The sequence below is a fragment of the Schistocerca cancellata genome, chromosome 3 (genome assembly GCF_023864275.1).
Source record: "Schistocerca cancellata isolate TAMUIC-IGC-003103 chromosome 3, iqSchCanc2.1, whole genome shotgun sequence".
Lineage (NCBI taxonomy): Eukaryota > Metazoa > Arthropoda > Insecta > Orthoptera > Acrididae > Schistocerca > Schistocerca cancellata.
The window spans coordinates 408,186,776-408,330,954 of NC_064628.1; the positions used below are offsets into that span (position 1 = coordinate 408,186,776).

Sequence of the window (144,179 nt, forward strand, 5' to 3'; positions counted from 1 at the left end):
AATTAAAGAGATTCGGGCGCTCATGGAGGCTTTCCGGCAGTCGTTCTTCCCGCGTACCATACGCGACTGGAACAGGAAAGGGAGGTAATGACAGTGGAACTTACAGTGCCCTCCGCCACACACCGTTCGGTGGCTTGCGGAGTATAAATGTAGATATAGATGAGTGAAAGATCTGAACGCCTGTTTGTTCTGTAACGGCGCAAATATTCTTCCCATTAAGTTACGCCTCCAAAGATGTAGTACAGCCATTGTTGACATAAACAGAAGCCCTAACTGCCACTTTTTCATTGTGTCGAATGTGGACTGTTATTGTGATATTCTGTCACTATTGGTACTATATTGATGACTGATATGGTAAAAGGGCCAGCATGTATAACTTATTTAATGAGAAAACTGGAACTGTTCATCATGGATTTAATAGATCCAATAATTGTGAAAAATTCAAAGTAAAAAATTGCTGTCTGGTGAGCATTGTTGAAACAAATTTTCAGAATCCATTTTTACTGAATCCGAGGACAGATTGAAGGTTGCAGGTAGCGTACTGCACCACCTTCTAGATACCATTAATTCGCAAGAGATATACTGTATGATCGAGCTCTATGAGCACTTCAGTACGTAGGTGAAATGCAACGTTGGCCAATGTAGCTCACTCTCGTAATACTACAATAAGCTGTACTGACAAGTCCTCAACGACGTAACCTGTGTGACTTAAACTAATCGTCCATAATTCAGCTTCTCACGCTATAAATCAGACTCAGCTCGCTACGACGTCACTATGTATGAAAGGATAAACACAATAATACTTTTCGTGGTATAATGGGGTCAGTGGTAGCTATCTAGAAGTTAATTACAACAGCGCATCTGACTATCAGGTTTTACTAAGTTCGGAAGATAAAGTACCACCAAAGCTAGTATCATGCAGCAAAAAAATATTAAATGTGAGAATCTACGTGGGATAGGAATGATGTATTTACATCACCAATAACAGCAACCTACAGGTAAGCTTACTCTCTGTACTCTGACAACACAACTAAACTTCATCAACATCGTAGGTACGAGAAACGATAGCTTTCGTATATAACAGATGAATATGTCATACAGATCCGTTGCCTCTAGCAGTTGCTCCACTATTAAAGCTTCAACGAATAATAGTATATACACTCAATCGATGTGAACGTCATACTCGTAAAGTTTTAAGTAAATCGGAGAATACATTCACAAGACCAACATAAAATTTTATATTGCTTATATCTTGTTGTCAATCAACGATAACCTTGCTACAACAATGTCCTTGGCTCTACTGAAATTTTATCTTAATAAACTATTTCGTTAATCTCAACCTTACAGAATGAAATGGAATAACTTTACATTTAATATTAATTACTTTTCCCTAACGGGCAAACTTTCTTTCCCTGTGCAAAAATTAATTGTCTTTCATTTCGTTACAAGTCGTTCACTTAAAAATGCTATTCTATATTTTTAATTTCTTTGAACTTTGTTCTTACCAATACTCCAGTCTTTTATTTTATTGGCCTTTGGATTTACTTTAATCCGAAAAGATATATTCCAGATATTAGTCTGCTTTCAAATAAGTCTTTGATTATTTTTTCTTCTAGTAGTTTGGGGGTAAAGGACGAGTCTGATTCTGACTTTTTCCGTTTAAAACCGTTTTCTTTATTTCCTGCATTTAAATCATCTAGTGGACTAGCATGCATTTTATTTTTCGACTCAAAACCACACTAACTGGAAATGTAAAAAATAAAATAAAACAAAAAACTTAATTGCCACCCTCACTTTTTAGCTATGTGAACTTCAAGTAATCAGGCAAACCTCAACCACTTCAGGCGTTAACTTCCGCGACCCAATAATATTTAAAACTCAAAAAACAGCACTTGATGATCTCTTTCAGAAAGAATTAGCGTGTTCCTTTTAAATGGTTCTTGATTTGTCATTTAGGGACTAGAGGAAAAGCCATAAAATTCTCAATAAACTTCCTTCTGTTCCTCAATAAATGACTATTACGTAGAACAACTGTTCTCTTTAATATAGGTAACACATTCAGGGCATCAACGAGATTTCCGGAATTTACTATATTGCGACGCTCACGCCGAAGTCACACATTAAATCCTAACCAAATATCGCTAAGTCATTATCCGTCAGTGCTTCCGTACAACTTTACAACCACAATAAGGTAGTGTAATGCTACCATCCCTTAGTGCGTGCTTTAATCCTCAACCAAAAAGTAACTAAACGACTTCGTGTGAACACGTCTCCTCACACGCACAACGCAACGGAAAATCTCACAAAACACGGTTTGCCTACCATTGCGTGGCTATTATACAGCACAACGGACCATTAATCACAACAAGCAGAAAGTAATCTCACACCTCAATTAATCGGAGCTTTTCCTGTACCTGGGGAATCTACACTCTACAAAAATGGGCGAAATAATAATATTATACACAAGCCGATTATCTTCTCAAAATACCTTTCCAAACGACTTAGAACCGCTTTGAACACATTTGAGTTCTATCCCCATTGCAGACTAATTAACATGTCGTACATGTAAGGCGATCTCATCACACTCTAAAGATAATCTCTCTCGAGGCTCACTACTCGTACGATGCTCGGATATTATTACTAAATTTCTAAAAGGAAAGCCAAGAACCATTCTCTGCGAACAAACATATAACGCTAATTCTCTCTTTAACAGGAAGTGCTTCTTCCTTGCATTCGCCGGCAAACATTCTTAGCAGCCACCTGCACCGTACTTATCTTCGCTGCACGCCGTGATTCAGCAGTCGGCTGGGCGTTGCAGACTCGCTGACTTGACAGGACACAGCTTTCCTCGACCATCAAGTGTCACATATCTACATCATTTCAACACAAAAATTTAAGAAAACTGCATAAACAACTCAATCTCTTCATTCTTCTAGCACACAAAAATCGATGATAAGTTGAGCCGATAAAAACAAGTGATGGACTTTTTACGTCCTGAAGACGGTTTGGCGCATTGCTTATGGATGCTATTATCTGCACAAGCTGTAGCATTCCTGCTTCGAGAGACTTTTACTAAGAAAGAAAGTCACTTCAGCAAGCTCAGTTAACTGTTGAACAGTAACTATTGAAATAAGCCCTTCATATGTACCTGCATTTACAGCTGGTGTTGAAGACGAACATTTGTAATCGGTAGAGTGTAGTTATGTTTATATTTGTACTTGATACTTTTATATTTGGTATGCCAATGTGTAGCAATTGTCATGATAGTGGGAAGATGATATAAGTTGAAGCGACTTGCAACATTGAGGGACCACATGTTGTAAAAAGTTTAAAGCACAAGATCTGGTAATTATGGCATAAGTCTGTCGAAACCGGCCATCTAATATAATGCTTTTCTAGCGGTGTTGGTTTGCGAAGTTTTGGTGTTGGTTTGCGAAGTTTTCTTCAGTAATCACAACAGAAGTACAATGATAGTTCCACTGTGGAACACAGGCAACAGGGTACATTGATGGAAAGAGTAGGTTGATTGGTTGATTTTGGAGAGCGGACCAAACAGCGAGGTCATCAGTCTGATCGGATAAGTGCAGAAGGGGGAAGGAAGTCAACCGTGTCTTTTCTAAGGAACCATCCCAGCATTTGCCTGAAATGATTTAGGGAAATCACGGAAAACTTAACTCAGGATGCCCGGGCACAGGTTTGAACCGCTGTCCTCTCGAATGCGAATCCAGGGTGCTAACGACTGTGTCATCTCGCTCTGTGTGGAAAGCGCACATTCAAGGCGTGTATGAGCGGTAGGGCTTGTCTGATGGCGTGATAGAAGAAGAAACTGGAACAGAAAGGGGATTCAATGTCAGAGTCAGAATTTATAAGAGCTTTGGAAGATTTGATGTCAAATAGGGAAGAAGGGGCCTGTTATGTTCCATAGGAAATTCTAAAACAATGAAGGAAGTGGAACGGAAATGACTATTCAGACTGGTTTGTCGATTCCGTGAAACTGATGACATACTACCGGAGTTTCGAGAAAAATATCGACTCCAAAGATAGTAAGAGCAGATAAATGCGAGAACGGCTGCACAGTCAGCTTAAGTGCTGATGCATTCAAGTTGCTAATAAAGATGATATATTAAATAATGGAAAATAAATTGAGGATCTGCTAAATGACAATCAACTTGGGCTTGGGAATCGTAAAGGTACCCTAGATGCAGTCCTGACGTTGTGCTTGACAATGGAAAGTAGCCAAGGAAATTCAAGACACGTTCATAGATTTTTTCGACCTGGAAAAAGCTATGGACAATGTAAAATGGTGCAAGATATTGAGAATTCTGAGAAAAATAGGGATACGCTTTAAGGAAAGACGGGTATGTACAAGAAACAAAAGGGACAATGAAACTCAGATTAATATGGGTGTCGAACAGGAATGTAGTCTACTGTCCCTACCGTTCAATTTGTGTGCTGAAGGAACGACGGAAGTATAAGGAGTTTTCAAGAGTGGGATTAAAATTCAGAGTGAAAGGTTACCTATGAGAAGATTCGTTGACGACATTGCTTTCCTCAGTGAAAGTGAATAAGAATTACAGGATCTGTTAAATGGAATGAATAGTGTAATGACTACAGAAAATGGATTGAGAGTAAAGTGAAGAAAGACCACATTAATGAGAAGTAGCAAAAATAAGAATAGCAAGTGGCTTAACACCAAAGTTGGTGATCACAAGGTAGACAAAGTGAAGGAGTTCGGCTACTTGAGAAGAAAAGACCCACGACAGAAGAAGCAGTGGATATAAAAAGCAGACTAGCAAAGGCACAGAAGGAATTTCTTGCCAAGAGAAGTCTGCTAGTGTCACTTTGAGATGAAATTCCTGAAAATTATGTTTGGAGCACAGCATTGTGTATTAGTGAATCAATGGCAGTGGGGGAAACGAAACCAGTATAGAATCAAAGTGTTTGAGATGTGGTGCCACAGAAGAATGTTCAAAGTGATCTGGACTGTTAAGATGATGAATCAGCAGTTTCTCCACATAATCAGCACAGAAAGAAAGATATAGAAAATACGTGCAGGAGGGGACAGGACGATAGGGTGTATGTTAAGGCTGTACGTGGTAGAATCTGCAGAACAACAGAGAGTGGAATACATCCGAGAGATAATGGATGATGTAGGGTGGAAGTCTACTGTGAAATGAAGAGGTTGTATAGGAGAGGAATTCTGGGCATGCTGCATCACAGAAGGCCAAAGACTGATCTTTCATTTTAAAGATCGTTTCTGTTCTTTGGGCTTCTATTTCCTCTGTATATATCGTCTGTAGGTATGTGAAAATCTGTCTAGTAAAATGCTATGTTGGTGTGCTAGTGAAGTTGACCACAGATGTTAAGGGGTTTTGTTTAGTTTGTAAATTTTAAGTAACGATCTTGGATTGAGAGCTTTGGGATTTTTCCGCGTTATTTTTTTAGTGTGAGCATCTGTGGAAGTTGTTTCTATGTTTTCATTACTTTCTGTAAGTTTCTTTCCTATCTGCTTGTCGGATCACTTCTGTAAAGTTTTTTTGCAGCTATCTGTGCATTTTCTTTTTTGGTTGATTTTCTTTCTTTAATTATCTCTTCTGTAACATCAGTTGGTGACTTCCTGCTTAGTTTAGCACTGAATTAATGGGTTTTCGGTATTTCCTTCCAATTTTTAGGTTTTTGTTTCCGTTGTACTGTTCTACATTGTTTTGGACTCTTTTCAACCAAACGTTTCCTTCTTCAGATAAATGTATATCCATTAACATAATCAATCATGCATGGAAGGTATGTGTGATTAGAATGACAGTGTGATGGGTTGGACTTCAAGTAATTTAGAATTTTGGTGGGTTTCTTTTGTTGACTTATTTGTTGTATATCTATTACAGCATCTATGTATGCTCTAACGCTTCACATAGGTTCATCAAGGAATGGTAGATGTTTTATATGGTTAGCTTGTTATATACGCAATCTCTATAATTCAGTATTGAATGCTCGTATTTGGAAGAAAGAGACCAGATGTCCTACGTTAAATGCATGATTACAGTTTTACATGTTCTGCTGTGCTGCAATAACCTGTTGTTTACAGTTATAATTGGGAAACTGGTAATTATATTACAGGCTAAACACAGTTACATTTTGTGTTAAGTATTTTTTTTTTTCGTAGTGTGGTCGTTGTGTACTTGTTAAAGGAGTTGAGTTCGAATTTTACCAAAACTGAAAACGTTTCTTTGTTTGCAGATACCAAGTTGTAGAATGCAAGGTAAATATAAAACTCTTACATCCATAATTGGTAGCGTCTTATGAAGTATGTGAACAAATGTAAAATCACCTGAGTTCCTTATTAGTATTTTAGTCCTAGTTTTCTCTCTCTCTCTTTTTGTTTTGTTTTAAGTGTTGGGTAACTGTACATCTTATATTGTCTCAGCTCTGTGAAGCATACCTTTAACCGACTATGTTAACTAACGTAAGAGGTTGAAGCCTAATTTTCGCTCCTTTTATATGTAAATAACTTGAAGCCAAAAGTTCACACAGTGTGCACTAGACGTTTACGTGCAATAATTGCTTTCAGGAAGACACTGAATGAAAGCCGACTGAAGATATCACAAAGGTTCTGAAACATCTTTGAGTACAACAAATGTAATGAGCTGGTGTTTTGCACAGGGCAAAATTTCTCTCTAGTTTTTTAGCAAGTACAGAAAAGAAGAGGAGCTGCAACATCCAAAAGATGATTATTTCAGAACCAAGTGATGTAGAATTTCCCATTAGGTTAATCCTCTTCTGTCACACACTTTGTTTTGTACTATATCCGTAACGTCCTTCCATAGCATCACACAGTTGTAACAAGATAATTTTTTTCTGATTGTCAACATTAGTTCGTTCGCCTATGAAAGACTTCAATCTTCATCTCTAACTTATTAACTAAGAACAATATGTAATTATGATAAGAAAGTGGGGAGACAGGAGTAAGTTAACGAGTGGAGCAAAATTATCAACGACTTGGTTTAAGTTCATATTGCTAGATAGCCTCAGCATACAGTTCTGATAACATTTCACAAGGTGAGACACAGAAAACTCGCACAATGAAACCGGTGCCGTCAGGTCAGTGTGGGTTACGTAATTCTAGAGTACATTTCCAGACGTGTTATAATTATTAAGTATTTCAACATAAGTACTTGCAGAATAATGGGGTAGGCATTTGGTTAATCTTTGTCTTATATGGCTACCTATCATGGTATGTCTTTCACAGCCAGTATTCATTTGTAACCTGTTCTTGTTAATCCTACTCCAAATATCAGACTTTTAATGCATTCGACTGTGACAAGATGGAATGGGCCAGTTGACGATCTCTTTATCGTTCAAGTACAGTTTATTTCAGAGCAGATACAGTCGGTATGTAGATTAAAACTGAAGAAACTGCAAAAAGGTGGGAATTTAAGGAGATGGGACCAGGATAAACTGAAAGAACCAGAGGTTGTACAGAGTTTCAGGGAGAGCATAAGGAAACAATTGACAGGAATGGGGGAAAGAAATACAGTAGAAGAAGAATGGGTAACTCTGAGGGATGAAGCAGTGAAGGCAGCAGAGGATCAAGTAGGTAAAAAGAGTAGGGCTAGTAGAAATTCTTTGGTAACAGAAGAAATATTGAATTTAATTGATGAAAGGAGAAAATATAAAAATGCAGTAAATGAAGCAGGCAAAAACGAATACAAACATCTCAAAAATGAGATAGACAGGAAGTGCAAAATGGCTAAGCAGGGATGGATAGAGGACAAATGTAAGGATGTAGAGGCTTATCTCACTAGGGGTAAGATAGATACTGCCTACAGGAAAATTAAAGGGAGCTTTGGAGATAAGAGAACCACTTGTATCAACATCAAGAGCTCAGATGGAAACCCAGTTCTAAGCAAAGAAGGGAAAGCAGAAAGGTGGAAGGAGTATATAGAGGGTCTACACAAGGGCGATGTACTTGAGGACAATATTATGGAAATCGAAGAGGATGTAGATGAAGATGAAATGGGAGATACGATACTGCGTGAAGAGTTTGACAGAGCACTGAAAGACCTGAGTCGAAACAAGGCCCCCGGAGTAGACAACATTCCATTGGAACTACTGACGACCTTGGGAGAGCCAGTCCTGACAAAACTCTACCATCTGGTGAGCAAGATGTATGAAACAGGCGTAATACCCTCAGACTTCAAGAAGAATATAATAATTCCAATCCCAAAGAAAGCAGGTGTTGACAGATGTGAAAATTACCGAACAATCAGTTTAATAAGCCACAGCTGCAAAATACTAACACGAATTCATTACAGGTGGTTGGGAAGGGAGTAAGACAGGGTTGTAGCCTCTCCCCGATGTTATTCAATCTGTATATTGAGCAAGCAGTAAAGGAAACAAAAGAAAAATTCGGAGTAGGTATTAAGATCCATGGAGAAGAAATAAAAACTTTGAGGTTCGCTGATGATATTGTAATTCTGTCAGAGACAGCAAAGGACTTGGAAGAGCAGTTGAACGGAATGGATGGTGTCTTGAAGGGAGGATATAAGATGAACATCAACAAAAGCAAAACCAGGATAATGGAATGTAGTCGAATTAAGTCGGGTGATGCTGAGGGAATTAGATTAGGAAATGAGACACTTAAAGTAGTAAAGGAGTTTTGCTATTTGGGGAGCAAAATAACTGATGATAGTCGAAGTAGAGAAGACATAAATATAGACTGGCAATGGCAAGGAAAGCATTTCTGAAGAAGAGAAATTTGTTAACTTAGAGTATAGATTTAAGTGTCAGGAAGTCGTTTCTGAAAGTATTTGTATGGTGTGTAGCCATGTATGGAAGTGAAACATGGACAATAAATAATTTGTACAGGAAGAGAATAGAAGCTTTCGAAATGTGGTGCTACAGAAGAATGCTGAAGATTAGATGGGTAGATCACATAACTAATGAGGAAGTATTGAATAGGATTGGGGAGAAGAGAAGTTTGTGGCACAACTTCAACAGAAGAAGGGATCGGTTGACAGGACATGTTCTGAGGCATCAAGGGATCACCAATTTAGTACTGGAGGGCAGCGTGGAGGGTAAAAATCTTAGGGGGAGACCAAGAGATGAATACACTAAGCAGATTCAGAAGGATGTAGCTTGCATTAGGTACTGGGAGATGAAGAAGCTTGCACAGGATAGAGTAGCATAGAGAGCTGCATCAAACCAGTCTCAGGACTGAAGACCACAACAACAACAACAACAACAACAACACAGTCGGTATTGTAATTAATGGGTTCAAAGGATGTAGGATCGAGCCTTATGACCGTCTTGAATTAATATACTGCAGAGAAAAGCACGGATCGTGTTCTGGTTACAGACCTTAGCGTGACTGAAAGCGCTCCAGCCTTTTCTAATAAATGTCCTGATGAACACCAGTTAGAGTAAAATGACGAAAAAGCACCTTCAATAAAATGCTGCTTTATCGTCCTGAATCAGCGCCAGAATATACTTGGTTTGAACCCACTGTCTAAACGAGAAAACGTAAACATCCAGGCATGCAATATGCAAATTTATCAACAGGACCCTCAATGAAAACCATGTTAAGTGATAACCAAGCTCAGAACATGGGGCAGGAAAGTTTATGGAAACAGAGGAGAACGTTTTAAGAAACTACAGGATGGTGCCATACATACGGTTAGCTGTACTTGACAATCTGCAAGTAGACTGTAAATGTCGCAGATGGTGGGTTGATGTCTGCCCTCGAACATTGAAGATGGAAAATTTTTGTGTGATTTTTGATAAAGAAATGCAGTAATCTTGAGTTACATTAATTTTATACATTTAATAAGAAATACATATAGCATTTTTCGTTAATACTGTACTGTCTCGTACTCTCTAATGATAAAATATTTTCAACTTTTATCAGTGTCGTCATTTTGACCCTTGATCAGAAACATGTATTCCCAGTTGCATAAACTACAAATATCTAAAAAAACTAACCTGATTAAAATGTGTAACTTAACATTATCAACTTAGCCTTGTTTGCCTAAGTCATGGCATATATTTTAAAAAATATTAATACTATAACAGTTTACGTAGCAATGGTGGATGAGCGGGAATTAAAGTATCAGTTTTTATTGATTTCTTTTGTTTTTTTCCAGGAGGTTCCGTTTTCTTACGGAGATACATCTGTTCGAACAGGAACTTATGTGGAAACATCATATGCGTTGCATCTACTTATGCAGTTCTGAATCGAACACTTGTATTCAATAGATAAACACTTATAGCAATTATTTTTGTATACGTTCTCTACTGGCCGTGTCCAAAGCGAGGTCGTTCATAAAGAAAATGAAGTAATGCTCCGTGCGCCACACTGTAGTGTTGACCTAGAGCTATGACTAAGGCTGATGCTTCTTTGACATTTTGTCGTATTCGAGTAAATCCTACAGGATGGAGACCAAGCTGTCGAACGCCTCCTGGCAAGCGGGGACGATCTGGTCCTCAGACAGCAGGTATCCGTACTGTCCCTCGTCCCTCAGCTCCCACGCAATGTTGTAGTCGTTACCTTCCTCGCCCTGCATCCAGTCGATGCTGGACCCCGATGCTGGAGCTGAAACATATCAAAATAAAAATTGTTTCAATTTTACAGGGACTATGATTACTTACATCTAGTTAACAAACATTCCCAAAGCCATCATTCAAACGGAAGTTGTGACTCAAGAATCCCAAACGTGAATTAGATGACACACATGTTGGTGATATACAAACGAAATTAGAGAAAAAATGTTTAGGCATCACAGAAACAGGCAATGATCTTTAAGTAAACAAAATTTACTTACTTTCTCAACCTATTGATTGTTTAAGTCAGTACGTTACGTCCCATTTGTTTCTGGTGAGCAGATTCTAACCCTGAAACGTATTTCTTGAAGGACTACGAAATGCGTATCCACACCTATAATAGTCACCACGTTATATTCTAAATACACTGCCCAGTCACATTAATGTGACCACTTGTCAAAAGTCTGAATAACCAACTTTTGCAGCTCGAGGCGTGCAGGAAGAAAGCCCTTGAGGTTCTAGAAGATACCGACAGGGATGTTGAACAATGACGACTCCAGTGCCGAGGTCAGCTGGGCTAGGTTTTTCAGTAGAGAATCAATGGCACGAAGAGCCTGATCGAGGTAGTCTCAAAAATTCTCGATTGGATCTTAATCCGAGGAGTTTGGTGGCCAGAAGAGTACAGTAAACACATCCTGGTGCTATTCGAATAAAGCACGCACACTGAGAGATGTGTGACAAATCGCATGGTCCTGCTGATAGATGTCATTGTGCAAAGGAAAACCCACCTGGACATAATCTCCAAAAATAGAAACCTTCGAGATTTCATCCGCTGTGCCTTTCAGAATGCCAGTATCACCTATAGAATGCCACAAAACATCCCCAAGACCATAACACTCGCCCTGGTTGCAGGGAATTCCCATTCAGACGTTTTAGGCCATACATGCCAGCGCCTACCGGTCCCAGGGAGCATAAAACATGAGTCATTAGCAAATCTCACCGGTCGCCACTCAGTGGACGTCAGGTTGCGGTATTGACGTGAAAATTCCAGTCTTTGTCGCTCATAAACAGCAGTCAGTGTCGGTGCATGAACCAGGCGCCTATTGCAGCGACCCATATGCTGCAAAGTTCCCTGAACTGTCTTTGAGGTGGCACCGTTGACAGCCCCTTGGTTCATCTGGGTGGCCAGTTGTTCAACAGTTGCACGGTTGTTCACTTGAACGACTTACAGACCTAACCGCTTCGGCAATACTGCCACACTAGGCCCCTAAGCTAATGATCATGTCCTTTTGGACGTCAGATAAATCGCTACGTTTCCGCATTATGACAACGTCTGCACTGTTTTTACGTGTCTCCCTGACACCATTTATATACCGTATACTGCTAGTGCTATCACCTTCTGTCTGTGAGTGGTTACTGCATGTTGTTGTCGAATTTATGTGGAGATGATCCTAAGGCGATTAGACCGTATAGTTTCCTATTAGATATCTGGGAATGGGTAGGACTTACAAAAACGATGTCCACCAGCCGCCTTGTCATCATCTGCTTTGCTGTCTCATGCAGATCTGGTATAGAGGGGCATGTGGTCAACACACAGCTCTGCCTGCCGTTTTGGAGACTTACCAGACCGTGGAGAAATGACTGTTCACTCAAGTAGCTCCTCTGTCTTCATTACGAGGCTGAGTACAATCCATACCACTCTTCCTGTCATGCATACACGGATTACAGAGGATTGGAAATTGATTAATTTCTGGTAAGGGACCCGAGTCCGGAAACGACCGAGTTGAAAGTTATATGCAAAAAGTGGAATACACGTGTCTGTAAAGTTGTTGCTAAGATTATAAGCAGACAACTTTCAGAGGGGATAGTATGAGCCAAAACAAGGAAAATACGTCCAGTAAATATGTGCTCTATAAGGCATACGTCAACTATAAGAGCACCCATTTATCTTCGCTATTGGGGTAACACATTTCTTCTGCTCAACAACTGCCTACAGCTCTTAAGTTATATATTTTACAGCCCATGTTTACAAGATAATCTTCTTCTTTTGGTTCATACTACTTCCTCTGAAAGTCACTTACCCTACAGCCTTAGCATCAAAAGGACCAGTAGATGCATTCCACTCTCGTAGGTATCGGAACGATTTTCGCTCGTAACTTTCGAGGCGGTTGTTTTCGGACCATGTCTGCTTACCTCAAATTGATACATTTACCATTCTCCACCATGCATGAAACATTACATCATCACGGAATCATCATCCCATGTATTGATCTAAGCAGATCCAAAAGAAGAAAAGGGCTATTGTCAACATTTATATGTACGACATGTTAAATTTGTGCTTAGAGAAAAGTTAGTTTGGAGTGGTAAGAGATGATTAATAACCAGACCGTTACAGTAAAGATGATTACAGTGTAGTGTATAAAGCCCTTGATAGGAAAAGCAGAATTAAATTTATGTCCGTGCTCAAAAGGTATCACATTAAATGAATTGCTTTGGTTCTGGACATGATACGCCAAATTTTATTTAACTTCTGATGAGGCTTTTTCATGGTCTATCCTCTGAAGGCTGATTAGATGGAAATCTCCACTTTATATATCCTACGGAAGCTTCTTCAGCTCTGCATAACTATTGAAACCCACATCCATTTGAATTAGCTTAATGTTCTCGAGCCCTGGTCTCCATATAAATTTTTTATTCCTGCCTCCATACACCCATCCATAAATAACTTCATTGTTATTGGATGTCTCAAAATATGTCCTGTCAATTGATTGCTTCTCGTAGCAGAATTGTGCCTTAATGCACTATCATTCTGAGTTCCATACTCTGTGTCTTTATTATTCACTCAGTCTACTTATTAAACCTTAAGTTTCATCTGTATCAGTTTGTTTCAAAAGCTTCTGTTCCTGTCTATGACGCTAATCGTTCACGTTTTATTTCGATATAAGGCTGCATTACTGACATTGGTTTTCAAGATATAGTTCTAACAATTAAATTTACATTCAGTGTTAATAAATTTCTCTTTACAGAAACTCTAGGAACAGGTTCAAGACGTAACTTTTTAGTAAAGTGTTTTGCCTACACTGAAAATTTTTCTGTCCAAATCAGGACATCTTGCTTATTAATTATATTGTATTAGATTTTTCTTTATTTAGTTATTCAATAGCAATAATTTTCCTGTATTATATTATCTTGGTATATTTTGTGGATTTGATTTTTTATATTATAGTTTGCTGGTATTGTAAGTGGTTTGTGAAATATTAATTTAAACTTGTTAAAGTACATTTCACTTGTTGTACCTTTTGTATTAGTTTTTATAAAAATTTTGGTATTTATTTACTTACCTCATCCTACATTGATTTGCGAAGAATTTATGGTTAATGTGTCATAGAGTTTTGCTGAGTTATTTGTATAAATGAATTGTTAATCGTTTTCTAAGTAGTTCCTTAAGAAAAAAAAATGTTTTTAAATTAAATTTGTTTTTATTTACGTTTTAGATAAGTATTAACTTATTTATTCTTTAAGGTATGAGCTTTAAAGTTATTAATCCATAATGTGTTTATTTTAAAATGTAATAGTAGGCTACAAACCAGCTTTCTTTAAGATAATATTTTAGTTCAGTATCTTATAATTTGACTTCATAGTCATTTTAGGGGTTTTATAAAGCTATTGGGTTGAGTTTTATGATCTTCATAATAATGGTATTACTTCTATACCCTCTCTGCTTTGGTCATACCTAAACGTTTCTACAACTTTTAGTGTCTCTTTCTCTAAATAATTCCATCTGCATTACCTGACGTGTTGTACTTCACATCAATATCCTTGTTTTCTTTTGTTGATGTTAATATTGTAAGCGCTTTCCATGACACTATCCATCCCCTTGAACTAAACTTCCAAGTCCATAGTTATCTATAAGAGATTTACAATATCAGAATCAACCTTTCTTCCCCTCACAGTTTTCCACTCTTTCGAACTCTTTCCTTGCCCATTATTACCACTTGCTCAAAATTCATAAGGAGTGACATAGGGGTACACTACGGCCCTCACACCTTTCTCAACTGCTCTATCCTTTTTTATCTCATTCGACTCTTATAACTGCAGTCTGGTTTCAATAAACGTTGTAGTTACCCTTTCGCTCTCTTTACTTTATTCCTGGTACCTTCAGAAATACAACAGTGTTTTTAATCAGTGTTGTCAAACATTTCCATAAGCTCAGTAATGTTATAAATGTGGGTTTTTCCTTTTTCAATCCGTCTTCTAAGATACACTGTCTGATCTAAAGTATCCAGAGTGTCAGTGGATACCAATAAGGGGTGTGTCTACCCTTTGCCTTTTTCGATCGCTTGAACTCTGCTGTGGACACCTTCACTAAGGTGTCTGAATGTCCATGAAAGAATGGCAACCCATTCCTCCTCAGGGACTGAATCAAGAGATGATAGTAATGTTGGACGCCGGGATCTGTAGCGAAATGAAGCTTCCACCTCATACCAAAGGTTTTCCATTAGGTGGTATCGTCATCTTCTATAACCACCCTCTGCAATGCTCGACGGCCCCTGTCCGTCACAAGATGAGGTCTAACTGGTCGTGATTAGGTTTTGATTGTTTCTTCCTGTTTACACATCACCAGCAATCAACCTGGGCAAATTTAGGATTCAAATGAGTTTTATGTATTCGTTACTGGGGTGACATCCAGTGAGTAGTCCACATTCGAAGTCACTGAGCAATCTTGAGTGACCTATTCTGCTGTTATTACCTCTCCACTATAAACACAATACGCATCGCCCACTTATATAATGGGGAACCCCCTTCTTGTGATATCTAGTAGTCAGTTCCGGACTGCATAAGGGTATAATATATTTCTGAAAAGGTACTTTATGTCGTAGGGCAAGCATTGCCTCATATGATCATAGATTTATCCTGAACGTATCTTTACCGAGATAAGCTTCTAACAGATTTTCCATACTACTGTAAATAATATGTATAACTTTTTTGCTGCTGTGACCTATTAATCTAGTAGTTCAATATCATTAACACCTCTCAACATTCGATTTCTTTGGAATATTAAATTCTTCTTGAAGTCTGAGAAAGGAAGGAAGGAAGGTGTAACACATCCGCCCTGTCGGACGTGCGTTAGCTCAATAAAGCCTGTACTGTAATAAGTTCACGGGCTTCACCTTGTAAACAAGGATTTTAGTACGTAAGTTGACCGCGTGTACCTAATGGAAGCAATTCGGACTTATATTCAGTCAGTAACTACAGTGATGCGTCAAGCAAATGTAAAGTATAATTACGCGTTCGTATGGACAAAAAGTACACACAGTAGATATTACCAATGATTAATAATTCGGTCGCCAGCCTAATTAGGCATTGAGTGAGTTTTTCCCTGTACAAGTGGGTGCATGTACAACCATAATAACACGTAATACTGTTACGTTATAAGACAAAGTTTGGCATAGGAAAAATCCACTGAACTAAAGTTCTCTCCTTTTGTATTAGTTTGGATGAGCTAAACTTACACAACACCACACAGCAATGATTACTACGAGCTGCACTTTGTATATTGATCAGACTGAAATCGGGCATAGATTACCCTAGAATCAGCAATCTTGAAAACACACATACAATGTCACTATCAAAATTGGAAAAAACACTAATACACTTAGGTTCAATATAGAAATTAATTTTGCGATTCAACTCTGATCAGTACACTTCAAAATGTGCAATCATAGACAAGAGAAGGGGGGGGGCCCTGAAACTGTTATGGTCGTTATACTGAAACTAGTAAGTCCTGAAGGTACATTAACACTCAAAATTATCAACCTATGGATTACTATTCTTTTGTCACGCTTCTGGATTAATTGACTAACATTCTTTCAGTCTCAAATGAATTAAATAACATTGCTAGCTCAATTCAAAATTTATCTTTCAATTTAATCACACTGTTGTTCTTTACTAACATCTGCGTTAACAAACATGAATTTAAACGTCTTTATAGCATAGATTAGTCTGCAGATGATTTATTACTAACTGTAAACTTTCAATTCGGGATACTCGGGTTGCACAATATGTGGTAAGGACCCTGTCTAGGTCAATGATAAGGATAAGTGATGGCTAAGGCAATTCTGGTAAAAGTCACGTTATTATTGAACAGTCAAAACAGTTTCGACACTGGTCCACACAGATACACTTCTAAAGATGAAATAAATGTTAGACCTGTGCACGTCGGTACGGCGGATGGCGGGCAGCGAGATAGCGGGCAGCACAGCACACATACAAGCACGGCTAAGGCTCTCACAGTATCGGCACTTTCATTCTTCTTGGCGTCGTAATCTTTCCACTTTTGTGCCTAAGGATATAGCCATGCCAAGTAGTCGTCGGAATCGGCCCACCCGAGGCTTAATGGAATCCACTTTTCCTAGATAGCCTCCTCGGTACAGTACATGTTCCTCTGACCGATGCCCAACTCCGACTGTCTCACTGAGCCCGTTGTGCCGAACCGCGCCAGTGTGCGTTTTCCCGCGCTCGCCTGCATCCACCTTTTCCCCGCGCCCCTACAGGTAGGGTATTCACCACAGGTTTTCTATTACACATATCCTAATGCATTACCTACGTATGGACCAAGTGTTTAAATTACAATTTTCACATTTTACAATAGTTTTAACATTAAATACATTTTCCTTTGGTTATCAAATCGCTTGAAATCTAACATAAATAATAACATTCATTTCAAAAGTTGTTTACAGTTTCTTTAACATGACACGAAAAGAAAAAGATCCAAAACAATATTTACATTATTTTACATAAATTCAGAAAGAAACATTTATCTAAATGCATAAAGAAAAAAATTATTATAGGTACATTATTGTTACAAAGGAAGATTGGGTTTATCGTCCTGTCGACATTAAGGTCATTAGCGAAGGAGCACAAGCTCGGATGGTGTCAAGGAAATCGGCCGTACCCATTTAAAAGAATCATCCCGGCATTTTCTTGGAGCGATTCACAGAAATCATGGAAAACTTAAATCTGGATGACCAGGCGCAGGTTTGAACTGTCGTCCTCAAGAATGCGAGTCCATTGTGCTACCCGCTGAGCCACATCACTCAGTGATGTCTCAGGATATCTAAACTGTGTCATGTAACTTACATAGAAGATGGGATAGTGTATCATTGTATTTTATCCTAAGGAACTTAACAATTCTGGGCGAATGTTGTATTGTTTTGACTAAGACCATTTCACACTCTGGTAAATTCTTCTAGCAGATTACGTGCCCTTTTCACATTTGCTACTTCCTCATGCCTTTCCATAATATGGTCTTCCAATTCGTTCCTTTGGTGTATTATGCAGTTTATAGTTTGAGGAAGCAGTAATAGAATTCAAGGAGAAATTTAGAAAGGGAACTGTAATTCAGGGAGAAGAAATGAGAACATAGAAGTTTGCTAACAACGTTATTCTATTAGGCGACGCAAAGTAATTGGCAGACCATTTGATTAAGGATAATCAAGTGTATTCGAATTAAATCAGGTGATAACGAGGGAATTATATTACGAAATGAGTCACTAAAAGAAGATAAGTAATGTTATTCGGTCGGGGAAACAACTAATAATGGCTCATGCAAAAAGAATATAAAATCTGTACCATTCCATAGAGTCGGTCGGATTGATTCAGCAAGCTTATTATAAGTTGTCTGCAAAAGCAATCATAGGTTGCAGATTTGTAATAAAATATAAAATTTAGACTGGCAGTTTCAATATAGGGGATTTGGTAATTGTGAGAAATAGTGTTGGTGAGGGAGCGGGAAATCAGTGCTTGAATACAGTTGGCCTAGTTCCACAGTTTTTACTCACAAAACAGGAACAATCAAGGGATTTCAATACCAATTACGTGTTCGTGAGGATACTAAATTTTGTGTTAGACCATACATAATTCCGGCACATTATAGGGACCGTGTCAGAACAGAAATGAAAAATTTTGATAGAGAACAAGCAATGTATTTACCTTAATAATGTTCAAAAGTCATAATATATATAGCAGTTCATGACATCCATTCTTAGAAATGTACTGTTTCTGATGGACACACGTCCATATCATCCGCTCTCAAAACTCCACCATCTCACTTCCCCACATCCACCACTGCTGGCGGCTCACCTCCAACTGCGCAATGCTACGTGCTTTCAACAGCCAACTGCCCATCACTACAATGGCGAATATTGCAACAATGCCGACCAGCCTCAGACTGCACACAGCACAGTCAGAGATTTTCATACAGAACGCTACGTGGCGTTACCAATATAAAAACCTAAACAGCCTGCTTACAATACGTACACATCGGATAATGGGGCAGTACATTGGCAGAGCCAACATTTTCAGTCAGATGATCCATCTGAAAAGGTTTCCGACGTGTTAATGGCAGTACAACGGGAATTAGCAGACTGAACGCAGAATAGTGGTTGGAGCTAGACTCATGGAACGTTCTATTTCGTAGATCGTTAAGGAATGCCATATTCCGAGATCAAGAGTGTGTCGAAAATACCAAATTTCAGGCATTACCTCTCACCTGAGACAAGGCTGTGGCCGATGATCTTCATTTAACGATCGAGAGCGGGGGTGTTTGCGTAGAGTAATTAGTGATAAAAAACAACCAACAATGCAGAAGTAACCGGTGAAATCAATGTGAGAAGTACGAAGAACGTATCCGGTAGGACTTTTTGGCGAAATTTGACTTTAATGGGCTGTGGCAGCAGACGACCAACGTGAGTGCCTTTGCTAAAAGCACGGCATCGTCGTCAGCGCCTCTCCTGGGCTCATGACCATATCGTTTCGACCCTAGACGACTGGAAACCGGTGGCCTAGTCAGACGAGTACCGATGTCAGTTGGTAAGAGCTGATGATAAGGTTCGAGTGTGACGCAAACCCCACGAAGCCACAGACGCAAGTTGTCAACAAGGCACTGTGCAAGCGGGTGGTCGCTCCATAATAGCGTGGCCTCTGTTTACATAGAATGGACTGGGTCCTCTGATCAAACTGAACCGATCACTGACTTGGAAAGGTTGTGTTGGGCCACTTGGAGACCATATTCAGCTATTCAGGACCTCCACGTTACCAAAGAACAATGAGAATTTTATGGGTGCCAATGTGCTGTGTCACTGGGCCACGATTGTTCGTGATTGCTTTAAAGAGCATTCTGGACAAATCAAGAGAATAATTTTTGGCCACCCAGATCACCCGACATGAATTTCATCTAACATTTATGGAACGTAATTGAGAGGTTGGTTCGTGCACAAAATCCTGCACCGGTAACACATCCACATTTATAGATAACACATCCGCATTTATGGAAGGTTATAGAGATAGCTAGACTCAATATTTCTCCATAGGATTTCCAACGAGTTGTTGAATCCATGTGACGTCGAGTTACTGCACTACGCCGTGCAAAAGGAGGTGCGACACTATATTACAAGGTATTGCATGACTTTTGTCACCTCAGTGAAATTATTGGTAACTTATGTCATCAGTATTACATCTTATGGAATATTGGTGACAGTATCGATCTTGCAAAAATAATTTAGTTTTATGCCCAAAACACAGTCGAACCAATTTGTTTTTACCCATCAGAAAATTTAATTTCATTCCTCAGAAGCTAATAACCCCCCGGGTCAATTTACGGTCCAAGCGACACAAGCCACCGCTTGGGGCGCCAAGCTTTGAGGGGCACCAGAGGCTCCAGAACTGACAGTTTCTATACGGGGCGTTTCACAATTAGTAGCGCCTGGTTGGTGCGTGAAGGTGAGAGGGGCACCCAAGAGCATGAGCTGTATAACGTGTGTACCACTTTTGTGACGGCTCCCAAACCCAAGGTCATCGGCGGTACTTTTGGGGCAGCCACCACAAATTGTATAAAGCGTTGATATTGAGCAGGATGTAGCTATGTCTGTTGGCCGAAAAATAATGAATGAAAAGAATTGCGCCAGCTAGAATGAAGAGAGTACTTATCCTTATTTCTGATGAAACGTGCACCAGCAATACAAGTCCAAGTAATATCCAATAGTAATCCATGTACTGATCCTAGTCGAATACAATACCAAATATCACACTGCAATGGCTCCGCTATAAACTCCACGAAAGGCTAGCAATAGACAATCGGCAATAGACTGTCCATCTCGGGGCCAGCGCTCCTCCTTATATGTAAAAGGCAGAGGGCGCTGCGGACCCGAGTTCGGCCATGGCGCGATCTCTTCCGTCGGCGGTAACGCCCTGAGACGCCGACGGCCGCCGCGGAAGGAACTGTGGCCAGCGTCGTCACGCCAAGGGCGCGCGTGCACGAGTTGGTTGGTTGGTTGGGTCCATGGATACAGCAATCACAATAAGTAGCAAAAGTTGACGGAGATGGAAGAGAACGAGGTGATAAAGGGGCGGCGGCCTCCAAATGATAACTCGCCTGAATGGAAAAATGTTCTAGAACCGGCCCTGATTACGCTCTACGCTAGAGATTGCCACACACTGCTACAGTCTGTGAACTGTGAAGAGTCCACATATGCTGTGTGTTTATTCATGATTTGATACGTGCTACTGGAACAGAAGCACTATTCCAAAACACAGTCTAATGTGCACGCAGTAAGGTCATTGTTGCTGACAGGATATGAATTTGCGTAATCATTGAATGAGTAGATATTGTGGGGTCGCCATTATAAAAAATTGTTGACACTGGCGAATGTAGTGTAGATATCGGTTTTTGATATATTAATAGTAGAACTACATAGCTTACCAACAACATTATATCAGATTCCAGTCATGTTTTCCCTTTCCCTTCCAATCACTATCATTTTAAATTATGTTCTGCATGGTGAGATATATTTTTGTTTTAAAGATGCTTGATAGTGGCATCACCTCTTTAAATTAACGTCATCTCTTAAGATAGAAGGTAAACAGCAATAGAAGGAGAAAAATTCCTTCCTTGTTGTCCTGCTCCTTTGCTGCCATCATCTGTTGTTTATTACTCAAAGATTTCTTATAAATGGGTGCAAACGACTAGGGTGACGATGAAGTTTACCTCTGTATATTGTCAATGAGGATGGAAGCCTTGAAGGAATTCTCTTGGAGCCATTCAGTGAAGGTGGCTTGCATCTTTGGCGGCACCATGACGTCTGCTGGCATCTCGACGCCTCTGGGTTCCTTCCAGAAGCGAATCTGTGTACAGAATGAAAGTTTATTTGTCGCTGTGGATTATCAGCGCGTAAGTTGTAAGTTCAATTGTAAGTGGCAGAACATCAAATAGTACAACTTTCACTGCATATAGATAAAATTAGACATACGCAGATCACACGATTTAGGGACCGTTAGAAACAATTTGCAGAAACCTGTTCAGAGTACTTCATAACGAGCCAAACGGTTTTGCTAAAACGTTGAAAAAAAGAACCAAACGAAAGTCTCCAAAAATCAAAATAAAAGGTAAAGTACAAAACATGTAGGCTACACTATTCAATTTTCAAAATCAGGATATTTATAAATATTTTCGATGTTCATGGAATGCGTACCCCGAAGAGCTAAAATATGACGACCTGTCAAAATAGATCACGGGTGAACTGCTGGTCGATATATTGTGTCCTTTGGACACTGACATCTGGCAGTTCACCTTTAAACTATTTCGACGTGACGTACACCAAAACAAGCTGAAGAATCACATCATAGTGACCTGCTTAACAACTTGTTGGTCCACCTCTCTAACGCAATACAGCAGCCAATCTGTGTGGCATGGATTCTACAAGTCCTTGATATGTTCCACCAAGAGTTTACGCACAGGTCACGAAATTCCCGTAAATTACTGGTCGATCGTTCGTGGAGGCAGAGCTGAAGCCCGAGGTTGTGCCAGATGTGATCCGTCGTGTTCAGATCAGGAGGATGTTGTGGAAAAGGTATCAGCATGAGTTCATTATCAGGCCCCTCAAGCCACAGCATTACAAATCCAATCCCTTTTTGTGCAAAGGGATATGTGCATGTCAGGGATACTCGAATCTGGATGTTTCACAAATTTGAGATACAGATCCCTTTGCTCGCTTCCAAAGAATCCAAAGCACCTTTGTGGGAAGCAGGATTATGTTGTAGTCTTTTTTCCAAAGACTAGTTTGATTAGTTTGATGCGACTCTTCTTGCTAGTCTGTACACTGCAAGTCTTTGCACAATTACTGAAACCTATATCCCGCATCAGCTTCAAGCTGATATATATTACGACTTTTGAACATTATTAAGGTAAATACATTGTTTGTTCTCTATCAAAATCTTTCATTTTCTAACTATGCCTATCAGTAGTTAGTGCCTTCAGTAATTTGAATCTTTTATTTAGCTGGCAGTAGTGGCGCTCGCTGTATTGCAGTAGTTCGAGTAACGAAGATTTCTGTGACGTAAGTGATTTGTGAAAGATATAGGTTAATGTTAGTCAGGGCAATTCTTTTGTAGGGATTATAGAAAGTGAGATTGCATTGCGCTAAAAATATTGTGTGCCAGTTTAAGCACAGTCATTTATAATTTTTCTAAGGGGACGTTTCATATGGCAACCCTGCCAGGATACCTCACTGGAATCTTCTGACTTTTTTCTTGTAGTTTGTGTAATTAGTGTAGCTATTGTTTATTGCTAGTGCATAATCATAGAGAGAATTCCCTGTGTAGTTGTAGTTTTTCATTGTTGAACAGTAAAACATTTGTGACATGCATGTAGATTTGCACCAAGTATTTCGCAGCTGCACTTGCAATTAAGTAGATATTATTTTCAGTGCTATGTTAATGTCTTTCCTTATTTTGATCTTCAAGTTGTGCTTTTCTGTGTTATCGTGTGAAATATTGTGACAATAATGGCGTGTGAAAAACGTAATACTAGGCTCCTAAGTAAACTGAGAAATAATAGTGACGATGAGTGTACCTTATCAGCACCACTGTGCAATAAATTAACAGACATTCAAAGTGGTAATTTGGTAATTGTACATAGGGAAATGTAGTGGGCGGTAAATAATGGCGTAGACAGTGAAACAATTAGTGAACAGGGAAGCATTATCGATCGATCGGTCGGCAACAGCTCGCCTCAGGAATCCGAAATGACAGGACACAATCTCGCAAATACTGTAGATTCAGGTTTTGGGTCCTCACCGTTTTCTCAAATAAGTCAAGACACATTTTCTGCTTGTCAAAATGTGAATGTTGCCGGTGTAAATTAACTGCCGAAAAGCACTGAGGAACATGTTCCAGACACCAGTGCATTGTTATTACAATTAATATAACAAATGGGACAAACTCAGCAAAAGGTTCAAAAGTTAGACACAATGGAACAAAATCTTCAAAAGTTAGACGCAATGGAACAAAATCTTCAAAAGTTAGACTCAATGGAACAAAATCTTCAAAGGTTAGACACCACGCTTGAACAAACACGTGAAGATTTAACTACTGAGTTACTTAAAATCGAATCGAAATGTCAAAAAGTCTGTAATGACGTAAAAACACAAATTTGTGAGCATTTCCAACCTATTTTTTCGCGTCATGAAAATACATTACAGAATCACGTGCAGCCATAAAAGAACTGCAAACTATTGTTCATGAAAATCATGAGACCTTGCAAGCTAAGATTGACTCAGTTGCAACTACCGATTCGGTTACGCAACTTGCAAAAACTCAGGATAACTTAAAGGGCACAGTAGATACGATTGCAACACAAATGGACACTCTGAAACTTGGTTCAGAAAAACACACTGAGGAAATAAGTTCACTATCGCAGAAAGAAGACGAACTTTCGGATCAGTTCACTAACTTATCTGCAAAGGTGGATGATGATCTGAATGTCACAAGACCTGTAGCCTTCACTGACACAGAAGAGTACGAACAAATTAGGAAATCCAAACAAAATCAGAATCAAATTAATACGCAACATCAAAAAGAAATCTGGGAAGTACAAGATCAGTTGACACAGGTAGTACAAAAATACATTTCAGAGGACACTCACACTCCAATACGGGAAGAGGGACATAGAAATACGGAACAGCCACTAAATAATAGCACAGGGCACTTCGGAAATTATGAAAGAAACTGGCAACGTACACCGAATTTTGAGATGGAACCGCCGAAACGACATAACAATGACCGACATGCGAATCGCCGACATGATGATTTTGACTATAAGCTGTTTATTACTACACGTAAACACATTAAATTACAAGGTGCAATCGTTGGAAAAAGTGTAGATGTACGCCAACAAACCAACTTAGAATTCTTTTGGCAAAGCCACAGCTTCTCTATGAACTTTCTTATTGTTCCATTATTGTCGACGGAAATTATATTGGGAGTAGTCTTTTTTAATGAATACAAAGCAATCTCGAACTTCCACGATGCTGAAATAAATTTAGAGAAAGAAGGTAAGTCAATAGCTTTGAAATTTGAAGATTGGCTCTCAAACCATGACGTGGAAATTAATCGGCTTTACCTCCTGTTAGACAACAGTTCGGAATTTTCGACGGAACTTGACACTAGCAATCACTCTGCAAGTACTGACAGAGATGATATCGACGGCGTATTTGATACTAATGAGTTATTTCAGAATAAAATTCAAACAATTGAGAATTGTAATGACACTGATAGGCAGGACCTTTTTGAGATTTTACAAGCACATTCCACAGTTTTTACTCACAAAACAGGAACAATCAAGGGATTTCAATACCAATTACGTGTTCGTGAGGATACTAAATTTTGTGTTAGACCATACATAATTCCGGCACATTATAGGGACCGTGTCAGAACAGAAATGAAAGATTTTGATAGAGAACAAGCAATGTATTTACCTTAATAATGTTCAAAAGTCATAATATATATAGCAGTTCATGACATCCATTCTTAGAAATGTACTGTTTCTGATGGACACACGTCCATATCATCCGCTCTCAAAACTCCGCCATCTCACTTCCCCACATCCACCACTGCTGGCGGCTCACCTCCAACTGCGCAATGCTACATGCTTTCAACAGCCAATTGCCCATCACTACAATGGCGAATATTGCAACAATGCCGACCAGCCTCAGACTGCACACAGCACAGTCAGAGATTTTCATACAGAGCGCTACGTGGCGTTACCAATGTAAAAACCTAAACAGCCTACTTACAATACGTACACATCGGATAATGGGGCAGTACATTGGCAGAGCCAACATTTTCAGTCATATGATCCATCTGAAAAGGTTTCCGACGTGTTAATGGCAGTACAACGGGAATTATCAGACTGAACGCAGAATAGTAGTTGGAGCTAGACTCATTGAACGTTCTATTTCGTAAATCGTTAAGGAATGCCATATTCCGAGATCAAGAGTGTGTCGAAAATACCAAATTTCAGGCATTACCTCTCACCTGAGACAAGGCTGTGGCCGATGATCTTCATTTAACGATCGAGAGCGGGGGTGTTTGCGTAGAGTAATTAGTGATAAAAAACAACCAACAATGCAGAAGTAACCGGTGAAATCAATGTGAGAAGTACGAAGAACGTATCCGGTAGGACTTTTTGGCGAAATTTGACTTTAATGGGCTGTGGCAGCAGACGACCAACGTGAGTGCCTTTGCTAAAAGCACGGCATCGTCGTCAGCGCCTCTCCTGGGCTCATGACCATATCGTTTCGACCCTAGACGACTGGAAACCGGTGGCCTAGTCAGACGAGTACCGATGTCAGTTGGTAAGAGCTGATGATAAGGTTCGAGTGTGACGCAAACCCCACGAAGCCACAGACGCAAGTTGTCAACAAGGCACTGTGCAAGCGGGTGGTCGCTCCATAATAGCGTGGCCTCTGTTTACATAGAATGGACTGGGTCCTCTGATCAAACTGAACCGATCACTGACTTGGAAAGGTTGTGTTGGGCCACTTGGAGACCATATTCAGCTATTCAGGACCTCCACGTTACCAAAGAACAATGAGAATTTTATGGGTGCCAATGTGCTGTGTCACTGGGCCACTATTGTTCGTGATTCGTTTGAAGAGCATTCTGGACAAATCAAGCGAATAATTTTTGGCCACCCAGATCACCCGACATGAATTTCATCTAACATTTATGGAACGTAATTGAGAGGTTGGTTCGTGCACAAAATCCTGCACCGGTAACACATCCACATTTATAGATAACACATCCGCATTTATGGAAGGTTATAGAGGTAGCTAGACTCAATATTTCTCCATAGGATTTCCAATGAGTTGTTGGATCCATGTGACGTCGAGTTACTGCACTACGCCGTGCAAAAGGAGGTGCGACACTATATTACAAGGTATTGCACGACTTTTGTCACCTCAGTGTAATTATTGGTAACTTATGTCATCAGTATTACATCTTATGGAATATTGGTGACAGTATCGATCTTGCAAAAATAATTTAGTTTTATGCCCAAAACACAGTCGAACCAATTTGTTTTTACCCATCAGAAAATTTAATTTCATTCCTCAGAAGCTAATAACCCCCCGGGTCAATTTACGGTCCAAGCGACACAAGCCACCGCTTGGGGCGCCAAGCTTTGAGGGGCACCAGAGGCTCCAGAACTGTCAGTTTCTATACGGGGCGTTTCACAATTAGTAGCGCCTGGTTGGTGCGTGAAGGTGAGAGGGGCACCCAAGAGCATGAGCTGTATAACGTGTGTACCACTTTTGTGACGGCTCCCAAACCCAAGGTCATCGGCGGTACTTTTGGGGCAGCCACCACAAATAGTATAAAGCGTTGATATTGAGCAGGATGTAGCTATGTCTGTTGGCCGAAAAATAATGAATGAAAAGAATTGCGCCAGCTAGAATGAAGAGAGTACTTATCCTTATTTCTGACGAAACGTGCACCAGCAATACAAGTCCAAGTAATATCCAATAGTAATCCATGTACTGATCCTAGTCGAATACAATACCAAATATCACACTGCAATGGCTCCGCTATAAACTCCACGAAAGGCTAGCAATAGACAATCGGCAATAGACTGTCCATCTCGGGGCCAGCGCTCCTCCTTATATGTAAAAGGCAGAGGGCGCTGCGGACCCGAGTTCGGCCATGGCGCGACCTCTTCCGTCGGCGGTAACGCCCTGAGACGCCGACGGCCGCCGCGAAAGGAACTGTGGCCAGCGTCGTCACGCCAAGGGCGCGCGTGCACGAGTTGGTTGGTTGGTTGGGTCCATGGATACAGCAATCACAATAAGTAGCAAAAGTTGACGGAGATGGAAGAGAACGAGGTGATAAAGAGGCGGCGGCCTCCAAATGATAACTCGCCTGAATGGAAAAGTGTTCTAGAACCGGCCCTGATTACGCTCTACGCTAGAGATTGCCACACACTGCTACAGTCTGTGAACTGTGAAGAGTCCACATATGCTGTGTGTTTATTCATGATTTGATACGTGCTACTGGAACAGAAGCACTATTCCAAAACACAGTCTAATGTGCACGCAGTAAGGTCATTGTTGCTGACAGGATATGAATTTGCGTAATCATTGAATGAGTAGATATTGTGGGGTCGCCATTATAAAAAATTGTTGACACTGGCGAATGTAGTGTAGATATCGGTTTTTGATATATTAATAGTAGAACTACATAGCTTACCAACAACATTATATCAGATTCCAGTCATGTTTTCCCTTTCCCTTCCAATCACTATCATTTTAAATTATGTTCTGCATGATGAGATATATTTTTGTTTTAAAGAGGTTTGATAGTGGCATCACCTCTTTAAATTAACGTCATCTCTTAAGATAGAAGGTAAACAGCAACACAAGGAAAAGAATTCCTTCCTTGTTGTCCTGCTCCTTTGCTGCCGTCATCTGTTGTTTATTACTCAAAGATTTCTTATAAATGGGTGCAAACGACTGGGGTGACGATGAAGTTTACCTCTGTACAGGGCTATTACAAATGATTGAAGCGATTTCATAAATTCACTGTAGCTCCATTCATTGACATATGGTCACGACACACTACAGATACGTAGAAAAACTCATAAAGTTTTGTTCGGCTGAAGCCGCACTTCAGGTTTCCACCGCCAGATCGCTCGAGAGCGCAGTGAGACAAAATGGCGACAGGAGCCGAGAAAGCATATGTCGTGCTTGAAATGCACTCACATCAGTCAGTCATAAGAGTGCAACGACACTTCAGGACGAAGTTCAACAAAGATCCACCAACTGCCAACTCCATTCGGCGATCGTATGCGCAGTTTAAAGCTTCTGGATGCCTCTGTAAGGGGAAATCAACGGGTCGGCCTGCAGTGAGCGAAGAAACGGTTAAACGTGTGCGGGCAAGTTTCACGCGTAGCCCGCGGAAGTTGACGAATAAAGCAAGCAGGGAGCTAAACGTACCACAGCCGACGGTTTGGAAAATCTTACGGAAAAGGCTAAAGCAGAAGCCTTACCGCACTTCCATCATGATGTTCGGCATTTCTTAAACAGGAGATTGGAAAACCGATGGATCGGTCGTGGTGGAGATCATGATCAGCAATTCATGTCATGGCCTCCACGCTCTGCCAGCTTAACCCCATGCGATTTCTTTCTGTGGGGTTATGTGAAAGATTTAGTGTTTAAACCTCCTCTACCAAGACACGTGCCAGAACTGCGAGCTCGCATCAACGATGCTTTCGAACTCATTGATGGGGACATGCTGCGCCGAGTGTGGGAGGAACTTGATTATCGGCTTGATGTCTGCCGAATCACTAAAGGGGCACATATCGAACATTTGTGAATGCCTAAAAAAAACTTTTTGAGTTTTTGTATGTGTGTGCAAAGCATTGTGAAAATATCTCAAATAATAAAGTTATTGTAGAGCTGTGAAATCGCTTCAATCATTTGTAATAACCCTGTATATTGTCAGTGAGGATGGAAGCCTTGATGGAATTCCCTTGGAGCCATTCAGTGAAGGTGGCTTGCATCTTTGGCGGCACCATGACGTCTGCTGGCATCTCGACGCCTCTGGGTTCCTTCCAGAAGCGAATCTGTGTACAGAATGAAAGTTTATTTGTCGCTGTGGGTTATCAGCGCGAAAGTTGTAAGTTCAATTGAAAGTGGCAGAACATCAAATAGTAAAACTTTCACTGCATACAGATAAAATCAGACATACGCAGATCACACGATTTAGGGACCGTTAGAAACAATTTGCAGAAACCAGTTCAGAGTACTTCATAACGAGCCAAACGGTTTTGCTAAAACGTTGAAAAAAAAAAGAACCAAACGAAAGTCTCCTAAAAATCGAAATAAAAGGTAAAGTACAAAACATGTAGGCTACACTATTCAATCTTCAAAATGAGGATATTTATAAATATTTTCGATGTTCATGGAATGCGTACCCCGAAGAGCTAAAATATGACGACCTGTCAAAATAGATCACGGGTGAACTGCTGGTCGATATATTGTGTCCGTTGGACAGTGACATCTGGCAGTTCACCTTTAAACTATTTCGACGTGCCGTACACCAAAACAAGCTGAAGAATCACATCATAGTGACCTGCTTAACAACTTGTTGGTCCACCTCTCTAACGCAATACAGCAGCCAATCTGTGTGGCATGGATTCTACAAGTCCTTGATATGTTCCACCAAGAGTTTACGCACAGGTCACGAAATTCCCGTAAATTACTGGTCGACCGTTCGTGGAGGCAGAGCTGAAACCCGAGGTTGTGCCAGATGAGATCCGTCGTGTTCAGTTCAGGAGGATGTTGTGGGAAAGGTATCAACATGAGTTCATTATCAGGCCCCTCAAGCCACAGCATTACAAATTTGGCCTTGACAGGCGAACAATTACCCTGCTGCAACGTACCATCATTGTCGTGGAAGACATTAAACATGGTAGGATGGAGGGCTCCACTAATGTTCACTTAAGCAACAGCTGTCATGATACCTTCGACTACTACCACGATCCGAAGTATGCCCATGAGACGGTCCCCCTAGGAAAATGCTGGCCCCACCTGCATGCATCCGTGGCTCTGTGCCTGTTTCAAGCAGATTTTCACCTGATGTAACAGAAAATGTGATTCATCCGATCGGATAACACGTTTGCATTGTCTCAATAATCCGGTACTCACTGTACTCGTAGTTGACGAAATCGTTGGGTCAACATGGGAAAAACCGGGGGTCGTTTGCTACGGTGACAGTTGTTGAGTGCTGTGCACTGTACGGTGTACTTCGAAGCACGTGTGCCGGCACCAACATTGTACACAGTCATCAGATCGGCCGCAGATCGCTGCCTATCCTGTTTACAGAGCGAACAAGCATCCGAATTCGACGTTCTGTCATGAGGCGTGGCCATGCAACACTCAATCGCCTGCCCGTGGTTTCAGAGTCCTTCAACTACTTTCCATAGACGTTAACGACAACGTCACACCAAAAGTTGCCCAGTTTCGGCTCTTCCGAAATGCAGGTTCCCAGACGGTAGTCTATAAGCTGCGTCTAGTCAAAATCGCTTATGTCGGTGGATTTACCCGTATGTGGCCTGCATTGTTGCTATAATGAATTTCCATTCGTCTCTGTTCCCCGTATAAAATTTCCGTACCGAGAAGCCACCAGGTCGCAGTTAATCTCGCCTTGAGCGGTAGTCGGAGTGATTTTGACCATGAGTGTAGGACGTCAAATTTGATTTATTCACTGAGATACGTTAATACACCTTCGACAGACAAGGAAGAGGGTTTATTGGTTTTCTGATGTCAGAAGAACCATTGCTTCGTAATTCACACATTACGCGATTCTAGACAGCATAAGCTTGCCTACCATCTGTTACTTTAGCCATAGTAACATCCCATCTGAAATCAATGCGGGGCTAGTAAGTTCTCAATCTGAACGTCTGGGGCCGTGACAACCCGTATTATGACGTAGACTGTTTGTTCCTCCTTTACGTTAGAGAGAGAATTCTCTGTTCACATCAATATATCATTCAGAACAGTAAATAGTTACGTTCTAAATGTTTTGCTAGCGTACGTTTATACCTTCATGAAACTTTGTGAACTTTTCCACTAATAGAGTGTGAGACATAAATTTAAAAAAATGAGAACAAAGAGCTAGTCATACCTGAAACACACTGGGAAAACAAGAAAGAAATTATAATAAATGCTGTAAGTATTATAATGACCTGTTCGTTCGCTGCAGCAATATTGGTGGTTCTGTAGCCCTCTTCACCAAACGAAGCAGTTGAAAGCGAATAGAAACGATTAAATAAATGAGACTGACATGAAGAGCCAAATGTCTTAGCAGGAATGGCTAGAGGACAAATGTAAGGATCTAGAGGCATATTTCACCGGAGAAAGATAGAAACTATCTACAGGAAAATTAAGGAGACCTTTGGGGAAAAGTTGTGAATATTGAGAACTCAGATGGAAAACCAGTCCTGAGCAATGAGGAGAAAGTTAAGACATTGAAGGACATTAAATGAAACAACAAGTTTGCTATTACCAGTCACTTTTTATTTATCTCCACGACGCGTTTCAAAGGTGTAAGCCACCATCATCAGGTGGATTTACATTTGTTAGTATGACATCCCCCCCATGAACCATGGACCTTGCCGTTGGTGGAGAGGCTTATGTGCCTCAGCGATACAGATGGCCGTACCGTAGGTGTAACCACAATGGAGGGGTATCTGTTGAGAGGCCAGACAAACGTGTGGTTCCTGAAGAGGGCAGCAGCCTTTTCAGTAGTTGCAGGGGCAACAGTCTGGATGATTGACTGATCTGGCCCTGTAACACTAACCAAATCGGCCTTGCTGTGCTGGTACTGCTAACGGCTGAAAGCAAGGGGAAACTAAAGCCGTAATTTTTCCCGAGGGCATGCAGCTTTACTTTATGATAAATGATGATGGCGTCCTCTTGGGTAAAATATTCTGGGGGTAAAATAGTCCCCCATTCGGATCGGGCGGGGACTACACAAGAGGACGTCGTTATCAGGGGAAAGAAAGCCGGCGTTCTACGGATCGGAGCGTGGAATGTCAGATTCCTTAATCGGGCGGGTACGTTAGAAAATTTAAAAAGGGAAATGGATAGGTTAAAGTTAGATATAGTGGGAATTAGAGAAGTTCGGTGGCAGGAGGAACAAGACATTTGGTCAGGTGAATACAGGGTTATAAATAAAAAATCGAATATGGGTAATGCAGGAGTAGGTTTAATAATGAATAAAAAATATGAGTGCGTGTAAGCTACTACAAACAGCATAGTGAACGCATTATTGTGGCCAAGATAGACACGAAGCCCAGGCCTACTACAGTAGTACTAATTTATGTCAACTAGCTCTGCAAGTGATGAAGAAATTGATGAAATGTATTATGAGATTAAAGATGGTGGAGTCTGATGATACTAGACTGTGTCTCTTCTTATGGCAGCTCATCGGTTTTAATGTATGGTGTTATTCTGGATGCCTGCTTATAAAGTCACAGGGTTGTATTGTGATACCTGTTTCTGGTTGATGCCTCAATTGTCTGTCCCCAGGGCCGAATAAGATTATTATAGAAAAATATTTCCTGATTTATTTCATTATTTTGTACTGTGCCCCTTTTAATGACTTAAGCCTCGGCAGAACACTGTTCTTTTTGTGATAATTATCAAGGATTTCTGTCGATTTCATTGAAGCTTTTGTTCTACAATATTTGGTTGTTAGTAAAGTCTTTTTAACTGAATCTCAATGTGTTACAACCCCATACATGCCGTGTTTTACAACTGGAAGCAGGGCGAGGTTGTGTTTTGTGCCAATATGGTGCCATGACGTTAGCATTAGCTTATTGGGAAGCTGTCAAGTTGGAGATACAGTTTACAAGGTATCCATTCGCAGATAGGCCCCCATGATCAATGTGACTGACTTGCCTCAACAACTTCGAAAGATGATGTACAAGCTGTTGCAGTTGACAGCTGGGAAGCAGATAGACGTGGGTAGGAGCTCCCTTGCCTCTATAGCCAGAACAGATGACAGGTAACCATTCGTTCCAGCAGGGTGTTTCCAACAAAGTTCTGTAAGGCGATACTCTGGTAACTGCTGGAACATGTGCGGTCCTTTCCTCATTTGAAGAGAGGGGTCAAACTGCCTCTCTCCAAGAGTGAGAAAGTCACCTGTCTGGAATATCAAATTAAAACATTCGAGAAGGATTTCCTTCGACACTGTGGACAAGTGTCAAAGCTCGCATTACCTCATTTTACCGTAACTGGGTGCAGTATCAGAGTCTTAGACAAAGCCGATTCCATCCCTACGGGGAGAAAGAGTAGTTATAATACTCAGAATTGTTGGATATGCAAGTCCAGCTTGCCCATCTCTACAGTCGCGCGGTATCGGCGAAACTCCGGATTCTGACTGGCTTTGACAGTAGTCTGTACAAAACGCTCCAGCAGCTATGTCTGCAAGTACAAAACGATAATATCACGTGGGGACTGCACGTAGCTACTGTCAACAAACCACTATGTGTTGCTCATGTAATAGATGTACCTGTTTTATACACAGTGAACAGTGAGAGCACCAAGAGCGCACAATTTTCAAGGTGTTATTCAGGTGGGACACACAGTTTTGACTTTAATGTAGAACCTTGTGAACGAAGTGAAATGTGTTCTCGATTGAGAGGAGATCAGTTCTTAAATAAATACTTAACACGATTCACAATGTTAGATAAGTGAAAAGACACTAAACCATGCAATTTCGATGTGTCATGGGAGACTGTCAAGGAAGGAAAATACATTATTATGGCTTTGTTCTTGTGCATGTACCCAAAACCAAACGTGAACAGCTGTGACCACGTCAATAACTTGAATCTTTTAAGATAAATTACGGTCGCCAGTATGATGAAAACTTGAACTAACGATTTCATGATGTGTGTGAACAGAGAGAAGGAAATTGTGTTGCACTACAAGTAGTTCGCCTTCTCGTCAAACTACAAGATGTTGCGGTGCGTCAACAAACTATTCTTGTTACTGTGAACGTTGGACACACGAACTAATTCCACGCTACTCGTACCAAACCTGTTACCATGCCGATCTCGTGTAACGAACTAGTTTTGTACCTCAAACCGAGGTTAATATTTTGTGTGTTCTTTCTTACTGGGAGAATTTAAGATATTTTGTGTTTCTTACTTTTTTTATAATGCAGACTAATGTGTAAGTTTTGATTAAAAGGAATACGAAAACTATGGTCGTTACTCTAATATTTTCGTTGTTTTAGCTTGTTTTAGCTATTTTCTTTTATCAGGAGCACACCTGCGATGTAATGTTTGACTTCACCGTTTTTGTATTACTATTTACTTACTGTTTGACCACACCTGTTGTATCGCTATTTATAGATATGTACACTATTTTTGTGCACAGTGACACAAATGTGAACTCAGCACCAAAGTTGAATTTTGCGAATTGCATATGTCTACAGTTTTGTTTGGATTTTTGTGTCACGTAAGCTGTTGCATATGCATTTCTTGAGTTTCATTTGTATCTTGCGCTATATATTTTATTGTGTGACGATGTACTTTCAGGTTTATTTTGCCATGTTTATAGTACTTTAACACATATATTTGAAATAAGGATGTACGAGTGAAATTGTAAGAATGGTTTTAGTTTACAAGGAATAATTAATTAACATTTAAGAATGAAGAAGTATGAGTGAGCCTAATCTATCAGTGAGTGAATGAGTAAGGAAAGTTACAATACATTGTTCATAGAGTCAGTGAGTGTGAATAAGAGTCAAGATAGGAATACGAATTGTAATCTTAATTTTAAAATATGATTCAATTAGTTATAAGGTAGTACTCTTGATGAATCTGATTTGTTTAATAAATAAAGATACCCTTTTATGTCAGGAAGGAAATGAATGAGTGCATAATGGCTTATTACATTGATAAGGAACACAATAAATGATGATGTGTAACCTTGGCAAAATACTATCGTTGTCCAAACGAACATTGTCAATGGTTAACACATAATCCCAGTGCCTAGTCTGGGCAAATTCCTTTAATGCACGTATGCTATATGAATTCTGAGTTCAGCAGCAGTTATATAAAGTGGAAAGAGCAGAAAGCTGTGATATAATGTGAGAGTTCCTTTTTCCCAAACTTTCCTGCTCACTTGTGTAGAGCCCTAAAGAAGAGTCAAATCAAATCTGAATAAAGTCACATTCCACCAAAAAATAAGATATGTATCAGTACCAGTGATTGTCAATACTTAGTTACCTAGATTACAATTTCCTATATTAATTTGCATATATAACTAATTGAGATGCTACTATGAAACCAGGCTGCACCTGGCTGTCGACGAGACGACAAGCTGTAGGGGTTGCGTAACAGGCGGGAGCCAGCCCCCAGCAGAATTCACAGAAATGCCGCCCACACACATGCCAAGGACCACACCAGACATTTGGGCCAGACATTACTTTGAGGACAACTGCCTTGACACTGGCTAATCAAAGTTATAATCCATATTACATCTTCACGACTAGTAAGAACAAGAGACTTTTTTTGGTTAGCGGTGTGCGGTCGAGGGAATAACTGTCGTTCTTAGCAGAGTCCCAGAAGAACTGCTATGTTGGAAAATCTGGAGGCAGGCAAAATTCACCAAAAACCACGGGCTGTTAAGGTAATGTCTTCAAAATGCAATGGGTTCGGAAATTTTAGTGCTCTTTTGAATATCGCGAGACACTGTGTGTCAATTTTTGCATCTCTATCTACATTATTCCGTGGTTTATTAAGTTTTCAAATTTATACTGACTTTTTGATCACCCTATAAATCTTGATCTACGAATGTAGACCACGCACCTATACATGTTAGTGTCACGTACCTAACGGAGGTTTAAGAAAATGCAAAGCAGGGGCTATTGGTTGTTAGAAATAATTTACGAGTTGGATTAAACAGTGCAGCTGTGTTTGCAGAGATCCCACCTTACCGAGCGACAAACGCAGAGAGAGCAGACGTTTTAGAGCGCCAATTCTAACAGATTTCGTAACTGGTTAACCACGTGAAATGCGAGTGAGGAAGGGAGACCAGCATCTTGTAAGACAACTTCTTACTGGCCTGAACTCCTAGTATTTATCAGTTTACCATTCAGCCGATCAAAATTACATGACGCCAGAAAACGCAGAGAATCGAGTTTTCCTTATCGGAATAGAACGGCAGAAAATTATTTCTCTGGCGAGGTTCTCAAAGGGCGGACTTCACGTCTAGACGACTGCTGCAGACTTGTCTGCGACCAGGGGCTCTCACCCATCTGAGATGAACTTAGACGCAAGCTGCCGGTACGGAGTCAGCGACTGAGTTTGCAGCCACTTTAGCCACCATCTGAGGATTGAGTGTGGTGAGATTCAGACGCAACAGTGAGGTGAACTGTAGGGAAAGTCCAACTATCTTTAACGACCTTCAGAAATTTCAGTCTTCGTGCTGAAGACCAGTTTGCAGTTAGTGATTCAACATTCTTTCAACTCCGGCAGTAGATGCAGGGCAAGCATGTCATTCTGTAGTATTTTCTGCCTGTATGAACAGTCCTTCAGCAATCATGTTAAGACTTCTGCGAATGTAAATATTTTATACAGAGGTGTGTTCACCTGAGTTACATTGCAGTCGTATTTAACTCTGGTTCAACCTGTGCTACGTAAAACGTAGCGAACTTTGTACTATTTTATCCCGTTTGAAGCTCATTTATAAATGTTACTTAATAATTTGTAAAAGAATTTTTGTTAAAAGCTATATTGGCTGTACGTGTGATTTACTTCAGAAAATGTGTGATATACAAAATTGTTCTGCTCACGTTCCTAGTGGCCCGCTTGTGGCGCACACTACATTACGTTTAATGGCAGCGTGACTAGTTACCACACAGTCAGTCTCCTCACACCAAACCGGTGTTACTTATGTTTTAATGTTTGACCTTTTGAAGAACATTATGTTTTATATTTTAATGTATGAGTTGAGAAACTCAGCTCTTAAATCACTGTACATCTTTGACGATATGTTCTTCATGTAAGTACTATTTGTTTTTCACTCGTTTACATTAATGTAACTTTTATTAGATAAGAATTTAATCTGACATATTCATTTTAGGTAATTACCTTACCTTGTGATGAAGTCACCCTTAGAGGTGATGAAACCTATCCAACCGGTTGGCAGGTTTTTTGCATATTTTTCAAATTTGTGTATACAGTTGCTACAAACGTCAGCCATGTTCAAAGTTGTACATTTCTTTTGTTTTTACATGTAATAAACTAAATTAATTGATATCCCTGTCTAATTTCGTAGTCAGATGAATTCCTTGATCATTGTTTCGGTGGGTAATGATTTGTGTATCTCTCTATATAAAAGGTAATGTCCTGGCTGACTGACTGACTGGCTCATTGCCGCCCAGCCCAAACCGCTAAGGACATAAGCCTGAAATCAGCAGAAGGTGTGTATCTTATACTGTAGGCGATGTTTAAGAAAGAATTTTCCGAAATTACAACTCCAACGGGATGAAACAGGGGATAAACATTTTTTTTAATGTCTCCATTAAGGCAATTGTGAAGTAGACCAACGAAAATTGGTATTCGGATTCTCGGTCAGAAAACGATAAAAAACGTATTTCAGCATTTTTGGAAATTCAACCAAAATAAATAATTACTAAATTATTTTCAAGACTATATCTATGACAGTTGGTATTTGGCTTTTCAGTTAGAAATTTTAAAAATGCAGCAGTACTCTGTGTACACTTGGTATTAGTATGATTACTTCTAAAGGACCTGTGTCGTATGTTGATATTTATGACATGCGCTACACATTATTTAAATAATGACAAATGTAATGTTGTGGCTTAAACAATTTAACCTTTATCCGTGAAGATGGTCCATGACTAAAACCGGACGATATTTGGGTATAAAATAAAAAAGACAGATGGACAAACATGCATTTTATATAATGAAATTATGGATGCTACATCGGGGTACACCTATCACATAGGAGCCAACCATACACTGGAGTCAAAGGGGTGGACCGTCTAGCGGAGTCGCAAGGGCCGGTTCAGCAGACATCGGCCGATAGGTTTTGCGAGACCACCAAGCCACCAGGCAGCAGCGTGGAAGCCACGAGAGGTCCCTGGACCTGCCAACCTACATGCTTACGTGGGGTCAAATGGCCCTAAATAAATCCTGCTGTATCATGATACCTCCATGGTATTTAGACTGGCGCCTAGGCTGTGCCAGGGAGTTCTGTGCTTCGATTTATCTGAGGAAGGCACAGACTGCAGTAGCGGTTCCGCAGTCCGAGCTAAGGAACCATCAGGATCCACGACCTATTACTCGAGCCAGAAACGTCAGTCTTGCAGAGCTACCAGCACCGCCACCTTGCATCACGCAGATACGGCCTTTGCACTATGGATATTTGTGGACTTTGGTACTGGTCGTCGTCACGGGCGAGTCATTGAATTTTCGTCCACAGTAAAGTCGGCCATTAAATCTGATATTTACTTGGGGCCTTTAGCTCAACAGACAATTATTGCGTCAGTTAGGCGCAGATAAGAGTTAACTGCGCATTGTCAATGTAAAAAAACGTACTCTAAGGGGGAGATTTAGTTAATGCGCCTTTTCCAGTAAATTTCTTCTAATTGTTCACTTGGGCTACGTTGTTATTGCGCTTCTAGCGCCGCCGTACATATCAAAGGAAAACAAGTCATGGATGAATTGAGAGAAACAGACGTTGTTGGGATTTCAAAGGCAGATTATGCAACGACTGGAAGCAACAGTGCAAACGCATACAGTAGAAAAGGAATGGGTAGCTTACAGTAGCTTAAAATAATGGAAGCAGCTGAGAAACAAACTGTTAAAAATACAAGGAGCAGGTACGGTTAGACTAAAAATACAAGGGCGTAGAAGCGTGCGTAACTAGAAAATCTACAGCAAATTTATAGTGACGTTTAGACAAAATAGAATCACATCTTCAAGAGTAAGGAGCTTAGAGGGCAATCCTATACTAAACAAAGAACGAAAGCAAGAAATATCGAAGGAATATCTAGAGGGCCGTGAAACTTGGACGGAAAATGCCATCGTTAAATTAATTGTAGATGGACCCGCCATAGGAAGAGTAACTAACACAAAAGTTATAGGATGATGTGCGGTAAACACGAATAGAATGTCATCAGTGTGTTGCACCCTCAGACTCCTGCCATCAGTGTGCAAGAGCCAGTGTCATTTAGGTACATACTGTTTGTTGTGACTTGGCAAGACAGCCAAGCCACTATGATTGGTAGCCGAAAGGCACGCGTTAAGCTCACGCAGGCTGGCGTGTGGTCTGGAACATTTAAGGAAGTTAGACTTTAGCAAAAAAGGTCGCAGCTGTTGGAATAACTTTAATGCATAATTGGTGAACATCGGTCTGACGGTACTTGCATCACAAGATAAATAGCAAATGATAATTGCGCCTTGCTAGGTCGTAGCAAATGACGTAGCTGAAGGCTATGCTAACTATCGTCTCGGCAAATGAGAGCTTAATTTGTCAGTGAACTATCGCTAGCAAAGTCGGCTGTACAACTGGGGCGAGTGCTAGGAAGTCTCTCTAGACCTGCCGTGTGGCGGCGCTCGGTTTGCAATCACTGATAGTGGCGACACGCGGGTCCGACGTATACTAGCGGAACGCGGCCGATTTAAAGGCTACCACCTAGCAAGGGTGGTGTCTGGCGGTGACACCACATTCCTCCCCCGCAAATCGGCGTAAGGTTGTGTTATAAGGCTTCCGCCCGCCGTGGGGAGGACCCCATGTTGACGTATGCGACGAGGTGGGGAGCCTAACAACAGGCGAGGCTGTGCCACCCGCACCATGCCATTCGGTCCGAGGGGACCTAGGAAACGCCTGAAAACCTAGTCCAGGGTGCACGCCAACATGCGGTGTATGCGCCATTAGAGAGACAGGAGGGGCCGAAGGGTCGACCTCCATCGAGCCGGGGCACCCGATGGGCGAAGCCGACAGATGTTCCGGAGCGGGCAAGAGTTCCATGGCGGAGGACAACTGGTCACGGGAAGCGATCGGCGGCGCGTGACCCAGGGAGGCGCCCGGCGGTTGCAGCGACGCGTCCACTACGGGCGTCGCCGGCGAGAGAACAGGCGGCGGCGGCGGTGGCGGCGCGTCGCCATGGGGCAAAATGGAAGGCAGCGTCGGTAACACCTGGGGCTGAGGCGAGCCAGTAGATGGGTCCCCAGGGCGCTGACCGGACGGCACCGTCGCTGAAAGCAGACGGGGAGCGGCAGAACCCAGCGACGACAGAGGCGCAGCTGATTGGGATGCCGACGCACCTCACCAGAGGCCCCCAAAACCAGATACATAGCGCGGCCGAGGCAGCGAAGAATGCGCCCTGCGAGCCAACGCCGTGAACACGATAGTTGCGATAGTAGACAACGCCGCCTGGAGCAAAAGCAGGTGGCTGCCGCTGCACAGGAACCTGATGCGGCGGATGTAGCAAAGACATCAAGGTTCGATGAGGGCGACCGTGAAGCAACTCAGCCGGCGAGCGACCATCTCGGGGCTCAGAGCGATACGAGGACAAAAAGAGCAATAACGCGTCCTCCCGAGAATACGACTCTTTCAACTTCAACATCTGTGACTTGAAAGCCCGGACCAAACGATCAGTGGCACCGTTTGACTGTGGCGAAAACGGCGCGGATGTCAGATGTTGAATACCATTGGCCTTGCAGAACGACTGAAACTCTGCGGACATGAACTGTGGGCCATTGTCGGAAACAATAGTCTGTGGAAGACCTTCAATGCAAAAGATAGCGGACAACGCTTGGATGGTGGCAGAAGACGTCATGGAAGACATCCGGACAACAAAAGGAAAATTACTGAATGAATCTACCAGAACCAACCATCGAGCATTCCAGAATGGACCAGCAAAATCGATGTGTAAGCGTTGCCAAGGGGAAGTGGCTTTTGGCCATGCAAAGAATTTCCACTGTGGTGCTGATTGTTGTTCGGCACACGCCATGCAAGAAGAGCACATATTCGTAATAGCAGCATCGATTCCGAACCAAGTACAGTGCTGACGAGCAAGTTGTTTCGTTCGCACTATACCACAATGTCCTTGGTGGAGAAGCCCTAAGATAGAGGACTGTAACGAACGTGGGACCACGACCCTGGACTGATCATTATCAGAACGCAACAGCAAAACACCACGTCATACAAAAAGTCTCTCCTTGTGAGCCAAAAATCGGCGAACCAACGGATCCTCGATTCGTGACTTTGACAAGGGCCACTGCGTAGCAACAAAACGCAGAACGGTAGCAAGGACAGGGTCGGCAGCTGTGGCCGTAGCTACACGACGATAATCAATCAGAAACGCTTCGACCACGTCATCGGTTTCCGAATCAATGTACATGCAAGCAAGTTCGGAGGAATTGAATGCTCTATCCTCAGCAACAGGCAAACGGGACAACGCATCGGCGTTTCCGTGCTTAGCAGTGGACCGATACAAGATCTCGTAGCGGTACTGCGAGAGGAAAATAGACCAGCGAATGAATTTCTGCGCTGTACGTGGAGGTACAGGCTTGGTCGGATGAAAAAGCGATGTCAAAGGTTTGTGGTCTGTGATGATGGTAAAGTGACCACCATACAAGATATCATGAAACTTTGTAACACCAAATACGAGAGCCAACGCTTCTTTCTCGATCTGTGAATAATGTCTTTGCGCAGACGAGAGCAATTTGGACGCAAAGGCAAGAGGGCGATCGTGCGACCCATCTTTGTGCGCAAGCACAGCACCGATCCCGAAATCCGATGCTTCCGCCATCAACAAAAGGGGTTTTTTGGGGATCGAATGGCGTAAGGCACGTATGGGAAAGCAACGCCGATTTCAACTGGCGAAAGGCGCGTTCGCATTCCGTCGTCCAGACGAATAGAACACCCTTATGGCGTAAGCAATGAAGCGGAGCTGAAATGGAAGAGGCGTGGCGCACATAGCGATGATAGTAATTTATTTTTCCCAGCACACTCTGTAGCTGCTTCAAATTCTGCGGCGAAGGCAAGTCTTGTATGGCACGGAGGTGCTCTGGACTGGGATGTATGCCTTGGGCATTGAGTACATGTCCCAGATATGGCAAATCACGAGCAAAAAACACACATTTGTCCTTCCGCAAGCGAAGATCATTTTGTCGCAAGACCTGAAATAATGTTCGGAGATTTGCTAAATGTTCTTCTTCCGTCTTTCCGGAGATCACAATATCGTCCAGATAGTTTGCTGCAGTAGGGACCGACGCACAAACAGTTTGTAGATATTGTTGAAACAATGCAGGGGCGGATCCACACCCGAATGGCAGTCGTTTGAATCGGTACAAACCAAGATGCGTGTTAACAACCAAAACGCGCTGGGATTCTTCATCCACCGGTATTTGCAAATACGCATCTGCTAGGTCCAACTTCGAAAAATATTTACCCGGGCACAGTTTGTCAAAAAGATCTTCCAGGCGGGGTAAAGGAAAAGTAGCACTCACTAGTTATGGATTCACTGTTTCCTTAAAGTCCACACAAAGTCTCAATTTTCCGGAAGGTTTTTGCAAAATTACTAAGGGTGATGCCCAGAGGGAAGCCTGCACACGTTCAATTACACCTTGTGATTCCAAATCGTGTAATGTTCTTGCAACCTCATCACGCAATGCGTGGGGAACATTGCGCGCTCTAAAAAATTTCGGTTGCGCATTTACTTTCAGTTCCAAATGTGCTTTATAGTTCGTAGCGCAACCGAGGCCCGGTGCAAAAATGTCTGCAAATTCTTCACGTAGACGAGAAACACTGGCTGAAGGCACAGTCTGGTTCACTGATAGGACCTGATTGACTATAGACAAGTTAAACAACTGAAATACACTCCTGGAAATTGAAATAAGAACACCGTGAATTCATTGTCCCAGGAAGGGGAAACTTTATTGACACATTCCTGGGGTCAGATACATCACATGATCACACTGACAGAACCACAGGCACATAGACACAGGCAACAGAGCATGCACAATGTCGGCACTAGTACAGTGTATATCCACCTTTCGCAGCAATGCAGGCTGCTATTCTCCCATGGAGACGATCGTAGAGATGCTGGATGTAGTCCTGTGGAACGGCTTGCCATGCCATTTCCACCTGGCGCCTCAGTTGGACCAGCGTTCGTGCTGGATGTGCAGACCGCGTGAGACGACGCATCATCCAGTCCCAAACATGCTCAATGGGGGACAGATCCGGAGATCTTGCTGGCCAGGGTAGTTGACTTACACCTTCTAGAGCACGTTGGGTGGCACGGGATACATGCGGACGTGCGTTGTCCTGTTGGAACAGCAAGTTCCCTTGCCGGTCTAGGAATGCTAGAACGATGGGTTCGATGACGGTTTGGATGTACCGTGCACTATTCAGTGTCCCCTCGACGATCACCAGTGGTGTACGGCCAGTGTAGGAGATCGCTCCCCACACCATGATGCCGGGTGTTGGCCCTGTGTGCCTCGGTCGTATGCAGTCCTGATTGTGGCGCTCACCTGCACGGCGCCAAACACGCATACGACCATCATTGGCACCAAGGCAGAAGCGACTCTCATCGCTGAAGACGACACGTCTCCATTCGTCCCTCCATTCACGCCTGTCGCGACACCACTGGAGGCGGGCTGCCCGATGTTGGGGCGTGAGCGGAAGACGGCATAACGGTGTGCGGGACCGTAGCCCAGCTTCATGGAGACGGTTGCGAATGGTCCTCGCCGATATCCCAGGAGCAACAGTGTCCCTAATTTGCTGGGAAGTGGCGGTGCGGTCCCCTACGGCACTGCGTAGGATCCTACGGTCTTGGCGTGCATCCGTGCGTCGCTGCGGTCCGGTCCCAGGTCGACGGGCACGTGCACCTTCCGCCGACCACTGGCGACAACATCGATGTACTGTGGAGACCTCACGCCCCACGTGTTGAGCAATTCGGCGGTACGTCCACCCGGCCTCCCGCATGCCCACTATACGCCCTCGCTCAAAGTCCATCAACTGCACATACGGTTCACGTCCACGCTGTCGCGGCATGCTACCAGTGTTAAAGACTGCGATGGAGCTCCGTATGCCACGGCAAACTGGCTGACACTGACAGCGGCGGTGCACAAATGCTGCGCAGCTAGCGCCATTCGACGGCTAACACCGTGGTTCCTGGTGTGTCCGCTGTGCCGTGCATGTTATCATTGCTTGTACAGCCCTCTCGCAGTGTCCGGAGCAAGTATGGTGGGTCTGACACACCGGTGTCAATGTGTTCTTTTTTCCATTTCCAGGAGTGTAAATCGAAACCAAACAAGTTCACTGCAGAAGAAGAACAAAGGACGTAAAATGACACAAGTTTTGTTTGTCCCTTGTATGTTGCAAGTAGGCTGCACTGTCCTAACACAGGGATTGCCTGTCCTGAATATGTAGTTAGCTTAACATTTGCGGCACGCAACGGAGGTGTGCCCAGCTGTTTGTACGTGTCGTGATTGAGTAGTGAAACTGCAGCTGAGGTATCGAGCTGGAACGGTATCACTTTGCCGTTAATGTCCAAATCAACAAAAAGTTTATTGTCCTGCTGACGGCAAGAGCGACTGTCTCGGGCAACGTGAACTGACACTGGTACAGAATCACTTGCGTGACGGGATTTCCGGCGATGTCGACGCACACTATTTGTGGGACGAACACAGTCACTGTTAGAGAGAGTAGCACTGGGCAGAGTGGCATGAACTACATGAATTTCCATGGGCGAAGTGTCGCGAGCCTGAGTATCCTTGGTTCGATTCTGATCCTGGTGCGAAGCAAAGGGCCTGGAATGGTTGTGGGTGTCCGATCGGAGCTTCTTCGGGCAAACACTTTGAACATGTCCTTTTTTATTACAGAAAAAGCAAATAGCTTGGCAGGACGGGCAATTCTCACGCGAATGTCTAGTAGCACACCGCGGGCATGATTTCACTGCATTTGCTTGCCGACGCGGGACACATGGCTGAGAGCCAGGCGGCTTTGGCGCGGCCGGGCGCGAGGACTGTTTACTGTTCTGTGCGGTCGCTGTTGCCGGTTAACGTGACACACAGGTGGCGAAGTTTCAAATTATTCCTGAGCAAAGTCAAGTGTGTCCTGCCGATCCAATATGTCCATCACTTGTTGGAGGAAGGGATTGACTAGTTTCAAAATCTGTTCCCGTATACGAACATCAGAAACGTTCTGTGCAATTGCATCACGCACCATTGTTTCTGAATAAGGGAGTCCACATTCACACTCAGAAGCACAATCCCTAGTAAGGCCTTGCAAGGTTGCTACCCACTCCCTATTAGTCTGACCGGCCGTACGTTTTGTACGAAAGAAGGTATACCTTTTCGCAACTACATTGACTGATTCTTTGAAATATGCATCTAATGCAGACAAAATTTCTTCATAGGACAGAGTTGCTACGTCGTGTCGGGGAAACAATTTGACTATCACACGGTACGTGGACACTCTGACAGAACATAATAAGAACGGCTGCCACTCGTTACCTTGAATTCTGTAGGCGGCGAGATGGAATCCAAATTGGTGTGACCACTCCGTGCAGCTTTCCAGTGCCGCATCAAAAGGACAAAAAGGTGGTGCAACTGCGTGTTGTGGCTGTGTGAGTGGTGAAGCGGCGGCTGCCACCTCGTTTGGACGAGCTGTCCAAGGGCATCCAATAAGGCCTGCGTCTGCTGATTCTGCAAGTGATAAAATTCGGACAGTACATCTGGAGATTGTGGCGAAGCCATGACACGAGGAAATCAATACGAACGCAAAATTCTCGTCGCCAATCCTCGGCGCCAAACTGTTGTGACTTGGCAAGACAGCCAAGCCACTATGATTGGTAGCCGAAAGGCACGCGTTAAGCTCACACAGGCTGGCGTGAGGTCTGGAACATTTAAGGAAGTTAGACTTTAGCAAAAAACGTCGCAGCTGTTGGAATAACTTTAATCCATAATTGGTGAACATCGGTCTGATGGTACATGCATCACAAGATAAATAGCAAATGATAATTGCGCCTTGCTAGGTCGTAGCAAATGACGTAGCTGAAGGCTATGCTAACTATCGTCTCGGCAAATGAGAGCTTAATTTGTCAGTGAACCATCGCTAGCAAAGTCGGCTGTACAACTGAGGCGAGTGCTAGGAAGTGTCTCTAGACCTGCCGTGTGGCGGCGCTCGGTCTGCAATCACTGATAGTGGCGACACGCGAGTCCGACGTATACTAGCGGACCGCGGCCGATTTAAAGGCTACCACCTAGCAAGTGTGGTGTCTGGCGGTGACACCACACTGTTCATGTGCACACAGAGTTCTTACCGGTGGAATTACTTCCTGGGGAATAAATTCAGAAAATACGAGCACAGTTTTGGAACTACAGAAAAGGGCAATGAGAATAATAGCAGAAAATAGTAATCATTGTAAAGATCCGTTGGAAACATTTTGGATTTTTACTTTATCTTGTGAGTAAATTTACCGGTCAGCTGTTCACATCAAAACCAACATTGATAATTACTGCACAAATATCTCTGTCCAAGTCTATGGAACAAGAGATAGATTGAACTTATAGTTCATAATAACGAATAAACAAACAACTCAAGCAGTATTTTCTTCCAAAAAGATCACGAAATAAAAGTTATAAAAGTTATTTAAAAAGGCAGTTAAAAAGTGCGCGTTAAACTATACTTCCAGTACATTGAAGGATTACTTAAACAACATAGACTAGTGGTCTGGTAGAAAAGGTAACACACAATGTATAAATAATACAGATATTAAAAGATATATTATTTCATTTACCACTTTCACACTACTCTTCCGTATTATTTTTCTTTTTTGGAAAAACTTATTCCCAAAGCTGTACAGTGTACGACGATATTCCCTTTCTGAGCTCAGCGTGTCACTCATTGTTGAGCGACGATGAGCCTGTTTTTTCAGGCTAGCAAACAGGAAACCGCTATACACAAAATGGATACAGACATCGTCGCTGTAACCCTGACATCAGCTGATAGTGTATATAGTGATATTTTATGAAACAATATGCGTATAGTGTGAGTTTCCTAAATTTCTTCAGGCTAATTCCGGGATTGTCCGTAAATGAGGCCACAGTAGGCTACCTGACCCATATATATCAAACTAGACCTGCAAGTCAGAGATCCTTGCGACAAGACGCCATGATAAAATTATTCCACCTAGTATGGAAGATAAAAGAGACACGCCAATACCCTGAGACCTCTAAAAGAATTTAATAATCTCAATTTCAAAGAATTCTGGCTCATACAAGTTTCAGTCACTTTAATATGTCATGGTGGCGAAATACTGAGACGAATTATTTACAGACGAATGGGAAAACTGGCAGAGGTCAATCTCAGGGAACATCACTTTTGGTTCCAGAGAAATGTAGGAACACTATAGGCAGAACTGCGCTCACCACATAACTTAGAAGATAGACTGAACGCAGAAAAATGTACATTTACAACATTTGTTTATTCAGAGAAAGGTTTCGAATATGTTTGTCTGGGACACGCTCTTTGATGTTCTGAATAGAGAATGAACAAAATGTTGAGAGCGAAAAGTTATCTAGAACTTTTGCAGAAACCAGTCGAAGGACGCGAAAGTCGAGAGCAGAAGTAAATAAAACACACATGGGCAGCAGCATGGAAAAGCGTTTTTGAAAAAGAGAAATTTTTTAAGGTCCGATATAAAATTTAAAGTTAAAGACGTCTTTTCTGATGGTAATTATCAGGAGTGTAGTTTTGTACGGAAATGAATCGTGGACGATAAACAGTGCAGACAGCAAGCGGATAGAAGTTTTTGAAATACAGTACCAGAGATGGGTAGATCGAATAACTAATCAATCAATGGTGAATCGATTTGACGAGAAAAGACATTTTCCCACATAACTCGAGTAAAAGAAGGAATCGTTTGGTAAGACACATCCTGAAACCAAGAAGTAGTCAATATGGCAACTAGGGAAGTGAATACCATAAATAGGTTTAAAAGAATGTAGGGAAGTAATTATATAGAGATGAATAGAACAACTGCTATCTAACTTGTCTTCCAGACTGAAGACCACAACAACAACTTGCTATTTAAGGGGAGCTGCTACACGGTGGCTTTAGATTACATTTTGTAGAAATATTACTCCAGTTTCTATAGGAACCTGTTCCAAAATACAGTCAGTCGCGTAAAGAAGACGCCATTACACTTTAATGAATAAAAACTGACTGATTTAAAATCTGTTACACACCATACGGAAAATTCCTCCTAGTTCTACATCAAAACGGAGAGAGGACTGACTACATCTCTCAAAATTACTTTATCATCCTGAAAAGTTAGGACCATATCACCAGAATAACGTTTTCTATATGTTTCCACAGCAGTACAAAATGAGAAAAAATTTACTTCTCAATAAAGTCATCGTGTTTATTTACAGTCCTTCTTATGTAATAGCCAACTCATTTTTTTTCAATGTCAGTGTCAATTTTTCATCTTGGTAAAAACCACACAGGTAAGTTACCCACAGCATAAGGTAGGAGTGTACGGACCACCGAATATACACGGTCAGAGATATCAAAACTTCAGAAAACGTTCCAAGTAACATGTCCATATTAATTAAAGTAAATTTAAAACTGTCATTCAGACAGGAAATTTGAGAAGAACTACAAGGTTTTAAATTACTCTGATATCTCCACAACTGAGGGTAGTTTGGCACAAATAGAGTACAAACATACCAAAAATTTTGCCAAATTTTTCACTTTTTAATGTGCATACTGGTACACTAACACCATTTCCCCTACGAACTTCGGAAAATTTTTCTTCTTTAGTCACAAATAACTTATCTGGAATTAAATGTAAATTGCTTAGTTATTTTTAAATTAATGCTCTGTTTTGGCTCAACCTGTGTACTTTTATGCACATGTAAGTTCCTTTAAGTAACTAAATATTTATCTAAAATTAAAATAACAATAATACTTTATACAGCTACAAAGAATTAAACAATACAACATTAACTCATGAAGCAATTTCTGTTTGTTCTGAGTGAGGTCTAAATATGTGTTATGTCTTTGTGTGTAACTCATGGATCAGTTTTGCGCTAATGTAAGCCATGTGCTGCCATATTTCTTATTGACATATACTTTATGCTGCAACATTGTGAAAGTTGGTCGTTTCTCTAAAAGGTATGTAGCATTAGAACATAATTTCCCATGAGACTATCAGACTGAAATACACGTAATATGTTAATCTGATTTATACAGATGATGGTAGTAGACAACACTCGCTTTGGTGACATAGTCATACAGCGCCAGCCTTTTGATACGTGATTCTATGCATTCAGAAGTTGGCGCACCAATACTCGTCAATAAAACGCCAAATATCGTACACCACTCAACAGTGTGTTAGTGTGTGCTATCTTTTATTGCTAAAATGACACGTCACAATTTAAAAATACGTGAATACATATTCACATCCGAAGAGGGCTGCTGACACGGTAAACATGCCCCTTTTCCTTGGTGTTCTGGTGTTCAAGTTTAATTTCAGAACGTAAGCTGAATCAATTAATGAGAAGAGAGCGGAGAAGAAGTAAGAGTTAATTTAGAAAATAGTCTACTTGGTTTCGACGAAATCGGTGTCGACAACGATTGTGAAAGAAGTAATTAAATTTTCACTTACTAAGCAACTTCTACAATCAAGCTACAGCTTTTATTACGTTGCTTGGTGAGAATGGAGACTTCGTTTTGTCAATACTTTTCCGGACACAAAGATGGAGATTCCTAATTTATTGCATTTCAGTGAGGAAGGGATACTCATCAACGAATCTTATCTGAACCACCTCTGATGTGCGGGTAACATTAATTCGTTCACATTGACTGCAGAACATTTCAACAATGAACAAATGAAATCAGTAGAACAAGCATGATAGTGGATCTGAAAATTACAGTGAAAATAAAATTGCACAGGTATAATAAGTATGCTGAAAGAAAACAGCGAGGATTTCATCTGTAAGATTGTTACACCTTGGAATGCTTCAGGTAAATGAAAAATAGGAGTGTACTTCAAAGAAAATTAGATGCAAACCAACCACGAAATGAGGCTTGACTAACAGGTTACATTAAAATATCCTTTTAGGGTAACAAGGGATCTGTATGAAACTGGGTTGCAAATTTGTGGAATGGCAGGAAAAGGGGGGGGGGGGTCTGGGTGTTACTTTGGTTAACAAACTGAATTTTTCTGGGTAAGTAATGACCTTAGCAGAGTAATAGGCAGAAAAATTGGGACATATTTCGGTGAATAAGGACGAACAGTGAAACATGTGAAACACTGCAGAAGGATACGTGCAGCAGACTATGGTGTCTGCTGATGGTGATGGCGACGATATCCCTAACTCGTTAAAATACAAGGAAAAAACTGAAGAATAGGAGAAAGAAACTTGACCGTTGTAAATTGTTTTATCCGGAGATGCCATGAAACACTGCTAGATTTAGTTGAGCTGCAAACAATTTTGCGCCACATTGCGACAGTGTCAGTACGAGAAAGTTGTTTGGGATTTCCGTTCTGATGCACCATATCACTGAGTATATTGCTTTATTGCGTAATATAGTTCTCAGATTCAACGCCTTTTCAAGAAATTCGAATAATAATTCTTAAAGTACTCTTTACATTACAGGAATTATTGTCATGAATTTAATACCATAGCTTCCGGAATTCATATTTTGAAACTTTAAAGCTGATGATTAAACGTGTTGTTACACTTTACACTATCAAACATTTATTAAAAATTGTAAGGGAAGGGGTTAAACTTATGGCACATAATATCGGAACCAACAGCAGTATAAATGTTCCAAAATTCTGAAACTGCAGGACTGCGAAACTTCTGTGTAATGTTTGTTTGGTTTTTTTATCTGGTGTATAGCAATGATGATGAATATCTGTCGTACTCTTTTGCTGCTTTGTAAGTTAGAACTCGAGTGCAAGAAGCTTACCTCTAAAAGCACCTGAAGGTAATTTTCTAGTTGAGCTGTGAATAATTTTGCGCCACATTGCGACAGCGATAGTACGAGAAAGTTATTTGGGATTTCCGTTCTGATGTACTATATCACTGAGTATATTGCGTTACTGTGTAATATCGTTCTCCGATTAAACGCTCTTATCGATGCCTATCACTATGAAAAGAACCTTTTATCTCGATTGGTTGTTTGCTTAGTTCAAGACCGTTTCTAAAAGACGAGTGAATACTGTCGGAAACTGGGACAGATAACGTTCATTACAAGATTGCCTGCGGATTTCATTCTATATAAAAGCGATATATCGCCGAGGTTACTCACTTGCTTTTACTGGACAACACAGTAGGTATGATTGCCGAGCTACCTGTAGTATCGCACTAAAATAGATCCAAAGTAATGATACTGTTTGTAAGTGAGACGTAATTTTAGTTTTAAGCTGTCATTGTAGCAAAGCAAGAAACTGTAGCAAGCTAAAATTTCGTAGTTGTCTACTGTTAAGAGCTGTGGTCCTTAACTATATTAGCAATAATTTGCTGTTTGCCAAAAGTTAAAATTTTTTTGGAAGTGTAAGTATCACTATGTGATCAAAAGTATACGGACACCCCCAAAAACGTATGTTTTTCATATTAGGTGCATCGTGCCTCCATATCAGCCACCTCAGTAGTCATTAGACATTATGAGAGAGCAGAAAGAGGCGCTCCACGGAAATCACGAACTTCGAACGTGGTCAGGTGATTGGGTGTCACTTGTTTCATACGATTGTACCCGAGATTTCCACACTCCTAAACATCCCTAGATCCACTGTTTACGATGTGATAGTGAAGTGGAAACGTGAAGGGACACGTACAGCACAAGGGCTCACAGGACGACCTCGTCTGTTGACTGACAGCGACCGCCGACAGTTGAAGAGGTTCGTAATGTGTAGTAGGCAGACATCTATCCACACCATCACACAGGAATTCTACACTGCATCAGGATCCACTGCAAGTACTATGACCGTTAGGCGGGAGGTGAGAAAACGTGGAGTTCATGGTCGAGCGGCTGCTCATAAGCCACGCCGGTAAATGCCAAACGACGCCTCGCTTGGTGCAATGAGCGTAAACATTGGACGATTGAGCCGTGGAAAAAGGTTGTATGGAATGACGAATCACGGTACACAATGTGGTGATCCGATGGCACGGTGTGGGTTTGGCGAGTGCCCGGTGAACGTCATCTGGCAGCGTGTGTAGTGCGAACAGCAAAATTCGGAGGCGTGGTGTTATGGTGTGGTCATGTTTTTCATGGAGGGGGCTTGCATCTCTTGGTGTTTTGCGTAGCACTTAAAGCACCTTCTTGCTTCCCACTGTTGAAGAGCACTTCGGGGATAGCGATTGCATCTTTCAACACGATCGATCACCTGTCCATAATTCACGAACTATGGCGGAATGCTTACAGAACAATAACATCCCTGTAATGGACAAGCCTGCACGGAGTCCTGACCTGAAGCACATAGAAGACCTTTGAGATGCTTTGGAACACCGACTTCGTGCCAGGCCTCAATGACCGACATCGATACCTTTCCTCTGTGCATAACTCCATGAAGAATGGGCTCCATTCCCCAAGAAACTTTCCAGCACCTGATTGAACGTGTGCTTGCGAGAGTGGAAGCTGTCATCAGGGCTAAGAGTGGGCCAACCCCATATTGAATTCCAGCATTACCGATGGAGGGCGCCACGAAATTGTATGTCATTTTCAGCGAGGTTTAGAGATACTTTTGATCACATAGTTTTTTAATAAAGTGCCCATTGTTAGAAGCAAGTGGATGCTACGCAATTATCGTTTATCGACGGAACGATTAAGCCGATAAATTTTTAGTAATGGTGAGCAAGGTTGAAATTTTCGTCAGATTTTATTGTTTCTTTTATGAGTCACTTACACCTGATTTTGCGTTGTTGTACCTCAACAACGTAACATTTCGTCGCATCATCTCATATCATTTTACATCTAACGTAGAGTATTATTCATCTAATAACATAACAGTCACCGGCCGTAGTGGCCGAGTGGTTCTAGGCGCTTCAGTCAGGAACCGCGCGACTACTACGGTCGCAGGTTCGAATCCTGCCTCAGGCATGGATGTGTGTGACGTCCTTAGGTTAGTTATGTTAAAGTAGTTCTAAGTTCTAGGGGACTGATGACCTCAGATGTTGAGTCCCATAGTGCTCAGAGCCATTTGAACATAGCAGTCGACAGAATACGAAAGCTGAACATGTATTTGAGTCCTCATTTGACCAGGGTTTTCTCACGTAATACTAGTTAAAGAGAAGGTCCTTCTCAGTAGTTACGAAAAATGTCTAAAGAAACATTTGAAAAACATGAACTTAAACTCTTTTAATAAGCTTAATGTTACATCCCCCATCAGTGTTGTGCAAGGCAAATGATGAATTGTTCGTAGATAAATTGACATTTAGTACGATACAATTGTCAAAGTTAATGATAGCGCCTAAGAGTATTAAGATATGCATCAGAGGAACTGGTCAGTGTTTTTCTGATCCACGACTACTGTACATAATTGACTGTCTTGCGCAATGTAGTGTTCCAGTTTTTCATAGCGCATCAGATTTCTATGTGCTGGAGCCTTCTGTCGCTATTTTCAAACGTCTCTGAGACAGAAGTCGCTAATGCACAAATTTGAAGTAGCGATCGACAATGAAGTTGCCCTTCTCGACGGAATAATATGAAGGACGTCAGTACACAGAGAGCTGGGGTGTTTTTCTCATATTATGGCGTGGCTTTTTGGAAGACTATTGGAGAAGTACCACTGATTAAACCAGAGGATGACTCCTGCGTTGCTGGAGCTGAGGATCATTTATCAAGACCTCAAAGATACAGCACCACATTAGTATTTCTTTCATTTGTGTTTCAACAAATCGGGAAATTTCGTGACCATATGAAGAATTCAGAATAATATGAATTCGGATGCAACTAGGAAACGCTCTCAGCCCAGACAGCATTCACTGTAATTAACAGTTTCGATTTATTCCTTTCAACGCAAATCATCGCACCCTTTCTCTTCATCTCGTAACCTGAGAAATCACTGGTGACAAAAAAAAAAAAAATTATTATCGAACCAATTCAGTTTGTGTGAGGCACAATGTCTTTAATAAGGAAGAACGAGCACACGTGCGATGTCAGGGCAACTGTGCCGCAGCAGAATCTAAAAGGCGAGGTGAGGTCAACCTTTTAGCTGTAACGGTAACAAAAGAAATTATTTGTCGGGAGAGGTGGAGGAGGACTTTTAGGGTATAGTTCATGCTCACTTTGTGCCAATATTCTGGGTGAGATTCCATCTACGTAGTTTCTTATGAAATGAGGAGGTGTTACAATTTTTTTGGTGAGTCGTCTATGGTATGGGGATGCTGTTTCCAGGAACCCACTTTCTCCTATCGAAATGGTACAGAATATGTACTGTCTCCGTATTATCCCCTCATTTCTCTGTTTCATTACCATGAATACTGCTGTGTAGTCGAGTGGAGACATCCTAAAATGATGTCAAGATGGTTGCTGGTAACCTATGAAGCGTCGAACATTTATTCATGGTGTTTACAACGCGTTGCTCTCCCGCACCAGCCGTAGGTGATGTTTCATTCAGCTGCGTGTTGGATGGCGTTAACAACCTCAATGCCGAGGCGGGCTGCCGGTGGCAGGCGACGACCATGCTCAGTGCGAGAATTTGGTCTCTCACTGGCTGCTGAAGGGTCCTCGGTTCTACTGCAGATTCTACAATGACGCTTGATGACCCACCAGTGATGTATGTTGTGTAGTCGGTTGATCTCCTCGCTGCTGCCCTGGTTGCTTTCATCGCCTAGAGGTGCCTGGGCGCTAAAAAGAAACATGAACCCGGAGAGGCCTATTGCTGATTTCCACCTTGGAGCTCAGTTCTGGAAGCTCTCTGCGATGTGATGTTGTGTAAGACAGTCAGCTTCTCCATCATTACATGGTAGTCGGCGAGCTTAATGAAGTTTATCAGGTAAATACCATCATCTCGAGTACATCTTCAGCTAGTTCATAGACGGTGATGGAACATCATTCACTACAGTATCGTAATCGTAGAACTGAATGCTACTGCTGTGAATAGCATCATTCCCGATGGTCAACCGACGAGACCTGGAAAACTGGAGTATTTAAACGAAGGTCGAAGTGTGCACCAACAAAGAAAAGCTTGCCCTCCCAACACCGACGTTCCGGCAGGCTAGGAAACCATTTTTGAAAAAAGGAAGTAGCGAATTCTATGGCCCATTAGGCCACAGCTAGCCTCTTGGTCACCCATCAACTTGGCACCAGAATAACTTCTTTCAGCAGTAGGCATACTCGTGCGAGGCGGCAACAAGCTAACAAAACCTCTGAGCATCGCCGCTCCGGCCATTCTGCATCGTCTTCTGGGAGGCCCACCAGCTGCCGCCTGCACTCGGCCGCGTCTGGTCCGTAGGTACACTCTGTCACTCTACTGTAAATTTTAACGGTCGTCATTTCGGGTAAAGTCTAGTAATGAAGCTAGGATTACATTGCGGTTTCTGTCGTTCGGCGATCAGATGAGCATCAGCACCAACCGTGCGGTAAGGTTCACCGAAATCTGCCACCCCTTTTGTTGCCGAACTTCAGTATTCTCTCTCCAAAGTGTTCACAGTTAAGCCTACGCAGTTATAGGTGACTTTTGTTTCTATATCTTGCGCTGTGAATGTGTCTGTCAGTGGAGGCTGCCCTCAGTTAAGAGAACATTGTTCTGCTCTGATTACAGTACATATCTCTTTGTGCTACTTTGTAAATTATTTATTTGTGTTGTGAATTCTACCATCTTTTCTCAGTATCCACTGAAATCAGGGGCTCCCTGCAAGAAGAGTCGCAGTGTACGCCTTCCCACACTTCGATACTGGGTAGAATAATATAATGTGAGGTCCCTACAGGCTATCAACATTTATCTCGCCCGCTAATTGAAGCAAGCTCTTTTCATTCAGGCCTCCTGGGCTACGAAAACAGCAGTGGCAGTCAGTGTAGGAGAGGAAGTGCAGTGTCATATAAACTTCAGAGGAACTAGCGAAAGATATTTTCTCGTTGCTTGGATAGCAAACTCTCTCCTCGTCCTTCTACTGACATAAATATAAAATAATTTAACAGGTTGGTAATTAACGTAGTCCACACAACGATAATAACACTCGCCATTTTTCCAAGTAAATCTGATACAAAAACATGAGCGCGCCTTTATTTGTGCCTGATCATTTCAACATCCACCAGGAGGGGGCAAATTACGTCCGACTTTCCCATTTTCATTTATGTCAAGCCAACTGAAAAATTAGACTGCAACTGAGATAAAACTGCAGACATGGACGCTAAATCGATAGTAAAAGATACCTGACGAGAAGAATAAAGATACAAAAGCTACATAAAACCACTAAACTGAACAGAATTATGTCGACGCCGGGGGAAGGTGTGATATATTACTGGCGAACATGAGGACACGGCGACGGTCGACCACTCTCTGTATCGAGATACAACAGAACAGCCTGGGCAACATGCGATCTTGCATTATGTTGTTGAAAGATAAAGTCACTGAGACCTCGAAGACAGGACACAGCTATGGGCCTTAACAAGTCAGCAGTGAAACCCCAGCTGTCCACACTACTGTCTATGTGAATCAGATGTGACCTTGCTGTGACGCAGTGGCAACCCGTACAGTCGCGCCGGGTGCAGCCAGACAAAGTTTGTTCTCGTACGTTCATCCTCGTGCTGTACGTGATACCGTGACTCTTCCAAAAAGAAGACGTTTCGCCACTCCTGTGTCGGAATATGTCGTTGGGCCGCGCTGTCGAAGCGCCTTTCTCAGATCTCCCATGCTGGATATCCGTGGTGCTTCAGACGTTGTCACGAACTCAATGGAAAGCGATACGCACATATAAAGATGGCGATAGTGTGCCATACACAAGGCATAAAAGGGCAGTGAATCGACGGAGCTGTCATTGTAAAATGATTCTTGTGAAAAGGTTTCCGATGTGATTATTCAGTATTCTGCGATTCACACTGTCAAGAGAATTCTGGGAATACCAAATTTCCGGCAGTATCTCTCACCACGGGCAAAGCTATGGCCAGAGGCCTTCACTTAACGACCGAGGGAAGCGGAGTTTGCGCAGACTTTTCAGTGCTAACAGACAAGCAACACTACCTGAAATAACGGCGGAAGTCTATGTCGGTGTTGCGCAATTTGGCGTTAATGGGCTATGGCAGCAGACGACCAACGCGAGTGCCCTTGTTAACAGTACTACATAGCCTGCAATGCCTCTCCCTGGCTCGTGACCACATTGGTTGAACCCCGAGGGCTGGATAACCATGGGATAGTCAGATGAGACCCAATTTCAGCAGGTAAGAACTGATCGTGAGGTTCGAATGTGGTGCAGACCCCCGAAGCTGTGAACCCAACTTGTCAACAAGGGACTGTGCAGGGTGGTGGTGGCCCTGTAATGGTGTGGGCTTTTTTACGTGGGATGGACTGAGTCCGCTGGTCCAACTGAGCAGATCACCGACTGTAAAGGGTTATTTTCGGTTACTTGGAGACCATTAGCAGTCATTCATGGACTTCATGTTCCCAAACAACGATTCAGTTTTTAGGAATGACAATGCGCCATGTCATCAGGCCACACTTGTTCGCAATTGGTCTGAAGATATTGTGGACAGTTCGAGCTAATAATTTAGGCACGCAAATCGATCGGCACGAATCTCATCAAACATTTGTGCTACGTAATCAAGGGGTCAGTTTGAGCACAAACTCCTGCACTGGTTCCGGCCGTTGTCGCCGAGCGGTTCTAGGTACTTCAGTCCGGAACCGCGCTGCTGCTACAGTCGCAGGTTCGAATCCTGCCTCTGGCATGGATGTGTGTGATATCCTTAGCTTAGTTAGGTGTAAGTAGTTCTAAGTCTAGGGGACTGATGACCTCAGATGTTATGTCCCATAGTGCTCGGAGCCATTTGAACATGCAGTGGCAACACTTCAGCAATTGTGGACGGCTACAGAGAAAGCTCGGCTAAATATTTTTGCAGGACACTTCCAATGACTTGTTGGTACTTCAATCCAGGGACTCATTTTAGAATCACACGAAGAAATGAGCACCAGAGATCGCCATAAGCAATTCCTTACAGTTTGCAGTAGTTGTTGTTGTTAGACATTAGGTTGTGTTTTCTGTAGCATTTGTAAACGTTCCACATTCTGGACTTTTAAGTGCTGTATAACATATTAAAACTATTTGGGATATATTGTTAGTTATTCAAGTACATAATTTTATGGTATGTAAAATTCTATATATTCTTAGATTTGTATTACATGTGGACAGTTAAGCCGCACTTTGGCGCTCATGCAGCATCTTGGAACGGAAGACGGTGTTCTTGTAAATGAACTGAGTTTTTTTAATATCTTAACCACTCGGTGCTTATAAGTAAAACATAGTTACTCACACAGGTCTGGTATTGGCTGCAGTGATCGTATGGCAGCGAAATTTGATAGATACTCTGATGCGTTAGTGCGGAATCGATATAAACTAGTAAAAAGTCAGTTCTAGTATTGGCCACCAGGTGTAAACTTGGTGGTGTGAATGCAAGGGACACATGCTGAATTGTTTCCGTGTATAATGGATTAGGAATGGAGTTTGGGCAGAAAATCACAAACAGTTGAGAAACGCATATTGTTGGTGTTATTATTAAATGGCGCTTACACAATTTGTTTAGTATGAGCACCGGAGTTGTCAACGAGATGTACATTGCCACATTTTCACCTGGTGGCCAAAACTGAAAGTAATTTTTTTTAGCGTGTGTGGGTTGCACATTAACACATTAGAATATCTACCAAGTTTTGCTGGTATAGAGTCTAAACCATTTCTGGTGAACATTAACAGAATTAAAACAAACAAGAAACACATATTTGATACTTTAGAACTCAATACCATTTAAGAAGTAACCTATGTATGACACGACGCCAGTAGAAGACTACTATCTCACTTAACAATGTTAAGTGCTAGAACACTTTATGAGGCTTATTCGGATTCTACATACCAAAATGCATACTGACTGACATATTACATCCTAGACGCAAATGGGCTGTTGAGTAGTGTAATTAGACCGCAAATTAAGTTGTCCATTTCTCTGTGTATCAATACAGATTGTCAATCTTGTCTACAAGGAATGGTGTACAATTTGCAGCCATGTAACATGGCGTAAGGACACTGAACAGTGCTCATATAAATCCTAACTAACGCTGACCAGAGATGACTGTCTCGTCTTGTCAATCACAGTCGATGTCAGACCTGAGAGAAAATGCTGTCAGTGAATAAAAATCCATCTCGGCTAGAATCCTAATAAATATTTAAAATGTAAGTACATGCAATGAGAGCTGGGTATCTCGTAAAACGCCATTTCTCACAGAGCACAATAAGTTGCAGGTCTTCAGTAGGCGATACAACAGAGAAGCTCGACGGTAGCTGACTGGAGGTTGTATTGTAGTCCGATGAATTGCTACAATGACGCAAGGTATCGAGTGCACCGACAGCCCAAAGAGGCGTTTAAATTTCAGTGTATCAGAGGGTGTAGCTGAGCAGAGGCAGAACCTAGTTCTACGATGTTTTGGGTTAGAGGACGGGGAGGGGTTTGTTTCTCATACCGTGACATGTGTTCATTCATTCAAGTAAAGTGGAATGAAGCAAGATTTTCGGATTTTCATTTCAACATTGTCACTGATCAGTTGATGGCTTTTCTTCCACGTTTCATGACGAGTGTGTTGTTGGGTACTCACCCTTTTAAGTTGGTAGCAGCTGTGTTCCAGGGGCTGCACAAATGTGTTCCTAGTTTAGCGAATACTCACACATCATAATGCCCCTCGACTGGTACAATGAATAACCAAGCCATAATCGCACAGAAAATCTCCCCACTGGAAGATTGGGTAAAATATAACAATCAATTTCCTCCCCATTAGGTAGCTCTGCAGGAGCTGCTCATCAATTAACGGCTTCCACTTGACACGAAGTACCAGAAAAATTGGTGAGCTCTCTTCCTGGCCGAAATGCAGCTGTTGTCAAAGCTAGAGGCGGTGTTACACCATACTAGCTGATATCTTCAGGTGATTACTAATTTTGTCCGGTATGTTTATCTTTGTACTGTGTAGTTAAAATCGGAAGATATCCATACTTCTGTTCCAGGATGGTGCATAGAGTTTTGGTGTTCCTCGTGGCTGGTCTTGCGCTGGCTGCTGGAGAGAAGGTGCGCTATGACGACCACCGTGTGTACCGGGTACTGCCAGCCAATGTGGACCAGCTGCAGTTCCTCAATGGGCTCACCAAGTACCACAAAGATGTGAGTATTCCTTCACCAGCGACTACAGTACCGCTTCTTTCTGCAGAGTTCTTCTAGTCACAGTGTTCAGCTGACATAGGTCTTTCTGCAACAGTATTCCAACTTCTCTAAAGACAGCTGCAGAATATTTTCTCCCCAATAAATAGCTTATTCAAAAGGCATGTGCAAAAGAGCTTGTAATCTTCCTACGTTATAACATAATAGCAGTGTCTGCTGTTACTTAAGGATTTTCTAGACTCCCAAGTTTCTAAGAAGACGTGCGACTAGTCCTTGTGTTGATTCTCCAGTGACGGTCTTTCGAAACCCACTTTAGGCCGAGTTAGGTATTCGTAATCTTCGCTTGCTTTGTGTTATTATTTGACTTCAGTCTTTGGGTAGACTGTCGAACGTAAGGGTTATAGTTAATTTCTCAAGGAGCTCATTGTCTCTTAGTAAGCTGATGCCAGCGATTCCAGTCTTTCGTCATCAGACTAAATGTATATGTGATACTCATAATGAAAGAAAATACCCATTTCAAGGTGTAACGTGGTAAACAAGTAACACATCTTTCACTGAATTCCTGAAACAATGCCGGTTAACTCGATATGTCACACAACATATCGAGTGAAACTGTACGAATACTATGAATATGCAGATCCAATAAACAAGCCAGCATTTCGTGAGTATAAACCACTAACACTCACACTCGTAATTGCACGCAAGTAATTTCCCAGACCTGAGCTACGAGATGCAGTTATGAGGGAAGGAGAACTTTACAATGGCATGCCCATCCCGCGTGGCGCGAAACCTCACAGCAGGACACCTAGCACACCCAATGAGACATCGGAGTCACTGCGTAGGCCGCCGGCAAAAGCAGGCCTTGACCCCGCATCTAACGACAGTCATTCATAAAGCCTTTCCACAGAAACACAGCGGGAAATGCCAGATAAACGTCTGCAGAAACCCTACTCAAAACATTGGTGACTCGCTGTAGCTGCCTGAGTAAAAACTCGCATGGAAGAAAAAGCTGTTTATGTCAGTATTACGTATTAAAAGTTAAACTCTATCCTATGAGAGAAACGACACGTGTTATAGGCTACAAATCTCTGGTGGGAGGAGTCATAACAAGTATGAACACTCTGATTGGGCCTAAAGAAAACACATGGCCGCCAGCTTTGATCTAGACAAATTGCAGACAGAGTAATTCGCTCTTTCTCTTGCAGCAAATCGTCAAGTTTCTGAGCCAGGTGACTCGCGCCACGCTGAGACGACTGAGAAAGTCATTATTGAACACTTGTTCACAGGCTCATCTTAACTCATAAGGAGTTAAACTGCAAACTCTCCTAGTATGGAGAATCGCACCAAGCACTGACAACGCCAGTGAGATATTTGAGGGCAACAATGTACGATAAATTCCAGCCAGATACCGTGTACCATGCCAATTAACTTAGCTAGCGAATAACTGGGAGCCTTGGTTTCACTGAAGATATAGGAAATGTATCCAACTCGTGTTTAACAGACGAGAGAGATTTAGAATAGATTCTCAGGTTCACAGCTCGCGCCGACAGCAGCCACTGCCGCCGTCAATCAAATGTAAAAATGCGCGTTCGCAGTACACCAGCAAGTGATATTCAATTGACACTCAGAACTGTGGTCATCTCGATCTCTCCTAATTTTTGTACATTTAACCATGACCTGGTAGTTAAATATAATCAAAATTGTCGGGCTTCATTGGAGCAGAAATGGGGGATATCCGATCTAATAGAAAGGATTGATCAGCGACTGTAGAGTGCTTTATACCCTCAAGTTATTAAAATGTTTTTATTGCGAACTTCTTTCTCGTTGCTCTTTACCGACCCTATCCATTATTTGATTATTTTCATTGTGCATTTTAGGTTAACTAATATCTCTGGCCCCAATTATATTTGATTTGTTTGTACTTTTATCGACCTGCAGACATAGTCATCATACTTCCACCATTAAAGAACCTTATGATAGGAATTTCGCTTCACAGTGGTGAACACCCAATATCAATATTTTACCATCCTGTATGTAATTTTTCTAACATTACTATGTCATGAAGTCATACTTAGAGTAAAAATAAACCTTAATAAATAAAATCTAGGAGTTTCATTTTTTGCTAACCTATGATTGCACATCAATCCGTTCACTAATTTCTGTCAGCCATAACGTTTCCTTTGCAGGGAGTGTAGTGGAACTGACATTGAGATCATTTTGTGATTATATCACTTTCCGTACTGCTGCACTCTTCTTAACTCTGTATGCAAGAGAGGGTATGTTCCTACCTTGCGGGTCATAAGCTCAACACCAAATTCCTGAAACACTCACAAAGCGTTCTTGCGCATCTGTGGTAGGAAGATAGATCTGAACCGATCTCACACTTACTAGAGAGATCATAGTAGTACATAAACATTTCTGAGTTCCAATATGCAAAGAACTGTTATTCGTATAGACTTCAATTGATTATTAATTTACTAACATTAATGCTAAAGAGTACCAGTTCTGTTTGCGAGACGAAAACAGAGCTCACTGTCAGTATCATCACTGACATGAGTGACTGTGTGCCTTTGGTACACAGCTGAGTGGAGGCTCAGAAGGTTCTGCGACCGTATAGGCTGCAAATTGCTTGATTTGTGTTGTAGGGTGGTGCGTTTCAGGTTCCGATAAACAGGTCGGGGGTCCATTGGAGGCGGCTACACGGGTAGTGGGGCTATGTACAGTGGACTGGGTGGATATTTAAGTTAGAGGGTCTCAGTCTCAAAGGATGTAGGGCAAACAAAGGCTAGGGTGGAACTAGAAAATATATTGTAGTTGTAAATTTTCGTAGTTGTGTTGGGAAAAAATTAGAGATCCAACCGCTAACAGAAAGCTCCGAAACCTAAGTCGTTGTAGACAGTGAAAGCTGACTGACTCCAGAGATAAGTTCAGTAGAAACTTTTACAAAAAACCTAATGGTGTTCAGTCATAATGGATTAAATATAGTTTGTGGAGGTGTGTTTGTTGTCATTGGAAGTAGTTTACCTTGTAGTGAAACTGTGGTCTACAGTTCCTGTGAGTTAGCATTAGTAGAGGCTATACTCGGCAATCTGAACAAATTCATAATTGGTTCCTTTTAACCACTCCCTGCCGAAACATTCATAGAATTATTGTGACTAATATCAAATAGGTACCCCACTCAATAGGTACCCCACTCATACAACTACAGGCAGTGGTGACTTCTGTCTACTCTCTGTATGTTCAAGAAAATACATTTTTAAAGTCGGCGTTAGACATAAACCAAGACCCGAAATTTTACTCAATGCTTTCTCCTAAGTGTATTTTGAACAGTTAGTTCAAGAACCTCGTCGAAGTGTAAAAGGTTGCGAAAACATACTTTATCTCGTAGCAACAAATAATCGTGAGCAAATACGACGCAACATGAGTGATTTTAGGGTTTCCCTGAGTAGGAAAATCTTGAATAGTTCTCGGATGAACAGACGGTGATCACAAGCTGGTTATAGTGAGATTTACCGTCTAAATCCACCAAAAATAAAAATCATTTTTAAAGTAGAAGATAGAAATTTGCTTGACACCTTCCTAAGAGACAGTCTCCACCTCTTCCCAACTGACTATGTAAGCGTAGACCAAATGTGGCCTCAGTTAAAAGAAATGGTATCGGCATGGTGCAGTGGTTAGCAAACTGGACCATTCGGGAGAACGACGGTTCAAATCCGCGTCCGGTCATAGTGATTTAGATTTTCCGTGATTTCCCTAAATCGCTTCTGACAAATTCCGGGATGGTTCCTTTGAAAGGGCTCGACCGACTTTCTTTCCCATCCTTCCCTAATCCGATGGGACCGATGACCTCGCTGTTTGGTCCCCTCCCCAAAATCAACAAACAAACTAACCAATAGCATCGGCCATAATTCAGAAATATATACCAAATAAATTATTGATGGAACTGGTCCATCATGGTTCACAAAACAGGACAGACCACTAGATCACTGTTACAGAACCAACGAAAAATGCTTGCCGAATTTAATACAATGCTAAATACTTAAGATCGGTATCGTTTTTCAGAAGCTCGATATTAAGCAGAAACGTCAGTGCGAGATGCTCTTAATAGTTCCACAACGAAATTCTCTCTTGCAATCTGTCAGAAAGCCCAAACACATTTTGGTTGTATGTAAAGTATGCCAGCGGTAAGATACATTCAGTACCTTCACTGTACCATAACAATGGCAATGTTACTGAAGACAGTGCCAGTAAAGCAGAATTAAGAAGTACGGTATTCCGAGATTTCTTCACCAAAGAAGACGAAGTAAACATTCCAGAACTCGAATCAAGCACAGTTGCCAACAAAACTAGCTTACTAGTAGATATCCTCGGTGTAGCGTAGCTGTTTAAATCAGTAATAACAGGTCTTCTATTCCAGATTCGTACCAAAGTGGTTCCTTTCAGAGATATTGATATAATAGCTCTGTACTTAGCAATGATATACAATAGCTCGCTCGACGAAAGTTCCGTACCTGAAGACTGGGAAATACTCAAGAAAACGAATAGGAGTAATCCGATGGATTACAGATCCATGCCATTGAAGTCGGCTTGCAGCAGGGCTTTGGAACATCTATTTCGCTTGAACGCTATGAATTACCTCGAAGGTAACGCTCCACTGACACATACTTAGAACGGATTCAGAAAATATAATTCTTATGAAGACAATTAGCTCTCTATTCTCACGAAGTAATGAATTACATCGGCAGGGGATATCGAATTGATTCCATATTTCCACATTTACAAAAGGCTTTTGATACTGCTCCCCAGAAGCGGCTTCTAACCAAATTGCGTGGCTATGGAGTATCGTCACTGTTGTGCAATTGAAATCGTGGTTTTCTGTCAGAAAGGTTAGAGTTCGTAGTAAATCACAGGAAACCATCGAGTAAAACATAAGTAATATCTTAGTTCCCCAGGGAAGAGTTAGAAGTCCTCTGATGTTTGAGATCTACATAAACGACATAGGAGATAATCAGAACAGCCCTCTTATATTGTTTGCAAATGGTACATTCATTTACCAGCTGGTAAAGTGACTAGATGGTCAAAATAAAATACAAAATAATTTAGAGAAGATACTGCATGGCGCGACAAAGGGCAATTGACTCTAAATAATGAATAGTACTAAACGGAATCCGCCAAATTTTGGTTACACGATAAATCACACAAAAATTACTGTTGTAAATTTAGCTAAATACTTAGCGATTACAATTTCGATTAACTCAAATTGGAATGATCACATAGTTAAAGACTGTGATTTATTCATAGAACAAGTAGAAAATGCAACAACTCAACTAAAGAGTCCGCTTACACTACACTTGTCCATCCTCTTCTGGAGTATGGCTGTGCCGTGTGGGATCCGCATCAGATAGGATTGACGGAGGACACTGAAAAAGTTCAAAGAAGGGCAGTTCGTTTTGTAGTATAGCGAAATAAGGGAGATAGTGCCACGGGTATGATCCGCGGTGGCAATCACTAAAACAGAGGCGTTTTTCGTTGCAGCACGATCTTCTCATGAAATTTTAAACACAAATTTTCTCCCCAGATTGTGAAAATACTTTTCTGGCGCCCACCTACATAGGGAGGAGTGATCATCATAATAAGATAAGAGCAATCAGAAATCGCACGGAAACATTTAAGTGTCCGTTTTTCCTACGCGCTATTCGAGATAGGACAGGTAGAGCCGTTGAAGGCGGTTCGCTGAACACTCTGCCAGAACCTTAATTGTAAACTGTGGAGTAGTCAAGTAGATGTAGATACAGGTAGTAGAAAGGAGAATTAAAACTCACCACACACACACACACACACATATATATATATATATATATATATATATATATATATATATATAGGGTGAGTCACCTAACATTACCGCTGGATATATTTCGTAAACCACATCAAATACTGACGAATCGATTCCACAGACCGAACGTGAGGAGAGGGGCTAGTGTAATTGGTTAATACAAACCATAAAAAAATGCACGGAAGAGCTATTGTATCTTAAAGTTGACGTTTGAGTACCACTCCTCCGCTGTTCGATCGTGCGTATCGGAGAGCACCGAATTACGTAGGGATCCAAAGGGAACGGTGATGGACCTTAGGTACAGAAGAGACTGGAACAGCACATTACGCCCACGTGCTAACACCTTTTCATTGGTCTTTTTCACTGACGCACATGTACATTATAATGAGGGGTGAGGTACACGTACACGCGTGGTTTCCGTTTTCAATTACGGAGTGGAATAGAGTGTGTCCTGACATGTCAGGCCAATAGATGTTCAATGTGGTGGCCATCATTTGCAGCACACAATTGCAATCTCTGGCGTAATGAATGTCGTACACGCCGCAGTACATATGGTGTAATGTCGCCGCAGGCTGCCACAATACGTTGTTTCATTTCCTCTGGGGTTGTAGGCACATCACGGTACACATTCTCCTTTAACGTACCCCACAGAAAGAAGTCCAGAGGTCTAAGATCGCCCGCATCTCGTGGTCGTGCGGTAGCGTTCTCGCTTCCCACGCCCGGGTTCCCGGGTTCGATTCCCGGCGGGGTCAGGGATTTTCTCTGCCTCGTGATGGCTGGGTGTTGTGTGCTGTCCTTAGGTTAGTTAGGTTTATGTAGTTCTAAGTTCTAGGGGACTTATAACCACAGCAGTGGAGTCCCATAGTGCTCAGAGCCATTTGAACCATTTTTTTTTTGTCTAAGATCAGGAGAACGGGCTGGCCAATTTATGCGTCCTCCACGTCCTATGAAACGCCCGTCGAACATCCTGTCAAGTGTCAGCCTAGTGTTAATTGCGGAATGTGCAGGTGCACCATCATGCTGATACCACATACGTCGACGCGTTTCCAGTGGGACATTTTCGAGCAACGTTGGCAGATCATTCTGTAGGAACGCGATGTATGTTGCAGATGTTTGGGCCCCTGCAATGAAGTGAGGACCAATGAGGTGGTCGCCAATGATCCCGCACCATACATTTACAGTCCACGGTCACTGTCGCTCTACCTGTCTGAGCCAGCGAGGATTGTCCACGGACCAGTAATGCATGTTCCGTAGATTCACTACCCCGTGGTTTGTGAAACCCGCTTCATCGGTAAACAGGTAGAACTGCAACGCATTCTCTGTTAATGCCCATTGACAGAACTGCACTCGATGATTAAAGTCATCACCATGTAATTGCTGATGTAGCGACACATGAATCGGGTGAAAGCGGTGACGATGCAGTATGCGCATGACACTACTTTCACTCAGTCCACCGGCTCTCGCAATGTCCCGTGTACTCATGTGTGGGTTCATGGCAACAGCAGCTAACACACCAACTGCACCCGCTTCTCTTGTGACGGGCCTGTTACGGACCCGTTTGCGTGCTACGACCATACCTGTTGCATACAGTTGGCGGTAGATGTTTTGCAATGTGCGGCACGTTGGATGGCTGGTTCAAATGGCTCTGAGCACTATGGGACTCAACATCTTAGGTCATAAGTCCCCTAGAACTTAGAACTACTTAAACCTAACTAACCTAAGGACATCACACACACCCATGCCCGAGGCAGGATTCGAACCTGCGACCGTAGCAGTCCCGCGGTTCCGGACTGCAGCGCCAGAACCGCTAGACCACCGCGGCCGGCGCACGTTGGATACTCTCTGTCCGGGTACCGTTCTGCATACACCCTGCAGCCTTCAGCTGCATTTCGTCGACACTCGCCATAGATGAGTATCATCTCCGTCTTTTCAGAGTTCGAATACACCATGGTCACAGTTCCTACAACACTACACTATCACAGACGTCTGGTAACACGGTGTACTACAGTTAGTCTGCGTGCGGAGACGAATACAGAATAACAATAGCAGCAAGCGCTACTTGCGGACACTGTGACAGCTAGACCAAACCACAACAGTGCACTACAGCCACACTCGTAAACACGGTCGTCATCGTAAACATGTCCCTGCAGATGCTGCTCGCCGACCGTGGCCCGTGTTTGTTACAACACGCAACTGAACGTCGGAGGTTTCAAGCGTCATCTTTAGGTTACAATTTCTCCGGATGTAATTAACATTTTACAATGCAAACAAACGGCACTGATTACGTATTTGTTTATATTTTGTTTATATGTTCAGATGTGCTAACAAAACTAACGTGGTTCCATTTTAAAAAAACGTAGGTTTGTGTTAAAAAACATACTTCCGTGCATTTTTGTATGGTTTGTATTAAACAATTACACTAGCCCCTCTCCTCACGTTCTGTCTGTGTAATAATCGGTTCGTCAGTATTTGATATGGTTTACGAAATATATCCAGCGGTAACGTTAGGTGACTTACCCTATATATATATATATATATATATATATATATATATATATATATATATATATATAGGGTAAGTCAGTTCCTTATTCATAAATTACACCAAATCAGCAATGATATATATATATATCTGTATAATCGGTTCGTCAGTATTTGATTTGGTTTACGAAATATATCCAGCGGTAACGTTAGGTGACTCACCCTATATATATATATATATATATATATATATATATATATATATATATATACTTACCCTATATATATATATATATATATATATATATATATATATATAGGGTAAGTCACCTAACGTTACCGCTGGATATATTTTGTAAACCACATCAAATACTGACGAACCGATTACACAGATATATATATATATATATCATTGCTGATTTTGTGTAATTTATGAATAAGGAACTGAGACAATTGAATGGATCTATCATTTTATCAGTGACGATGATAAATGACAAGAAAAATTCCTTTAAGTCGCGCTTAATATAGCGAAGCTGCAATGATAATTTTACTCCTGCATATGATTTGTTTGGTTAATTGTGTGTGGCTCAGTGGTGGAGTGCAAGTCTTCCAATCGGACGCCACTTCGGTGACCTGCCCCCGTCGCAGGTTCGAGTCCTCCCTCGGGCATGCGTGTGTGTGTCGTCCTTTATGTAAGTTAGTTTAAGTTAGATTAGTGTGTAAGCTAAGGGATAATGACCTCAGCAGTTTGGTCCCATAAAACCTTACCACAAATTTCCAAATTTCCGGTGACCTGCTTCTCCCTAGCCTACAAACCTACCCCAGTTGACCAACTGGATTAGAGTGGTTATGCTACCGTTACTTGTTACACATATTTCTGATCCACACGTAAAATATGCATACACCACAACGCCACTGGTTAAAGGCCCCTACTGTCGTTTCCCTGTAAAGTACTGAATATAAGTAACAACATGTTATCTTTCAGATTTACTTCTGGAAGGAACCTAGTGTCGTGAATAAACCAGCCGATGTTATGGTATCGCCTAAAATGCAAGCCAGCTTCATGGAGGGCCTAGAAGCAAATGGCATTGAGTCGTCCGTCTACATCGATGATGTGCAGAGGTAAGCGTTAGCGTGGCCAGAGTAACCTTCAAATTATTTTTCATGTGTATGTCATACACAGCTGTTACCCTAAAAAGAATACAAGTGGGACAATGAAAGCTAAATTTGTATTACGAAAATTATTAGTGGGCCTTTGCACTCCTGTGTGTGCTTTACATGGAGTGAATATTCACACCTCCTTGTTTGTTTGTTATTTTTGTTTGTTTTAAGTAAATGAGATTACATTTTGTTTGTGAACATTTTGTAAGTGACCACTCAGCAGTTCCTATCTCTATATGACTATGCAATGCAGAGCCAAAATATTATACAGAGTACCGCGAAGCTGAATATCCCCTGGCGACGTAGCACGTACGTGATGCGATAAGAAGAGTGCGTGAGTCGAACAGAGACGAATAGGGAATCATTCTAGAGACTGCTATACGTGGGGTAAATTGGGAAATCCGCTGAAATAAGTGCGTTGTCGTGGCCCGACGACTGCGAACTTGCATCTCAGAAACGGCGAAGCTGGTCCAATGTTTACGTTCTCATGGTTCAAATGGTTCAAATGGCTCTGAGCACTATGGGACTTTACATCTGACGTCATCAGTCCCCTAGAACAGAACTACTTGAACCTAACTAACCTAAGGACATCACACACATCCATGCCCGAGGCAGGATTCGAACCTGCGACCGTAGCGGTCGCGCGGTTCCGGACTGAAGCGCCTATAACCGCTCGGCCACTGCGACCGGCATGTCCTCATGTCATGAGCAGATACGGAAAGTCGTTGAGTGCTCTGAAACCACGTCTTGACGACAAGATGTTGAAAATACAAGTTAAATCACAGTGCATAGGGCTCCACAGCAGACAACCGCTATGTGTTCCCACATAAATGGAACCGTAACTGATCATGTTGTTGGTTCAACAACATCATCAGTTACGATTCCAGTGTACCCGGTATCGTAGAGGCTGGGCCGTGGATCAATGGAAACGTTTCGCTTCATCCTGTGTATAACGGTACATCCTGCACCACGTCAATGGTCGTGTCCGCATGTGCTGTTTTCCAGGCTTTGGTGGTCTGATAAGTATGACAGGCAAATCACGCTGATAACTTGACCTCCAACTTCGCCTGATCTGAATTCGATGGGACACACCTGGGACAACAAATCACCAGCCATTAATTTGTGGGGACTGCGTGACATGTGCGTAGATATTTGATACCGCAGCATACCTACGGAAACCTGCCAAGAACTTTTGGTACCCATACCAAGCATAATCGCTGCTGTATTTCTTTCCAAAACGGGTTAACACGCCATTTAATAGGTGGTCAAAGTGTTTCCTACTTCGTAAGCTGCCTTTACGCTGTGTAGTGTAGGCCATACGTCGGTGGAAAGCTTGGAAAACTGTAAGTCTCCATGCATGCCCGAATTCCTCTAATGTTACAGGCGGGACCACCAAGTGACATTTGTGTAAGAGGGGCTAATGCTTCTCTAGATTCGTCTTGGGACGGCGGCTCTCGCAATATTAAAAATAAAGCCCTTTATGATACATACGCCATTCTCATAGCCTTTCCCATTAGTATTTGATGGGGAATTTTGTCACATTCGCTTTTTTGCTCGGTTGTCAGGACGGTGCACAGTATTCAACAAGTAGTTGCACAATAATTTGTAGTCCTATTTATTCCCTAGTGCTGTGAATTTGAGACGTCAGCTGTGAAATACTTTCGTATTAAGAACAGACGCTGTTGTCTTACTAATTTTAGACGGAGTAGAGATGAGTTCTTTTAGCTGATTTCGACGCGAATACATATTGATTTTCAGGAACCTCTTGTTAGACCCCATTTGGTGTAGATGATGCCATAGCTGAATCCAAGTCCATTGCAAATTATTTAACCATAAACACAACTCAGTGTTCGAAAAGTGCGTGAGTGAATTTAATTCCACACAATATTACTAATGAATCTGTTTGGATCTATGGGATTGTTCTATCTTACATAAATTTAGATGGATATCCCTAAGTAATTCACATTTGTAAGTGAATAATTACGTCCCGATTTGACCTGTATCAGTGAAATTACTGTTTAACAAGCTGCATTTTACCTTCTACAGTGGAAAAATGCTCGTTAGTGACTGTAAACTTTTAGCATCAGGCTGAAAGTAGGCGGTGTTCATTCACAAACAAAAGAGTAAATGGATCTTAAGGCCTACGAAATATATATTTATGATTCCCGTAAAGCTTCATCGAATGCTTTTAGGGTATAGACTCCTTATCCAAGCTCACTTTTTTTTATATCACATATAGTTTGTATTTCCTTTTCACCTACTTCTTCAAGTACGTAATAAAGTTTTTTTTCCATGTGAATAGTCTCTTGCTCCAATTTCAGTCGTAGTTGTGCCAGCCACTGTGGCCGAGAGGTTCTAGATGCTTCAGTCCGGAATCGCGCGGCTACTACGGTCGCAGGTTCGAATCCTACCTCGGTCATGGATGTGTGTGATGTCCTTTGGTTAGTTCGGTTTAAGTAGTTCTAAGTCTAGGGGACTGATGACCGCAAATGTTAAGTCCCATAGTGCTTAGAGACATATGTAGTAGTCGTTGTTTCTGTTCTCGTTGTTGTTATGATTATTGTTGTGGTATTGGTCGTTGTAACTATGGTGACGGTGGTCTTCAATCCGAAGACTGGTTTGATGCAGCTCTCCAACATAGTCTATCCTCTGCAAGCCTCTTCATTTCTGCAAAACTGCAAGAATCTGTCTGTGAACTTTTTGTTCTCCACATCTGACTTCCGTACAACGCTACAATTTAAATATCTGTAGAAAAGACTTCCTAACACTAAAGTCCTTTATTTAATAGTAACAAATTTCTCTTTGTCGCGAATGTTTTCTTGCCATTGCCAGTCTACATTTTCCATCCTCTTCGCTTTGGCCGCCTATAGATATTTTGCTCCCCATCTACTAGTTTTATTGTTTATTTCCCAATGTAATGGCCTCAATATCACTTGATTTAATTCAGTCACGTTCAATTACCCTTGTTTTACAGCTGTTATTATTCGACCACAATCTCTTTTAAAGATCTTCCAAGTCCTTTGCTGTTTATCATAGATTTACCGTCTCATTGGCAAACAATAAGGTTTTTATTCATTTTCCGTCAATTTTCATTCACTTCTCAAATGTCTCTTTGGTATCCATCATGTCAGTGCATAGACTGGATAACGTCTGGGACGGGCTACAGCCCTTCCGGTTCCTTCTCAACTATTGCTTTCCTTTGATTTATAACTGCAGTATAATTTCTGTTCAAGTTGTACATAATCTATTAATCACTGTATTTTACCCTTATACTTTCAGAATTAAGAAGATTTCATTCCAGTCGACATTGTCAAAAGTTTCCTTTAAATCCACAGTATTGCCACAAGCGTTTCTACATCCCTCCGGAACCCAAATTTATCTTCCCTGAGATCAACTAACTTTTTCATTCGTCTATTAATAATTCGACTCACCACTTTGTGTTCATCACTTATTAGAGTAATAGTCCGATGCAATTCACGCCTATCGGTACCTTCCTACTTTGTAACTGGAATTATTACATTCATCTTAAAATGTGACGGTATTTAACCTGTCTTATATATCTTACGTACAGGTGGAATTGTCTGTTATGGACGATTCTCCCAAGGATCATAATAAGTCTAAGGGAATGTAGCATACTCCTAGGATCTCAGTGCTCTGTCAGATTCTTCTAGCCTTATGATATCTCCCATACCTTAAACTACTTCCTTATCCCTTTCCATAATGTTGTCTTCAAGTTAGTTTCTTTCGTATAGCCTTTTTGTATATTACTTCCACGTGTCAGTTTCCTCTTCTTTGCTCAGTAATGACTTGTCGTCTGAGCTCGTAATATTCATAGTGTTCTGTGTTCCCCAGAGGTCCCTGTAACTTTCCGGTATCGATCTTTCACCGACTCTTCCTTGGTTACACAACTTTATGTTTCCTCTCTCTCCATTTCTACTTAGCCATTTGCGATTTTCTGTTAATTTTATTTTTAGATGTTTATATTTTCTTTTCTTTATATTTTCTTCTTTTGTCAGTTTAGATCAATATTTCGTCCTATATCCAAGGACATTTACTGACCCGTTTCTTTTTCTTATTTGATCATTTGCTTCCGTCTATATTTCACCATTGAACGCAAAACGAATCAGAAATCTTTTTCGACAAGAATATGAAACACATTTTTCTTCGGTTTTGGAAAACCTTCGTTAAACTTCATCACTGATGCCATCGACGGCCGAAAATTGTTAGCCTAGTTACGCGTTGCTGACTAAAGTTTTCTAAGAAAGTGCAGACGATAACATGACAACGTGAAGTTTTCATGTAGTAAAGGATAAAGTGATCACATTCCTAACTTAAAACGACGTACTCACCGTTACTACTTCATCGAGCAGTGATGTAGTAGATTTTCCCTTTGTAGGCGCCGTTGCGGAAGGTAAATTCATTTAATGTTATTCTACCACCTTTGTGATGTTCTTTCAACCTTACAAATTTTGCAAATACTGTAATTAGCTGTGGCCTATAGGTCACCGTCATATGACATTTGTCATCTCTTGTTCCACTTGAAATGTACCATTGGTGAAAATGTTATAATTAATGCCAGTGGAAGAGTGAGCTCTGTTCACCAGCACTGACAACGTCTCAGTTGTGTTCGCCACGATAGGGTGATAACAGCGATTTACTTACTTTCCAGACTCATCGACAACGAGAGACCAGTTCGAGAGCCCAAAGCAAGCTTCGCATTCGATGATTACCATAGCCTGGAGGAGGTAAAGTATGATTCTATGTTATCCTAAACACACAATATTTAGAGATACGTGTAACTTGGAATTATAATTTGATAATGAATTCGATTTGGAGGAGCACTGTGTGTGTGTGTGTGTGTGTGTGTGTGTGTGTGTGTGTGTGTGGATTGCTGAGCTGGGGGGGGGGCGATGAGGGGGGAGAGTGAGGGACATATTTGCAGTGTACAAAAGCGTGTTATACGAATTGTTGTGTTGTGAACGGACGGAAGAGTACCCTGCAGGTCCGTTCAAGGAACTGGGGACATTAGCTTCCGAATCCTACTAAATTTACCCTTTAATGAAATTTGGCACACGCAATATATCTCTTTTTCATATCAAAAGCGCCAAAGATTTAAAGTCATTAACTTTGGTTCATAAATGTGTACATTATTCAGAAATACGTATTTTCAATAGCCTTCCAGCAGTCATAAAGAGATTAACTGCTAATAAAATTCAGACTTGAAACCGCCTATTCCATCAACAAATTTGTTCGTATAACCTACTGAGTTATATTTTATCAATAATATCAAATAACGTGACTTTTACTCGTCTTGTGTCCAGTAACGTGATGAATGTAAGTAAGTACTTCAAACTTTGTTTTTCTTCGATAATGCGTGGCTTCAACTGCCACCATCATATGCGCCCCATTTAATTGTACATTTAGATGCTTTGTGAAATGTTTGTTGTTAAATCAAAATACGTTTCAGATTTTTTTATTTACTCCACATATTGAGGATCATTTACCGTAGGATCTGTGGGGTCGTAAAAAGATCTCTATTTCGCAAATGTGTGTTATGTATTCTTGTTTCAAGATTTGTTGTACACCCCTGAGCCTGTGCTCTCTATGAATCTATGGAGCCAAATATATTTTTAATCTCATCTCTTTTTTACGGCATTCTCTTATAGAACTGTTTGCGACAAGGAGAAATTTCCATCTGTAAGCAGTTGACGTTTTGGTGTGTTTAAGAAGGCCAATTGAAACCTAGCATTAAAAGAAGAGACTTAGTTCTAGGTCCCAGGGGTTTTACTCTGTCTGAGCTACTTACATGAACTGCCTAAATGGGATATTTATTAATCCATCCAGTGGAAAGTACCTTTAATTTGTAACACAGAATAGCTTCTGCCAATGGAAGAAATTGCACATTAAATTAGTGGTCCTCAACCACACTATACGTGAAGTTATAGCGGAGCGCGATGATGGCGAGCACCGCCCTCCATTGGTATAGGGAATACTTTACATCCATGCTCTTAAAACTGACAACGCTGGTCATTACCCAACACAGGAACTGGACAGGTGTATCTGTAAGCGATATTTCTATCAACGCAAAAAAGTCAGAGGTAGCTTTCCTACCACTATACGGAATGTTAGAGTGTTGCCGCTTTGTTCACAACGTCTCACTACGTTTTGCTGTAGAAATTACAAATGTGGTGTGTTACCAAATATTTTAGTCTGTGCATTAACGGCCATGTCTAAATATGGTTTGGAACAACTGTAGGTATCATAGCTGGGCAAAGTAATTCAGAATCGTACACTCTCCCACAGCTCTTGCTAAGTAGGGCACCAGCCCACTGAATGATCTGTCTGTCTAAATGCGTTTTTTTTAAATTATGAAACTCTCATTATTAGTAGTAAAGGATTAATCACAAGCCTGTAGAGACATTTGATAGTGTTTGAATAATGAGTATCTACTAGTACTTTCGTGATTGTGGTGCTCTGGCGAGTAGAGCACCAACTACTCCCCCAGTCCCAGGTAGGCGTGGCGAATAGTCCTCATATCAGCCCTCCAAGCCATCCCTGATCCACTCAGCCAGCTGTCAAATGAGTGCCGGTGACGTTTCGTGAGTATAGACGGCAGCCGGCTAGATGGGCCCGGGTAACACAGAGGAAATTTACAGAGCAGTAGATTGGTTAATAACTTCACTTGAGTGCTCACAGTCTTTGCGAATACTGACCAGAGAGCTCCTGCTCTGAGGAGAAACAGCCAATTTCCAGAGTGACCATAAGGAGACCGCTTCGCTATAGGCTTTTACGAGCAACGACGTCACTGCAGGATTTGAAAGAGTACACCTCACGTCAGCTTTTGCAGACTTAAGACTTCAGGTTAGGACTCGAGCCTGATGCCTCTAGAAAAATGTCTATACTTAAGCATTATTACAAGGAGAGGGCTGAAGCCACATTCTCAAGCAATTGCTGCTGCCGGGTGCCTCATTTTCGCTCCGCTTGTTTGGGAAGATGGGGCATCGTTGCACTCGCCCATGCCACTCAGACAAGAAGTTAATTCACTGCCTTCAGCAGGCAAGTACGTGAGTTTAAAGACACGCGTCTAGCTTGTTGCTCTCACAGCGCGTTTTGGCGATCTTATGGCGTTCTTTACAGTGTGCTTAGAGTAAAATAGGGGCAGATGATCAATATCAAACCCTAATATACAAAAAACCGGAAATTTACTCATACTGATTGATATATTCATATTAAAACAAAACAAGACTTCGTTCAGAAAGTAGACCAAATTGTAGACTAAGTACCAACTCTTTATATATTTTTTTAAACTATGTAATGCTTGTTCATTTTGCCGGTATATAAGGCTTAGATGGCCAGACATGCAAAGAATAGATGGCCAACTGACAAAACACTTTAAAACAGAAGTCGCATTAAATGTGTATCCAACAAAATTAACACGTCTTTATTGAACTACTTGTTACAGATAAGTTTGTAGAGAAAATTGTAGGAAATCAGACAGTTTAAAATGTGACTGATATTTTTTTCTTGCTGCATCCATGCCATACATCAGTATGTCATGTGCAGGATTCGCGTAGCCAACGCTTGTACCTCACACACTGAATCCAACAGCACTGTTCTTTTGTTTTTAGGTAATCCTCCCCACAACCAAAGCGCTCTTCATCGTAAAAGCCATCACGCGAGTCTCCCCTGTACTGAAATTCCTCTGATGAGCCTGAACTGTATGAAGTCACTTAAGCCTCTGTCTTAATGAAAGCCTCCTATCACTTGCAAAATCGTAATCTGGAGCTGCATCTGGATTAAAGGGGTAAATTCCCATTGCTCTGAACTCAGACATGGCGTTCGCTGGCGTTTCTGATTTCCTCCAACACTCATGAAGAAGCTCGCAAAATTGACATCTTTCTAGCTTCCGATCTGGATGATTCCTTTGCCACTTTGCTGCGACATTGTAAAAATAGTTCAGAATTAGCATAAAATTTCCACAGGGCTTACGAGGCAAAAAATGATTCTCTAGCGATTCACATAGGCACATTTCCTAGAAACCACCATTTTACTACCCACTTTTTCCCTAGTTAACTCCGTTCATGACAACGTAAGGAGGAAGAAACATCCCTTCGGAATTGCAGCACGTCAGCACGGTAATATTTCCTCCCTTTTCAGACAATGTAACGACAGGTACTGCCTTTGATTGTCTTTACCCTATAACAGCGACTGGTACGTTGTTTAACTCAAGTCCCGTCTCACCCGTATTAAATATGCAACCTGGTTTTGTGAGAAAACCGTTCTCTTCTGTTAGGCTCGAAAGTAAAACGAGATATTCCTTGATTTCGTGCAAAGTATTCCCTGGACTCTGACATGAGGTACATCTTCAAATTTCCGCACAGATAGTGCAGGATGTCTAGAAAAGAAATGCTTCAACACTCGTTACCTGTCTTTTACTTTTCAAGGTTAAATCTACGTTTTAAGTGAAGCTAAATCCCAAAATTACTAGCCAAACTCCGTCCGCTGTACTTCGTGACAGGAAACCCGTAGGCTTGGATTTTTTTGTATGGCAGAGCCCAACAGGTATCTAGACCCATTGCAGCTTTTGAATAATAACCAGGTTTTGTCATTCGTTCCAGGGTTTCCTTGGAAGCTTCTGTGATTGAATAACCATTTTTTTTTACTTTATTATAGAAATTTGAAAGTCTTCTTCTCTACATCAGCCTAAGTGGAACTAATACATGATTATTGTGTAGTTTATTTTATGCATATGAAAATACAGCTGGATGAATTAGAATTCAACAACAGCTGGAAAAAATGCGCTGCGTATTGCGCTGTGCACGCCTCAGAGTTATGACAATGCCGCACCATGCCAGGCGTATGTGGAGAACTACGACGAAAAATTCGACAAGTCAACACAAAAGCTCTGTTCAGTCCCTGTGCTAACCATTCCTCAAATCTTAATGGTGTTTACGCATTCTCTTGTATTTCCTCTAGCGTCGCCTGCATTGAAACTGTAGACAAGCCATACTCCTTCTTCTCGTCTTCTACACGAACGAGTTCGTGGCAATTGTTAGTAGACGGAAAAGAAAAAAGTTTTAAACAATTGTCCAGTACGCAGGAATGCTCATTACAATTTAGTTCAAGTCATAAAAAAATGTGGAAACAACTGTGAGCGATTTGGAAAATATACAAGATCCTTCTACGGTAAACCTTGATAGCAGGTTTGCAGCAAGCTTACTCCTTCCAGCTGTATACATTTTAGCTTTTTAACCTACATCAACTTTTAATACACGACGCTGGACGAAACAAAGTCTACAAAGTCTACAGTCTCCAAAAACGTCTTCCGGTAAAGGACTCCACAAATTACAAACAGTGAATGAGGTTTAATCACGAACTAGAATTCTAGGCAATGCTGTAACTTTCGACACTTTTTTTGGGGTCATCAGTCTTCTGGCTTGTTTGATACTGACTGCCAGCTATGAATTCCTCTCCTGTGCCAACCTCTTCATCTCAGAGTAGCAATTGCAACCTACATCCACAACTATCTGCTGAACGAATTTCAGTCTCTGTCTTCCTCTATAGTTTATGCCCTCCTTCGAGTACCATGGAAGTCATTCATTGATTTCTTAAGATATGTACCATCATCCTGTCCCTTCTCCTTTCCAGTGTTTTCCACATATTCCTTCCCCTTCCGTTTCTGCGCAGAACCTCCTCATTCCTTACCTTATAAGACCACCTACTTTTCAACATTCGTCTGTAGCACCATATCGCAAATTCTTCAATTCTCTCCTGCTCCAGTTTTCCCGCAGTCCATGTTTCACTGTGCTCCAAACGTACATTCTCAGACATTTCTTCCTCAAATTAAGGCCTAGTTCGATACTAGTAGATATCTCTTGGCCAGGAATGCCCTTTTCGGCCGGTGGTAGTTTGCTTTTCATATCCTCCTTGCCGTCTGTCATTGGTTATTTTGCTACCTAGGTGGCAGAAATCCCTAACTTCATCTACTTCGTGACCCTCAATTCTGATGCTAAGTTTCTCGCTGTTCTCATTTCTCCTACTTCTCTTTACTTTTTCCTTTCCTCGATTTACTCTCAGTCCATAGACTGTTCATTCAGTTCAGCATATCATGTAATTTTTCTTTACTTTCACTCAGGATAGAAATGTCATCAGCGAATCGTATCATTGATACCCATTCACCTTGAATTTTAATTCCACTCCTGAACGTTCCTTTTACTTCCATCATTGCTTCTTCGATGTACAGATTGAACAGCAGGGCCGAAAGACTACATCCTTGTCTCACACCCTTTTCAATCCCAGAACTACGTTCTTGGTTGCCCACTGTTATTATTCCCTATTCACTCTTGGACATACCGTATATTACACGTCTCCCCCTATAGCGTACCCCTATTTTTCTTTTGAACGTCTTACACCGTTTTCGTTGTCGAACGTTTTTTCCAGGTCGACAAACACTATGAACGTGTCTTGATTTTTCTTTAGTCTTGCTTCCATTATCATCCGCAACGTGAAAATTTGATCTCTCGTGCCTTTATGTTTCCTAATGCCAAACTGATCGTCATATAACACATCCTCAGCTTTCTTTTCCATTCTTGTATATATATTTCTTGCCAGTAACGTCGATGCATGAGCTGTTAAGTTATTTATGGGATAATTCTCGCACCTGTGAGCTCTTGCAGTCTTCGGAATTGTGTGGATGATATTTTTGGTACGTCACCAAACTCATACATTCTACACACAAACGTGAATATTCGTTTTGTTGCCACTTCCCGCAATGACTTTATAAATTCTGATGGAATATTATCTGTCCCTTCTGCCTTTTTTTTCTAGCTTCCCTGCCACGTTCAAGATTCTGAAATTCCACGCTCCGACTCGTAGGACATTATCCTTCCGTTGGTTATTCAATCTTTTTCTCATGATCAGTTCCCCCTTGGCAGTCCCCTCCCGGAGATCGGAGTGGGGGCACTTCACCGTAATATTTTGCCAGAGGAGAGATCATCATGACACTTTTTCAATTACACGTCACATGACCTGTAGATGCACGTCGTGTGTCTCTAATGCTGTGGTTTACATTGCCTTCTGCATCCTCATGCCGTTGATCGCTGCTGATTCTTCCGCCTTTAGGGGTAGTAACCCCCCCCCCCTCCCAAGAACAAGAGAGTGTCCTGAGCCTCTGTCTGCTCCTCCGCCCCCTTTGACAAGACCGTTGGCAGAATGAGGATGACTTTTTAGGCAGGAAGTCTTCGTCGGCCGCAAATGCTGAATATTATTCAAAGATTAAGCGGTGGCGGATTTCGAGCCCGGTATAAAGGGAGGTTTTAATTAGTAATCAAAGACGCTACCCATAGACCATGGGTGCATCGTCTAGTGCTTTGACACTAAGAAAACGAAATGGTATGGACATTAACGTTGATTGACGAGGAGGAAGGAGGTAAATAAAACAACGCCAGATGAAATAGCTCATGATGTTGTATTATCGATTCAAGAAGAAGTTCGTCGATAAGTGTTTGAATGCACAAAGCAATTTATACGAGAACTGTCACAAGGATACAGAGCCATGAAGGAAATCACGAAAATTTTTCCAAATTGTTGAAGCAAAATCTGTGGTCAACGCTTCATACGACGATGCGGATGTAGCATTGGAGTACCTGGCAGAAATTTACGATGAGTTTGATAAGAAGTAGGTTCTGCAAGAAATAAAAGTTGGGGTAGGTATCTACGTGTGGACAAGACTAGAGTGGCGGTTGCTGCGAGATGGACTTTAGTTTATAATGGAAGCTCAGTGAATCATTTCCACATACACCACCTATAATCCAATACTATTTTACCATTTGTGTCTCTGTCACATTATGCGAAAGAAATTTTTCTTAAGTGAAACTAATAATTATCTTCACATTACGAAGAATCAAGAACAACTAGTCAGTCTGTCCATTTTTCCAACAGAAAAAAAGTTTCAAATGGAATATTTCAACGACGTTATTGAGAATTTCAGCAAAATAAAGGGAGCAAAACATTTACCATACTAATACCAATAATAACTACTATCTCGTACTATGATTGCGAAAATAATTCATACTATTATCGTATAAACTTTATTTCCAGACGTATCAAATATAAATGTAATTTTCTTATTCTATTCTTTATTAATTCTTTACAGTGTACCTTATGGTTGCTGTGTTAAATGACGATCCGTATTCTAAGATTCTCACCTATGTCTCTATGAATGTTTATTGGTACTATTAGAGGGTAGAGCGCCAACAATATAAATACTTATTTAATTTGTCAGCCATTATACCTATATTATTAATTTTTTTCAAAAGATACGCTACAAATACGTCAGTTTCTAAAACAACCAAGGGCCTCATTTAGTTTGCCTCTAGTCTGGAGTGTAATGTTTTTTGGAAGTTAAACGTGAACAATCAGTGGTAGAAACTAGAAGTTCGCAGAAGCATTTGAAATTTGGCGTTACAGTAGAATGCTGAAGACGAGAAGGTCGAGTAACTAATGAAGAGGCACTGAACCCCATTGGAAAGAAAAAATTTATGGTACAACTTGTCTTAAAGAAGAGAACGATTGATGGAACAATATCTTGTGGCCTCAAGGAATAGTCTGCTTACAGAGGCAAGTGTGTGGCGTAAAGGATGGTAGAGCGAGATCGAGGCTGTAGAATATTTATGATCAGATGGAAATTTTGGAAATTTGTAGGAAAGGTCTACGGGACCAAACTGCTTAGGTCATCAGTCCATAGGCTTACACACTACTTGATCTACCTTAATCTAACTTACGCTAAGGACAACACACACACCCATGCCCGAGGGAGGACTCGAACCTCCGACGGGGCGAGCCCCGCGAACCGTGAAAAGGCGCCCAAGACCGCACGGCTACCCCGCGCGGCTATGATCAAATTCCCACAAGTCACCAATGTAGCTCACGCACCTTTTGTTTCCAGTTATGTGCGACAATACGTGATGCTTCTGTACTTGTTCGCAGATCTACGCCTGGCTGGACACTCTGGTGGAAACATACCCAGGTACAGTGACGACAGTCGTGGGTGGAAGCACGTACGAAGGTCGCGAAATTAAAGGTGTGAAGATCTCTTTTGGGGACGGTAACCCAGTAGCAGTCATTGAGGGAGGTGAGTAAAGCGTTCTGAACCTTATAATGAGTAACTTAATATACAGGGTGTCCAGAAAAGGGCTCCCTGATTTCAAAATTAAATGTCTCGAAAAAGATCGACAGAGGAATGCAGTAAACGGTATGTTTATTGTGAAAGCTGTAAGAAATTTATACAGCAGTTTGAAATAATAGTTACAAAAGCTGCTAACAGATGGCTCTGTACGCTGTACAGCTCATATCAGCATACATAAGTGAAATAATCGTATGAAAACAACCTTTGGAATCAATCACAATGTTTTCAAAATGTTCACCATTGGCATCGCCGATTCAAGCTCGTCCAGCGTGGCGGGATGCTTCGGGTAGACCATGTCTTTCACTGTGCCCCACAAAAAAAAGTCACAGGGAGTCAAATCCGGCGAATATGGAGGCCAATCCATGCCTGCACCAGTAAATTTGGGATATTCCAAAGCAATGACTCGACTCCCGAAGTATTCCTCAAGAAAGCGAAACACTTGTTCGGCCCGATGTGGTCGGGCTCCATCTGGCATAAACCATTCAGTACCTGGTCGATCCTCTAACGTTTGCTGTGTGGCGACAAATTGTTCCAAAATTGCAACGTAACGTGGACCAGTCACCGTTTCTCGAATGGAAAAAGGGCCAATAATGCCTCTGCTCCATACTGCAGCCCACACAGTAACTTTAGGAGAATACAGGGGTTTCGCTTCATACCAATATGGCTTTTCGGAACCCCAAAATTGCCAGTTCTGCTTATTTACGTATCCATTCAGGTGGAAGTGTGCTTCATCTGTAAACCTGATGCAGCCAACATCAAATCCTTCACTATCAATCATTGTAAGTATCTGATTAGTAAAGGCAACTCTTTGTTGCACAGCTCGTACGGGTATGGCCTGGTGCGTTTGAATTTTGAATGGAAACATGTGCAGGCTCTTGCTCAGTATTTTCTGCGTGCTGGAATGCTTCAAACCAGTCTCAGATGCAATTCTACGGACGGATGACATTGGATTTCACTGGATAGTTCCAGAAACTGTGGCGATATTTTCAGGCGTAACTGCGGTTTGCTTGCGGCCAACATGCCCCACTAGATCATCAGTTACGCTGCCTGTTCGTTGAAATTTTGCGAAGAGCGTACGAATGGTTTTCGCATCGGGTCCTTTTGGAACATTAAATCGTGCTTGAAAACTTCGCCTTGTTGCCGTAGGACTCTCTTGTAACCTGTGGCACCAGAAAAACACGTTGTTCAATGGAGTACATGGCTTTAATCTCTTACTTCGGTACGCTAACCTCCTTTCACGTTTCAATAGTGGAACTGATCGCTCTGGGCTTCGGATCACTATTTATACTTGGCATTGCGTATGGCGATTACAGCGTCATTCGTTAACAGCTTTTGTAACTATTATTTCAAACTGCTGTATAAACTTCTTACAGCTTTCACAATAAACATACCGTTTACTGCATTCCTCTACCGATCTTTGTTTTCGAGATATTTAATTTTGAAATCAAGCAGTCCTTTTCTGGACACTCTTTTACAGTCACACACAGTACAAGATTTTTAACGATTGGTTTCGGACGTGAAGCGTTCGTTTACAAGTGAGATGAGCAGTGAAGTCTCCACTTCGTGATGGAGCGTCGTAGTGGTTTTTGGACCCAAAGAGGTTGCCGAAGACGGATATGCCAGGGCGAGTAATTCGAAAATTAATTTGACTGTTGTAGCAGCAGACATACATTTAACAGACTGAAGCTGTCGTATGTATAACGAAATGCCTTTGAGTATGCACAACCGTAACATTGTGGTTTCGTGTTGGGTGTTTTCAGTGACAGAACCAGAGTGTACATACACACTTTTTATGCTGCTGGTGATCAGAAACGGTTGTCAATGGGAAAAGAAAATATTACAGTTAATTTGGGTCTGTCAGTTGAATTAAATTTCTACCTGTAGAGAAATGAATTAGTAGTTCCATCAGGCTTTCTATCGCACGACCTATGATGTGAGTGTACTTCGAATATCTCTTCCTTGTACCTGAAGAAGGGACCTTGTGGTTCCTCAGCTGAAAGGCCATAAATACAGCTGAGTGTATAAATAACCATAGCTACGAGAATGTAGAGTACTTTCTTTCCACTTTGAAGTCAGAGTTCACAATCCCTTAGACGTCGATCTCACTGGATCATGAATACAAGTTGACTGACTTTAGTCGATTTCTTTAAACCAGCTAGCGTGGAAAACCGAATAAAAAGGTTACTGCTACCAGATGTAATTGTCTGTGACGTGCGGTAGTACATTCGTTTTCATAAAAATAGCAGACAGGAAACATGTGATTGCGTTCAATCCTTATATAATCCACTATGTAAATTATGTATGACATTGGTTCCAGCACGCAAAGTAGTATAATAGAGAAAATAACACAAGAAACATTCAGTTAAACCTCAGTTCTTCAGAACTTACATTACTCACTGATGCTGTTCCACTTTCATGGGCCCCATTACGTTCTGCTTTTTTACTCCAGCAGCATGCGATTGTTCAGAAAAGTTTTTGTTGTTGTTGAGTGAACTTAGTAAACGCATTTTCGTAGAACGCTGACCTTTTAAATCTGAAGACGAAGCATAATTCCTGTAGACAAAAGTGCTTAGTGCGAAATAGGCTCTTGATTCTGTTTAGACCTTCAATAAGCCTTTCTGATTTTTATAAGAATTTCATTTGAAGATGTAGGAAAGTTAGCTCTTTGTAATCCGAGCCTGGTGGTATATAAGAGAGACACAAAACCCAAAACATAGAAGAATGAATTCTTCGTTCCAGGTTTGCATTTGCATGTTGCAGAAATTTTGTTTACGGTGATCAGAAAGCCAACTTATATTAAAATGAGAAAATATTGAATGTAATGAGTAGGCTAATACTCTGTGACGATACACAAGATTTTTCCTATATTTGAGGTACAACAATCCCGAAAGCGCTATACGTAGTTGTATCATTACTGTGCTAAGTTATTATCTCGCTCTTGCAGGTGAGTCGATTTACCTTATGAGTACTGTACTACTGCATGCAGCTGCATTTCACCGTGTATGTGGACATCCACGTCAAGCAACTGCGAACAGTGAGCGCCTCTACAGCAGCTCCCTGCATCCAAATTTACCTACATCGCTTCATAAGAACGTTAATTGCTTTTGGCAGGCATGCATGCTTTGGAGTGGGCTACCGTAGCCTGTATGTCGTGGTTCATCAATGAGATCCTCACCACCGACAACTCGACAGTCAGGGACGTCATCGAGCAGCTCGACTTCTATATCTTCCCCACCACAAACCCCGACGGGTATCACTACACTTGGACAACAGTAAGTAACTCGTGAATTTTATGACGTTTCACGCACTAAATACACAATATTCAAATTACATACTGCTAAATGAAATACGATGTCCATAATCTATTTTAGATATTTAAATGTAAAGTAAATCTCACCAATCTCGTTGATGAGTGAATTAGAGGCACCTAGGTAGTAGCTTGCATTCGCCCGGTTGGCGGCGGCGAGGTGTAGGCATACACAAAAGCATTGGTAGGTCATCCTGGTCCATAATCAAAAATGGTTCAAATGGCTCTGAGCACTATGGGACTCAACTTCTAAGGTCATCAGTCCCCTAGAACTCAGAACTACTTAAACCTAACTAACCTAAGGACATCACACAGATCCATGCCCGAGGCAGGATTCGAACCTGCGACCGTAGTGGTCGCGCGGTTCCAGACTGTAGCGCCTTTAACCGCTTGGCCACCACGGCCGGCGGTCCATAATCACTCAGCCAGTTTCCTCAAGCCACTGAAATTTGTAAAAAGTGGGTCAAAGACGAACACATTTTCCTCAGTGGTGTCATAAATGTGTTCAATAGGTTTTATATGACTTCAGGAACCACACAAGCACCCCCATGTCAATTAATTGTTCCTTTAAAGTTTTAGACAGACATTTGGGAGCAGTGAGACGGTGCATTGTCTTGCTGAAAGCGCATGGTGCCTACGGGCTTTACAGGCAAACAAATGTAATCACTTCCCGGACAACAGAAACCTGTATCACCCGCTGGTGGGAAGTGATGACAGACTTATGAAGGACCCCATTTAACCTTACGTACACACTAAAACTAAACTCCGCCCGAATAAGCCTCGGCAGGTCCAGTGGTACTGACCGATGGCCGCGTTATCCTCAGCCTATAGACGCCAGTGGATGCGGATATGTAGGGACATGTGGTCAGCACACCACTCTTCCAGCCGTTGTCAGTTTTGGTGACCGGAGCCGCTACTTCTCAGTCAAGTAGCGCCTCAATTGGCCTCGCAAGGGCTAAGTGCACCGCGCTTGCCAACAGCGCTCGGCACACCGGACGGTCGCCCATCCAAGTGCTAGTAAAGCTTAATATACAAGGGAAATGTTTGTAGCATTGCTTGTATCAAAGTCAGTAATAAACAAATGCAAAGGCAGACGCTCACACTATGAGGGAAGTTGAGAATGATAAATTATGTACAAGAAAAAAATTTCAAGGGATGGCTCCCAACTGATAACTATTAGTGAGCAATGGGATTCTCTTTACGATTAACTTTGAAATCAATTTTCCAATTAAGAACACGCAGTTAAACAAATGAGTAACAGTCAGGAATTCATCAACAAATTAAAATCAAAGGTGTCAGCTGGCTACCATTAAAGACCATTTTCATCCATCCCAGATCAAGCACTACTCCACATTACACATCGCGTTCGAATTCCAAACAATAGAAATATTTTTAACATAGACAAACAAAAATCTTAATAAAATATTATGTGCACTCTTAGCTATTTGATAAAAAGCTGTACGAGTACTGTATAATCGGAGGAAGAGAGTCTCAACGGGCTCAGTTAAGACAAGGAAACCGAACCTCTCACCACGTGGACACATGCTGCAGACAACTAGTGGTCTTCACGAATTATCCGCAATGCATAGGGAGAAAATGCCACAGAGGCACGTACAAGTAAAGCAGAATCAGTTTCAATAACGTAACTGCCGATAAACACTCCCTTGAAATCAAAATTGGTTCAACTGGCTCTGAGCACTATGGGACTTAACATCTGAGGTCATGAGTCCCCTAGAAATTAGAACTAATTAAACCTAACTAACCTAAGGACATCACACACATCCATGCCCGAGGCAGGATTCGAACCTGCGACCGTAGCGGTCGTGCGGTTCCAGACTGAAGCGTCTAGAACCGCTCGGCCACACCTGCCGGCACTCTCTTGAAAGTGGTTTGTCTGAAACACAGAGGCGAACACCCTACATTACAGAATAAGATGCTCACCAAAAAGTCCATACACTTCTGCACCTCCACCCAGCGTAGGAGTCAGAGACAAACGGCCGGGTGAACCATGGTCGTCTTGCAATTCGAGCACCGTATTTCCCAACAAACTAAGTTTGGCAATGCAGACCTCCGCTGAAAATATGGCATGATTGGAGCAGGTGGTTGTAGCCTTCAAGATCCACGTAATCACCACTCATAGCTGCTTGGTGGCTTTCCACTGATTGGTGGTGAGCAGCAACCAGAGCCGTACAACTTTTCCTCTCTACTACACTGCAACTGTTAAAGCAGCTCAACCGGCCGCAACGAAGACACAAGAGTGCACGCGTATTGAACCACAACGGTCAAAGCAGGCCGCCTTGGGTTTCCACAAGTCTAGCAAGCTTTGTGGAACCCGTCGAGCCTGCTGCATCTGACAACAGATTGTGCTATCAATCCAGTATGACTAACCAGATAGACGTGTGAGTGGATAGTTTCACTGCAACTCTTTTTTTTTCACAACGATGGGAGCAGTATAATTACCAAACCCAACGTAAAGGAGATTGAGGAGAAATTAAGAATTGGGGAATATATATCAGTAACGAAACAGAGCACAAGTCCAGAAGGGGAAAGTTTTCCGTGTTTTTATGAGGCACCTTGAAATACATCGGTAGGTGTCTCTCACGGCAAATCGTGTAAAAAGTTACTAAACGCTTATTCGGGAACCTCTAATATATTACATGTTTATATTAGTTTCATGACACTAAATATTTTGAAAGATGGCAAAGACTTAGTGACTGACAAGTAAGTGGGAATTGAGGCCATTTAGCGATATATAGGCTTTTCAGATCTAGGGCAAATATTGATTGAAATAGAGAATAGTGTGGCTCAGTGGATAGTACGAAATATAGTCTGGTTGAATGCGATGAAGTGCGAAGAAATCTTAGTATAAAAGAAAAGCTTATTCTTTCAGACATGTACTTTTTAGAGCAACATAATATGAGAAACGAACTTCGTGTTTGCTAAAGTGCTTTGGGGGAATTTAGAATGAATTTAGCCGACCCGCTATGCACATTCTAGAAAAAGTAAACAAAATTGGTGTAATTGGGATCATATTTGGCTGAAACACATTAAAGATACAGTAACAATACTTCCAAATCCCTACTTCAGTTAGCGTTTCAGCACAATTGACATCGTCAGGCTGATAGGTGAAAAGGATCTGGACTTTCAGAGATGGCTCTGCTTACTGTATTAGAGGTGACCTGATGATGGTTCGAACTGAGAATAGCCAGTACTAGTCGAAAGAGGGTGAACTTGTATAGAAACCGTTCATATCGAAATAAACAAATAAGCTGGAAATACGCCGAAAAGGAAAACAGGCCAAACAAAATCCTCCATTTTCTGGCCTACAATGGTCGAAAACGAATGTATTTTTCATTGAGTCTCGCCTCGTGATACAGGGGTGAAAAGGATTTTTTATCAACTGCCAAAACCTACACATAACATTACAACGAAGCTGTACAGAATAAACGGCTACGTAGCGTAGAACATCGCGAAGGCAAGCTAGATTACTTTAGCCTACCTGGGACGCGCATAGCTTTGCTTGAATGGGGGTAAAGCAGCTCACCCGTTTTGCTAATAACGTGCTGCACCTTACCTGCCTGGCTAACAGGCAAGCATGCAGGTTAGAAGCTGTGTGTGTACACCACTGGCAGCAACCGAGGCCGAACCGAGCCAGAGAGACGCCACTTCGCCGTGCGCCAGGGAGGACGTTGCTTGGCGGCTGGCAAACCTAGCGATAGGGGGCACGGTTCATGTAGTAATATTGGTGTCCTTAGGTAATAATAAAGTAAACGTTCAACACCTAACCAGCATCAGGTAATGGATCCACATGGTTGAAATCGTGTACTAGTGGCCGATAGAGACGATTGTTTCTCATATTATCTCTCACCCCGTTTACATGGAACTCCCAAAACAGGATTTCGTAGCCGAATTGCCAATACCGCTTTTGGGTGATCATATGAACACTTCAAAACCGATTCCGGAGATCAGCTTCTAATTTCCGGTTTTCCATTCCCGCAGGCGATTTTTGCTCCCATGTATACGCAACCGGTTTTGAAAAGTTCTTGGACTGTCAAGTTCTATCTTATTTTTAAGAATTTTTGGCTGGTGTGGACGAATCGGATTTTGTACAGTAAAATATAAGTAGAAATATTACACTAAAGCTGTTTGGATCTGATGTAATTGAAGAGAAATAGCGATTGTGGTGACTGAATCACAAACTGCAAGAGCTGTTTTCCAGGCGCCATATTTAACTGGGATAACAAATCCGCTTCAGACCTTACCGTGTAAACATGAAAGCGAAAAATGTTTTTTTCCGGATTCGGTTTTCGTCTTTTGGAAGATGTGTCGCAAGTAAACGTAGTGACTCTGCTCTGAACTGTGTAACACAGTCACGGTTCTAAATATTTCTGCTCAGAATAAATTAAATTCCAAAATTTGTCGTGGAATAACTATTTGTCTTTTACCCGCCTTTTCTTTAAACGTTTTCCTTTCGGCAGGAAGTGTAAAATGGCAATACATTTCACCCGTTACTCCAATCACTGTCGTGATGACAAGTAATTCACTTAAACATGTAATAAAAAATTGAGTTAGCTGTACTTGTTATACAGAATGACGTGAAAGTATCTATTTAATGTTAATGGTTCAAATGGCTCTGAGAACTATGCGACTTAACTTCGGAGGTCATCAGTCACCTAGAACTTAGAACTAATTAAACCTAACTAACCTAAGGACGTCACACACATCCATGCCCGAGGCAGGATTCGAACCTGCGACAGTAGCGGTCGCTCGGTTCCAGACTGTAGCGCCTAGAACCGCACGGCCACTCCGGCCGGCCATTTAATGTTATAAAATACATTTTTTTTTTCAGTAGCAGTAGAACGCAGTAGATCATTTTCCGATGACCACAGAGCTGAAGGTGTCGAGCAGATCGAACCGGTAATATTATTGTTGTGGGAGGAAATTAATAGTAACTGGATGCGTAAAGTCACCCATCTCTATGGACAATATGTGTTCCCTGATTGCAGGTTGTTCGTCTAATAGCCACCAATGTCTTAAACTAATCTGAGCGTATCTTTTAGAACCTTTGTTGCGAACTCATATATGTTTTCAGGACCGTCTTTGGCGCAAGAATCGGCAGCCGAACCCGAACTCAACCTGCGTGGGGACCGACGTTAACCGCAACTGGGGCTTCCACTGGGGAGGTAAGATCTGCGCAGCGCCCTGCGTAGCCGCTGTCAGGCTCATTCTGCGCTTAGTTACACATTTGAAACTCTACCCTTTGCCGAAGTAACCATTCCTGTACTGTCATTTATTACTCTTCCGTATAGGCTGCCTGTTGCTTGGAAAAGACTACTTAATTCTGCATTACGATTGGCTGACTTAGTGCTCATAGAAGTTTTCCTGTATACAAAAAAAAAAAAAGAAGAAGAAAAGACAAAAAGACAAATCGCCACTTAATCGAAAGTGAATCTTTGTTACACAGCATTGGAAAAAGTACCGCAACGCCCATGTTGAGTTAGAGGCATCCTGTTGAGTGGCAGCTTATGCTGCTGTACACTGCCGGTACAAAAATGAACCACCCTCAATGTCTGCGTTCAGTGGCACCAGAATGTAATATGTAGGCAGTGAGGGACTATAGAGTTAGTTCGTCATTTGTCACGGTCGTCGGCGATCTGACGGCCTGTCTGTGTGCCCTCTGTTTTGAATCTGCGGACAGTAACTGCACTGCGTGTTTGCAGTATTGATTCTAGAGTACAACCATGCCTCACCTACGAGTACGTACTTCTGTTGGACAATTTCACCATTTGAGTAGGGTCGCATTGTGCACATGATGGGTGGATGAATCGACGGGTTACTACACCTGTTGGGCAAAATGTATCGGTGATGTCTCGCAGTTTTCAACAGTGGTCTGTGGAACGCTCCCACACCTGTACATCAGGTTTTGGTCGTCTGCATAGCAGAGACGTACATTAAGATCGACACATTGTCCGAGCAGCGGTGGCCGACCGAACGTAGTACAGGGACAAAATTTGGGCACCTGATGCGTCCACTATGTCATCAGAGACCGTTGGGAATCGTCTGCTTGCAACAAGATTAAGAACACAGGTACCTCTGGCCAGGCTACCTCTTACATCGCGGCACTGCCAAGCTGGGCCACTCTGGTGTCGTGAAAGAGTTGACTGGAGAATGTGTTGCCTCTCTGTTGTCTTCATTGATGGGAGTAAGTTCCGACTGAATTCCACTGAGGGAAGTACATGCGTATGGGATGGACCTGGTGAGGTGCCTGTTCCAGAGTGCATTAGCCCACGACACACATGTCTTATACCAGGCTTCATGATGTGTGTATGGGGATGGGGTACCAATTACAGCTCGCGGGCACATTTGGCATTTCTGCAGGTTAAAGAAATACCTGCCTGTTCATTAATAGGCAAATTGCAACAAAAGGAGCAAGATGCTTGGAACAATGTATCGCAGAATGCTATTTGGCACCTTTATGATAGTTTACATATAAGAATACACGCATGAATTGCCGTCAGGAGAGCATATGTTGTGTATTGTATATCCTCATCATACTGCTATTTCTTCGAAAGGAAGATGACGTACTTTTTCAGTAGGACAGTGCGCGTCCACTAATGGCGGCTACGAAACAACATTTTCTTCTTGATGTACAGCAACTACCCTGGCCGTAAAGACCACCAGATCTCCCACCAATTGAGCACATATGGGACATGATGAAGCTGGAACTTAATCGTTCTTGCCAAATTACAACAAAAGGCGCAAGATTCTTGGGACAATGTATCGCAGGATGCTATGTAACACCTATATGTTCGTTTGCATACGAGAATACACGCATGCTTTGCTGCCAGGAGAGCATATATTGTGTATTGTTAAGACCTTACTGTGACATGTGTGTTTCATTTGGTCTGAATTTTTTGTCATATACTCTTAGAGAGATGATCTACCTGTGGCCTCAAATGTTAATAGAATGATCTTGTCCTTGAGCGTGCTGCAATTTTTATACCGGCAGTGTATGTATGCGCCTTCCTGCCGCCATGTGCGTACTGACGATAATGAACATGCATGCGTACTTTAAAATTACTATGAGGTCAAACTCGACCGATGGTGGTATGGAATAAAGTACTTTATTTCAAACAACATACAGTTCATACAAAAACGCAATATAGTAAAACATTTGTTCACCTTTTATCAAATAATTTCTGCAACTCCTTTGGGCCTTGACATTCTAGAAGTATACTCTTTCGGTTTGCTCTTAATTTCCAGTTTATTGCCTTGCCGTGAAACATATTTATGAGGAACATATGTCCTACAAATTTCATCTACCCTCTGCCTTCTGACTGAGCTTCTGTCCTTTGCCTCGTATACTATTTCCAGATCTAATGTCCTTTACCTTCAGCTCGTTCTAATGATCTAGGCCTATTTTATATCATTTGATCTTCTCTCTCACTTTCTCTAGTTTGCCCGGTATCCAGCTCTAAGATAAGTGGATAATTGTTATCCGGAAATATGGCTCATGTCGAATATTCTGATATTGATGTGTTTGTAGTAGGAATATTTTATTTTGCAGTAAATAACTTGTTTTAAGCATCTTTTATCTACTGTTATTTTACTACCGAGATAGCATAGCTACTTTATTCGATTAATATTAACTCAATCAGTTTTCTTCCTTGCACTGATCTCTCTAACAATTTGCTTCATTACCATCACTATAATTTATTCTCACCTTCTTTTAATTTTCGCTATTTTATTGCATCAGATACGACCTAAGGCCGAATACACCTTGTTGTACGTAGTAATTAAGGTACTTCTGTTTATCCAGTTGCTTCCGAGAAAATAGAATATTCAAAAAGATGCTAACTTTAACCCTAGCAATACCAGTGCCTTTCCCATAACGCATACTACGAACTGGTAGGAGTGGGTACTTTAAGCCCACTACAAAAAAAAAAAAAAAAAAAAAAAAAAAAAAAACATGAAATAGAAGTTTCGTTAATTTTTTTCAGTTTTATTAAAAACATATTTTAATGGTTTACTGATAAGTAAATAGGGTCTACAGCAATAAAATTTCTTTTAGTACTGCCTTTGTAACACCAAAACGTTCTGAATAATGTACACTACCAATGGGAGAGGTAGAGGACAACTAAAAAGATAAGAGATGCAAATTTCGCTAATTGTAGTTGACTTTCATTAACAACTCTGTTTTCAAACAGATACTAATGTCGAAGTAGGGTCCAGAATCTCAAAATATTGACATTCGTTATGAAGATTGCATCTGCTGCTTCACTTCAGACTTCAACTTCAGGATTACGTTTAACTTAAAAAATTAAAACAGTTAAAGAATCTGGTAGAAAGTTTTACTGAAAACAATAAATATTTTCTTCAGTATTTTAAAATATGAATTACATGACCAGATTACAGTACTTACAAAAGTTGGGCGTAGGTACCCCCGACTTCCGTTGCTATTGCGATGGTTAAATGCTCTTACATCAAATATTCACATCCAATGAGTTAAAATACGTGTATTTCACATTATTCGTTATTGTAGAAGAGTAATATCCAGCAACATAAATCCAGTACATCTGACGAATTTGAAGCTGGTATTGGTAATTAAACATCTGAAAGGTAGAATAAAACTGCAACAGCGTGAAGGATACAACAAAATATGTTTACTATATTGACGTTGACCAAAATACCTCAGAACAGCCAAGGTATGGCATGAATTACTGCGGGTAAGAAGACACTTCTCCAGAGTACTATTAACATGTTAAGGAAATGAAAAAGTTGTTCCATGTGCAACTTCTGTGGCGTCGAAGATGTATATCCACGAGATGCACTTTATATTCTTGCACTGTTGAGTTTTCCGCCACTTGTATCGGCATAACGAAGTACATAACCATGCAAAATTTTGCTTCTGTAGATCTGAGCAGCCACCGTTTTCGTGGAAGAACTTGATGTCTTCACACCCATGTTAATCTAAATTACGGATTCTGGCAATTCCATTGTTGATACGAGCGTGCTAATGTGAAATCACTGGGCCCATGCTGCATTCCGTAACTCCTAGAACAAGCTAAATTTCACCCTTAATTTAGTACTCGGTTTTTCACTGCATCAAACCTAAAAGTGATATACTTGTCAATTGAAAATGTGATTAGTTTAATTATAAATGAGACAGTACAGTAATAAAAGGCCATGCGGCACATACCATAACACAGGGAGACACGCTGCAAACATTTGGGTCAACGGATAACGAACTTGTGATGCGGGCAGTGGGGATGGTGGGGGGGGGGGGGGGCGGTCATCTAGAATTCTGTAGAAGATTAGTGAAGGTGTACATCCACTTTCCAGAAAATGTAAGACGTAATAAATATGCTAAGTTCATGGAATATTCCGTCAGTTCTTGGAGAAACACAGACGTATTAATAATACACAGTGTTAATATTGCACAATAATATTTATTTAATGTTTCTTTATGAACCGGCTTTCGGCTTCTTCGGCCATCGTCAAATAACTTCAAACTAAACAGATATTCCACACAACTTTAGCGAGAATTTGTAGTTCTACAAAGACTGTTGAACAGTGATATGTGAGAATTTATGACTATATCGATGCGAACCACGAGCATAATGTAATACCTAAAGAGACTCTGAACAAATATATATTACATAATTGTATATTCAAATGTTAAAACTATATGAACGTACAAACCAAATATATTGTACCACTGGCACACGCTACTATGTCTTACTTGGTCTGTCATATGTACAAACTAGTGATGTGATGAACAGGCTGAAGAAAAGGAGGGTGGGGAGAGAAAGAAATCTATGGAACGTGAAACCGTTGTAACAATCTTATTATCTGATGGCTACATAAATGATAACTGGCTGCTGCTACTTTAGTAAGGGTGAGTAATGGAACAACGTTTGTTCATTAAGGACCTTGTTAGGGTTCTTTGATTGTTGTTTATTAATGGCCAGAACTTCCTGTAATCTTAGTTTTCTGCCTTTAGTTATTTTATGGGGAACATTGCATTTCACATCGTATGAATGACGTTTATTCAGAGCATGTTCAGTAAGGCCGGCCATTAATAAACACCGATCAAAGAATCCTGACCTGGTCCATAATTACTAAACGCAACTCCATTATTCACCCTCACTGAGTAGCAGCAGCCTGTTATTACTTCTCTAACCATCAAATAATGAGTTTGTTATAACTGTTCTACACTCACATTCCACAGAGTCTTTCTTCCCCCCTCCCCCCCCCCACCCCCCACCGTCCCCTGTTTTGGCTTGTTAATCACATTTACCAGTTTATCCATGTGACACAGTAGCCTGTGCCATTACTCGCTTGTGCAATATATTTGGCTTATACATTCATATAATTTTAATATTTCAATACACAGTTACATAAGATATATTTTTTCAGAGTTTCTTTAGGTATTACATTATGCTTGTGTTTTGTATGTAAGAATCCGAAAGCTGGTGCATAACGAACTAGTACAGTGCAAAATAACAGTTCTGACAACAAAGAAAGTAGTAATAAATGGAAAAAAATTATCTAACAGAGATGTTATTCACGATTAGTTCGTCCGTTATGCGAGAAGAGAAGAAAGACGTCACAACACCTGGCCCCATTTGACATTTAGGAACTCAGCCTACATATGGCTTGTCGACACGTCTCAATTACGGCTTGTTGACTTTAATTAATGCGCCGACTAATTACTTCGCTTATTCGCAAAAATAACTACATTTTTCTTTTAAGAAAATGTTTCATCATTTAACTGTATGCAGCGAAAAGTCATTGATTAAATATTAATATTTTGATTGTTCTGTGGATCTCCACATTAGCACAGCTCATAACCACAGTAGTGTTGCCAATCCTCACCCAACCTCAAGTTTTTAAGGCAATACAGTGACAAAGTAGCATCGTAAAGTTATTATGAGTGCCATACTTCAATCGCCCTACACGCTGAAACTGCGTCTTTTGTATACACCCTGCATACAGACCTCTGATAACATTGTTAAAATCTAAGCACAACACGTTGCTTTGAAAGCCAGACTTCCCAATCACGGTCGCTTATTGGTCTTCAGTCCAGTGGACTAGTCTGTTTCGTCTTTGAAAACACTCCCATGGCGAGCGATGAGAAAAGTGCGTATGGCTGGTCGCTTTGCATACGTACTGCAGTCATACAGTCTTCTGCATGCAACACTCCATACCATCAACTCCCAGATGGCTGCAGCAAGAGCACAACGTAGTAGATGTGTAGTCCTTACTCCATTTCATTTGTATCCCGCACGATATCAACAAAAGCGGCATGCATTGTGCCTAGACGCAGCCAGTCCTATCGACGAGACTTCTCAGGGCGATCACAGCAAAGACGTTTTACGAACGAATGTGGAAACTGGTGAGGCTAATTCCGTACCATCGACCAGCAACAGACAGGCATGGTGATTTCACGTTAGTACAACTCATAACCTCTTTTATAAAACAGTTGACTGCGAGCCGTTTGTTAAAACAGCCTTTTCTCTTTTTTTATTTTTGCTCATAACACTGCACCGCGATGATGGGGCTCTTTTTATTTGTTTTGTGACATAGCAACTGTGTAGTTTCAATTACTGGATATAAGGTCTGCCCGTCAGCCAAACAACTGCATTTTCATAATCCCCAAACATATTCTTTATTCTGTGAACATATTTTAAATAATAATTACTCTAACGGACATTAGTCCTAAAGGCAGATTTTGTCTGTTGTTGTCACTTTCTTAATTTTTGTACATTATTGGGTAATATAGGATCCTCTGTACATTATTGGAAATTGGTAACTTGTCATACGTAATTAAAAGATGTTATCGTTGGTTTGGTTGCTGAATGAACATACCGCTTCATTTCCTAACGCAATGCTATTGTGCGAAAATAGTTCTCGACTATATTACTTAAACGTAGCTTTTGAAAATCGTTTTTCATTTGTTGTTGAAACTTACGCTCACATACCACATATATATTTCGGATCTTCGCTCGTAAGTAACACTTTTTAACTTTACAAAAGACAGTGTTAACGTGTCTACAGCCTGTCGAAGTTTACCTCTTTTCATTTCAGTTTGGCGCCAAAAAATGGCTCTAAACACTATATGACTTAACATCTGAGGTCATCAGTCCCCTAGCCTTAGAACTAATTAAACCTAACTAACCTAAGGACATCACACACACCCATGCCCGAGGCAGGATTCAAACCTGCGACCGTAGCAGCGCGGTTCTGGAGTGAAGCGCCTAGTACCGCTCGACCACAGCGGCCGGCTCAGTTTCGCGCATTGCACCTAGTTTATTAGCTTTCTCCACTGTCCCTCTCTCTTTCCTTGTGTATCTGTGAGTCTGTGTGTTTGTGTGTGTGTGTGTGTGTGTATGTGTGTGTGTGTGTGTGTGTGTGTGTGTGTGTAAACATTTCCTTTAGTGTGTTAAGTACTTTGCCTTCGCATATTGCAGTGAAGTCATTTATAGCATGTTTTCCATCAGTTAATGTCTACTGTATGTGGAAATTTTCTTCCGCTGTAAGTTATTAGTATAGGCGGAGGTTGGGCTTCACGGTTTTTAAATCTGTTTATACTTCAGTTTTGTGGTGGCCATGGTCTGTGGTCAGCAAATGTGGTACCCAGCTGTTGCTTTTTATAGCTGTAGGGTGTTCTGAATATCCTGCATATTTGCTCTATCTATACTGTTTGACAGGAGCTGCATATAAGTTCATATATAGCTGACGTGTTGACAAGGGGCATTCAATAGGTAACGCAACTCATGGTGCATCGATCAGCTCTGTATTGTATTACCCTCAGGAAATTGAAGAACTGACTTCAATGTGTCCGTTGCCAGAAAAATGTAAACGAACTTCTGTATGACAACACAAGGCCATACACAAGTCTGAGCACCCCGGAGAAACCCACGAAACCTCATTGGACTGTTCTTCATCATCCACCCTACAGCTTCGATCTCTCACCTTCCGACCTTCATCTCTTCGGTTCGATTTAGGAAACATTGGCTCCGACGTCGACCAGTAGAGTGGCACCAAGCAGACATACAGACCCTTCCAGTAAGGTTATGTAAGGCCGTAGCACTGATTGGAGATTATGTTGAAATACAGGATTTTGTAGCCAGAAGAGTGGGGAATAATATGGTGTGGTGGAATCCAGAGTAAAACCAACCTGCTTTCAGAAAAAAAAAATATGTTGCATTACTTACTGAACACCCTTCGTATTTATGGGCGTTTCTTGTCTTCTAAGTATTTTCTGTGTTGCATTATCTCTTCTGTGTACTATCTGAAGTTCCTGTTTTTTTTAAAAAAAAAGGATTTTTTTTAAAAAATGAAAATATTTTGTACTATGAGATTTTTAATATATGAGTATGTGCCATTTTGTTTTGTGAATGGGTCCTTGTTTGTTATGTCTTGTGTGTGGTGATTGTATGTGTCTCATGTTTTCTATGTTGTTGTACCAGATCTTGTGTATAAGTGGTGAATTCATTCCTTGCCCATTTACATATTATCTTGTTAATTTCCTTAGTGTATTCAGCGCCTGTGTGCAGCTCTGTCTGTTTGTGGTTACTCTGTTTAATCTGTGGAGATCACTTGTTTCTATTTCTTCAAGTGGTTTGACTGACTGTGACTGGTGCAGCTGTTTTATGTGTGTTAGTGGTTCATCACTCAGGAATGCCATTGGCAGAGTACATCCCAGGACTTTGTTCTTTTGGTTGTTCATGAAAATGATGGCTGAGATCCCACTAATTTGTGATCCCATTGAGAGTCCTCCATGTTGTGAATATAATTCTTTGTTGAACACAAAGTAATTTTGTGCTGTTGTGGTCCTGTGTGTGGTTGCTATTCAATGTGTGGGTGTCTAGTATGTTACCTTGTTCTTTTCGTTCTAGTGTAATGATGTTCATTGTGTCATCTACTGGAATGCAAGAATACTTTGATGTGACTTCAAGTGGTATAAGGCTTACTGTGTCTCCAATGTCTATATTCTTCATCCTGTTAGTTAATACATTTGTGTTTTCCATGCCACTATTGTTTTCAAAAGGGTATATTTTCTGTAGTAATGTGTGTGCTGGGCTAGATGATGTGATGCAAAACTTCTGAACTTAATGACTGGTCTTAAAGGAATATGTTGTGTGTACACTTTTGATATGGAATTTAGAATGGGGGCCTTTTGATGTCCCAGTGTCTTTCTTTCTGTCTGACCTCTAGTGAATGTATTCTTAAAGCTTTTCCGACTTTGTTGAATGTTACTGTTGCTATTTGCTGTTAAATCAGTGTTTATCTTCGTGATGTTGCTCTTCAGGAAATCTAGTGTTTTGTCTATGCACTCCTTTTATTTCATGATAACCATCTTACTGCCTTGTCTCCTTTGTTGGTACAGCATTGTGTTAGGATTGTTGAACCTTCTTGGCTGTAAATTCTTCAGATATTCTACTACTTGAGATCACAGTGGATCTGTGCATTTCCATCATCTGTGTTATTTCTACAGCTGCTAATTTTTTGTGAAGTTTTCATAAAGAATGTATGTGTTGAGTCCTTTTTCCAATATAATGTGTTCAGTCTCTTTTATAAGGTCTTCCTGGGTTTTTGTATGGCATGTGTGTCTTAACCCTTTGTTGCCTGACGGTACTTAAAAGTACCAGTAAGTTTTGACTCTCATTATTTTTTCGTGGTGCAGTTTCGTGATCTGAGAGCCTGTCGGTACGTAACAGTAACTCTGCTCTACTGTTTCATAGATGTTATTGTGCAATACATAGACCTCTCTGGCGGTCAGAGCTTGAAATTGTTTTTCGCGCGCTGCTGTGAAAACAGAAGATTGCATGTGCTTGTTTCCATGGTGTTGCCTGAATTTGTGCGCAATTTATTGAAACTTCCGTTGAGTTTTCCATTGCACGTACTTATCTTCTTTGTTTTTTTATAATAGTTTGAAGCATTACGTTACATGCGAATGAGATAAAGTGGAAAATATAAGGCGGACTTATTAGTACCGTTAGGTTGTGTGAACACTTTATTGTAGCAACAATGCGTTACCTCTCACTAGTTGTTCTGTCCACTTTTTCTTACATATAAATCGGTAAATACATTTGCCTGTGGAGCAATTAGAACAAACAGGAAAGGTTTGCCAGGCAATTTACCTAAAGAAAAATGTCTAAATCAAATCACAGAGAGTCATCTTTAGACCTAACAGTATTTCAATGGAAGGAAAATAAAGTAGTGTATTTTGCGTCAAACTTCCATGGCACTGAACAGAACGTAGAGACAAGAAAGCAGAAAGATGGAACTAGTATGACTATACCATGTCCAGTTATTGTATGTGATTACAATAAAAACATGGGTGGTGTGGATCATGCAGACAGATTACGTTCAAATTATGGTCTTGACAAGCGATCAAAGAAATGGTGGCATCGTCTCTTCTGGGGAGCAATAGAAATTGCTTTTGTCAATGCATACGTCATTTTCAGTGATCTACATGGGGCACTGCCACTGCTGGAATTCAGGTGTGCTGTGGCACTAGGGCTAATGAATGAACAGCAAGTGCCAAATCTCAAAAAGAGAAACTCTGTTAAAGATGAAATAACTCTCCCAAAGAGAAGGAAGGATAACTTTTCTGTTCCGAAGGATGTACGTCTTGGCAACAGAGGAAACCATTTTGTAGTGTTCAGTTGTAAAAGAGGACGATGCGAAATTTGTGCGAAAAATAAAATCCAGTCGAGAGCACATTCACAATGTGGTACATGTAAAGTGTATTTGTGCTGCAATGAGAAAAAGAACTGTTTCCTACAATTTCATGAGGTATCACTAAATATGTGATACGTATATACTGTCAAAAATGTATAGCTAAGTTACTATGTATTGTGAAGTTGCTCTAGAATAAATCTATGTGAAATTTTAAAAAAAATTCAGAAATATCATATTTCTGTTAATTAATTTTCTAATGTTAAAATATTTAATATTTATGTGGAATAAAGTACAACTTATAAAAATTGGAGCATTTTTCTGCGCATGTTGTGATTCTGTCCATGGAGTCTGACGGTACTTGTGAGTACCAGGAGAGAAAAAAGTTGTGAAAAATAAAATAAAATTTTACAAAAAATCCTACCGTCATTTGAGGCCACAATAGCATAAATTCTGCAAAGAAAATGTTAAAAAGTACATTTTTTCTTATGTCAGGAAACAAAGGGTTAATGCTGTGTGTTGACGTTTTTCCTGGTACACACTTTCATTATTTTGTGATATTACTGATTTGCAAATTATATGTTTCACTTGATGATTCTCTGCAGTGGTGTTCTTATGCTGTTTATCATTGTGTTGAATTTTTGCTTTGTTTCTCCTGTTTTTCGTGCATTATCTATTGTATGTGTGCCTTTCCTCTTTCTGTTATTTTCTCAAAGTGAGCCAATATTATGGAAGATCTAGATGCGTTATGTAATGTTCAGTGATGAGCGACTGCTTTTTAGCATGTAGTTCCTACTTTTTTGTTTTAACTGCGTCAGTTCCAACTTCCTTTCTACTTTTCTTGCTGGAGATTACATGCTACTGACACACAGTTTTGCAGTCTAGAATTACACTATGAGCTAGACAATTTCCATCAAACTTTATGTTGAAGATTATCATCTATAAATTTATGAAGTGTATTTGTTGTAGAGCTTGCTGCAGAATGCCTGGCTAGGTAATGACTAGGTGATGAAGTATCGATCATTTGGTTCTGCAGCTGTTCCAGGTACTGTGTTTACTGGTTGCTCATTACAAAGTGCACCTGTTACCCAAACACCTGTTTCTTGATAGAAACTCAAACATGTGTAAGCACTTTTGTGCCATCACCAATGGGTACTCTTTATTCAGTTCTGTAAAATGTAAATTGGACCTAAGTAATATTTATTCTGACAGAAACTGGGCCCAGGCACAAGTTTCCTGTACATTGTTGGATACTGTTGGCTTGTAATATGCAATTAAACGAAGTTACTGTGAATATGGTTTGTGAGTTAACAAATCACTATCTCTAAATGCAAAAGTATTTCAATTTGATACTGAAATCCCCTCTATAAAAATCTACATGGATTCTTCAACAGAGTGTCAATAATTATGCCATGTTCCTTGGACTTCGAAAAGTATTTGATACAGTTCCACTCTGTTGTTTAGCGATAAAATACGAGGTTACCCAGTATAGGACACAGTTTGTGGCAGGATTCAGAATTCCTTGCAGACAGAACTCAACACGCCATTCATAGCAGAACAGAACTCACAGATGTACAGTAATTTCAGGAGTATCTCACATGAGTCAATTAGGGCCATTACTGTTATTGATCTGTTGAATAACATCATATGCTCCATGAGGCTTTTCATGTATAATGATGTGGTCTATAGCTGCAACTCCAGAGAAGGCTACGATCAGAAAGAGGAAATCTGTGTGGTAAAATATACATGCCAGCATGACCCAGTTATCTTTCAACTTTAGTCCAGAAGCTTATTCTCCTCAAATACCGTTTTGAGGGTGGCCAGTAGGCGTTTAGGTGGTAGCAGCACGTGTTGTTTAGTCTTCGCGCATAATTAATGAGTCTGAGCGACTTTCTGAGTAACAGTCAGTGGTGCAGGGTTCTTATTAGTAAATTTGATATTATAACTACTGAACTTTGTGTGTGTGATCAAAACGATGTTATCATCCTTGTACAAGTAAGTTCACTAGCACAATAACGCAGAATGCTATCCAAAGGCCACGCGTTAACATTCCATTCCTGCATGGTGCAACAGTATTGCTAACGAAATCCCACGCTATATGTTGTTTGGAGCATGTGGGCGATGGCATTTGATGCCGTTTTTTTTACATCACATGAAGAAAATAAACATTTACAGCTCTGCAAAAAAAATTATCATCATCATTTGCATTCATAGATTAGGTTTAAGGAAATTGTTCTGACTTCAGCGTCTTATCACCATAGCTTCGTGAGGCAACCTGCATTCCCTTTTTGGGTATATATTGCAAAACATTTTCAGTACATCTGTCTTGTCTCCATACTGCTTAAGTCTATTTGTATGTCTCATTTTCTCCTGTTATTTCAAATATTTTAAGCTCATTTATAAAATCTTCGTTTCTTATTCTGTAGTTTAATTTAAATTCTTTAACTGTTCTGAAGAATTTCATTTCTGCCATCGCAGTTCAGTTTATGTCTTCATTGTTTGCTATCCAATTTGCTGGTCTGTAAATCAGCACTGGAGAAGATAGTGTTTTATAGAATTTCAGTAATGTTTCTTTGGTTGTCTTTTTGTTTAATTTTGTTTTTATTGTTTCGTAAATACCCTGACGTTTTACTGTTTTATTCTTTATTATAATAAAAAGATATGTCACAGCTCAAGTAGTTAAAATTGCCACTTTTCTCAATATTTTGGTTTTCTGCTCCTATTTTTGAGTGCACCTGTTGTTACCCTCAGGAAACATTACTTTTGTCTTTTTATAGATATTTTGAAATTATAATTTTGGTCAGTTAGCTTTAATTTTTAAATATTTCTTTGTTATTCTTCATCCAAAGTGGTCATCATAGTTTGTTATTCAGCATACATAAATCTTTGTACATGATGTTCCTATCTCATTTTAAGTCTCTGTTGTTTTGTACACCCTCATTCCGTTTTTTAATCACATATATTTGAATAATTTTATAGAAGGATGCAACCTTATTTAATTCTGTTGGTCATTTATACCATTCTTTCTTATTTTCTTCCTTGCTTTTACTAAAACTTTAGTTTTATTGTATAAGCTTCTTATCAGGTTTCCCAGAATCCCATTTTCTTTTAATAATGGCAGAAGCTTTACCTTGTTTAATCAGTCAAACGCCTTGACAGAGTCAAATAAAAGCAATGTGTGTCTCATTATTAAATTATCTTCTATTATTAATCAATACCTACAAACTACATATTATCCATTGTTGGTTGTCGAAATCTAAATCCACTCTGGTCTTTAGTTGACTGCTTTGGCGTTGGTCTCAGCCTTAGAAATAATTTTTTTTATTAACTTTATATCCAACTGTTTAAACATTTATTTTCCAATAATTAATAAAGTCTTTTCGACCTCCTCTCTTAAAATTTGATTCCTGGAGGCTATTGAATAGAGTTCCAATATTCTAGCTTTCATCCAGCATAAATTTAAGAAATGTAAAAGCTTCGATTAGTGGGAGTTCTGCAGTATTTTAATATCTCACTGTCAGTATCGTTTACACAAACTGCAATTCTTCTATTCAGTACATTTACACCTTTCTTATGTCATATATTTCTCCTTGATCCCTTAAGTTTTGATCATACCACATTTCTTGCAATGTTCTTCCCATTTTTGTACGTTGATGGTTTCAATGTTTGGTACATCTTTTTCTTGTCTGTTTAAATATTTAGTTGTTTTGTAGCTAATTTCTTTTTGTTCATGAAAGTCATTTTCAAGATTATTTACATCCATTTCCCAACATCGTCTGTGTGCTTCTTTACACTCTCTTTTAAAAACTGTTCTGTACTGGTTATATACTACTCTTAATTCTGGCGGTATTTTGTATATGTTTTAGAAATCCTTCCTTTTTCTCCCTTTTTACTTTTTCTAACTGTTCATTCCATTTTCTTAATACCTTCTTGTTGTATTTTTTAAATGCTGTTCCCAGTGCATTACAAGCTGTCTCCTAAACAGTATTACTCATTGTCTACCAGTCTTCATTAATAGCATCAGTGGTTGGTTTTATTAGCAATTGAAACTTCCTGGCAGATTAAAACTGTGTGCCCGACCAAGACTCGAACTCGGGACCTTTGGCTTTCGCGGGCAAGTGCTCTACCATTTGAGCTACCGAAGCACGACTCACGCCCGGTCCTCACAGCTTTACTTCTGCCAGTATCTCGTCTCCTACCTTCCAAACTTTACAGAAGCTCTCCTGCGAACCTTGCAGAACTCGCACTCCTGAAAGAAAGGATATTGTGGAGACATGGCTTAGCCACAGCCTGGGGGATGTTTCCAAAATGAGATTCTCACTCTGCAGCGGAGTGTGCGCTGATATGAAACTTTCTGGCAGATTAAAACTGTGTGCCCGACCAAGACTCGAACTCGGGACCTTTGCCTTTCGTGGGCAAGTGCTCTACCATCTGAGCTACCAAAGCACGACTCACGCCCGGTCCTCACAGCTTTACTTCTGCCAGTATCTTTATTAGCAATTGTTCATTTAGTCTCCTTTCGTATGATGTTTATACACTTTTATCATGTGTTAAGTGTATTTGGCCTGCCATTTCTTTATTTCTGTAAGTGTTGTTACTCCTTCTACATCTTATTAAAATTACTGAAGGACATGTTGCTTCCTCGACATACTCTTTTATTTGTTGTCAGTGAGAATACTTTCCTGGTAAGTCACACGTAATCAAATAATGAAATTTGATCTCCAATGTACAGTCTATTCATGTGGATATCGATTTTCTAAAAATGTGTTGGCAATTTTCAAATTATTAAACTAGTGAATCGTCTGTATTCTTGTCCATTTTCATTTAAAATGTTGCCCCCTTGGGTGCCAATTTAGTTATAGATGGTTCCCTAATTTTGTGTTTAAATCTGATAGTAATAATATAAGCAATTCTATTTTGCTTATCTACTTCGTTTCACAAATAGAATGCAATTCTAATGTTTTCAGTTCCTTTCCTTTTTCTATATATGTTACTACTACTGTCATGTAGCCACTGTTGTACTTTAATCTTGTAGTCATCATACGTTCATTAATAAAGATATATGAGTCTATTTTATGTGTCTATATTTTTTTCCAAGGTGTCCACTCCCACTTGAGCTCTGGTTTTTTCCGGAATTTCACTGTAAAACATCATCATATCATTAATCATCTTTCATTATTTAACTCTTTCTTCGTTTCTGTTGCAGCTAGTATATCTATGTCCTTGTCTTCCATTTCTTTAAGTAATTCAGTTTCTTCGTTGCCGAGTCTACTAACATTGTAAGTTGCTGTATTTAAGCTGTCCACATTCCATATTTTTTCTTCCTTTGCCTTTGCGTGATGTGGGTAACATAACACTTACTCGTCTAGATATTTATCTACTGAAGATTGTAAGTGGTTAATTTTTTTTCTTTTTGCAAGTAGAGTTTACTGATCTCAAGATACACCTCCATTCCGGGGGACAAGTAATTATAATTTCGGGTGTTATTCCCCTGGAGAAGCTACCTTCATCGCAGCTGACGAACTTAACCTATCCATTGTAGGCCAATTTTGCTTCCACTCAACTCTTCTCATCCAGAAAGCTAGCGAACTATACTTCCCTGGGAAGGACATCTGGATCACTGAATACTGTGCCCACCTACCATGACAAATTGAGGCCCAAAGGGGGATGCAATAATAAATAAATAACTTAAATATGATTTGTTTGTTTGAAGTAGGGAAGCATAATTGATAATTAGAATATTGTGTTGACAGAGTACGACGCCAGTGAAGACCCATGCGCCTACAACCACCGTGGTCCAGCCAATTTCACCCAACAGGAAGTGATTACGTTCGCGGATTTCCTGCTGAGCTTCGGCGACGACCTGCTCTTCTATTCCAATTTCCACGCTTACTCTCAAGTGCTCATATTCCCATATGGGGTTCCGAACGTTACTGCGGACAATTACGACGAGCTGGTGGGTATATCATTCATTTATGTGATCTTTGTGAATATACAAACAATTTATTCATTAAGCCTGACTACGTGAAACTTTCAAATAGTAAGGTTTTTTTTCCTCAGGCCATTCGTTTTAATTGAGAAAAATAATTTTCAACTTTGAGACAACTCTCTCTAGTAGGGATAAGATGGTTACATTTCCATCTAGTTATACTGATTCAGGTATCCACGTATTTCGTAAATCCGTGCTTGTAACTTAGTCAGTGTTCAACCTTTTATAACTTTGATTTCGACGCGTTTTTAGAGACATTAACCATCTTTAATCGTACATGTGTTGAGACTTCTACACAATGACGCTCTTTAGCATTAGTATCTTGGAACACACATTTTAGCAAACAGCATTGCAATGTTTTAATATTGCAAGAAACCTACCAACACGGGAGGAAACTTTCTGTTCTGCTAGAGGGACTATGATACAGAAAATAGAATCAACCACTCAAATCGAAACTATCAACCGATGATAAGAAACCACTCAATAAAATATCACAATATTATGTAAATGACAAATAGATGGGACTCTCAGCGATTCTTGAATACCATGAGCAGGAACAGCGTGAGGTAGCATTAACATTTATTGATATTTCCAAAGACTGGACTCCCGAGTCGTTCATTTGAAATTGCGTTTCGTATGTGGAGTTCAATTTTTCTCGTTTTTCCGTCTATATCTCTTTATCTTATAAGAAACAACGTGTGATGTGTTGCTATACAGTGCATATTATTGAATCAGATGCAACTGGATTACGAAAAAGTGAACTGTAGTATAGATAAAAATAATTAAGGTGGAAGTGCCATTACATCTGTAATATTCGTAGTAGTAACAAAACATTGGATAAATATGTAAGTGCTGTGACTTGCCAAAGTACGAATGAAAGGGAAGAAAGTGCACAAATCAAATGGAGTCTACTAGCAGCGTTCGTTAGAAATGAAACTTACCGGCAAGTGGCAAAATGTGAATAAATTTGAAACCGTTGCCTAAAGGACAAGCTGGTAGTAGCCTATACAGAAAGAAATCTCCCAAATGTGTGAGTATGACAGAACTATGAACTAGCGTCACAGAAATATGACATAATCTGTTGTGATGTAATAGATTTTCCAATGCTGTGGACGTGGAATACTGAAAGATTTATGCTGAAAGAAAGCTGCAGATTTTGATTAAATATAGGCTGTGATCAGGGGATCCTCGATGAGAGAAGCTGTGTTTACTTATTTATTCAATTTTTACTCAAATGTTAATCTGTATCGGCAAACAGAGATCATAGAATATATTATTCATAAAATATTTTGACAAAGAGCAAGTCAGAGTAATGAAACATCGAACCATCGAAAGCTGCACAGAAAATAGCACTGAAGATAACAACAATAAAATATATGGAATTAGAGTTCACATTATTTTCAATATTTTGTGAAATCCTAGGAAAACAAAAACCAGAATGGTGTCCTGTTTCTCGCGAGAATTTAATTTCCTGTAATATTCAGGTTCAGACATGAATATGCTTCAATGATGCTTGTGTAGTCAGTAAAAACAGAGCGTTAGAGTATCTAAAATAGCTGGAGACACATTATAAACGCAGCTCTGACAAAGAAATGATTCTAACGTAGATCCTAGCTCAAGACCTCACTTTTAACCACTTTAAAGTATTATCTGTTCTCTGTTGCTCAAATGAGATTCAAATATCTGAATTCCTTACCCATAATTCCAGTATACTCTGATTTGTTTATATCTTGATTACATAGATAAAAGCAATTATGAAGGCACAGGGGGGAAGGGGGGATGATAACCAGAATCTGCAGTTTTTGATTAACATCATCCACTATTTCATGCAAGCAACCTATATTACCTACTCAGTTATGGAGGTATGCATAAAATCAAATTCAGAATCTCTCGGTGAATTGTGCTCAAGGAAATAGGCAGCTATGGTGTTATACAGTGGTCTTTTGTAACTTTTCTCATTCATATATGACACTGGAGTCAGTTAATTTGCAGTTAACATCGTTTCATTTTTTATTTAGTACCTTCAACAATGAATATTTAAATCTTTCTGAGAAAATATCTGTCCTAAGACTTATTTTGCGCAGGTATACAGCTATGAAAGAGGCACAAATAGTAATTTATTTTTGTTGTGAGCTACTCTAGATATTTCTCGATAGTGTTGTAAAAACTAATGAAATTCGCATTTTGTTTTACACGATATTCTGATGCCTGTATACAGGGTGAGTCCCCTAACATTACCGCTGGATATATTTCGTAAACCACATCAAATACTGACGAATCGATTCCACAGACCGAACCTGAGGAGAGGGGCTAGTGTAATTGGTTACTACAAACCATAAAAAATGCACGGAAGTATGTTTTTTAACACAAACCTACGTTTTTTTAAATGGAACCCCGTTAGTTTTGTTAGCACATCTGAACATATAAATAAATACGTAATCAGTGCCATTTGTTGCATTGTAGAATGTTAATTACATTCGGAGATATTGTAACCTAAACTTGACGCTTGTGTACCACTCCTCCACTGTTCGATCGTGTGTATCGAAGAGCACCGAATTACGTAGGCATCCAAAGGGAACGGCGATGGTCCTTAGGTATAGAAGAGACTGGAACAGCACATTACGTCCACATGCTAACACCTTTTTATTGGTCTTTTTCACTGACGCACATGTACATTACCATGAGGGGTGAGGTACACGTACACACGTGGTTTCCATTTTCAATTACGGAGTGGAATAGAGTGTGTCCCGACATGTCAAGCCAATAGATGTTCAATGTGGTGGCATTCATTTGTTGCACACAACTGCAATCTCTGGCGTAATGAATGTCGTACACGCCGCAGTACATCTGGTGTAATGTCGCCGCAGGCTGCCACAATACGTTGTTTCATATCCTCTTGGGTTGTAGGCACATCACGGTACACATTCCCCTTTAACGTACCCCACAGAAAGAAGTCCAGAGGTGTAAGATCAGGAGAACGGGCTGGCCAATTTATGCGTCCTCCACGTCCTATGAAACGTCCGTCGAACATCCTGTCAAGGGTCAGCCTAGTGTTAATTGCGGAATGTGCAGGTGCACCATCATGCTGATACCACATACGTCGACGCGTTTCCAGTGGGACATTTTCGAACAACGTTGGCAGATCATTCTGTAGAAACGTGATGTATGTTGCAGCTGTTTGGGCCCCTGCAATGAAGTGAGGACAATGTTTCAAGCGTCCACTTTAGGTTACAATATCTCCGGATGTAATTAAGATTTTACAATGCAGCGAACGGCACTGATTACGTATTTGTTGATATGTTCATATGTGCTAACAAAACTAACGTGGTTCCATTTAAAAAAACGTAGGTTTGTGTTAAAAAACTTACTTCCGTGCATTTTTGTATGGTTTGTATTAAACAATTACACTAGCCCCTCTCCTCACGTTCGGTCTGTGGAATCGGTTCGTCAGTATTTGATGTGGTTTACGAAATATATCCAGCGGCAACGTTAGGTGACTCACCCTGTATATGCTGTTCACTTGATGGGATCTGGTCCAGTGTGCTACATTTCCATTGTGAATGTACGAGTTCAGAACTTTGATTTTCCCGCGCATAATAGAGACAATCGCGCTGCACCACTGTAGACATTAAAGGAAGAGAACTTTATGCGCATGCGTGAATTTTGTCCCCGCCTTCCAGTGCGTCAGTCGCTGCTCGTCGGTCGCTGAGTGAGGTGCTACGAAACGCGTTCGTCGGATTACCGATTCTCTCAAAATGACCGAACGTGTTGAGCAAAGATACTGCATCAAATTTTGTCAGAATCTTGGTGATTCTCAAATCTAAACAATTCGTAATATTCGGTAGGTGTTTGGAGAAGATGTGATGCGTGTAACACGAATTAAGGAGTGGTTCAATCGATTCAAAAATGGCTGCACATCAGCGGAGAGTGACCAGCGTTCTGGCAGGTCCTAAACTGCTCAGAGTGCAGCTGCTGTTGAGAGGGTGCAAAATTTGGTGATGGCAGATCGTAGTTTGACCATGTGGGAGATTTCCCAAGAGGTTGGAATGAGTAAAGATTCTTCACATGCAATTTTGCGTAATGATTTGAACAAGCACCGAGTGGCTACGAAATTCGTGCCCAAGTTGTTGTCGCCGGAACAAAGAGACCTCTGTTTTGACGTTGCACAGGATCTTCTGGACACCACCGACCCTGATCCTGGGTTTCCGAGCGCTGTGATAACTGGAGACGAGTCATGGGTGTATCGGTATGACTCAGAAACAAAAAGACTGTCTTCACAATGGAAGCATCCCGAGTCTCCAAATTCGAAGAAAGTGTGGCAGGTGCGAAACAAAATCAGGGTGATGATGTCCGTTGAATTGTGCATCACGAATACGCACTGGAAGGCCAAACAGTGAGAAAGGAATACTATCAAGACATTCTCCAGCGAGTCTGTGACGCAGTTCGGCGCAAAAGACCAGACATGTGGACGGCGAAAAACTGGCAACTGCATCACGACAACGCCCCCGCACATTCATCCTACATGATCCAGAATTTCTTGGCCTAATACGGAATTACAGCCGTTCGCCAACCTCGCTACTCTCCATACATGGTGCCTTGCGACTTTTGGTTGTTTCCAAAATTGAAGACGCCACAGAAAGAATCCCGTTTTGAGAGTAGAGAAGAGATAATGTGGAACACGACGACGGAGCTGAACACCATTCGAAATGAAGTCTTCGAGAGAGGTTTCAAGTGGTGGAAGGATCGGTGGGTTAAGTGTGTGCAAGCACAAGGGGCCTAATTTGATGGGGATTAGGCTCCCAACCCCCTCAGATATTCGAAATATTTATTCTAGCCAAAGGTAGATACTTTTTAGACAGGCCTCGTATAGTACGCTAGGACTCGCTCTCTTCCCACTGTTCCAACCTCAGTGATAAGCAGGGACACAGCTGTTAATATAAGATACGTTTTTATTCACGCATTGTTTTACAAAGCGCACAAAGTGCCCTCGAGCTGTGGCCGTTTGTTGGTCGAGTCGTACATCAGCTAGCTCCAATTTCTCTAGGCCGTCTGGTTCATCCGTTCCCTTCGACCGCTCAGTGGCATCCATATGCACAAAGAACCTGGAGGGTAACGTTAGGCGCACCCAAAGTTACATATCTCCACAGCGGGAAATTATACTGGGCAAATTGACATGTCGAGTCTGCAAGATACCAGTAGGAGTGGCAAAGTGAGTAGCATAACTCAGGACTGTATTATTCACACTGTTTCATTTGCCACTGTTGTGTCTTTTGTTCCTTAGTGGAAGTCAGATATCATGACATGCAGTGAAAGTGTATGATTGTCTTGTATTTACTGACCAATCAGTATGCACTATCTCTTACCATTTGAAAAGCCGAATAAATAACTATAATGCATCTGTGTTAGTGATGTAAATTTATTGCATACGTTTGTTTTCATTTCTTTCTGAATACCTCTCAGTCCCAGCACCCAGTACCTCATCATCTAAATGCCCATTAGTAATATCATCCACACAGCCCCTATCTGGTGGTTGCACTTAGGTAAAATTTAGAGTTCAATATCAATGAAACAGGGAATTAATTAAAAGAAACATGTAACGTTTACCTTACCGAGTAGTGCACAACAAGATCATTCTGAGACCTACAGAATGTTTACAAGTATATTAGACATCTTTATTACTGAGTACAATAACAAAAAGTCGACTGTGTTCATGCATATGTGATCGAATTCACGGAACATCTATATTAATGTAAGTCTTCAAAGTACTGTGATGAAATTTACTGAGACAAATTTAACACCATGTAATTTGTCCAGTACAAAAGTTAAATTACGCACAGTCTCCACTTGCGGCTTTGTGTAAAGTTCAGAATTGTCATTATTCTTTAATGGACCATATTATACTTCATATAAGTCGGTTTAAATGAGTTTTACGAATTTTAAGTCACTTTAAATGACTTTCAGGTATACTTATCTTCTCTCATTTACATGGAGTATCAGAAGACATTTAGAGACAGTAGTTACTTCATAAATCAACTGTTGATCTGTAAGTTTCGTAATCACTTTCATTGCAACCAGTCATTGTTCGATGGAAGTAAAATCTAAATTTTTCTTTCCAGTACCAACTGGCTGAAAAGGGTCGCGATGCTCTGAGGCTCAGATATGGCACGGAGTACACCATTGGTAGCACACAAGAAATTTTTGGTAAGTGTCAGATAAGAAGATAAATATTTGATTATCGCCTTGCTAAGAGCCAGTCTCCGCTCCTTTCAAACAAAGTATGTAATTCCTGGCGAGAAGTGGCTTAAGTAGTGTTGAAGGCAGTTGAGATTTTTATATCAAGTGAATTTGTAAGAGACGGATCACATTCCCCATAGGTCACAAAACAGGTCAAGGCACTGTTACAGAAGCATGAAAAAAGGCATACCAGATTTAAAAGAACGGAACATTCCAAAGATTGCAAACGGTTTTCAGATGCTCGTAATTTAGATCGGACTTCAGTGCAAGATGTTTTTTGATAGTTTCCTCCGTGAACTCTGTATGGAAATTTGGCAGAAAATCCATAGAGAATGTGGTCGTTTGTAAAGTAAAAGTGGCAAGACGACCAGTACCTTCACTGTGCTACACAGTGCTAGTGTCACTGAAACGGTGTCACTAATTCCTTCACCAAAGAAGATGCAGTAAATAGCACAGAATTGAAATCACGAGTGATTTAGCAAAGCAGCTTAGCCACTTAATGAAGCAAGTCTACCGGTCCTGTCTTTATACCAAATAGAATCCTATCGAGGTCTGATGAAATTTCCATTTTTAGCGATCACTTACGTACAACCGTTCTCTCAACGTAAGATCCGTACCTAATTACTGAAAAGTTGCATGGGTCACATAAAAAAAGGAAAGAGAAAAAGAATTAATCCTCTAAATTAAAGGCGCACACCACTGCCATCGATTTGCAGTATAGTTTTGGAACATATAACTTACAGTGTTTGAATATTGTGAAAGAGGTCGAAGAAAACGACGTACTGGCACACAACCACCACGGATTCAGAAGACATCGTTTCTAATGAAACAAAATTGGCTCTTTCTTCACACCCATCGCGGGATACACTAATATACGAGTTCACCGCCAAGAGGTGTCTACCATCCGCCGTGACATCCTCTGCCAATTGGCGTCATGGAGATGCGGTATGGTGGAGGGGTGGTGGGGGGGGGGGGGTGGGAGGGGCACGTGGTCAACACACAGCTCTCCCGGCTGTTTAGCAGACTTTCCAAAGCGTGGAGGCCCTGCTACTCGGTGAATTAGCTCCTCAGTGGGCATCACGAGGCTGAGTGCACCCCGACCAATCCTCTCACCAACGAAAATCGTTGGCAGCACCGGAATCGAACCTGTACCCTCTGAATTGTATGCATATACCTTGACTCCTCAACTACGGAGGCGTATTCGGAGATACAGGCTGGGAAAATTATTTCATACACCTTTAGATACGCAACTCAACTTAGTCCACCTGCTCAGTGGGCAGATGAAGTAAATATTGTTGCCTACCTTCATGAAACATTTTCGAGGCAACTTTTATTATGCCCATCCTGTATAAAAGGATGGTAACAGAATTTTACTGCAATCTTTCTAGAAAGTAACTTGTTTCAATTAATCCAACAGGATTATCGGAAAACCACGGCCAGTTTCTTTCAAAAATTTCCATTACATATCAGTGAGCATATCTCAAACACTTCATATGCGTTATATCGTTCTGATATTACCCTAGCAGCGTGTCTATAAATTCGTTTTACGTCTGTTGTAATGCCAAGTTCTCAGGACACCAAACGCTGGAATATTAGTCTGGAATTGGTCACATTGTCATCATCTACCGAGTTCTTTTGCGAATGGGCTGCTCTTTCCCAGAAACCTTCCAGCAAATATATGTTGCCTCTCCGACTAATCTAAAACTCTTATGTGTTCGCATCATTTCATATCGCCTTTTGATGTTAGCCCTAAGTACTTATACAATGTGATGTGCTAAAGATCTACGGATTCTTTTTCTTTGTTATTGGCATTATCTTTCATTTGTCCACATTTGGAGGCAACTGTCATTAATTATATCGAACGGAAATTTTTTCCCCTAGACAACATCTTCAGCATTTCCATGGGTCTTTGGGCGTCGTATATCTTCTTGCAAACACAACTGCGTTCGCTACTGGGTTTTATTAGCAGCTGACAGGGTAAGAAAACCTGATGTCTGTTCACCAAAATCAATTGTACGAGCACAAGGGGAACTTAGAAGAATGTAAGTTGCTCCACAAGGTCGTGGGGATGGGCAAGAACTTTAGTGGACGACGTATTACTGTGACTGCATTGACAAAGGACTTATGGGGCATCTTCATGACTGCTGAAAGCAGTCCGCAGACAATCCAGGTATCTCAGCTTTCCTTGTGTCCATTTCCATAAAACGTTTGAGGTCAGTTAACCCTGAAAATAATAACACCCTTATGTTGACCATAGCTTTTTATTGACTTTGTTACACGTTACCCGTACAGCGTTACGCCATTTTCAAACGCTCTACAGTAAAATGCGTACACATGAGGAACATGTATAAACATCAGACAGTAGTAAATACACCGTGGCAAGCGAATGCAAACCAACACTTACCGAATATGTGACACAAACTGTCTTATGGACCAACAAGTGGCAAAAATTAATCTGTCCAACATATGAAGTTACATACTATTTTGTCATTGTTAACGTCGTGGGAAGTAAGTGCAAACTGATTAGAATGTTCTCACGAAAACCTTAAGAAATAAATTCGGACAGAGTGCATTTAACGTATGGTGACTATTATATGTAATATTTTGGCACTACAAAAGTAATTTACGTTTTGTGATCATCATATAAATATACACTCCTGGAAATTGAAATAAGAACACCGTGAATTCATTGTCCCAGGAAGGGGAAACTTTATTGACACATTCCTGGGGTCAGATACATCACATGATCACACTGACAGAACCACAGGCACATAGACACAGGCAACAGAGCATGCACAATTTCGGCACTAGTACAGTGTATATCCACCTTTCGCAGCAATGCAGGCTGCTATTCTCCCATGGAGACGATCGTAGAGATGCTGGATGTAGTCCTGTGGAACGGCTTGCCATGCCATTTTCACCTGGCGCCTCAGTTGGACCAGCGTTCGTGCTGGACGTGCAGACCGCGTGAGACGACGCTTCATCCAGTCCCAAACATGCTCAATGGGGGACAGATCCGGAGATCTTGCTGGCCAGGGTAGTTGACTTACACCTTCTAGAGCACGTTGGGTGGCACGGGATACATGCGGACGTGCATTGTCCTGTTGGAACAGCAAGTTCCCTTGCCGGTCTAGGAATGGTAGAACGATGGGTTCGATGACGGTTTGGATGTACCATGCACTATTCAGTGTCCCCTCGACGATCACCAGTGGTGTACGGCCAGTGTAAGAGATCGCTCCCCACACCATGATGCCGGGTGTTGGCCCTGTGTGCCTCGGTCGTATGCAGTCCTGATTGTGGCGCTCACCTGCACGGCGCCAAACACGCATACGACCATCATTGGCACCAAGGCAGAAGCGACTCTCATCGCTGAAGACGACACGTCTCCATTCGTCCCTCCATTCACGCCTGTCGCGACACCACTGGAGGCGGGCTGCACGATGTTGGGGCGTGAGCGGAAGACGGCCTAACGGTGTGCGGGACCGTAGCCCAGCTTCATGGAGATGGTTGCGAATGGTCCTCGCCGATACCCCAGGAGCAACAGTGTCCCTAATCTGCTGGGAAGTGGCGGTGCGGTCCCCTACGGCACTGCGTAGGATCCTACGGTCTTGGCGTGCATCCGTGCGTCGCTGCGGTCCGGTCCCAGGTCGACGGGCACGTGCACCTTCCGCCGACCACTGGCGACAACATCGATGTACTGTGGAGACCTCACGCCCCACGTGTTGAGCAATTCGGCGGTACGTCCACCCGGCCTCCCGCATGCCCACTATACGCCCTCGCTCAAAGTCCGTCAACTGCACATACGGTTCACGTCCACGCTGTCGCGGCATGCTACCAGTGTTAAAGACTGCGATGGAGCTCCGTATGCCACGGCAAACTGGCTGACACTGACGGCGGCGGTGCACAAATGCTGCGCAGTTAGCGCCATTCGACGGCCAACACCGCGGTTCCTGGTATGTCCGCTGTGCCGTGCGTGTGATCATTGCTTGTACAGCCCTCTCGCAGTGTCCGGAGCAAGTATGGTGGGTCTGACACACCGGTGTCAATGTGTTCTTTTTTCCATTTCCAGGAGTGTAGAATAACAAATGTTCCGGATAGTTTGAATTTTTTTTCTGTATGTGCTGTACTCCCGAAAGCCAAACTTTTTTATTTTCTTCTTACGACGCTGATAAAAAGTACGGGATAGAGATCTGTTACCTGTTGACTTTGCGGTCAACCTGTGCAACCAAATGGCAGAGAATGACTGCCGCTTTCTCCTTCTTCCAGGTCCAACGACGGGCAACAGCATCGACTGGATGCAGGGCGTGGTCGGCAAGAGGTACAATATGGTGTGGGAGCTGAGGGACAAGGGCCAGTACGGCTACTTGCTGCCAACGGACCAGCTGATCCCCACGAGCGAAGAGGTCTGGGACAGCGTCGTCACCGTGCTGGCCGGCGTACTCGCCTCCTCCGCGGCCGGCCCCTAGCCTCACTAACACCACACCTGTGCACCGTGCGAATAAAGCAGCTTACTACGGCCAGTCTGCGTCTCGTTATATTGCGCGAACGCTTGTCTTCTTTTTACAGGAAATACGTAGTTGAGTTTGTATGTATGTAGTCTTCCTCAGCGCTTTGGAAAAGGTTATTTGTCCGATCACGAACAGGCTTTCAGCTTCTCAGTCAATGCACTCACAGATATTGCTGATACAGAAGATACATAAAATGTGCAGATACGAAGTTATTTATAAAGGAAAAATATTATTTCTTTATGTTACATGAGCATTGTAACATTTAACATTAAAATTGACATTTTTAATTTATGTGAAGTCATTACATTTAACAAAATATGGAAATAATCCAATTTTCTGTTGTAATCAAACATTTGTGTAAGTCAAACTTAATGTAACTGAGAGGAAAAAGGAAATTACGTTCGGTCAATTAGAAGTGTCATATGTTTATTTATTCCAAGTACTTCCAGTTGCGTCTTATTCTACCTTTCCTCAAAGTGTGAAATATGTTTAAATCTACATCGTATGGGTAGTTTTTTGCTTAAAGATGTTACGCAAATCTTTAACTTGTCTTTCCTAGTCCTCAGCTTCTCTCTTTTTCCGATAACCTAGTAACCTCAGCTCCTCCAGACTGACCAACATATCAATTTCCAAGGCGCTTGTAGGGGATTTTAAACGCGTCACTCTCTGACAACGGGTTCATTTAGTATATAGTACTGAATAATAATTTAGTTATACCGTAGTTGTTGTAAACTCAGGTGCGAATATGTCAGAATTTAGCTTTTAGCGGAGGAGGAGGAGATTTAGTGTTTAACGTCCCGTCGACAACGAGGTCATTAGAGACGGAGCGCAAGCTCGGGTTAGGGAAGGATGGGGAAGGAAATCGGCCGTGCCCTTTCAAAGGATCCATCCCGGCATTTGCCTGAAGCGATTTAGGGAAATCACGGAAAACCTAAATCAGGATGGCCGGAGACGGGATTGAACCGTCGTCCTCCCGAATGCGAGTCCAGTGTGCTAACCACTGCGCCACCTCGCTCGGTAAACTTTTAGCAAGGCTGTCTGAAATTTTGACATCAGATGGGATAATGGATCAGTCTTAGTAACTACTGAGTAGTTATTTTGGGCATTGGTATAATTTTACGCCTTTTTATTCCTGGAATATTATCAATCACGTCAGAGCAATAGCCGTGACTGGAAGTTAGGAGTCTGGCTGAATCTTTTTCAGTCTGACACCCATAATTAGATAACGGAGCTCTAATCTGATTAAGTATTCGGTTGGTGCGTAGGTTAGTAGAGTTTTTCCGTAAGTTTAATAAACACAACAGGTACACATAACACAGATTTTAGTCATCGATAATATATTCCCCTTCACTATTTACAACAGTCTGCGAACGCTGGGGTAGCTTTTCGATTCAGCAACTGTAAGAGTCACGTGGTTTTGAGGCAAATAAGTCGACGAGCCACATTCGGAGAGCATTTTCATCCAGAAAGGAAGTTCTTTGAACGTTGTTCCTTGCAGAGCGGAAAAGGGGTAAATCTGAGACTCCAACATTAAGCGAAAATGGTGGGTATGGAATGACTTCCCAACCCCAATCCTGTACAGTGCTTTTTGTCAGTCTAGCAGAATATGGGCAGGTGTTATCGTGGTGTAACATCACTCCACACTGCTTTCCTGGTCGTTTTTCTTGGACTGAGCGTTGCAGGACGGTTCAGTTGATCACAATAAATGCCAGCAGTAATGGTTATACCTCGGGGAAGCAATTCATATTACACCACACTGTCGTTGTCGCACCAGATGCATAATTTTATCTTTTCTGGATGTGCGGATGTCTTTGTACGGGGAGTTTCTGCTTTTTTGTTTTTATTTCAGACATTCTTTTCTTTTCTTTATGTTAGCATAAAGACACCATTTATCGTCGCCAGTAACGATGCGGGATGGGAATGGTCGGTGTTTTTCACAAGCCAGTTGATGAAGACCAAGCAGAAAAGCACATACATCCACCCGCTGACGTTTGTGTTTTTGGCTTAGGGTTTTTTTTTTTTTTTTGGTTTGATGCGGCCCGCCACGAATTCCTTTCCTGTGCTAACCTCTTCATCTCAGAGTAGCACTTGCAACCTACGTCCTCAATTATTTGCTTGACGTATTCCAATCTCTGTCTTCCTCTACAGTTTTTGCCCTCTACAGCTCCCTCTAGTACCATGGAAGTCATCCCCTCATGTCTTAGCAGATGTCCTATCATCCTGTCCCTTCTCCTTATCAGTGTTTTCCACATATTCCTTTCCTCTCCGATTCTGCGTAGAACCTCCTCATTCCTTACCTTATCAGTCCACCTAATTTTCAACATTCGTCAATAGCACCACATCTCAAATGCTTCGATTCTCTGCTGTTCGGGTTTTCCCACAGTCCTTGTGTCACTACCATACAATGCTGTACTCCAGACGTACATCCTCAGAAATTAAGGCCGGTATTTGATATTAGTAGACTTCTCTTGGCCAGAAATGCCTTTTTTGCCATAGCGAGTCTGGTTTTGATGTCCTCCTTGCTCCGTCCGTCATTGGTTATTTTACTGCCTAGGTAGCAGAATTCCTTAACTTCATTGACTTCGTGACCATCAATCTTGATGTTAAGTTTCTCGCTGTTCTCATTTCTACTACTTCTCATTACCTTCGTCTTTCACCGATTTGCTCCCAAACCATACTGTGTACTCATTAGACTGTTCATTCCGTTCAGCAGATCATTTAATTCTTCTTCACTTTCACTCAGGATAGCAATGTCGTCAGCGAATCGTATCATTGATATCCTTTCACCTTGTAATTTAATTCCACTCCCGAAACTTCCTTTTATTTCCATCATTGCTTCCTCGATGTACAGATTGAAGAGTATGGGCGAAAGGCTACAGCCTTGTCTTACACCCTTCTTAATACGAGCACTTCGTTCCTGATCGTCCACTCTTATTACTCCCTCTTGGTTGTTGTACATATTGTATATGACCCGTCTCTCCCTATAGCTTACCCCTGCTTTTTTCAGAATCTCGAACAGCTTGCACCATTTTATATTGTCGAACGCTTTTTCCAGGTCGACAAATCCTATGAAAATGTCTTGATTTTTCTTTAGCCTTGCTTCCATTATTAGCCGTAACGTCAGAATTGCCTCTCTCGTCCATTTACTTTTCTTAAAGCCAAACTGATCGTCACCTAGCGCATTCTCAATTTTCTTTTCCATTCTTCTGTATATTATTCTTGTAGGCAGCTTCGATGCTTGAGCTGTTAAGCTGATTGTGCGATAAGTCTCGCACTTGTCAGCTCTTGCCGTCTTTGGAATTGTGTGGACGAAAGTCAGATGGTATGTCGCCAGACTCATATATTCTACACACCAACGTCAATAGAATTTTAGAAATTCTGATGGAATGTTATCTATCCCTTCTGCCTTATTTGACCGTAAGTCCTCCAAAGCTCTTTTAAATTCCGATTCTAATACTGGATCCCCTATCTCTTCTAAATCGACTCCTGTTTCTTCTTCTATCACATCAGACAAATCTTCACCCTCATAGAGGCTTTCAATGTATTCTTTCCACCTATCTGTTCTCTCATCTGCATTTAACAGTGGAATTCCCGTTGCACTCTTAATGTTACCACCGTCGCTTTTAATGTCACCAAAGGTTGTTTTGACTTTCCCGTATGCTGAGTCCGTCCTTCCGACAATCATATCTTTTTCGATGTCTTCACATTTTTCCTGCAGCCAGTTCATCTTAGCTTCCCTGCACTTCCTATTTATTTCATTCCTCAGCGACTTGTATTTCTGTATTCCTGATTTTCCCGGAACATGTGTGTACTTCCTCCTTTCATCAATCAACTGAAGTATTTCTTCTGTTACCCATGGTATCTTCGCAGCTACCTTCTTTGTACCTATGTTTTCCTTCCCAATTTCTGTGATGGCCCTTTTTAGAGTTGTCCATTCCTCTTCAACTGTACTGCCTACTGCGCTATTCCTTATTGCTGTATCTATAGCGTTAGAGAACTTCAAACGTATCTCGTCATTCCTTAGTACTTCCGTATCCCACTTCTTTGCGTTTTGATTCTTCCTGACTAATGTCTTGAACTTCAGCCTACTCTTCATCACTACTATATTGTGATCTGAGTCTATATCTGCTCCTGGGTACGCCTTACAATCCAGTATCTGATATCGGAATCTCTGTCTGACCATGATGTAATCTAATTGAAATCTTCCCGTATCTCCCGGCCTTTTCCAAGTATACATCCTCCTCTTGTGATTCTTGAACAGGGTATTCGCTATTACTAGCTGAAACTTGTTACAGAACTCAATTAGTCTTTCTCCTCTTTCATTCCTTGTCCCAAGCCCATATTCTCCTGTAACCTTTTCTTCTACTCCTTCCCCCACAACTGCATTCCAGTCGCCCATGACTATTATATTTTCGTCCCCCTTTACATACTGCATTACCCTTTCAATATCCTCATACACTTTCTCTGTCTGTTCATCTTCAGCTTGCGACGTCGGCATGTATACCTGAACTATCGTTGTCGGTGTTGGTCTGCTGTCGATTCTTATTAGAACAACCCGGTCACTGAACTGTTCACAGTAACACACCCTCTGCCCTACCTTCCTATTCATAACGAATCCTACACCTGTTATACCATTTTCTGCTGCTGTTGATATTACTCGATACTCATCTGACGAGAAATCCTTGTCTTCCTTCCACTTCACTTCACTGACCCCTACTTTATCTAGATTGAGACCTTTTCAGATTTTCTAGTTTCCCTACCGCGTCCAAGCTTCTGACATTCCACGCCACGACTCATAGAACGTTATCCTTTCGTAGATTATTCAATCTTTTTCTCATGGTAACCTCCCCGTTGGCAGTCCCCTCCCGGAGATCCGAATGGGTGACTATTCCGGAATCTTTTGCCAATGGAGAGATCATCATGACACTTCTTCAGTTACAGGCCACATGTCCTGTGGATACATGTTACGCGACTTTAATGCAGTGGTTTCCATTGCCTTCTGCATCCTCATGTCGTTGATCATTGCTGCTTCTTCCGCCTTTAGGGGCAATTTCCCACCCCTAGGACAAGAGAGTGCCCTGAACCTCTATCCGCTCCTCCGCCCTTTTTGACAAGGCCGTTGGCAGAATGAGGCTGACTTCTTATGCCGGAAGTCTTCGGCCGCCAGTGCTGATTATTTATCAAAATTTTAGGCAGTGGCGGGGATCGAACCCGAGACCGAAGAAGTTTTGATTATGAATCAAAGACGCTACCCCTAGACCAAGGGTACCGCCTTAAGGTATGCGGTTCAATACACCCACAAGGAAATATCACACTATGGTAGAGTGATCACAGTTCGCCACGTTTGTCCTTTCTCAGTGTTAGTGATGTGTATCATTGTGGATTAATGGGCTCAAACGGTCTTCATCAAATCCCGAAGGTCTTCCAGATCTTGGAGGATCACTAATGTCCAAATGAGCTTTCTTAAAAAGAGAAAATCATTTTCTGTCCGTGGTCTGTCCAAGTGGAGTTACCCGCATACACGGCGACAGTGTTTCTGGCTGCCTCCGCTGCTGTCAATCCTCTATTGAGCTCAAACGGAAGAATGCGTAGGAAAAGTTCCAATTTCTCCACTTGGCACTCAATTTCATAGCGTCCACAGCTCCACTATCTCCAAATACAAAATGACAATATTGAAACTCAAATAGCGACAGTGAACTACAAATAAAAATGACAATGGATAAATTAACCCACAGCAACCAGAATACTAAGATGCAAAACAAAAACACTATGAACTTATGTACTAAACTAATATTTAATTTTGATACTCAGTGGCTCTTTTTAAAAGAAAATCTTGTCGTCAGATGAGTGTGTAAGTTTAGAACATGGAAAGAATTCTATGCACATTGGGTCTGAAACCTGGTAGAAAATCTAAGTTATTTTACCTTAACATAATAAAGTTGACTATTGTCACAGCCATCGAAGCGGCTCCTCTTTATTTTCACCTTTTTAAGATGTCGTTGAAGTGCCATGATCGGATCGCGTCCTGATTTTTTATGTTATAACCCCATTACATACTACACCTTTGATAATAGGTTGTGTGAATGCGTAGAACTAGCACCGCTTCTTATTATTTACTGTCCACTAATATTGCCATTTAACACAGGATCTTTTCTTTATTACAGCAACAATTCGGCGCACTTAAGTAAAATCTGGACAACGTTATGGTTGCTTGTTTGTGAAGGTTATCGAGTTTCTGATTACATTCTGTATTACAGCGAGCTTTTATCCACATCATGTTTACTCTTTCACCTTTACTAAAACATCTACTACCACCTGAGGAATATTTAAGATGTGTCTGTTTCCGACGTGCTTTCAGTGAAGAGTCTGAATCGAATATAACAAAAATCTCTTAACAATGGATTTTTTTGTATACTTCAGTGGTTCTGCTATGCCTGTAGCTTCTGCAGATTGCAAGAACGCATATTGTGAAAGTTTATGCAGTTTTTAATAATAGGTTTTAGGACATATATAGAACACCTAAATATGGTTCTTCCTATAACCCTATGTCAGTGAAGATACAAGTATACAAAGAACTGGACCAACATTCTTCTTCATAAGTCAGACAGCGTGGCGTTAGCGTGTTGGTTACCGTGTTGATTCATGTGCCGGTAATAAACTGGAAGTGATTACAAGAACTGCGTCGTATTCTATAAAATTACTGCTGGAGAAACCAACGCTTCGGTCACGGTTGCAGTGGCCTTCTTCTGGGCCTGCTGCAAGAAGGTCGCTGCAACAGTGGCCGAAGCGTTGGTTTTCTCCAGCAGTAGTTTTACACAATATGACGCGGTACCATACCCAGAAAACTTTTATGTCGTCTGGCCGCGGAAGCCAGCACAATTATATGATTACAAGAAGATTAACCAGTGCGCTAACATAAGTAGTTTACACTAAGGTTCAAATGGTTCAAATGGCTCTGAGCACTATGGGACTTAACATCTGAGGTCATCAGTCCCGTAGAACTTAGAACTACTTAAACCTAACTAACCTAAGGTCATCACAAATATCCATGCCCGAGACAGGATTCGAACCTGCGACCGTAGCAGTCGCGCGGTTCCAGGCTGAAGTGCCTAGAACCGCTCGAACACAACGGCCGGCTACACTAAGGGAAATTATATTTAGAGACGTGTTTTATTGGCATGTAACTGTTGTAGTTATTACTGCGAGAAGAATTATGCTGAGTTGAACTTATGCAGTTTTTGTTAAGTAAACTGAGGAAAAACCCCCCGGTCACTCGTGTGATAATACCTGACAAGGTCGCTCGTACGGACGATAGGTGTAATCCACAAGATGAACTGTGTATTTGCGTACTCTGAAAGGTACGCATGACTGATTTTAACAACGTTTTTTTGAAATCTAAACATAATACATTTAACACGCATGTACAGTAAGGTATCAACTAGGTGAGCAATATTTTTGGTAAATTGTTAGTAAATTGTCTCAGTAGCCTCTGAGAGGAACCAACTTGTCAAGCTCTCTGAGAATACCTCTATCAAGGATGCTATCAGACTTCAAGCATCTCAAGAGAAACATCAATCGGCCGTTTTTGGTCACGCGTAAATGACATCATTCAAGTCTGTTACCAACTGAGTTATCCTCCAACTCCGATAAATTCTTTCTAGAACACCTCAGAGACCCACACAGACATAACATATCAATGAAAGTTCTGATCCCTATGACATCTGTTTCTGCAGCATCCCATTCCATAGCAAAGTTACAACGAATTTCATTCATGTAAATATTAGTACATACTGCAGTAATGCATATTATATTTTCACCCAAGAATAACTTCAGGATATCTATTTCTGTCTTAGTTATAGGAATTTAAGTTTTGGGTTCAGGTAAAGACATAAGGATATTATAAAAGATTCTTCTAAAATTGGTAGCGTATTTACTTTTCCTGCATTTAGTAGTTCCATCTTTTGCTAAAAGATATACATCCTTTTGAATTACTTCTTCTTGTGATTCAAATTCAACGTTTTCTGGCACTTCTTGTTCTATTCCTGAATCAAGATAACTTTGATGTATAGAAACATCGTTCTCCGAGTCAGCAGCAACATTGTCAGGATCTTCATCATTCAGCTCCTGAATCATTCCACCCGTACATCAGGATCTCTGCAAAACTCTGTCCTAGGTTTCTCTTTTGATGTTTCTAAAGAGAAAATTCACTTTTATTTTGTTAGTTTTCTAGGTAAGAAGCAAATTAACTGTAACTAGTTTCAGTGCACTTGAAATAATCACAGAAAATTGGATTGAATCTAGAAAAAAGTAACACATACTTTGTTCGTTTTAGATTGTAGCACCAAGCTCGTGAAGATGACCAGTGTCCTACAAAGCTACAATAATGTTTCATAAACAAAGTAACCCTCGTAAGTGGCAGCCAATAATATCTGGAGCTAAATGATGGGGAGTTAATGGAAAGGTACTGAAACTGGAGTGTAGTCAACCCAGCTGAGTCTGAGAAAATGGAGTGGGAAAACCATGTGGATGGAGGGTGTCATCCGCGCTAGCAATGAAGGGAAGTATGCTGTCTTTTTGTACTGTACGACTATGTTAGAAGATGTATTGACAAATTTGCACTTTCCCAACTGCATTTATTGCATGTTGTATTGGAGACTACCTGGAGATTCAGTGCTATAAAAAACGTAACTAGCAGTTTTAGTCGACAAGATGAAGTTCATTTATTTTTTACTCAGGAATTGTGCTGCACGATGTGCACAGAATTCTTACCTCTAAAATCTACTACAAGCCTGTCTCAAATGGATATTTCATAGTTAGAAAAAGAAAAACAACACGTAAAAAGTTCCTAATATATGTATTTACTTGTCATAAAGATCTAGTTGGGTTTCAGATGATGATGATTACTACTTATTCCCTCAGAAACAAATACAGTATATGGTATTACTATTAAAAGCATATGACACAGTTACTTATTACGCTACTCTTCTGTCGACCAACATTTTGCAAGTGCAGTTAAGCTCGGACTCGCAAGCAGTCCTTCTGTGAAAGGTGCAGTGCATAGTTGACATTCCAGTAGGTTTTCTATTTTCTGCGCTTCCCGGCAGTCACATTTCAACCTTGGGGCTGCTGGGACTTGCCCATGTAATGGATGATTTTCCTGATGAGTCTAAGTTGTTATCTCCACGTTGGCAGCTACTTCAATACTGATATCTTGCGACGCCATGCCTACGAGCTGACAGAATTTTACAGTGGTGTGAGTTTCAAGCAATCTTTAATAAACCTACTGGATTCACTTAGGGCAATGTGAACTATCTTTGCAAGGGTTGATTTATACCACACTGGACACGAATACTCTGCAGCACTGTTACATGTTGTTTGTCCCGTCGTTCTCATGGTTTGCGGTGGAGAATCCAACGTGTCACCAGTGATCTTACGAAGGGTAATATTTGTGGAGTCAACTTTCACTCTCGTATTTTCTCAATCTGCTTGTTTATAGGAGTGCGATCCCGAATGAATCCCAGATATTTTCGACGGGGCGTATTCAGTAACTGTTTACGACGTGAATGATTGTGCCATTTCTTTGACATCTCCATCGCATCTCCATCGCTTACGCTGACACTGGGAGTTCACATAAAATCTCGTGTTTTGGACTATACTTTGAATAAATAGGTGAAAACCATAATCTTTCGTTGTCCGTACGTACTCACCGACATGTAAAGCAGTGTCATCTTATTCAAGCCTCATGTTCAGGTTCTCCCCATGGGATTGTCCTTTGTAGACGATACAGACATTCTAACTGTAGATGATAATAATATTTCCTCATGACTGAATGAGCTGGTGCAAGTCTTTCAGTGGACGCCACTTTGGTGACCTGCTTGTCCATGAAAGAACGGCACATGGTGATTGCGGGCAGTCAACCATCCAAATACTAACAGGGCCCTGTGTTGCTCAACATCGGTGACAGGCTGGGAGCCGGCACAACCAACGTGGTTTCCTATTTGGCAATTTCAGTTGATTATCCCAGTTTTCCTTTTCAGGGTAATGCCCGTGAACCCAACGTCGTCAGATGGTCATTAAAAATTGAATTATAACTTCTTTGATGTATGCATATAACCTTCAATCTAATACGGTTACAGGAAACAAATACTGTTAATCAGTGCTGTCCCGTTTACAGAAAATCGGCAGTGTACGGCATGGCAGAAGCATTTGTCCTGATGCACAGAAGAACTTTCCATGACAGATAGATCACGGAAACAGTTTATCAGTTGAGATCGTCGCTGCTCCCTTCAGTGCAGGTAAATCCACGTACCTGTCGATATGGCCAGATTTAGTTCTTCCGTGATTTCCCTAAGCTAAATTCCCAGATGGTTACTCTGAAAGAAGAACATTTTTCCTATTTCCCCGATCCCAGCCTGTGCTCCTTCCCTATTGCCCTCATTTTAGACTTGACTTAAACGTTAACTTCCTTCCGGAAAACTTGAATTGATTACTGGAGAAGGAACGAAACATACACTGTGTGATCAAAAGTATCCGGACACCCCCAAAAACATACGTTTTCCATATTAGGTGCATTGTGCCGCCACCTACTGCCAGGCACTCTTTATCAGCGACCTCAATAGTCATTAGACACTGTGAGAGAGCAGAATGGGGCGCTCCGCGATGTAATAGTGAAGTGGAAACGCGAAGGGCCAAGTGCAGCGCAAAAGCGTACAGGCTGACCTCGTCTGTTGACTGGCAGAGACCGCTAACAGCTGAAGAGGGTCGTAATGTGTAATGGGCAGACATATATCCAGACAATCACACAGGAATTCCAAACTGCGTCAGGATCCACTGCAAGCACTGTGATAGTTACGCGGGAGGTGAGAAAACTTGGATTTCATAGTCGAGCGGTTGCTCATAGATAACACATCACGCCAGTAAATGCTAAACGGCGCCTCGCTTGGTGTAAGGAGCGTAAACATTGGACGATTGAACAGTGGAAAAGCGTTGTGTGGAGTGACGAATCACGGTACACAATGTGGCGATCAGATGGCAGGGTGTGGGTATAGCGAATGCCCGGTGAGCTTCATCTGCCAGAGTGTGTAGTGCCAACAGTAAAATTCGGTGGCTATCGTGTTATGGTGTGGTCGTGTTTTCCATGGATGTGACTTGGACCGCTTGTTGTTTTGCGTCGCACTATCACAGCACAGGCCTATATTGATGATTTAAGCACCTTCTTGCTTCCCACTGTTGAAGAGCAATTCGGGGATGGCGATTGCATCTTTCAACACGATCGAGCATCTGTTCACAATGCACGGCGTATGGCGGAGCGGTTCCACGACAATAACATCCCCGTAATGGACTAGCCTGCACGAAGTCCTGACCAGAATCCCATAGAACATCTTTGGGATGTTTTAGAACGCTCACTTCGTGCCAGGCGTCACCGACCGACGTCGATACCTCTCTCCAGTGCAGATCTCCGTGAATAATAGGCTGCCATTCCGCAACAAAACTTCCATGAACTTATTGAACTTATGCCTACGAGAGTAGAAACTGTCATCAAGGCTAAGGGTGAGCCAACATCACATAGAATTCCAGCATTACGGATGGAGGGCGCTACGAACTTGTAAGTAATTTTCAGTCAGGTGCCTGGATACTTTTGATCACGTAGTGTACAAACCACTGTGCGACGATCCCACCAGTGTACATGTTATAAATGTTCATGTCAAAGACCTGAACAATGCAGAGCCACAAACAAAAACTGACGCGTCTGTGGAAGATTGTAATTGGCCGTCACCAATATTGTCTACTAATGTTTCGCTAATTTGGACGTTGTATAACATATGTTCTCCTTTTCAGCGTTTCGTAACATTATTTTGTATTTTGACCAATTTTTTTTTCCTGCGATATCGTCGCTACAGGAAATCCTTGAAAAAAAAACCACTAGTTACACATTCCCACCCAGCAATCCTGGATATATATCTATTTCAATCTTCTGTTGGGAAATCTCCTCCGAAACCTCCTCCCTCTGTGCTCCATTTCCACCCACCACCCTGTCCATCTCCACCTGCCCCCACCTCTATCTCTTCCTCCCCATCTCCCTGTAGACCTTCTCCTCCACCTCATGGTGCCCATCTCCTCCTGCCCCCACTTCTATATCTTCCACCCCATGTCTCTGGCGACCTTCTCCTCCACCTCATGCTGTCCATCTTCTCCTGCCCCCATCTCAAGCACTTCCTCCCGATCTCTATGTCGACCTTCTCCTCCACCTCATCCTGTCCGTCTCCTCCTGCCCCCATATCTATCTCTTCCTTCCCCATCTCTCTGTCGACCTTCTCCTCCACCTCATCCTGTCCATCTCCTCCTTCCACCATCTCTATCTCTTCCAACAAATCTCTCTATCGACCTTCTCCTCCACCCCATTCTGTCCATCTCCTCCCGCCCCCACCTCTCTATCTTATTCCCCACCAACCTGTCGACCCTCCCACCACCTCATACTGCTTTCTACTCCTACCCCCACCTCTATCTCTTCCTCCACAGCACTCTGTAGACCCTCTGCTCCACCTCATGCTGCCCATCTCTTCCTGTCCGCACCTCTATGTCTTCCTCCCAATCTCTCTGTCGACCTTCTCCACCACCTCATCCAGCCCATCTCCTCCTGACCATATCTCTATCTCATCCTCCCCATCTCTCTGTCGACCTTCTCCTCCACCTCATCCAGACCATCTCCTCCTGCTCCCACCTCTCTCTTAATCACCATCTCTCTGTCGACATTCTCCTCCACCTCATCCTGTCCACTGACTTCTGCTCCCATCTCTATCTCTTCCTTCCCATCGCTCTGTCTACCTTCTCCTACACCTCATCCTGCCCATCTCCTCCTACCCCCATCTCTATCTCTTCCTGCCCATCACTCCGTCGACCTTCTCCTCCACCTCATCCTGCCCATCTCTTCCTCCCCATCTCTCTATCAACCTACTCCTTCACCTCATCCTGCCCATCTCCTCCTGCCCCCATCTCTAACTCTTCCTCCCCATCACTCTGACGACTTTCTCCTCCGCCTCATCCTGCCCATCTCCTCCTGCCCCCACCTCCATCTCTTCCTCACCATCTCTCTGTGGACCTTCTCCTCCACCTCATCCTGCCCATATCCTCCTGCCCCCATCTCTATCTCTTCCTCCCCAGCTCTGTAGACCTTCTCCTCCACCTCGTGCTGCCCATCTCCTCCTGTCCCAACCTCTATATCTTCTTCCCATCTCTCTGTCAACCTTCTCCTCCACCTCATCCCGCACCTCTCCTCCTACCACCACCTCTATCTCTTCCTCCACAGCACTCTGTGGAACCTCTGCTCCACCTCATGCTGCCCATCTCCTCCTGTCCCCACCTCTATGTCTTCAACCCAATCTCTCTGTCGATCTTCTCCTCCACCTCATCCTGCCCATCTCCTCTTGACCCCATCTCTATCTCATCCTCCCCATCTCTCTGTCGACTTTTCCTCCACCTCATCCAGCCCATCTCCTCCTGCCCTCATCTCTCTCTTAATCCCCATCTCTCTGTCGACGTTCTCCTCCACCTCATCCTGTCCACCGCCTCCTGCACCCATCTCTATCTCTTCCTTCCCATCGCTCTGTCTACCTTCTCCTACACCTCATCCTGTCCATCTCCTCCTACCCCCACCTCTATCTCTTCCTACCCATCACTCCGTCAACCTTCTCCTCCACCTCATCCTGCCCAACTCCTCCTGCCCCCACCTCAACCACTACTTCCCCATCTCTCTGTCAACCTGCTCCTCCACCTCATCCTGCGCATCCACTCCTGCCACCATCTCTATCTCTTCCTCCCCATCTCTCAGTCGACCTTCTCCACTACCTCATTCTGTCAATCTCCTCCTGCCTTTCTTCCTCCCCATCTCTCTGTCGACCTTCTCGTTCACCTCATGCTGCCCATCTCCTCCTCCCAATCTCTCTGTCGAACTTCTCCTTATCCTGCCCATCTCCTCCTGCCCCAATCTCTAACTCTTCCTCCCCATCTCTCTGTCGACCGTCTCCTCCACCTCAACCTGCCCATCCGGTACTGCCCCCATCTCTATCTCCTCCTCCCCATCACTCTGACGACTCTCTTCTCTGCCTCATCCTGCCCATCTCCCCATCCCCCACCTCAATCCCTTCCTCACCATATCTCTGCTGACCTTCTCCTCCACCTCATCCTGCCCATATCCACCTGCCCCCATCTATATCTCCTCGTCCTCATCAGTCGACCTTCTCCTCCAGCTCATCCGGTCCATCTCCTCCCTCACCAACCTCTATCTCTTCCTACCCTTCTCTTTGTATACCTACTCCTCCATCTCATGCCACCCATCTTCTCCTGCTCCCAACTCTATCTCTTCCTCCCCATCTCTCTGTAGACCTTCTCCTCCACCTCATGCTGCCTGTCTCCTCCTGTCCCCACCTCTATATCTTCTTCCCATCTCTCTGTCAACCTTCTCCTCCACCTCATCCCGCACATCTCCTCCTGCCCCCATCTCAATCTCTTCCTCCCTATTTCTCTGTCGACCTCCTCCAACTCATCCTGCCCGTCTCGTCCTGCCCCCAATGCTATCTCTTCCTCCCAATCTCACACTCGACCTTCTCCTCAACCTCATCCTGCCCATTCCTCCTGCCCCCAACTCTATCTCTTCCTCCCCATCTCTCTATCGACCTTCTCCTACACCTCATCCTGCCCATCTTTCCCTGCCCCCGTCTCTATCTCTTCCACCCCATCTATCTGATGACCGTCCCCTCCATCTCTTCCAGCCCATCTCCTCCTGCCTCCAACTCTATCTCTTCGTCCCCATCTCTGTGTCGACTTTCTCCTCCACATCATCCTGCCCACCTCTTCCTGCCCCCATTTCTATCTCTTCCTCCCCACCGTCCTTTCGACCCTCTCCTTCACCTCATAGTGCTTATCTCCTCCTGCCCCACCTCTATCTCTTCCTCCCCATCTCTCTGTCGACCTTCTCCTCCACCTCATCCAGCCCATCTCCTCTTGCCCCCATCTGTATTTCTTCCTCCCCATCTCTCTGTCGAACTTCTACGCCACCTCTTCCTGTCCATCGCCTCCTGCCCCCATCTCTATCTCTTCCTCGCCATCTCTCTGTCTACCTACTCCTTCACCTCATCCTGTCCACCTCCTCCTGCCTCCACCTCAATCTCTTCCCTCCCATCACTCTGTCGACCTTCTCCTCCACCTCATCCTGCCCATCTCCTCCTGCCACCACCTCCATCTCTTCCTTACCATCTCTCTGTCGACCTTCTCTTCACCTCATCTTCCCCATCTCCTCCTGCCCCCATCTCTATCTCTTCCTCCCCATCTCTCTGTCGACCTTCTCCTCCACCTCAACCTGGTCATGCCCCCACCTCTACCTCCTCATCCCCATCTCTCTCTCAATGTTCTCCTCCACCTCATCCTGCCCATCTCCTCCCGCCCTAATCTCTATCTCTTCTACCCTATCTCTCCGTCGACCTTCTCCTCGAACTCATCCTGCCCATCTCGTCCTCCCGCATCTCTGTCTCTTTCTCCAAACATCATACTCGACCTTCTCCTCCACCTCATCCTGCCCATCTCCTCCTTCCCTAATCTCTGTCTTTTCCTCAACATCTCTCTGTTGAACTTCTCCTAAACCTCATCCTGCCCATCACCTCCTGCCCCCACCTCTATCTCTTCCTCGACACCTCTCTGTCGACCTTCTCCTTTACCTCATCCTGTACATCTCCTCCTGCCCCAATCTCTACCTCTTCCTCCCCATCTCTCTGTCGACCTTCTCCTTCACCTCACCCTGCCCATCTCCTCTTGCCGCCATCTCTACCTCTTCCTCCCCATCTATCTGTCGACCTTCTCCTCCACCTCAACCTGCCCATCTGGTCATGCCCCCATCTCTATCTCTTACTCATCTCTCTGACAACTTTCTCCTCCACCTCATCCTGCCCACCTCCTCCTGCCCCCACCTCTATCTCTTCCTCATCATCTCTCTGTCGATCTTCTCCTCCACCTAATCCTGCCCATATCGTCCTGACCCCTTCTCTACCTCTTCCTCCCAATCACTCTGTTGACCTCCTCCTCCACCTCATCCTACCCATCTCCTCCTGCCAGCACCTCTATCTTGTCCTCCCAATCTCTCTGTCGACCTTCTCCTCCACCTCATACTGCCCATCTCGTCCTGCCCCCATGTCTATCTCATCCTCCTCATCTCTCAGTTCCCATTTTCCTTCACCTCGTCCTGCCCATCTCCTCCTGCGCCCACCTCTATATCTTCCTCCCCAGCTCTCCATAGACTCTCTGCTCCACCTTATGCTGCCCATCTACTCCTGTCCCCTCCTCTATGTCTTCCACCCAATCTCTCTGTCGACCTTCTCCTCCACCTCATCCTGCCCATCTGATCCCGAGCCCATCCCTATCTCATACTCCTCATCTCTCTGTCGACCTTCTCCTACTCCGCATCCAGCCCATCTCCTCCTGCCCCCATCTCTATCTCTTAATCCCCATATCTCTGTCGACATTCTCCTCCACCTCATCCTGTCCACCGCCACCAGCCCCCATCTCTATCTCTTCCTTCACATCGCTCTTCTACCTTCTCCTACATCTCATCCTGTCCATCTCCTCCTGCCCCCATCTCTATATCCTCCTGCCCATCACTCCGTCAACCTTCTCCGCCACCTCATCCTGCCCATTTCCTTCTGCCCCCTACTCTACCACTTACTCCTGATCTCTATGTCTACCTTCTCCTCCACCTCATCCTGTCCATCTCCTCCTGCCCCCATCTCTATCTCTTCCTTCCCCATCTCTCTGTCGACCTTCTCCACCACCTCACCCTGTCCAACTCCTCCTTCCACCATCTCTATCTCATCCAACAAATCTCCCTGTCGCCCTTCTCCTCCACCACATCCTGTCCATCTCCTCCAACTTCCACCTTTATCTCTTCCTCCCCACCACTCTGTCGACCCTCCCACCACCTCATACTGCCGAGCTCCTCCTACCCTCACTTCTATCTCTTCCTCCACAGCACTCTGTAGACCCTCTGCTCCACTTCATGCTGCCCATCTCCTCCTGCCCCCATCTCTCTCTTAATCCCCATCTCTCTGTCGACGTTCTCCTCCACCTCATCCAGTCCTCCGCCTCCTGCACCCATCTCTATCTCTTCCTTCCCATCGCTCTGTCTACCTTCTCCTACACCTCATCCTGTCCATCTCCTCCTACCCCCATCTCTATCTCTTCCTGCCCATCACTCCGTCGACCTTCTCCTCCACCTCATCCAGCCCATCCTCTTCTGACCCCATCTCTACCTCTTCCTCCCCATCTATCTGTCGACCTTCTCCTCCACCTCAACCTGCCCATCTGGTCATGCCCCCATCTCTATCTCTTCCTCCATATCTCTCTGTCGACCTTCTCCTCCACCTCATCCTGCCTACCTCCTCCTGCCCCCATGTCTAACTCTTCCTCCCCATCCTACTGTCGACCTTATACTCCACCATATCCCGCACACCTCCTCCTGCCCCCACCTCTATCTCTTCCTCCCCATCTCTCTGTCGACCTCCTCCTCCACCTCATCCTGTCCACCTCCTCCAGCCCCCACCTCTATCTCTTCCTCCTCATCCCTCAGTTGACCTTCTCCTCCACCTCATCCTGTCCGTCTCCTCCTGCCCCCACCTCCATCTCTTCTTCATCTTCTCTCCGTCGACCTTCTCATCCACCTCATCCTGCCCATCTCCTCCTGCTCCCATCTCTATCTCTTCCTCGCCATCTCTCTGTCGACCTTCTCCTCCACCTCATCCAGCCCATCTGCTCCAGCCCCCATCTCTGCCTCTTCCTCCCCATCTCACTGTCGACCTTCTCCTCCATCTCATCCTGCCCATCTCCTCTTGCCCCCAACTCTAACTCTTCCTCCCCATCTCTCTGTTGACCTTCTCCTCCACCTCATCCTGCGTATCTCCTCCTGCCACCACCTCTATCTCTTCCTCCCCAACTCTCCATCGACCTTCTCCTCCACCTCATACTGTTCATCTCCTCCTGCCCCCATCTCTATCTCTTCCTCCCCATCCTACTGTTGACCTTCTCTACCACCTCATCCTGCCCATCTCCTCCTGCCCCCATCTCTATCTCTTCCTCCCCATCTCTCTCGACCTCCTCCTCCACCTCATCCTGTCCATCTCCTCCTGCCCCCACCTCTATCTCTTCCTCCCCATCTCTCCCTCTTCACTGACGAAGCCACGGAAATCATAAATATTCCTACGGCTGGACCGTATACACGCTCTAAAACACATTATTAGATACATAAACAAATTAAATAAACGTAAATCAAATGAATAGCACAAAAGGTAGGCCAGTAGCCCAATGTCTGTGCCTTCTAAAACACAGTAAATATTTAACCAATCTCTTCATGAATAGTATAGGATATAAACAAAGACGTAGATATCTAAATATGTTTATAAGCATGCTGCTACCTTTTCTTCATGTAACTGTGGAATCCTTAGGGCCTTACGCGATCGACAGTAATCGGCCACTTTGACCTCCAATAACTCATGTACCATTTACGTTACACGCCTGTAATTCATACCAATTTATGTTTACACTAATAGATTTCTAAGACACGCCGATCGACATAATCGGATGAAGCGGCTAGATTTTGGAAATTCGTTGGTGGGTGTTCTCGTATAATTTACAGTCAGATACTAAACTTTAAACTATTAAAGGTAGTGAAAATCTGATTACAACTTCATAATCGTCGGGCAAATACACTCCTGGAAATGGAAAAAAGAACACATTGACACCGGTGTGTCACACCCACCATACTTGCTCCGGACACTGCGAGAGGGCTGTACAAGCAATGATCACACGCACGGCACAGCGGACACACCAGGAACCGCGGTGTTGGCCGTCAAATGGCGCTAGCTGCGCAGCATTTGTGCACCGCCGCCGTCAGTGTCAGCCAGTTTGCCGTGGCATACGGAGCTCCATCGCAGTCTTTAACACTGGTAGCATGCCGCGACAGCGTGGACGTGAACCGTATGTGCAGTTGACGGACTTTGAGCGAGGGCGTATAGTGGGCATGCGGGAGGCCGGGTGGACGTACCGCCGAATTGCTCAACACGTGGGGCGTGAGGTCTCCACAGTACATCGATGTTGTCGCCAGTGGTCGGCGGAAGGTGCACGTGCCCGTCGACCTGGGACCGGACCGCAGCGACGCACGGATGCACGCCAAGACCGTAGGATCCAACGCAGTGCCGTAGGGGACCGCACCGCCACTTCCCAGCAAATTAGGGACACTGTTGCTCCTGGGGTATCGGCGAGGACCATTCGCAACCGTCTCCATGAAGCTGGGCTACGGTCCCGCACACCGTTAGGCCGTCTTCCGCTCACGCCCCAACATCGTGCAGCCCGCCTCCAGTGGTGTCGCGACAGGCGTGAATGGAGGGACGAATGGAGACGTGTCGTCTTCAGCGATGAGAGTCGCTTCTGCCTTGGTGCCAATGATGGTCGTATGCGTGTTTGGCGCCGTGCAGGTGAGCGCCACAATCAGGACTGCATACGACCGAGGCACACAGGGCCAACACCCGGCATCATGGTGTGGGGAGCGATCTCCTACACTGGCCGTACACCACTGGTGATCGTCGAGGGGACACTGAATAGTGCACGGTACATCCAAACCGTCATCGAACCCATCGTTCTACCATTCCTAGACCGGCAAGGGAACTTGCTGTTCCAACAGGACAATGCACGTCCGCATGTATCCCGTGCCACCCAACGTGCTCTAGAAGGTGTAAGTCAACTACCCTGGCCAGCAAGATCTCCGGATCTGTCCCCCATTGAGCATGTTTGGGACTGGATGAAGCGTCGTCTCACGCGGTCTGCACGTCCAGCACGAACGCTGGTCCAACTGAGGCGCCAGGTGGAAATGGCATGGCAAGCCGTTCCACAGGACTACATCCAGCATCTCTACGATCGTCTCCATGGGAGAATAGCAGCCTGCATTGCTGCGAAAGGTGGATATACACTGTACTAGTGCCGACATTATGCATGCTCTGTTGCCTGTGTCTATGTGCCTGTGGTTCTGTCAGTGTGATCATGTGATGTATCTGACCCCAGGAATGTGTCAATAAAGTTTCCCCTTCCTGGGACAATGAATTCACGGTGTTCTTATTTCAATTTCCAGGAGTGTAATAGTAATGTACATGTTTCTTTTTCACGTATCATGATTCATCTGGCTACTATTAATTTCTATACGAACTGTGAAATGTCTGCCATGATGGTTTCACAAACTTTGGCACTCTCGGCATATAAGTCTCTTTCATTGACACAGCGTCACCATGGAATTCCCAGCCACGCGGTCGGGCTGGACCCCTCTTGCTTCGGCCAACGTCTGGCACCACGTGGTTGCTACCGGGCCGCGGTTTTGACAAGCGTCGTGTGCGGCCGCCCCAACTCCGAGCATACAATATTTCCAGGGCGCCACAACTCGCCCGTTACCTCAGAAGGTTTGATATTAGATGCAAAGTTTGTTGCAAGTTACTAAGTGCTTTCATTTTAAAAACTGGGTGAATAACGTATGGATATTCACATATTGTGTTCTGCACTGCTTTTTCATTCCTATCCCTAAACATCTGAGACTATGTGGTTCTCACGTCACAGCGATTATCTCTAGACAGTAAGTGACATATGTACCAATCTTGGCTGAAGCAGGTCCAGTGGTCTGGGAGAAATTGTTGACCATATATATATATATATATATATATATATATATATATTATTATTATTATTATTATTATTCGTTACAGTCAACTTTGGACTACGCTAAGCATCAGTCATTTCTTGTGCTTTTTCTTGCGTTCTTCCCAGTACTTCTTCATTTTTTCTGAGTGGGCTTCTTTACGTTCTTGCGACCAGGTTGTTCCCGTCTTCTTTGATTGCGTTCGGTCTTTGAATCCCTGTATTTTGTTGATGGCATTCCTATATTCCATTCTGTTGTAAACTGTCTCTGGTATAATGTTCATTTCTGCAATGTCTTCTTTTACTTCTTTCAGCCAGTTAATTTGTGTCTTTCTGCTTTCCATGTATTCCAGGATTTTCTTTGCCGTTCTTTCTGGTGCCATTCTTTTGACATGCCCATAGAAACTCAGTCTTCTCTTTTTAAAGGATGTTGTCAGTTTTTCAATTTCCTCGTATAACTCTTTATTAGATCGCAATTTATATTCTTGTCCATCCTTTTTAGGTCCTAAGATCTTTCTCAGTATTTTTCTCTCTTTTATTTCCAATTTCTCCAACAGACGTTTTCTGTTCAGTGGGATGCATTCAATCGCATACAAACTTTCTGGTTTTATTACCGCATTGTAGTGCCTGAGCTTGGCATTGATGGAGATCGACTTTTTATTGTATACATTTCGGCATAGCTGGTATGCCGTTTCCATCTTTATTGCTCTTTCCTGTAGTGAAACATTTGGTAACCCTGTCGGTGTAATCCATTCCCCTAGATACTTAAATTTATGAACTCTCTTAATTATTCCATATTTAGTTTGCAATGTCTGTGTTGGGTCTGTTTTGTCCTGTATCATCAGTTCTGTCTTTTCATACGATATTTGTAGACCTGTCTTCTCAGCGATCTCATGCAGCATTTCTATCTGAATCTTTGCTGTTTCGATGTCATCTGCCAATATTGCCATGTCATCAGCAAATGCCAGACATTCAATTTTTGTTTTATTTCTTCCTAACGTTATCCCATTTTTCACTCCAGCTTCTGCCATCTTCTTTCTCCATTCCCTGACCACTTTTTCAAGGACAATGTTAAACAACAGTGGGGAGAGCCCTTCCCCTTGTCTAACACCTGTTCCAATTACAAACGGTTGTGACAATCTACCCAAAAACTTCACTTGCGATTTTGTTCCCGTAAGGGTTTCCTGGATTAGACTTCTGCTTTTATCATCAATCCCAAATTCTTCTAATGTGTTAATCAGAGTTGGTCTATCAATAGAATCATATGCTTTTTTGAAGTCTATGAATGTAATTACTAGATTTTTCGATGTGCGTGCGCGAAGTTGTATTATGGAGAGTAGATTGAATATCTGTTCACTGCATGATCTTCCTTTTCTAAACCCAGCCTGATATTCACCCAGTTCTTTCTCTACCTGATTTTCAATCCTGTTTTGTAGTGCCTTGGATAGGATCTTATAGGCCACTGATAACAATGAGATACCTCTGTAGTTATTTGCATTTGTCTTGGCACCCTTCTTATGTAATGGATGAATCAATGCTGTCTTCCATTCCTCCGGAATCTTCTCTGTATTCCAAATCTCTTCAAACAGTGCCTCGAAATTATTTATTAAGTTTTCTCCTGCGTATTTCAGTAGTTCCGCGACTAACGAATCTTTACCAGATGCTTTATTGTTTTTCAATCCTTTCAAGATCTCTTTAATTTCTTCTTTATTAGGTGGTTCAGAGTCTGGTAGCTTATTCTTAGGCTTCTCAAATGTCAAGGTTTCATCAGGTCTTTTGCAGCTTAGCAGCGTTTCAAAGTAGTTCGCTAGGTGTTGGCAATTTTGTTCCACGCTGGTGATCAGATTTCCTTTTTCATCTTTGAAGCAGAGTGTCGGTGGTTTATATCTTGTTATTGTAGTTCTGAATGTTTGAAAGAAATTGCGTGTATTGTTCTTAGAAAATTCATCTTCTATTTTCTGTATTTGTTGTGTGTCATATTTCCTTCATTCACTTTTAATGATTTTCGTCGTTTCACGTCTTTGCGTTTTGAACTGCTCCCAGTCAGTTGGCCTTTTGGTTGAGTTGTATTTCTCCCAAGTTCTGGCTCTTTTCTGTAGTGCTTTCTCACAGACCTCATTCCACCAGGGATGCTTTTTCTTTTTGGTTAGTAAAATTGTTTGTTCTGCTGCGTCTCGTATTGAGGTTGCAATTTCTTCCCATTTGTGACTTTTGATTTTATCTGTCTTTTCCTTGTAGTCGTCTAAGACTTGCTGATTGAGCATTAAGTCCTGTACTCTGTATTTGGCTATTTTTGTTTCGTCACTCTTGTGACTTCTTTCTGGTGTTAATTTCATCTTAATTTTGGTCAGATAATGGTCAGAATCAAAGTTGGCCCCTTTCACCACCTGTACATCTTGAATGTCCCTTGAATTATCATAACTTATTGCCACGTGATCAATCTGGAACTCGCCAAGTAATTTGTTCGGTGATTTCCATGTTGTTTGTTTTTTGGGATTCTTCTGGAATTTAGTTGTCATAATGTTCAATTTGAATTTCTCACAAAACTCTACTAATCTCTGGCCATTCATGTTAGTTTTAGTGTGTGCTGTAAACCTCCCTGTGCTTTTTGATAATTCGTTTCTTCCAATTTGTGCATTAAAGTCTCCTAACAGAATTGTAGTGTGTTGCTCGGGGATCTTCCCTATTGTTTCTTCCAGTTCCTCCCAAAATGTCTGCACTTTCTCTGGATTTTGTTGGTTGTCTTTATTTATTGGTGCATGGGCATTTATAAGTGTGTACTTTTTATTTTTATTTCTGAATGTTATCAATGATATTCTTGGTGATTTAGATTTAAATTCTAGTACCTTAGTAGAAAATGAGTTATGTATCACAAATGCTGTGCCATATACCCGAAGACCTTTTGTATTCTTTACTATCTGTGCTGGTTTCCCTTTATAAATCCTGTACTGGTCTGCCTGTACTGTATCCTCATCTGGGTATCTTGTTTCTTGTATAGCCAGAACTTTTAGTTTGTGTTCATCCATTAGTTTTGTCAGTTCTTTTTGTTTACCTGTTCTCAGCATTGAGTTCACGTTCAGTGTTCCTATGAACGTTTGATGTCTGTTCCTATGTTTAGCGTTAGGGATCCTAGGACCCTCCGACTGGTCTGTTGCGCAATGATGCTGGGCCCCCGGATCCGAATGCCCAGCTTCGGTGGTATTACCACCACGGGGAGGAAACTTTCTCATTGCACCTTCCATTTCTGATACTTGGTTAAAGCTGTTGTTTCCAGAGGTATACACCTCCTTCCACTAAGACTTAGTTCGCTACACTAAGAAGTTAATTCAGGCCGCTCCTCTGGAGTACAGACGCCTTTCGCAGCCGCTTCTCTGAAGTACAGACGCTGCTGATTGAAGATAACTCTTCCGCTCCAAAAGCCGTTGGGACATATAGTGTCTTCTTCTGCCTTCTAGACCGTTGGTTAATCTTCACCTCTTCCGCCAGTTCCGCCGTTCCGATGATCTTCATCTCCGCCTTCACTGCCGTTGAGGTCTTCACCGTTACCCTGGCAAGGGACCCTTACGAGGTACTATCACCCGGGCCAGGTGAACCAAGGTTTTTTAACGAGGTTGTTACTCCTCCCCCTCCTCCTTTTTCAACCGGGCTTGGGACCGGCTTTGGCGGAGTTATATATATATATATATATATATATATATATATATATATATATATATATATATATATATATAATCTGTATTGATACATCAATCGCTGTTACTGAGATGTGCGAGTGTTGTTTCTGGTACAAAATTTAAGTTAAATAAACTTCAAATGAACTACTGATAGGTGCATAGCTGTGAGAGTGTGTTGATCACTATTTTTTCACAGGCTCCTTTATTATCAATATCGAACAAAATGTATGCTCGAAAAAGAAGTTAAATTAGTAGACCGATTCTTAAGTCGCCATATAGCATAGACAACAACACGACACTTCTTAGTACCAAGCGCTCATGGTCAGTGCATATCACTGTTCGACAAGCCACAAATAAAAATATTCTCGGCTTTGCCTAACATAGCAGAAATTCAAAATTTCAGTTAGCATATTCCATTGAAAAATTACTCGAAAATTCATAAAAATCCGCAAAATCCGCAGAATGAGACAGATTTCGAAACACGACTCATCTCCGAAAATTTAACAAGTGCCGAGGGCATACAAGTGAAGAATTCTAAGAGCTCAAACTGAAATGAGCAGCTCGTGTGTTATGCCGAGTGCAACAGGTGCGGCCTCCACTGTGGTCCGAATCGAAC

At 42.0% G+C, this 144,179-nt stretch overlaps 1 protein-coding gene across 1 annotated transcript; it reads left to right on the forward strand.

Moving 5' to 3' along the window:
* The first annotated feature begins 51,760 nt into the window (after positions 1-51,760).
* On the forward strand, positions 51,761-119,552 carry LOC126176731 (zinc carboxypeptidase-like). Its single transcript, XM_049923900.1, has 10 exons — positions 51,761-51,768; positions 60,632-60,785; positions 70,085-70,221; positions 74,930-75,005; positions 83,248-83,392; positions 86,558-86,718; positions 91,846-91,936; positions 108,197-108,399; positions 114,549-114,633; positions 118,933-119,552. The coding sequence occupies exons 2-10, from the start codon at positions 60,633-60,635 to the stop codon at positions 119,130-119,132; spliced, it is 1,251 nt and encodes a 416-aa protein (XP_049779857.1). The 5' UTR covers positions 51,761-51,768; position 60,632; the 3' UTR covers positions 119,133-119,552.
* The last annotated feature ends 24,627 nt before the right edge of the window (positions 119,553-144,179 follow it).

Bases quoted from the DNA above. Each gene is read 5' to 3' on its own strand.
- LOC126176731 (XM_049923900.1), top strand. From the start codon at position 60,633: ATGGTGCATAGAGTTTTGGTGTTCCTCGTGGCTGGTCTTGCGCTGGCT. The intron at 75,006-83,247 runs GTAAAGTATGAT...ACTTGTTCGCAG, and splicing joins ATTACCATAGCCTGGAGGAG to ATCTACGCCTGGCTGGACAC. The intron at 108,400-114,548 runs GTGGGTATATCA...TTTTCTTTCCAG, and splicing joins CGGACAATTACGACGAGCTG to TACCAACTGGCTGAAAAGGG.